At 45.7% G+C, this 142,801-nt stretch overlaps 2 protein-coding genes across 10 annotated transcripts in view; both read left to right on the forward strand.

Annotated features, from left to right (window-relative positions):
* RBM17 (RNA binding motif protein 17) overlaps positions 1-9,715 on the forward strand; it is an 11,130-nt gene extending 1,415 nt beyond the window's left edge. Inside the window, exons 3-12 of one of the 2 annotated variants that reach the window (XM_063153675.1) lie at positions 1,040-1,156; positions 2,002-2,168; positions 3,982-4,079; positions 4,594-4,650; positions 6,519-6,660; positions 7,599-7,750; positions 8,387-8,460; positions 8,797-8,895; positions 9,217-9,289; positions 9,435-9,715. In XM_063153675.1, the coding sequence (XP_063009745.1) occupies positions 1,040-1,156; positions 2,002-2,168; positions 3,982-4,079; positions 4,594-4,650; positions 6,519-6,660; positions 7,599-7,750; positions 8,387-8,460; positions 8,797-8,895; positions 9,217-9,289; positions 9,435-9,538 (1,083 nt within the window). In that variant the 3' untranslated portion in view covers positions 9,539-9,715. The remainder of the gene's footprint in view (positions 1-1,039; positions 1,157-2,001; positions 2,169-3,981; positions 4,080-4,593; positions 4,651-6,518; positions 6,661-7,598; positions 7,751-8,386; positions 8,461-8,796; positions 8,896-9,216; positions 9,290-9,434) is intronic. The other variant, XM_063153676.1, reaches the window with a different exon arrangement.
* A 14,881-nt stretch (positions 9,716-24,596) lies between these two features.
* Positions 24,597-72,818, forward strand: PFKFB3 (6-phosphofructo-2-kinase/fructose-2,6-biphosphatase 3). 8 transcript variants are annotated; one of them, XM_063153685.1, is made up of 18 exons: positions 24,597-24,774; positions 50,768-50,882; positions 55,151-55,276; positions 55,571-55,667; positions 55,917-55,983; positions 56,117-56,191; positions 56,501-56,557; positions 58,229-58,353; positions 60,027-60,234; positions 61,324-61,470; positions 61,579-61,683; positions 62,680-62,809; positions 63,434-63,496; positions 63,655-63,719; positions 65,176-65,346; positions 66,367-66,389; positions 68,144-68,194; positions 69,959-72,818. In XM_063153685.1, exons 2-18 carry the CDS (start codon positions 50,804-50,806, stop codon positions 69,963-69,965), a joined length of 1,596 nt encoding a protein of 531 aa, XP_063009755.1. In that variant the 5' UTR covers positions 24,597-24,774; positions 50,768-50,803; the 3' UTR covers positions 69,966-72,818. The 8 variants fall into 8 exon arrangements, with proteins under 8 accessions (XP_063009755.1, XP_063009750.1, XP_063009751.1 ...); XM_063153680.1 differs by lacking the exon at positions 50,768-50,882 and having other exon boundaries at positions 24,638-24,774; XM_063153677.1 differs by lacking the exon at positions 24,597-24,774 and having other exon boundaries at positions 50,331-50,882; positions 68,147-68,194.
* Positions 72,819-142,801: the final 69,983 nt, after the last annotated feature.

Below are 142,801 nucleotides of genomic sequence, written 5' to 3' on the forward strand. Positions count from 1 at the left end.
ATTTGATAATCAGGTCATTTTGCTGGCATTTGTCTGTGAGTTTGTAGCAAAGAGCTTGGCAAAGCTGAAGGGGAAAAAGGGAAAATTCATTTTTATTAGAGGAAGTGTTTCAAAATTAAAACTGAAGGAAGCACTGATGTATGTGCTGCAAACCCCTGAGCTTTTAGGCAGCAGAGCCAAAAGCTGATCTTCAAGTTTAGCTTTAAAGATAATGAGATTCAGCTGTATAAAATTATTTTTTTAATGTAAGTAGGGGTCACTGTATGACTGATTATTTACATGTTTACATCATTTATGGTTGTTATTTAAAGGCTGTTGGTGCTAACCTGCAAATCATTATGTATTAGAAATTTTACAGCAAATATTTCTAGAGTAGATGAAAAGGAGGAGTGCCAGCTGATTCTTATTAGACTGTGACAGAGCCATTTTCTCTTTTTATTGCTGCTTCTTTTAATTTCACCCTTTTTCTTTGAGCAGTGTTGATATTTTGGTTCAGGCAGGACACAAATGCTCTTTGGGCTCTGTAGGTTCTGTTGTGAAATTACTTAATTAAAAGAAAGCAGTAACTCTGATGGCAGATACCTAAGTAGCCACAGCATTTTTTCACAGGAATTACTCCTGATTTATGCTGCTGAAACTGGGGGCAGGATTTGGTTGATAATTGGAACAAACTGCATGGATGAAATTTACTGGCTGCTGTATTTGTTATACTCCTTGTCCATGTAACTGATGTGCAGTGTATCCATAGCCCAACAGAAGAACAGGACAGGATTAGAAAACTCAAGAGTTCAGAAGAGTTTAGAATATTTTATCTGATGATAAATTGGAAGAACAGTAGCTCTTTGGAATAAATCTGAGTTTCTTAGAAACTAACCCAGTTCAAACTCACCTGAAGTGATTGGATGAATTTTTATTGTGTGTTTCTGCTCTCAGTCAAAACCTAGGACTATTCACCTACAGCCAAGTATATCAAGCAAGCTGATTTTTAGAAAACTGCTTTATCTTTTTTAGACATTGTGTGTTTTGGTGGTTTTTGCAGAGTCAGAGAACAAAACAAACCACAGTCCTTGCTCCAGTGATTGACCTGAAACGAGGCAGCTCCTCTGATGAGAGACAGATCGTGGACACTCCCCCTCACGTGGCAGCTGGGCTGAAGGTAAGCCCAGGGCAGCTGAAAGTTCCAGATGTTTTGGAAGTTGAGTGTTTCCTAGTGGTCAAAAAACTGATTATTTTCTGAGAATATCTTCCTCTGCTGAGAGTTTTTAATTAACATTTCAGCTTCATTCAGACTTACGTGTGGTGCAGCATGGAATTACCATGGTTAATGTGCAGTTATAAAAAAGTGTTCTTAGAATCCTGGACATCTTAGAATCCTAGAATCTTTCAAATTACTTGGCAAGACAGCAGTTTGGGCAGCTAAATAATAACTATAATTGTGTTTGCACCAGTGTTGGAACTGGACCTGTATAACAGTCAACTGATAAATAAAAGAACTAAAGCCACCTAACCTTTTAAATTAATTTCTCGTGGTAAGGAATCAAGAGAAACTTTCCCTGCAGCTTTTTCAAGGGAAAAGTTCTGAAATGGTTCTTTCAGATTGGAGAACAGTCTGTGTGCCTCTGTTGGTATTGCTTTAATAGCAGCTGATAAAAAGCCTGATGAGATTGTGTGGGAGGACCCTGCAGATGGTTGCAGCAAAAAGATGTCATAAAACTTCTAATAATGCATTAATGGGGTTTGAAAAATTCCTGTCCCTGCTGATTTGCTGCTGCTTTGCATTTTGCAGGGGGAGGGGGTGGTTCTTTCTTCATGGGAAAAATTTAATGTAATGAGAGACTGGATGAAATGTTAGGTTTAAATAAAACCAAGATTTCTTCCAGCACCAGTGGGATTAGGATATTACCTGACGTTACAGAAGGAATCAGAAGCGTTAAATTTTTCCTTTCCAGCTGTGTGTTGTTTTCAGATCTCAGCTCAAAAAAGAATTTCTCTTTTTTCCAGGATCCTGTCCCCAGTGGTTTTTCTGCAGGAGATGTGTTGATTCCCCTGGCAGATGAGTATGATCCCATGTTCCCAAATGACTACGAGAAGGTGGTGAAACGTCAGAGGGAGGAGCGGCAGCGGCAGCGGGAGCTGGAGAGGCAGAAGGAGATTGAGGAGAGAGAAAAGTAAGGCTTTTGTTTAGAGGCTTGACATAGTATCTAAATAACCATGTCAGTTTATTTAGTTTTATCTCTCTACATTCTTGGAAGTTCTGAGAGTGTGAATACTGCATGCTTGTAGAAACAAGAGCAGTCTTTTCATTAATATGTTTTAATGCTCTTGGTAAAAATCACTAAATAGTGCAAAAACAATAAGAATCATCAGCTTTGCAAGTCCCTTGTCAAAATTATTCTAAATTTACTTTGTTTCAATAATAGCAGCAATATTTGAGTATTTCATGCATTGTTAGCAGACTTTGACCTTGCAGGTGTTTTAGAGTATTTGATGTCATTGTCACCTGACTACAGAAAAACTTCTTCAGCACTCAGTGATGAGCCATCATTTCTGCTTCTAAAAACTACAAACTGATCCATGGATGCATTCAGTTTTAAATGTAGCTAGTACAGCCTTTGAGAGGCATAATTGCATTTCCTTTTTTAATACTCTACAATCACTAATTTAATTATTAAGTAAGTTAATTATATGTTTATTAATCTGTTGTCTCTGAACAAAAGAAAATACTGCTTTATTTTTAATGCCCTTTCCCTGAAATAAGAAATCTCTGCAATCATGTTAAGGAAGTTGAATGCAGATTCAGTATCTGATTGTTATAAGTGGTAAAATGTCTGCCAGCCATGCAGAAGATCACATTGGCTCATTTCAAGTGAAGTGAATAAACCATCCTCATCACAGTATGAATCATCTGGAATTACAGTTCTGCTGCCCTGTTTAGATTGTGGAGATTAATATCTCTAGTCATTGGGTCTTCTCTGTCTTCTCATGGTTTTAACTTTGTTGTTTTGATGAAGAAGGAATGCCTGAGGCTCTGCCTTCCTGGCATGCAAGACCTCAGGAATCTGGGATGTCATTCCCACAGCTTCAGCTTTGACTGCTCTTCAGTTATATTTTTATACATATAAACATTAGAGAAAAGAGGTGAAAAATACATAATAAATTCTGATTTCAAGCAGGGAAACAATCTCAGCCAAACCTTCATCAGATGTGTGCTTTGGAAGTTCAGGCTGGGCATTTGTTTTGATTTCATAGGGTAGAGATTCAGAAATTCTGTGTGGTTCCACAGTAAATCTGTTTTTGTCATCCTTTAGCACAGTTTTGGTGTCTGTGCTAGGAGCAAGATTTCATTTGTGCACTTAACTTTTAAGGAAAAGTGCTTTTCCTTTTTGTTGTATTAAAATGAGCAATTTCCTGATCACATCAGAGAACAGCTGAAGTGCAAACAAATCTTGAAGCATTCCTTACTTCTTATTAGAAATTATTCCTGAATCTTATTTTAATTGCTAAGCAAGTGTCTCAACAATCTGATGTTTAAGCATGAGGATATTTTTTTATTCAGTAAATGATACTGGTCTGTCTAGTCTGTGATGGGAAATGTAAAAGGGGTTCTGTCCAAAGCAGGGTGATTGATTAATTCATGTCTGTTACCTTGCTCTCTCTTCCATGCAAGGCCTATTCCATTCAGTCTCTGTTCTGTTTGGACAAGATTTATTCAGATTCTTCCTCCTTTCCATGCATTCTTCTTGGCTCACTTGCAAGTAGAAAATAATCTTGACTTAGATCCATCTTCTGTTTGCCCAAAAATGCCCCATGATGGTAAAAGCAAAGAAACAAATGGTGAAGGTGTTAACTTGCACTTTCATGGGAAATGTGTTAATGCCAGTTGGATGGAGCAGAATAATTCACCCTGCAGAGGTGGGATCACAAATGAAAAGCAAGAGTTAACTCCCATGGTTTCTCATCCTGACTTGCTGTGTCTCCTAGAAGGCGTAAGGACAGACACGAAGCCAGTGGCTTTTCAAGGCGACCAGACCCAGATTCTGATGAAGATGAAGATTATGAGAGGGAGAGACGGAAAAGAAGTAAGGAACTGCTTATGGTTCTGGAGTGGAAGGAGGAGAAAAAGAGGGAGGGGAATTCACAGTCCTGTTTCATGGATTTCTCTGTCCTCACTTGAGTACACTGTTAATTCTGAGCCTTTGGAATAAAGGCATTTTATTACAACATAACAGAATGTAGAATACTGGTATTTTTCCATGGAGCCAGGTGGCAGCCAAATTACTTGTGGAAATACCTCTGTTTAACCTTAGTTTGTATACCTGTTGTAAGTTTCTGCATGGTGTAGGTTCCAGGGAAGGGATGAGGTATGACATAAATCAGTCTGTGGGAATCTGAGTTTTCACTATTGCAGCTTTTCATTCCTGCATCTGTTACATCAGTGCCCTTAGAGCTTGTCAAATGATGTGGGTCAGAAATAAGTCTTTGCATAAACAAAATTAGTCTTTATTGTCTTTCAGCAACAAAGTTACAGTAAATAATTCAAGTCTGTTGTGATATTTGTGATATCCTCCAAATGTGTTGTGTTCTTGCTCACAGGTATGGGAGGAGCTGCCATTGCACCACCCACTTCTCTTGTGGAGAAGGACAAAGAACGTGAGTACTCCAAAATCCTCTTCTCTGAACCCAGCAGTGTTCATTTCCTGCTCAACTTTCTATTTAATTAATTCCTCCTGCTTTTCCCGTTGGATTCTTTGTAGCAGCAGGACATGAACAAGTTCTTTGTTCGTGGAGGGAGGCTGTGGGGGACCTGTGATGCTGCCCTGCTTCACATTCTGTGCTGAAGAAATCTTTCTGTACTGCTGGACAAGTGGCTTGGCAAACTGGGCTCTTAAAACCATGTGCCACTTCTGATATGAAAGAAATATCATAGGCCGGTTTCTCTGGGTAGATTAGAAACCTCCACAGTCTGCAGAAGGAATTTTTCCATTGCTCTTTCCTTGAGGAGGTACTTAGTGAGTATCTTTTCTAAAGGACTTTTGCACTAGAGACAGAATTTTATAAATTTTTCCAGGATGCAGTTTAGCTGAAGAGATTAGTGTGCAGTGGTGGTGTGAGGATCTCAGTTGTCCACGAGATGGCATCATCCTGCTAGAGGAACAAAACCATTCCTTTATTTTTTTCCATGTCTAACTGCTGTAAATTTTGAAATTTAAAGCAATTACCAGTATGTTTCTGCTTAATAATAAGAAAAAAAAATCTTATGCACACAAATTTTTTTTTTAAGAGTCCTCATTGTATTTATGACAAGATTAAAATGTAGAAAGTACCTCAGAACTTAAGTGAATGATACAGTGAAAGCATTTGATATGTAAAAACAGTCAAAAGAGAAAGACATTGTTTTGGGTAAATAATTAAGAGCAATTAATCAGTGTCAAGGAAAAGTAAATATAGGCTGGAAATAGAAATATCCTTAAGGGGAGAGTTTTTAAAATGTGACAAGGAAATCTTTGTACTGCTTCTTAGTTGGTGCTCAAATCCAGGCTGGAAGAAAACAAGAAAATATTGGTGTAGCAAAAGTCCCATAGTCCAGTCCATCTTCTGTTTAAATAGGAATTATTTTTCCTCATATTATATCCTCAAACTTCATGTTTGACCTTTTATTTGATAAGATACAAGAGCTAGTGTACAAGAAAATATTCTGAAATTAGGTCAGTCTGATGAAAGTCCATTCAAAAGGGATTTTTTTTCTAGTGTTCTAATAGGCTTTTTAAATTTTCATTTTGCTATTTGACTTGTCAGTGGAAGGTGATTTAATAATCTAACCAGTATGATTGAGATATCCAGATCCATCTCCAGGAATAGCTGCAGTTCAGAAATTTCCAGTGAGATGAGTTGCATTCATTCTTTTTAATAGACTGATTTCTCTGCAAATGTGCAGTGTATTTTTATTACAGTCCTTGGGCCTTGAGTTGTGTGCATTGATCCATTTTTGTCTTAATTCTCTTCCTGGTGAATGAGAGTTTGTCCTCTGGATAATCTCTTTGTAGTGCAGGTGGTCTCTTAATGTTCTTCTTCTCCATTTAATAAGAGGTTAATGAATGCATTCCAGAGCTGTGGAAATCCATATCTAATGAGGATATAGATTCTATATTGGATTGGATTCAAATCCAATCTATATCCAATAAGGAAAACCCAGAATAACTCAGATGTTGTTTCAGAGAGAGAAGTGAGGGGATGTCAAAACAGAATGTGCAAAGGAAACATTCTTCTGATTTGGATTTATGTGTAAAACCTTTTCATAGTTTGTTAGGATTTTATTGAAAAAAACCCAAATGTGTCTGTAAAACCTTTTCATAGTTAGTTTGTTAGGATTTTATTGAAAAAAAACCCAAATGTGTCTGTAAAACCTTTTCATAGTTTGTTAGGATTTTATTGAAAAAAACCCAAATGTGTCTGTAAAACCTTTTCATAGTTTGTTAGGATTTTATTGAAAAAAACCCAAATGTGTCTGTTTTTTCCAGCTGTAGCATCATTCCCATATGAGGAGGAGTCAAGACCTCGGGCACCTTCTTCCAAAGCAGCAATTCCTCCCCCAGTGTATGATGAGCCAGAGAGACCTCGTTCCCCCACAGGACCCAGCAACTCCTTCCTTGCCAACATGGGGTAAATCAACCAGTGACTCCTGCACTTTTTGTGGAAAAAGGCATTGGAAGGTGGTGGAAACCAAAAGCCTGAAATAGTTTGTCAGGAGAGAAGAGCACAACCCATTGCATGTGTGGGGTTAGTCTGAGTTCAGACAGTCCAAACTGGCAGGACAGAGGAAAAAAATGTGGATTGACAGGATTGGGAAAAACACTCCTGAGGTGGTTGCATTCAAGGCTGTGCTTTTAAGCCACACTCCACCATAAAGTGTTTATGCCACTGAAGTGTACTTGAAAACACAGGTGGCATGTTAGTTCTTTAGGTTACTTTTCCAGCTTTCTCTTAAATTTGCTACAAACCAGCAAATTGATATTTAAAATCATTTCAGCTCTGCTTTGTTGTAAAATTCAGAGTGTATTTTGCATGAATGTAGCAGCTGTGGCTGCAAATCTGCCCATTTACTTTCCTGCCTTGTATGTGATGTTGTATCAACTACTCTGGCAACAAATGAAGGTGAATCTATAGCTAAAAACAGCTTAGAGACCTCATTTTTGGGTTTGATGGGGTTTTTTTAAATTGTCCAGAGAAAGATAACCAAACTTGGTACAGTTGGACCAGCTTGTGTATTGCCACCACCTCTAATTAGTATTACCATGGAACCCTGACTTCATTGAAGGAAGGGCTAAAAATCTGACCTGACCTGCCTTACTTTGACCACACAATTGGCTATTTCTTCTGTGACTTAGTGCTTTAATCTTTCAGCATTACATAGCCAGACTTTTTAGCCTTTTTAGCCTTTTGTTTAGAAAAAAAATCATGTAAGTTGTAGAAGCTCCTGTACTTTCTGCCCCTGTGTAAGGCAGTTTTAGGAGGTAGGATATTTGAGCACTCAGGAGAAATGCAGTGTTAATGTTTTGTGGAAGAACCTTTATGAATTTTTTTTCTTTTTCTCATTGCAGGGGGACAGTAGCTCACAAAATCATGCAGAAATATGGTTTCAGAGAGGGCCAGGGACTGGGCAAACATGAACAGGGGCTCAGCACAGCACTGTCAGTAGAGAAAACAAGCAAGAGGGGTGGCAAGATCATTGTTGGTGAATCTACAGAAAAAGGTAATTGTGTCCTGCACCAAGAGTGTGAGAAATGAAGCTCCTGGGTTTCTGTTTACAATCTGTCCTTGTTGAAAACATTGGAGTTGGGAAAATGAGTCATATTTGTTCTTGTGGAAATTTATATTTTTTTATCTTTGTGTAGAGTGGTTCTGTATGCATTTTTTTAGCTCATCCTTCCCTTCCTCCATCAGTTGTCCTCTTTTAGTGTTGGGGAAGCATCTTCACTTCCAGGGCTGATCCTGCTCTGCCCCTGTAGCTTTTTCCCTGTCACATCCTGTTGATATTGCTCTCATTTTCCTGCTCTTGTCTGATCTTGAGACAACATCCAGGCTTCTGAGCACAAGTGGTAGAAGTCAGAATACTTGTAGTTCTTGTGATACAATTCTGAGCTTAGGAATTATTTCCCTCTCAGAAGTAGTACATTGTCAGTGTTACTGCTGAATTCACACCTTTGGAATTTATTTTTCTGCTTACTGTCATTCCAGGTAGCTACAAGTTGTGAATAACTATTCCTCACCGATATGAAAGTACATTTTGTAGCTTTTATTCCATTTGATCAATAAGATTCTGATAAAAGTCCCTAATTGAGCTTTAATCTTAAATTATACCATTATTCACTGTTTTGTCTTCAAACAGAAACAGGCAAGAAGGCAGATTCCAACCCCTTAACTGAGATCCTGAAATGCCCAACTAAAGTGGTCTTACTGAGGGTGAGTTGGGAGTAAGGGGATGTGTCTTGGTGCTGAAATGTTTAAATCTCTGTTCCTGATACAAAACTCTGCACAGTTCAAATGGTTCTGGCCTGCACCCACAGTGTTCTGTGTTCTGGAGGAATTCTTTGACTTCTGGGGTACAGGCTGTGACTTTAAATCAACACTGCTTTAATTTGTGCAGTTCCCTTGCCTTTGGACAGGGAACTGTCTCCTCCTGTAGCTGTTAAGCTTTTAAAGTGTTTGTGGTCACAGTTCACAGAGCATCTGTGATTTGTCTACACAATCACCTGCACAGACTCCATGCAGTGAGTTGGGTTTGTTTTTGACTTTCAGAACATGGTTGGTGCTGGGGAGGTGGATGAAGACCTTGAAGTTGAAACTAAGGAGGAATGTGAGAAATATGGCAAGGTTGGGAAATGTGTCATCTTTGAGGTAAGAGATAATCTGTCTCTATTTTTGGCTGCTCTGAAAGCAAACTGGGCACTCATCCCTCACACCTGGAGTGTTACTGCCTAAGAGAGGCATACATAGAAGCTCTCTCAGGGTCCTTTACTGTGTTGGAATTCTGGATTTTCTGTATCTGTAAGATACAAGCTTCTAGCAATAGCAACTGTGTAAAAACCACTTGAGTATTTTGTTTTTGGTACCTTTTTATTTCATTCTTTCACTGCCTTTGTGAAGAAAAGCAATTGAAAGCAATGTTCTCACTACTGTTTTAATTACTTATGGCTTGGGGTTTTTGTTTTGTTTCAGATCCCTGGTGCCCCTGATGATGAAGCTGTAAGAATATTTTTAGAGTTTGAACGGGTTGAATCTGCCATCAAAGGTAGGATCCTAAATTGTGTCCTGTGCAGCTCAGAGCTAACTTCTGTAGAGAGATTAAACAGTCTCACTGCTCAGGCTGTTTAGTTAAAGAGATGTTTATTTTATTGAATTGCAGCTTGCTGATCTGCTCTTTGTTTCAATTCCAGCTGTTGTGGATCTAAATGGAAGATACTTTGGAGGCAGAGTGGTGAAGGCTTGTTTCTACAACCTGGACAAGTTCAGAGTGCTGGATCTGGCAGAACAAGTTTGATTTTAAAAATCTAGCTCGAGGTGTCATTGTTTTGGCAATCAGGTTTTCAGCAGTAGGCTGGGAATACAGAAGAGAAAAGCAGCTTTCCTGGCAGACTGGAAACAAGCCCCATTGAATGGATTTTACACATTCGTTGTGACTTATGGTTTTTTGTAATATAAAGCCCTTTGAAAGTAAGATTCACGTCTGTGTGGTTTTGAATTGCACATTCCTGCTTTCTGCTCTGGGGATCCTGGTTTTTTTTGGTTTTTTTTTTTTGAGCTTTCAGGTGACTTTGCTCTGTTGAAAACCCACTGCTGAGGAGATGCTTTGTCTCTATTCCTGCTTTCTTTGTTCTGGTGCTTCATCATGGAGTCCCTGTGCTGGATCCACAATAAGTGTGAAGCTTTGGACAAGGACTGTGTGCTGTGATCTTCTCTTCCCTGATGGTCTCTGCTAGAGTTAGAGCCTTGCTCTCCTGAGTCCTCATCTCTGCACACCAGTGGTTTGGGTCATTGCACAGCTGGTTTGTTCTGACTCCAAGACAAAGCTTCTGTGCCAGAATGGAGACTGAAATAACAAGGATTGAGTCTGGCTTCACAGAGCAAAAGAAAATTTATCTCTAATCCAGGGAAATGGAGAAAGGAGGGAATTATTAAGACTTAGCAGGAGCTTTGTGCTGGAATATCCAGGGATAACTGATTGCAGGTCATTAGAAGGGAGAAAGGAAACTCCTTCCTGTATCTGGCCAGCTGTCAGAATCTCATTCTCTGATTCACACACAGGCAACTAACTTTGTTTAACTATTTGTTCTTTCTGTTTATATTTCTATTTTTGAGGTCCAATACCATCAGAGTTAGGCTTTCTTTTGGGAAGGAGTGCTTGTGGAAGTTTTCAAAGGAGGAGGCCATGGAGGGAAGTTCTCATGAAAATCTGAAGAGTTGACAAACCAAACTACTAAAACTACTATTCTTAGTTTTAACTAGATGTAAAATAGTACACAGCTCTCTCTGCTCCTGGTTTTATGTTTGCCTTTTGTTTGGGAACAGTGTGTGACAAAGAGTTGCCAAGAGGGGACTCTGCAGTGGTGGCAGTGTCTCTGTGCCCCATTGCACCCAGAGTTGTGGAGATACTGGAGTGGCTGTGAGCCCTGAGAGTGTTTTAGCTGTGTGAAAGCTGATGCTGGATGTCTTTTTCCTGTCACACACATGGACTGGGGGGAGGGGGGACAGACCTGTAGTTCAATGCTGTGAATATCTCCAGTTCTTGCCCTTTTGTTGAGTTTTGGCTGCAGATTTCTATGACAAACCCTTGGCTCTTGTGTTTTGCTTATTTTGTCTGCTTGTGTTCCACCAACCTCTGTACAAACATTTGCTTGTAAAACAGAATCTTTTTTTAAAAAACCTGGTATTTTACCTGCTGTGTGTTGGTTTCCTTACTGTGCTCTTGTGTTGGGCATGGCAGTTCCTCAGAGTTGGGCACTTCCTCTGCTCCACCCTCGCTGCAGCAGAGGAGAGGAACAGCCCTGACACCAAAACCACAAAACTTGGGGCAAAACCAGAATCTAGATCTGTTCCTGCCTCTGCTGTTTGTTTTCTCCTTGTTTTTGAGCAACACTTTAAGGCCTTTGCTGCTGTGTAGTAAAACAGATTAGCCTGCTATGAATTAGCATAGGTTTGCTTGTAGTACTCAAATAATTTGAGTGGCTGCTGTAGAAAGTTTAACCACTGGTAGCAGATAGAATGTGATCTGAACTTAGCTTGAAATATGACTTGGCTTTAAGCAATGTGATATATTTATGGCTCTTGTTTCAGCAAATACCTCTTGAGTGACTAGGCTGTAAGTATTTCCTGAGGTACACAGGCTGTTTTGTGTGCCTTGAACCAGCTGTTCTGCTTTTCAGCACCAGCTTCTCAGCTTCCAGTCTGATAACTTGAAGGTTTTCCATTTGCTGAGAATGGCTTTATTGGCAATTTTTAAACCGTTTCATTCTGAAAATCCTTGTTGTGATTGAAGACAGGAGTAAAGTTTATCCATGAAAATGTAGGGGAGAGGGTTTGTTCATTTAGTATTTTGTGTAGGAGATTCCTGCTATAAATGAGGTGTTTTTCTGTACCATGGGGACACTGAAGCAGGCAAACCTGGAGCAGATTTAGCTCCCCTGAGTTCCATCTGTGTGGTGGAGGCTGCACAAACACGTGACAGTGGAGCCAGGTGTGTGAGCAGGTGATGCAAGCAAACCTGCACAGCTCTGGAAACCTGCAGAGGTTCAGGCACTCACTGAGCTCTGGGGGCAGACTTTGTCTCCTTAGCAGGAAGCATTTTTTGGCAAATGCACCTTCTCCCTGTTTTTCAACACAGTGTGTTGGCTCAGACTTCCTCAGGCGCGTTTGTACCTTGCATAGCTTGAAATATTTGGTTCTGAATTTACTTCTCTGCTGGAGAATTTGCCTCTTCTGGAATCTTGCCACTGACTTCTATTTCGAGTAGCTTCTCAAGTAACTTTTTATCTAACACCTCCAGCTCTTCCTGCTTACACATCCAGTTTTCTCCTCTGTTTCATCAGCGAGTGCCCTTTCCAAAGGCTCAGCAGCACTTAATTTGGAGCTCTTTGCAGCTACCAAGTTTTATTTGGTGGTTTGTCTTTACACCCTGGATATTGTGCAGCCACCTCATTCTGTCATGTACCTTTGTGGTGACTGGTCTGAAGCATTGATAATATTTTTGTTTCTCTTTTTGTGTGGTGCTCTAAAAGGTTCTGATTTCACAGAAAGTGAAGAGGATGATGGGCTGTTAGGAACATTTACCTTACTGGTTTAGTGCTTCAAGTGAAGCACTGGGTGTTTTTCAGGTATGATTTCCTAAATTTAACCTTTAATTCCTTGGCTTAAGCACCTGTGTAAATGCTGTCATTCTCTAATACATTGAACAACTGCATCTCCTCTTGGGCTAAGTATGAACTGTTCATTGCTTCTGGGAATTCAGATTAGAATTAGAGAGATCTGAGTGTCCTGAAGCCAGCAGGAGGCTGGGAGGGACGTGTAGGACGTGTCAGCCCAGAGCTGAATGAGGTGCCTGGTGCATTAACAACCCTGAGGTCTTAAGAGCAGGGATTTGCACAATGGCATCACTGCCTTGTTCTCTTCTTAATTCAGAACACTGGCTGCTATATTAATAGTGGGGATTTAGTGACTTGATTACCTTCCTAATTGTTCAAACCCCAAGGTGTTTTTGAGCTGCAGCAGCTATTTCAGAGCCCGTCGTTCAGCACATGGGTTATGATTTATTTTCTCACCTGCACTGTTCTGCACTTAACCTATGTTGAATTTCACCTGTTATTTTATCACTTTGCCTGCTCAGTAAAGTCACTAAAATCTAATGTGAGATGGAGCTTGCAGGGAACATTTTTAGCATTACTATTGTCAAATTCTTCAGTTTGCTTTGCCACTTTTACATGAAAGGTGAGAGTTGTTGCCCCAAAGAACTTTCTGTCTGAATAGCCATGGAGGGAGAGAGGCAGGAACAAGAAATATCTTGCCCAAGGACATGCAGAAGGTGGTTTGGAGAGTTGGCAACTCTGCAACCAAAACCCACATTCCATTTGGTTGCTTTTTATTGTGGCAACAGAAAATAGGATTTCTTAGCCTTGAGCTTTGGATTCTGAAGCAAGTTCAGAAGGAGATGTAATTCATGTGCTGCAGTCTGTGCAAGTGGTTGCCTTAGGAGAGGCTTATCTGAAACCAGGCTCCTGTGGGAGATTTGAGTGTGTCAGGGTATTCTACCCCTCTGTGCAAGAGAAAAGATGTGTTGTAACATCATACAGTTCTCTTAAAGGTAGACAAGTATGGGAGGTTTCAAAGAGGATCTTCAACTCTCAGATTCTTCTTGCTCCACAAGCAGAAGTCTAATGGGGGAGTGAGAACTTTCAGTCCTCACAGCCCTTGGTGCAAGAGGCCTTGAGCAGTAATTTTCACCTTGTGTTACATTGAATTAATCCCATGTTCCTGCCTGGGATTGTTCCTCCTTAGGAACAGGACTTGGCATTTCTCATGGAGCTCCATGATGTTCCTGCCAGCCTCTTCCCAGCCTGCCCAGGCCCCTCTGGGTGGCAGCATGACCTGAGGTAGCTGCCACTCCTCCCAGTCCATGTGATCTGCAAATTTGCTTTAATGAGGGTGTTTAAAGGGCTGGACCCAGCACTGACCCCTGGAGTTCACCCACAGCTCCTGGCCTCCAGCCAGACCCTGAGCCACTGATCATTCAGGCAGCTTTTGGTGGCTGCTCCTGCACCTTCAAGAGCATCTTTGTGAGGAGAATCTCACAGATGACAATGTTTGGAAGGCTTACAGAAGTCCAGGTAGACAATACCCACAGCTCTCCCCTGCCAGGCCAGACCTTCATTGTGGAAAGTTAATGCAAGCATGACTTCATAGTGAATCCAAGCTGATTGTTGCTGATTTTCTTGTCCTTCATAAGAAGACTGTTAGATCAGCTGCTCCCAGAATTGTAGAAATTATTTAAAATTCTCTAAAATTTGGAAGAGAGCAAGAACATCCACACAGCAGAGGTCCATGTATGGATGCATCTGGCCCTGGTAATGTGCTCCTAGCTGGGTGCAAGACTAACCCTATTCCTGTTCCCAAAAAAGCAGGAGCTGCTTGTGGTCATGGAGGACTTGGTGTCACTTACAAGCACTTTCTGTCACAGTACTGTAATGATGGAGTTATTTAGGAAATTCCTGCCTTTAGGTGATGAGTTATCCTTAAAGACAAACAGGGATTGATTGTGTCTAGCAGTGTGTGCTCTGTTCTTTTGCTGTCACTGAGCAATGAGAGGACTCAGCTGGGAGATCTGGATTCCTGCTGTGCTGCTCTGGGCAGATGTTGGTTCTTCACAGATGGGTTTGAACCTGGGCTTGAAAATTTTTTTGGTGTGTCCTATAGAGAGGACTTTGGATAGAAGACTTCCCTCTTGCCCTGTGCTGCTGTGATTTTATTCAAGCTGCAGAGCAGTTGAAGGGCAATCCCAGTGCCTTTCTCATCCATCAGTTTGGTTTATCCTCACACATCACCACTGTTGTGGTTGTGGCTGTAGAAGGTACTTCTGAAAGCCAGCTGGAGATGATCAGGCAGCTCCTGGCAGGCCATGTGGCACTTGATTTTGTGTCTAATATGTGAACACAGCTGTTTCTTACCTGTGGTGTAATTTAGAGGATGAATTCATCTGCTTTGCCTTGTTTTGAATCACAAAATCATAGTATGGTTTGGATTGTAAGGGATCTCAAAGACCATCTGGTTCCAAACCCCTGCCATGGGCAGAGACACTTTCCACTAGACCAGGTTGCTCAAAAATTAACCTTCTCCTCAAAAGACTTTAGTGACATTTCCTACTTCACAGAGGAAGACAGGACTTTTTAAGGATGCAAAACTGGTAATTATATGAGTTGCTCATAACATCAGCCAGAGCTGACAGACCTTAACCCCTGGGCAGCCCTGGATGTAACCATAGATACTCATGCCTTATGTCAGGAGCAGTAAAGGAGTAGCTGCTCCTTTTTCCTCCTCATTGAAGGATTTATTGACTCTGAAACTTCTTCTAGATGAGTGCTTGGATTGGTAAGATTGCCCTTCTCTTCCTGCAGGTCAGTGGGTTACAAGTGCTGCTTGCTTCGAGTGTCCAGTGTGATTTTACCTCCTATGGACTGCAAAAAATATTTTGTGCCACTCAAGGTGCAACTCAGTGGTGGCAAGGAGAAAAAAAAATTCTATAAAGTCTGCAGGACTTTTAACTGCTGCACAAAAACATGGGCAACCCTAAAGTCTTTCATTTCTGTTTCTAAAGAGAGAGAATGAATGAAAAAATCCTGTCTGCCTGTGTTTGGTACTTTAACCAGATCTGACCACAAATACAAAAGTGATCCTGCTGTCAGCTGTGCTCCTTTAGGGATCTTGCTGCTTTTTTGTGTCAGGTGGGGCTGGATCTTGCTGGTGGCTTTTTGTACACAGGTGCAAACACAGCTTTCCACGTCAGTAAGCAAAGTCCTGTTTGAATGGGAGGAAAATGGATATTGAAGAGGAAAAGGTGCAATGGAAGACCAACTATGAAAGCCAAAGGAAGCATTTTGTAAGTTGAAGAAGCGTTAGTTTGTGTGTGCTCCTTCCTCTCACACCCTGATTCCTACTGAGGTCATGGTTGTGGCTTTATGGTTTTTTCTCTTTTTAGCATCAGGAAATTGGGAAATCCCAGAGCACAGGGTTGTTAGTACAGAAATGCAAAAAACACGGCCTTATGTCTTGTGTCCAAACAAATACCTGGTGTCCAAACAACCTCACCCACCCCAAGCTTTCAGCCCTGTAGCTGTGGGAATCAGGGGACAGGGCACAAATATCCTGCACCCAGCAGGCCCTGTCTCCCATGCAGGACATCCCCCTGCCCTGCCTTGGCAGCCCCAGCAGCTGCAGCACATGTTTAAAGCCCAAAACACCCTCAGCTCTATGGAAAACAAGATCTTTCCCAGGAAGATGCCTAACCCTTTTCTTTCTTCTCTCCTGCTTCTTCTCAGTCCTCCTCTGGGAGGAGCATGGGTTTCTTTTTAAAACAGCTTTTAAGCATCTTGCCACTTCACAGCCCTTGAGCTGTTTTTCCTCTCCCAGTCTCTTAAGGGGTTGATCCCTGGCCTCCATTTGAGAGCTTGCAGCAAGTCAACAGCTCAGGAATCCACATGGTGCTGCCAAGACAAAGGTTCTTCCACTCCTCCTGGCTTTCTCCACCTTCTGCCGCAGGCACAAAGCTGGGGAGCACTTTTGGACTTCTCTGCTTTCAACTTGTAAAACTTGTATGGCAACTGTGAACCAGAACTCAAATGATATTCTGGCAAAACACACTGAGCTCCTCTTGGGAGGATGGAGAGTGAAAACTGGTGGGGTTTGTGTTTTGGGTTTTGTGAAGCTGAAGGGGTGCAGTTACCACTGGGACAGGATGTGAGCTGGGGCAATTCCCAGGGTATTTTCCCTCTTTGCAGGAAGGGATGTGCACTTGAACAAAATTTAAAGACTTTTCAAGGGAAATAATCCTGTGGCAATGAAGTGTACTCAAACTGGGGATCAGAGATTTGCTTCAAGCACAAATTTCAGAGGAAGATCCATCTCCCTGCACCATTACAGCCCTGCCCATCATCCCTTGACACACCACCATTGCACCCAAAGATTCTGTCCCAGAAGGATCACATTCACCTGCAAGGACCCAGCTCTTCTGAGTAAGTCAGGAATTTAGGGATAATAAGGAAATTAAGTTTTGAAAATATCTTCAGCTATCGCATACTAGTCATAGTTTCTTCCCTTTTCTTCACTTGGATTTCTATCTGATCATTAAAAAGTGTTTTGCTTTGTTTTATTTCTATCCAGCACACTGATTTATTCATGGGCAAAGCCTGGTGGTTTTTATTTTTCCTGCAGTGTTGGGGAACATAAAAGCCCGGAAACTTGAGGCTACTATCAGCATTTATGCTAAAAAATAATGGTGCTGGCATCATAAAATCAATACATCCTTTTTTCCCCTCCTGTTTTAAAACCAGGAGGAGTCAATTGCATGGCAAGAATTTGCCTCAGCAAGCCTGGGCTGTGTGAAATAGAATTGATTATCTGTCACTCTTGATGCATCAGAAGAAGGATGCAGATGTTCCTCCAAATGTGACATTTCCTCTTCAGTGCAAGGTGGGTGTGTGGTAGCAGTTCAAAGCCACAGAAATCAAAGGAGAAGGGAAAGTGAATTTTCTGCATGGAAAGAGCAAAATCAAATTTAGAAACCTGCTGGAGCTGGCAGCAGCCCAGGAGCTGGGAAGGTTTCTACCTGACAGCTGCATTAATTGCTGCCTGCAGATCACTCCTGGGAAACTCTGTCCAGTTCTTTCTCTCCAAAATCCAAAAGCTAAAAATTGTGCAAAACAGGAGACTGGCATCTGCAAGGGACCAAGAATACCTGGTCACAAAATTATTTGGGTTAGAAGGGTGCCTAAAGATCATCTCATTGCAGCACCTTCCACTATCCCAGGCTGCTCCAAGCCCCATCCAACCTGACCTTGAACACTTCCAGGGGCAGACAGATTCTCTGGGCACCCTGTGCCAGGGCCTCGCCACCCTCTCAGAGAAGAATTTGTTTCTAATCTCTCATCTAACCCTGCCCTCTGTCAGTTTAAAGCCGTTCCTCCTTGTCCTAAGTCTTTGACATGCACCTCTCTAATCCAGTCTCATCTCCACACCTTTATAGAGCACCTAATCTCTGTGATATGAAGATGCCAGCACTAATACCAGAGGTTAACAAAAGTAATCTCTCTAGGTCAGGCTGCAAGGGGGAGATTGGCTGTAAACTTTCCAAAAGCTGATTGTTCCCAGTCCCTTCTGCATCCTAAGCCCTGATGGCCTGGTTGTGCTGTCTGTCCTCCCAGCAGGACCAGGCCAGGAGCTCCTCTGCAACTTTCCCCTGCTAAATTTGCCAGGCTGAAGGATCAGGCTGGTGATGAGCACAGGAATGAGGAGAGCCTGCTGTGAGAAAGGGAGCTGGGTGTGGGATTTTCTGGGGTCCTTGTGGCAGGAAGGAAATGATGAATCTGACTCCATGTTCTTAGAAAGCTAATTTATTATTTTATGGTATTATTATATTAAAGAATGTTATAGTAAACTATACTAAAGAATAGAGAAAGGATATTTACAGAAGGCTAATTTTTTATTAGTTTCTAGACCTAGAGAGATTACTTTTGTTGACCTCTGGTATTAGTGCTGGTATCTTCATATCACAGAGATTGGGTGCTCTATAAAGGTGTGGAGATGATAGAGTGGAGATGTGAGTGAGGAGAGTTTGCTGTGAGTGGGATTTTCTGGGGTCCTCGTGGCAGGAAGGAAATGATGAATCTGACTCCATGTTCTCAGAAGGCTAATTTTTTATTTTATGATACTATATTATAGTAAAGAATGCTACATTAAAACTATACTAAAGAATAGAGAAAGGATGTTTATAGAAGACTAATTTTTATTAGTTTCTAGACCTAGAGAGATTACCTAGGGTGACCCAGAGAGATTACTTTTGTTAACCTCTGATATTAGTGCTGGCATCTTCATATCACAGAGATTAGATGTGGAGATGTGAATGAGGAGAGCCTGCTGTGAAAAAGGGAGCTGGGTGTGGGATTTTCTGGGGTCCTCGTGGCAGGAAGGAAATGATGAATCTGACTCCATGTTCTCAGAAGGCTAATTTATTATTTTATGATATTATTATATTAAAGAATACTATACTAAAACTATACTAAAGAATAGAGAAAGGATATTTACAGAGAGAATAATGAAAACTCCTGACTCTCTCCAGAGTCCCACAGCTGCTATTGAGTCAATTTTAAATCTACATTCATCTCGTGGTACGATAACATTCATTCTCCTCACTTCTGAAGAGACAGGGTTATTTTTTTTCCCAAATCAAGAGAATATTGAAGAAATTATCTCTGATAAATACCTGGAAGAACAGCCAGGATCAAGATACCAATTTCTACCTCCTATCAGACATCTTTCATGTAGCAGAAAATTATTTCTTCAACACCACTCAGAGGGGAACGAGCAGTTCAGGAAGAGCACAAGTAAATGATGGATTTATAAAACAATTTCATCCAAGAATACAAATAACACAGGAAAAAACTTGTATTCCCTTGAGTCCTACACTAAAGGATCATTTCTCTGCTTCCCTGCATGAGAGATTCAAGTCTCAGCACTTCCAGCTTTCCTGGAGATTCACACTCTGCAGAGATGAGGATTATTGGGATAACAAAGTCAAGGAGGAAAAGGAACAAATCAACTTGACCCTGATTGGTCATTAAGTTAAAACAATTCACATGAAATCAATCAAACAATCACCTGTTGGATAAACAATCTCCAACCTCATTCCAAAGCAGCAAAACACACGAGAAGCAAATGAGATAATATTGTTTTCCTTTTTCTCTGAGGCTTCTCAGCTTCCCAGAAGAGAAATCCTGGTGAAGGGATTTTTCCAGAAAATATCACAGTGACAGCTGGGTACCAGTATCTGGCTGCTGGAGTGTGGGGGGTCAGCAAAGACCTGGAGCTGAAAGCAGAGGTGTAATGGTCAGTGCCTGGTCACTGAGGTGTCACCTTGAAGATTGGCTTAGGTGTGACCACAGCAGCTCAGCCAGGAGCAGCTGAGCTGTGGGATAAGGGTCTGGTGCTGACAGGGAAAGCAGGGCCTGTGTAACCCAGGGAAGAAGGAGGAGATCCTGCCTGAGCACTCAGACATCTTCTAAAAGGACAAAACAGAACTTTGCAAGCTGGATCAATCACATAAGGAAATCCCCTGGTGTGCCCAGCACCAGCAATTCCCAGCACCCTCCTCTTCCTTGGGCTTGTGCCATGCAAGTCATCCCTAACGTTATAAATATTTCAGAGGAGCTGTTTGCATTCTTATTTGCTTGTGGAGCACAAGCCTTGCAGGGAAGGAGATCCCTGTGACTGCTCCTCATGCTGGGAGCACTGACATTGCTGCCTCCCACTGCTCCCGCCCACGAGCTCGCTGCTGCAAAGGGAGAACAGCTCAGCGCTCATTTCCTGGCCGGGGATGTGCAGGGATGTGCAGGGCAGCTCATGGCATCCCCCTGGCCCTTGGTGCAAAGCCTGGTTGTGCACACACACGGATTCAGTGCAGTGTGGGGAAGGCAAATTAAATCTCCATCCTGGATAAAGAGGTTTTCCTGGGCTTAAGGATGAAGTTGAGGGGGAAAATTCTTTGCTGTGAGGGTGGTGAGGCCCTAGCACAGGTTATCCAGAGAAGCTGTGGCTGCTCCTGGATCCCTGGAAGTGTCCAAGGCCAGGTTGGATGGGGCTTGGAGCAACTTGGGAGAGTGGAAAGTGTCTCTGCCCATGGCAGGGGATTTGGAACTAGATTGTCTTTAAGATCCTTCCCAACCCAAACTTTTCCATGTTTCTATGAAATATGGGGTTTAAACCTGTGAGACAGGTAAAAGGATCCTCCAACTAAACAACGCCTCTAATATATTAGTCATTAAATTATGTTTTTCGTTTCCTCTGGAGACATCTTCCTGCAGGGCACAGCTGGCAAAGCTGGCAGCAATCACGGAGGCTCCAAGTGCCTCTCCCACAGAAACCAGGGCTTGGGAAGATCTCAGGAAGTTTCTGGACCATCCCTCGGCCCTGGGGCACAATCAGTGCTGGCTGAAACCCTTCCCACCATGTTTGCTCAACATGTTCTGAAAACCTCAAGTGATGCTGAGCCACTGCCACCCTCTCTGGCATTTGTTCTCTGTCAGGAGAGATGCTCTGTTTTCACCATCCTAGACCAAAGTTTGATTAGTTTTATCTAAATCTTGTTTTGGGACCAGCTTGATTAGCCATTAACTTTTTACAATTATTATTACTTTTTACTTTTAAGTTGTTTTTTCTAGATGCCAGACAGAAATGCTCTAGAGCTGTGAGCAAAGGGCGAAGATCCTTGTACTCCAGAAATCCCCAGACTATGTCTGATGCATTTTCTGCTTATTAAAACTGCCTGGCACCACTGAGATTGCCTGGGGTGCTTTCTGTGGGTGAAACCCAATAATATCTGATCTAGGGAATGATGCTCTGACTGCTGTGATGGCCTTGGCTGGAGCTTGGAAGCTGGTTTCTGGAATTTTCTGGGAAATGGAAAGCAGATTCATTGGTGTGGGCACCAAGGATGGTCCCATCTGGGATCTTTGTAGGTCAATACACAGAATAACTGGAGCAAATCCCAGGGCAAGGACCAGATGACAGAAGAATCTTAGTGGGGACCTGAACCATCATCCTCTACTACAGGTCCTGGTCACAGCTACAAATCTCTGGGATGCTCCTGCTGGGAAGGTTTTGGAGCTGAGGTGGCACTGTCCAAGCAAGACCAGTGCTGGAATAAAACTGAGGAGTTATATATATATAATATATTATATATATAATATCTGAGGAGTTGAGCCCCTTCCAAGATGGGCAGGCACTGAGCAGGATGTTATGGACAGCAAACCTGGACATGAGCATCCAAACATGGATTTTCATGGATGAGCCATTTTGGGTCTAACCCTGAATATATTTCATTAAGTTTTTCTTTTTCTAAGCCCTGGAATCATGTGCTGGAAATATCCTTCTGGAGATGAACTGCTAATCCACACTTATCCTGGGAAATAAAAGTGTAAAAATCTGGTTTTGTAGAGATTTGAAAGCTCATCACTCCAAGGAATTTCACTTGTTTGCCAGAGCAGAGGACTGGGCTGGAGTTGAGGTGGATGAGGAGAACTCCTGGGTCTTGCTTTTTTTTTTTTCTTTTTTTTCCTTTTTTCCCTAATTTTTTTCCTCCCCCCCCCCATTTTCCCCTTTTTCTCCCTTTCCTCCCACTCCTTTCCACCCCCTATTTTTCCCTATTGTTTCCCAATTTTTCCATTTTTTTTCTTCCCCCCACCTTTTGCAAATTTACCCTTTCCCCCACCTTTTCTTCCCTACGTTTTTCCCCTATTTTCCCACTTTTTTTCACCTTTTCCCCATTTCTGCTCCCTTTTTCCCCCTATTTTTCCTGGTTTTCCCCCCTTTTTTCCATTTCCCCCCCTTTTCCCCCTATTTTTTCCTAATTTTTCCTTTATCTCCTCTTTCTTTCCCAATTTTTTTCCTTTTCCCCCCCTTTTCCCACATTTTTCCCAATTTCCCCCACTTTCCCCAATTTTTTCCCATTTTCACAATTTTTTCCCATTTCCCCCCCTTTTTCCTATTTTTTCCCATTTCCCCCCTTTTTCCAATTTCCCCCCTTTTTTCCAATTTCTCACCCTTTTTTCCCCTTCCCCTTCCCTCGCCCATCCCCAACCCCATATTTTCCTGTCAGAAAATTAATCTGGAAATTTGGGAAAAGCACCAGAACTCCCCATTTTCATAGGAAAATCAGGCTGCATGCCTTGGGCATGGCTGGGCTGTCCTTCCCTTCCATGAGGAGTGAAGGAGGATTCCTCTTTACCTTCTGGGATGTCTGGCAACAGCCCATGGGTGTCCAACCCACCTGCCTTAAATTATCCCAGCCCTTTGAGGTTACTAAACATCCTGGGAAATTCCATTTTTGGGTCATTTCTCCCCAAGGCAATGGTTGCCTGCTCAGTGTGCTTGGGCACAACCCCAGCCTGCCCTGCTGTGGTTTCCAGGGGCAGGGCACAAACCAGGTCCTGTCACTGGTTCCAGACACTGGAAGAAGCCCAGCAGCCCATGGCACCAAATCTTGAGCAATTTTGTTCACCCCAGCAGCCCATGCCACCAAATCTTAAACAATTTTGTTCACCCCAGCAGCCCATGGCACCAAATCTTGAGCAATTTTGTTCACCCCAGCAGCCCATGCCACCAAATCCTGAGCAATTTTGTTCACCCCAGCAGCCCATGGCACCAAATCTTGAGCAATTTTGTTCACCCCAGCAGCCCATGCCACCAAATCTTGAGAAATTTTCTTCACCTTTTTGCTGCACCTGCAGCAGCCAGCACTCCCTGAGCAGGACAGAGGCAGCAAAGCCATGCAGGACACTGATGTCCCTGTCCCTGCCACTCCTGTTGGTGTCACAGCTCTCACAAACAGCCTGGGGGGTGGTTTTTTTGAGTGCTCCTCACCCACTGGCCCAAACAGGTTTGTCCAGTGAGCATTAAGCCAAACCTGGCAGACTTTGCCCTGGGGAGGATGAAGAAAAACTCACCTGCAGCATCGAGGGGGTCTGGATGGGGCTGGAGCCTGCAGGAGATGGATGGGGAGGCTCTGGAGCACCCCAGGGATGGTTTGAGGAAAATCTTGACAACTCCAGGGGGGAGAAGCTCCTCAAGTTTTGCAGGGAGCAGAGACACAGCATGGAGCTCATGGTATCAATGTTAAGCACCAGGATGAAAGGATGGGTGTGACATTCACATTTTCTGAAAAATCCCTTCACCCAGGATTTTCTCCTGGGAAGATGAGAAGCCTCAGAAAAAATGAAAACAATTCTTATCTCATTTTCTTCTCCTGTGTTGTGCTCATGTGGAATGTGTTTGGAGATTGTTTGCCCACAGGTGATTGTTTTATTGGATTCTGCTGTGGGTTTCCATTCTTTGGCCAATCGGTGCCAAGCTGTGTCAGGACTCTGGAAAGTGTCACGAGTTCTATTATCTTTTTAGCCTTCTGTAAGTATCCTTTCTGTATTCTTCAGTATAGTTTAATTTAGTATTGTTTAATATAATATAGTATCATAAAATAATAAATTAGCCTTCTGAGAACATGGAGTCAGATTCATCATTCCTTCTTACATCTGGAGGCAAGGAAGGAATGATGAATCTGACTCCATGAATCTGACCCAAATACAATAGATGGGGTCCCATCCTGCACAGTTCAAAGAGTTTCTCTTGAGCTCCCTCCAAGCCAATGCCTCTTTCTACCCCCAGGGAGGGCATAAAGGAACCACAGTACAAATAAACACTCCTCCCAGGTTAAAATGCACCACCTTCACCTCCTGCTGCAAGCTGAGCTCCAGAGATGAGGACACACTGCCCTGGTGCTGTTCCAAAGCTCCTGGCTCAGCCCAGCCCAGGGATGCCACCGAGGGTGTTTGCTCATCCTCAGGATCCAGCACAGCAGGGTCTGGACTCCCAGTGCCCTGGGCAAGGGCAGAGATGCGAACGGGGGCATCTGAGTTTGTGACCCCCTTGTTTCTGAAGCAGCTGGGCTTTCCCTGTTTGTCCCACAGAGAAGATGGGATTGGTGCTCTGATGAGCTCAGAAATTTGCATAAGTGATGCAGGAGGCCAAAATTCCACCATCACACCCACATCCATTACACACAGTTCTGTACTGCTCCTACCAAGAAAAAACCATCACAAATCAACTCAAAACCCCTTTCCAAGTGTCTTCCACCCCTTTCTAAGGCAATCAGCTCCCTGTCACCTCCCTCCCATCTCTGCTGTCTCCGGGAAGCGAAGGGTTAAAAGCTCTGAAACTGCAAGAACTTCCTCCCTTCTGCAGTGCCACCCTCGGAATGACGCTGGTTTCTGCCGGGCTTTGCCCAAATACGTCCGTTTCCTCCTGAAACACGGAGGAGGAAGGAAAGAAATAGAGATACAGAAGAAATATATATTTTTTTTTTTTTTTTGTGTGTGTGTGTGTCTTTATCTAAGAGAAGGCGTCCGCATCCGAGGAACCCAGGCGTCCGAGCCAGCCCTGCCTCCTCCCGCTCCATGCCGTTCCGCAAAGGTAGGGATGGAGGGGTGGGCAGCATGCTCGTACAGGGACCACCTGGGCACCCAGGGATTGCCTGGGCACCCAGGGATTGCCTGGGCATCCAGGGATTGCCTGGGCACCCAGGGATTGCCTGGGCATGCAGGGATTGCCTGGGCACCCAGGGATTACCTGGGCATGCAGGGATTGCCTGGGCATCCAGGAATTGCCTGGGCACCCAGGGATTGCCTGGGCATGCAGGGATTGCCTGGGCGCCCAGGGATTGCCTGGGCTTCCAGGGATTGCTTGGGCATCCAGGGATTGCCTGGGCACTCAGGGATTGCCTGGGCACCCAGGGATTGCCTGGGCATGCAGGGGTGGCTCCTGCAGGGTGGGCGATGGGAGCCGCGGGCTGTGCCCGGCTTTGGGGCAGGATGGATGGGGACACCCCTGCGGTTGTGTGGGTGTGCTCTGTGCAGCCTGAAAAGGGCGGCTCTGCCCTCTCCGCCTTTCCCGCGGGGTTTTCCGTCTGTGTCCTCCCTCAGGGGCTGGGGACGGAGGGCAGCGGGTGTTTCTGGCCAGGGGGATGCTGCTGGGGACGATGCAGCCGAGAACCGGCAGCCTGCGGGCATTTGTGTCCTTGGGAGGGGCTGGAAGGAGAGACAGGGCAGGTAAACAGCCCTCACCTTCCGTGCCTCAGATCTGCGCCCCAAACCATCCCTTTTCCACAGAAATCCCCACTCACCACCCCCCTGGCTTGGCGGTGTGGGAAAGAAGCATCAAATATGGGACCTAAAGCCCTGCAGGTGCTCAAATATGGGACCTAAAGCCCTGCAGGTGCTCAAATATGGGTCCTAAAGCCCTGCAGGGTGCTCAGATAAGGGGTCTAAAGCCCTGCAGGTGCTCCTCTGCTGCTGTGGAGGAGTTCCCATCCTCTCCGGGCTGCTGCGAGGCAGAGTCACTGAAATGTCACCTCCTCCGCTTTGCAGAGAGAATCGGTGGGACACAGAGTAGGGATGCTTGGAGTAATTTCTTTTGGAGAAATGGAAGGGAAAAAGTCTTCTCCAGGAGACAGACAAGCCAGGGGAGGCAGGCTTAACACCTCAGATCTCCACCCCAATACCATCCCTTTTCCACAGAAATCCCCACTCGCCACCCCCTGGCTTGGCAGTGTGGGCAAGAAGCATCAAATATGGGACCTAAAACCCTGCTGGGTGCTCAGATATGGGTCCTAAAGCCCTGCTGGGTGCTCAGATATGGGATCTAAAGCCCTGCTGGGTGCTCAGATTAAAGCCCTGCTGGGTGCTCAAATATGGCACCTAAAGCCCTGCAGGTGCTCAGATATGGGTCCTAAAGCCCTGCAGGTGCTCAGATATGGGTCCTAAAGTCCTGCAGGGTGCTCAGATATGGGATCTAAAGCCCTGCTGGGTGCTCAGATATGGGTCCTAAAGCCCTGCTGGGCACTCAAATATGGGACCTAAAGCCCTGCTAGGTGCTCAGATATGGGATCTAAAGCCCTGCTGGGTGCTCAGATATGGGATCTAAAGCCCTGCAGGTGCTCCTCTGCTGCTGTGGAGGAGTTCCCATCCTCTCCGGGCTGCTGTGAGGCAGAGACTCTGAAATGTCACCTCCTCCGCTTTGCAGAGAGAATCGGTGCGACACAGAGTAGGGATGCTTGGAGTAATTTCTTTTGGAGAAATGGAAGGGAAAAGTCTTCTCCAGGAGACAGACAAGCCAGGGGAGGCAGGCTTAACACCTCAGATCTCCACCCCAATACCATCCCTTTTCCACAGAAATCCCCACTCGCCACCCCCTGGCTTGGCAGTGTGGGCAAGAAGCATCAAATATGGGATCTAAAGCCCTGCAGGTGCTCAGATATGGGACCTAAAGCCCTGCTGGGTGCTCAGATATGGGATCTAAAGCCCTGCTGGGTGCTCAAATATGGGACCTAAAGTCCTGCAGGGTGCTCAGATATGGGACCTAAAGCCCTGCTGGGTGCTCAGATATGGGATCTAAAGCCCTGCTGGGTATTCAAATATGGGACCTAAAGCCCTGCTGGGTATTCAAATATGGGATCTAAAGCCCTGCAGGTGCTCCTGTGCTGCTGTGGAGGAGTTCCCATCCTCTCCGGGCTGCTGAGAGGCAGAGACTCTGAAATGTCACCTCCTCCGCTTTGCAGAGAGAATCGGTGGGACACAGAGTGGGGATGCTTGTGGCGGTTTCTTTTGGAGAAATGGAAGGGAAAAGTCTTTTCCAGGAGGCAGGGTTAACTCGGGATGCTCAAGGACACGGGCGGAATGTCCTGCCCAGCACAGCACACAGGTGCTCCGGCCGGCGGGGCAGGGACAGAGGTGTCACACACTGGCGCTGGCACATCGCAGAGCAGCGGGGAGGGGATGGAACCGGCGGGGAGAGGCTGGGTTTGCGTTTTGGAGGATGCTCGGGGGTGCCCGCAGTGATGCTCCCAGAGCCGGCGAGGTTTGTGCTGCCTTTGGAGGGCGAGCACAGCGTGATGTGCTTCACACCCTCGCAGCTCGGTTTGCAGGGCTCTGCTTAATTCTGGGTGATGAGTGGATTAATTGGGAGCAGAGGGAGAGATGCTGGGGAGGAAAGAGCGTGTGAGGCTCTAAAAGAGCGGGGCTGGGGAGCAGGGAGGGACTGGGGGTATTTGCCCTGTTTTTTTGGGCAGCTCCGTGGCCCTGCTGGGGTGGAATGAAGGGCAGAGCTCCAGCGCTTGGGGACATAGGGTGCGTTTGATGCTTTTCCACCTGGATCGGGTGTTTTGGGACACCGTGCTGTGGCTGCCATCGCTGCCGGATTTGCTGGCACAGCTGACCTCGGTTCTGCAGCCCTTGTGGCACCCTGGCAGCCGTGCCTGCCTCCAAACTTCCTCTAGAGGTCAACCTTGAAATGCCAGAGCGGCTCTCGGCAGCTCCGTGCATCAGCCTGCAGCTCCAAGGGGGCAGAGAGGCCGTGTGGAGAAGTTTTATCCATTGCTGGTGTGTTTAGGAATAATTTTGTCACCACAAGAGTTGTCAAGCATTGTATTTGAGGAGTCCCCAGACGAGGGGAGGCATGATGAATCTGACTCCACGTTCTCCGAAAGCTAATTTATTATTTTATCTACTATATCATATTAAAGGATACTATACTAAAGAATACAGAAAGGATACTTACAGAAGGCTAAAAAGATAATAATGAAAACTCGTGACTCTTTCCAGAGATCTGACACAGCTTGGCACTGATTGGCCAATGAGTCAAAATAATTCACATGAAACCAATGAAACAATCACCGGTGGGTAAAACAATCTCCAAACACATTCCACATGTGAGCAAAACACAGGAGAAGCAAATGAGATAATTGTTTCCTTTTTCTCTGAGGCTTCTGTGCTTCCCAGGAGGGAAATCCTGGGTGAAGGGATTTTTCAGGAAATGTGGATGCCACAGTCAAGCACTGGAAAAGCAGTGCCCGGGGGAGTGGTGGAGTCACCATCCCTGGAGGGATTTAAGACATGCAGATGTGGCGCTTGGGGACGTGGTTTAGTGGTGGCTTGGCAGTGCTGTGACCTGGCTGCAGCCTTCAGCCCCAGCTCAGAGCATCCCCACAGCACCAGCCCTGCCTGCAGCACTGCTCAGTGGCTGCTGCTGGGCTCCCCGGGGACACATCCACAAGCCACCAAGGCAGGAGGGCTGTGGAGAGCTTGGCCTTGTGGCTGCCCTTCAAAAGCTGCCCACAGCAAGCTGTGCACGTGCTGAGTGTGCAGGTGGGTGTGAGGATATTTTCCTTCTAGTTCAGTTTGGTGCATAAAAATCCTTTTTCAAGGTGGTGGCTTCAGCTGGGCTGGGATCTGGCCGTGTTCCTGGGGACCCCTGGCAGCCTGGCAAGGAGGCTGGGCCTTTACTCCAGGAGCCTTTTGGGAACAGCATTGTCGCAGACATCTTTTCATTTAAAATCCTTTCCTTAGGATTTTTTCCTCCTGAGAAGCTGAGAGGCCTCAGGAACAAAATGTAAACATTGATTATCTGCTGCTGTGGAATGCAACAGGTGCATCTGGGATTGGTTTCATGGGGTTGTTTCTAATTAATGGCCAGTCACAGCCCAGCTGGCTTGGACAGAGAGTCCGAGCCACAAACCTTTGTTATTCATTCTTTCCTTTCTATTCTTAGCTTAGCCAGCCTTCTGAGATGAAACCTTTTCTTCTATTCTTTTAGTACAGTTTTAATGTAATATATATAAGAAAATAATAGATCAAGCCTTCTGAAACATGGAGTCAGACCTCTGTCTCTTCCCTCATCCTCAGACCCCTGTGAGCACTGTCACACAGCATCTCACCTCAGAGCTGATCCAGGCAGCAAAGAGGAGGCTCTGCCCAAGCTGCTGCTCTGCAGACCCTCTTGAGGCCCAGGGACACTTTGGGATGAGCATTTTGGAGGCTCTCAGCTGTCTTTGCACCCCCTGTCTGTGGAAATGGAGCACCCTGTAGTGGAAAATGCAAACTCCACCCCTGTTCTCACTGCTTGCAGCTGGTTTCTCACTGCTTGCAGCTTTGGAGACCTTTCCTGTGAAATCCTGGTTGCCTTGGCTCTGTTTGGCCTCCTTTCTCCTCGGGCATCTTAGCCAGTGGCATTGCCACAGGACCTGCACTCCCTGGCTGTGTCACAGCTGCCATTTAGCTGACCTCAAGGCATTTGGCAGTTTCAGATATTAAAGAAAGGTATTTCTAGCAGGCTGCTCAAGCACAGCCAGGAGGAACAACCTCAAGGCATTTGGCAGTTTCAGATATTAAAGAAAGGTATTTCTAGCAGGGGTGCTCAAGCACAGCCAGGAGGAACGAGCTGAGGACAGAAATTGATTTCTCCCAGCATTGCTGCATCATCTGGGAGCACGGAGAGAGCCCTGATCCCCAGGCAGTGCCCCCACCCTGGCACTGTGGCTGCAGCTCTGCTATCTGGAGGTGCTGGGAGCTTTCACCCAAAGTGCCCTTCCTGAAAAATGTGATTTAATTACTGCAGCTGACGCGAGGGAGCCTGGGAGTGTGCAGGTGATAAGCTGGCAGGGCACTGCCAGCCAGCAGGACATTTGTCATCTGTCAAAGGACAAATGAAACCCCTGTGCTGCTGGCTGGGAAGGAGCTGGAGATAAGAGTGAAAGGCAGTGAGCAGGGAATGAACACAGGATGATAGAAGCATGGAACAGTCTGGGTTGGGAAGGATGTAAAAGATCACCCAGTTCCAAACCCTCTGACAGGGCCAGAATATCTTGTGCTCAATCAGGTTACTCAAAGTCCACTCCAGCCTCACCTTGAACACTTCCAGGGATGGGGCATCCATCACCTCTCTGAGCAACCTGTGCCTGGGTCTCACCACCCTCATCATAAAAAATTTCTTCCTTATATATATTTTTAATATAATTATAATATATAATTTTATATATTATATAATATATAATATTATATATTGTATAAAATATATATAATATTATATAAAATATAATATATATTATATTAAAATATATTTTATATATTATTATAATATTATATATTATATTTTATATATTACATTTTATATACTTATAATGTATAATTTATATAATTATATATATAATTTCTTCCTTTATATATATACATTTATATATATAAATACATTTTATATATATATAAGAGTATATATAAAAATAATAGTATAAAAAATAATAATAATAGTATATATAAATAATATATATATTATATATAATTTATATATAAAAATTTCATCCTTATATAAATAAATTTCTATATATAAAATTTATATATATATAAATTTATATATATAATATAAATTATATACAAACAAAATATATAATATATAATTTATATATTTATATATAATATATATGAATTATATATAAATTTAATACAGTAATAAATTTTATATAATATATATTATATATAAATAATATATTAAAATAGTATATAATTTTTATATATATAATTTATATTTATAAATTTCTTCCTTATATAAATCAACCCTCTTTCACTTTGAAACCATCAGCCCTTGTCCTGTTGCAAAACACCCTGCTAAAAATTTGTCCCTTTTAAAAATTGGTTCCCTTCAGGCACTGGAAAGGGCTCTGAGATCTGCCCAAAGCCTTCTCGAGGCTGAACATCTCATCTCTCCCAGTCTGTATCTCATCACTTTGGGAGGGTTTCTGGATTGCTGGCAATGCCCTGCAGTCCCACATGCTGCTGCCTTTGTCACCCATCACTCCTTGATGCCGTGGCTTCCTGGCAGCCCTGGAAAAGGTTTTATCCAGGATTTCCTGTCAGAGGCACTGGGCAGGATTTTTGAGCACTGATGGATGCAGAGAAGAAGCCATCTGGGGAGTCAGGAGCTGCCTGGGGGGGTCCTGCCAGCTGCAGCTCCCTGGTGACAGTGACACCGTGGGTGTCTGCTCAAGGAGCAGGGAGGGAGCGTGTGGCAGAACTGGCCCTGGCTCCCCTGGCTCACAGGCCCGTGCCTGAGTCAAACCAGCACCTTGTTTTCACTGGACACCTTCCCTGGAAGGCTGGAAGTCCCCTCCCATCCTGCTGTGTCCCCTGGCCTGTGTTTCTCACTGTGGTATTTTCACTCTGGCTCTTGGTTTAGCTTTATCCCCTTTCACCTCACCCAAAGGAGCAGGTGTCTGTCCCCCATCTCACCCCTCCCTGCACCTCCAAGAAAGCCCTGGCTGACCACGACCTTTCCATTGCCCCTTGGCCTTTGCACTTTCTTTAGCATTTATGACCACTCATGGGGAGATTTTGATGGATTTCAGGGTCACCATGCATGGTTTTGTTCCCATTATCACTCACTGGGTCATGCACAACCAAGCAGCAGAGGCCACCACGTCTCAAGGTGCTGGTGCAGAGGAGCACATCCCAGGCTGTGGTGGCCAGGTGGGACAGCCCTGGCTGCCACCAGGTGCAGGTGGGACCACCATTCCACTAGAAACTCTTGCAGGAGGCTTCTAAAGGCTGCAGTGAGATTTCTGGGACCTGCTCTGCGTTCTGATGACTCCACAGAAACCAGCTGGTGGGGACAGGACAGATATGGGTTGTGAGCACCTCTCAGACTCCCTGAGTCTGGGAGTTAAACCACGTAACAATATTGAAGGTACATGCTCATGGCCCAACCTGGGAGCAGGCAGGCACACCTGTAACCTCCCTGCCAGGGCCAGCACCTCACCAAGCAGCTCAGGATGCTGGAAAACCCCTCCTTTTGCCATCCTGCCTCCCTCCTGGCAGGGATGGGGAAGGATTCTCCTCTGCTGCATCTCCAGCCGCCAGCTGAAACCAAGCTCAGTGGTTATATCACACAGGAGAGCAGCTCAGACTCGGCTTGGGCTTCACCCCAGTGCTGAAATCCCACCACAAACCCCCCAGACCCCTTCTCCACCTGGCACCCCACCATCCCTGTGCCACTGGGAGCCTTGCCAGCAGAGCTGCTGCCCTGCTGAACCTTTCCCCAACACACCCTCTGTGATGGAGAAATTGATCTCGGCACAAAACAGCTCCAAAGGCTTTAAATCAGATGACCACAGGGTTTTTTTTCTTCATGGAGGGACGTGGGAGGATTTCAAAACCAGCAGCCAGCGAGGTGTGATCCCTGTTTTCCTGGTGCGTGCGTGCAGGCACTCACATCTCTACAGGGCACCTGATTCTGATCCCCATCATAACTCCATTCTACGTTGGGTAAAAAATAAAAAGGATGGGGCACAGTCCCCAGTTGGGAGTTGTCACCCTGTTTTTTAAGATTTTCTAAGCCTTCTGAGTTTGAAATTCTTGTAGCGAACTTTCTCACACACTTTCTGGAAATAACTCGTTGTTTTGCATTCCTTTATGGAGGAGGAGAAATTTGATGGGCTTTTGGTTTGTCCAGTGTCATTGGAGAGGTGGCACTGTCACCCTCCAATCCACTGTCACTTTTGGAAATCTATAAATGTTGGAGTCAGAAAATAAACTTCCTTTATCCTTCACCTTGAGAACAGTGGTGTGAGCTTGTGTTCTTTCGTGTCCTATAGTGACAGGGAGTCAAGATGAAGCCCACACAAGCAGATTTAGGTTTCCTTTGTGTTTTCCCCTGGAGAATTCCTTGTCCTGGCAAGGATGCCACTAATTAGGATTCCACTGGGGCAGCATACCTTGTATAAACCTTAAATATTCCTTGCTATAAAGAACAGCTGTTATCTTCTCCATGGTATCCTTTCCCAGGCCAAAAGCTATTCCCCAGTTTTCTCCTTCCTGGAGAACAAAATCCCTCTCATTTTGTCCTTCTCCATATACCCAATTCTGAAAATATCTCCTTGCTATTGCCAACCCTGTCCCATGAGGTTTGGAGATTAAACCCCTCCAAACCCAAGAGGTTTGGAGATTAAACCTCTTCCAAAACTACAGGGCCTGGAGTGAGATGTGCCCTTCCTTGGTGTTGAGGAAGCAGCACCATCCAGACCAGAAAACCCAGAAAAATTTTGTATGCCACCCTCTTGCTAAAACATCATGGAATTGGGCTTTCCTTTTGGTTTCTCTTAATCATTATTATTACTGTTAATAATAATAATAATAATAGTATAACAACAACAACTTGTGGGACTTCATGCTGTTTGTTCAGAATTGACTGCTGAGACCTTTTTATTCCCCCCCTCCCCAGTCCTTTCCTCCTTGTTGGGCGTTTTCCAGCTTCATCAATTGAGGCAGGGGAAACTGAGGCACAGGAGGGCTGAGATGGGCTGGAGGCTGTGCTGATGGTGCCTTTAGCTGCTCATGCCCATGGATCCAGCTCTGTCTGCACCAATCCTGGCAGTGCCAGAGCATCCTGAGGTGTGTGTGCCCTGTGCAGGTGCATTTTGAGGATATTACTGGTGCAAACTTCACTGTAGTGCAGTGCAGAGCTTCCAAACCAACCCCTGTGGGTTTGATGGGCAGGAGCAGGGTGTTAAAACCCCACTGGAGAGATGTTGATTGGGGTTGGAAATCAAGGACAGCTTTGCTCAGCCCTGAAAAAGTATATCTGAGGGCAGAGGGGGCGAGCTGAGACAGACAAATATCTCCTTGTGAGATGGTTTGGGGAGAAATGATGCTGTTGGGAAGGAGTGATGGGGAAGGAGGTGATGGGGAAGGGATGAAGGGGAAGGAGGTGATGGGGAAGGAGGTGATGGAGAAGGAGGTGATGGGGAAGGAGGTGATGGGGAAGGGATGGTGGGGAAGGAGTGATGGGGAAGGAGTGATGGGGAAGGGATGGTGGGGAAGGGGTGATGGGGAAGGAGTGATGGGGAAGGGATGGTGGGGAAGGAGTGATGGGGAAGGGATGGTGGGGAAGGAGTGATGGGGAAGGAGTGATGGGGAAGGGATGATGAGGAAGGAGTGATGGGGAAGGAGGTGATGGGGAAGGGGTGGTGGGGAAGGGGTGGTGGGGAAGGAGGTGGTAATTCATGGAGAAAAGGAGTTATTGCCATGTCCTTGTGCAGCCGCAGCCCCGCTCTGGGCTGGTGTGGAACAGCTGCATCCCTTCACCCAGCCCGAGTTATTTATTTATTCCTCTCCCCTCCAGCCGCCGCTGGAGCTTGTTTACCCCACGGGACGCCAGCAGAGCCTTTCCCAGGGCACCGGGGCAGGCTTGTTTACCAGCTGTATTTATCATTTCAGTGGCTGTGCTGGCAGGGCCGCCCCACGGGCCCCGCACTCCCCGATCCAGCCGGGAGCGCTCCGGGCTGGGCGAACACGCGAAGGGAGCGTGCAGGAACCCTGCTCTGTGTGTGTGTATTTGTGTGTGTGTGGGTGCCCTTTGCTGCGCTTTCCAGGAAGCCCCGAGAGCAGCTGAGGCTGGTAAACAACGGGATAATCTGTCACTATCTCCCCGCGGTGCTGGTGACTCGGGCTCTTGTGTTTTTCATATCCTGTACTGCGTTAGCACAGAACCCCGAACTCCATGTAGTGTTAGTTGGCTTCACAATCTTCACAAAATGTCTTCAAAATTTGGTCAGATGAAGCAATCCCGCTGGGCCTGAGATCCAAGCACACCCTACTGCCTCACATCCCCAAAAGTCTAAACTTCTTTAACTCATGATATGCAAACGGACCAAACTCACATATGTCTGAAAAACTTGTGACTGTCATTTATTTTGGGTGTGCTTTTGTCTACTCCCTATAAAGTGTTAGTTAACTTGACAAACTTCACAAAATGTCTTCAAAATTTGGTCAGACGAAGCAGTCCCTCTGGGCCTGAGATCCAAGCACACCCTACAGCCTCAGATCCTGAAAAGTCTAAATAAAATTGAGAAGAGGAGCAAACTGGGGGTATGTGACTTCATGAACCCCTGATAGGCAAATGGGCCAAACTCATACGTGTCTGAAAATCTTGTTGGGTGTAGCCCCTTGGGGAGGCTTTGTCTACTCCCTATAAAGTGTTAGTTAGCTTAACAAACTTCACAAAATGTCTTCAAAATTTGGTCAGATGAAGCAATCTTTCTGGGCCTGAGTTTCAAGCACACCCTGCAGCCTCAGACCCCCAAAAGTCTAAACAAAAGTGAATTTGGGGGATTCTCCAAGTGAATTCTCCAAGTGAATTTGCAGGGGAGGAAGCAAACTGGGGGTATGTGACTTCATTAACCCATGATAGGCAAGTGGACCAAACTCATTTACATCTGAAAGACTTGTTACTGTCATTCATTTTTGGGTGTACCCTATTGGGGAGGTTTTGTCTACTCCATATAAAGTGCTAGTTAGCTTCACAAAATGTCTTTACATTTTGGTGGGACAGAACAATCCCTCTGGACCTCAGATCCAAGGATTCCCTACAGCCTCAAGCCCCCAAAAGTCTAAACAAAAGTGAATTGGGGGAAGCAAACTGGGGGTATATGACTTCATTAACCCCTGATATGCAAACAGACCAAACTCATATATGACTAAAAACCTTGTTGGGTTTTTCATTTTTGAGTGTAGCCCCCTGGGGACACTTAGTCTGCTCTTAATGTACCTGAAGGCCCTTCATTAAATATATCCATTTTTATTCTTTTAACTTTGTCTGGCCTCTGTTCCTAGGTGAGCCCAAAACCACATCAGTACTGGGAGGAAAATTGGGTATTTTGTCTCCTGCTCCCAAATCCATGAGCCCCAAGGAGGGATGTGGCTTCCCAGTTTCAGTTTCTGTTCAGCCAGGATGTTTCAACTGCCTTTACTGGGGGATAAGCAGGGTTGCTCTGGGTCCTGCTCGTGGGCTTGAAGGTGAGGACTGAACAACTGCTGAGTTCTGTGCTCAGGAGACCAAACTTTTCCACCCCAAAAATGTAAGTGGGCACTGCCAGGTCACTGGTACAAGTGCAGAATAAAGGCTCCTCAGTCACCAATATGAATTTATTTGGAGGAAAGTCATGCCTTCATGCCAGGTATGACCCAGGCAAGCACTCACCTTAATGCCAGTAGGAGACTCTAACATAGCTGGAGCAGAAATTTGAGAATTTTATTTGTTTTTTATTTTCTCCTTCATACTGACTTCCTTAGAAATCCTCCTTATTTGCAAGGGATTTCTCACAGGAGCGGCAGGACATAGCTGAGGCTGTGATTTGGACTTAGGCACGCTCCTGATAAAGCCCTTCCACAAAAGGAGTGTGGGATGGCTTTATGCCAACACCAAGTGCTCCAGGGATGGATCCATGCTCACAAAACAACATTCCCATTCACAGCAAAATAAAGAAAAATAAATTTATAGAATAAACAGTATACAGAATAATAATAAAGAAAAATAAATGGTAGGGTTTGGATTTTTTTTTCCAGCCTGGGTCCATTTCCAGCTGGATCTCATTCATAGCTGAGGACAAGGTTTTGGGGTGGGCAAGAAGGACTCAGAAGTAGCTTCACCACCAAAATCTCCATGTTGCTGAGCCAAGCTGAGCAGGCTCAGATGAGTTGAGGCAGAAGAGGCACCTGCCAGCAGTGATTTTTGTGTTTATTTTTTTCTCCAAGGTGGCTTTGCCAAAGGCAGGGAATGGATTTCCACCTCCTGCCAGCTGTGAAGATCATGTGCACAGGGGAGCACAGTCAGCAAAGCCTTTGTTTCCCTTAAACATTAAATCACCTCTGGTTGCTGCCGTGTTTCTCCTTTCCCTTTTTTTTTCTTCTCTTAATAATTTTTGAGTGCAGCTGAGCTGCTGAGAAACCCATCACGTCCAAAACATTTACACCATAAATAAAAGAACAATGCAATAAACCATTAGATCATGTAGGGCTGTTGCAACAGCAGCAATTAGGTGGAAGGCACGAGGGTGGGAAGCATTCATTTTCTATGGATGTGACTTTCCTAGCCCAAATTCTGGACGACCTGAGGTTACCTTTTCCAGCCTGGCTTGGCTGTGCTGTCACACGGGGCTGGGTGGCCCAGCTGCAGGCAAGATGGGACAAGGCAGCGGCGTGGGATGGGGCTGGCATGTGCCAGTGCTGAGCTTTAGTCACCCCTGTCATCGATGACTGGCTCTGCCTGAATGCAAGAGGAGCAGATTTGTGAGTGCCATCCCGAGGCAGTGCAGGCTGCCAGGGCTGGGGCGGCTGCGTGCGCTCCTGCACGTGTGCAAGGGAGCTGTGCTTGCTCTGCTCTGGGCTCAGGTGGGTTTGGAATGGGGTTGGAATGGGTTTGAGGTGTGTTTGAAATGGGTTTTCAGGGATATTCAGCTGGTTGGGTCTGGAATGAGTGCCAGCGTTTAGGGGCACAGCACATCCATGCTCTAAGCATGTCCTGCAGGTGCCACAGCTCCTGCGGCCCTCTGGCTGCCCCACCCTCATCCCAAACCTGTCACAGACATCTTTCATGAAAAATCCTTTCCTTAGGATTTTTTCTCCTGAGAAGCTGAGAGGCCTCAGAAACAAAATGTAAACAATGGTTATCTGCTGCTGTGGAATGCAACAGGTGCATCTGGGATTGGTCTCATGTGGTTGTTTCTAATTAATGGCCAATCACAGTCAGCTGGCTCGGACTCTCTGTCCAATACACAAACCTTTGTTATTCATTCTTTCTTTTTCTATTCTTATCTAACCTTCTGATGAAATCCTTTCTTCTGTTCTTTTAGTATTGCTTTAATGTAATATATATCATAAAATAATAAATCAAACATTCTGAAACATGGAGTCAGATCCTCATCTCTTCCCTCATTCTCAGACCCCTGTGAACACCATCACAAACCCCTCCTCAAGCACTGCCTGGCTTTAATTACAGGGTTAGAATTTAGATATCTCCAAAAACTGAGCTGAACCCCTCCTGATGCTGCTGAGTCAGGGATAGAATGAAAGACTCCAGTCTTCAGAAGGTGGATCAGAAGGTAATTCAATGAAGATTGTGGGACTGGACATGGCTCTTGGTGCTGCAGTCTGGTTGAGGGGTTAGGGCATAGCCACAAGCTTTTGTTTTCATTCTTTTTCTATTCTCAGCTAGCTGATTAAATAATTTCTTCTATTATTTTAGCACAGTTTTAATATAATATCTATAATAAAATAATAAATCAAGCCTTGTGAAACATGGAGTCAGATCCTCATCTCTTCCCTCATCCTGGGACCCCTGTGAACACCGTCACACCAACCCATCCTGGTGGGAGCCCCCTTAGCCACAGCTGTTTTTGCGTGGCTGGCAGGTTTGGGAATTGCTCTGGGCTCTGCTCCATGGGTACAGACTGTATCTCCCAGTGCCCCAGTGACCACGCTGGATCCCCTGAGGCACCACAAGCATGGCACCCGGCAGTGGGTGAAAGGTGCCCATCAATCAGGAGCCTGGCGCTGTCCCAGCCTGGTTCACAACAACATGAACTGAAGGGAGGTCATGCCTTGAGCCTGAGCCTGGCTCTCCTTTACAGGGAAGCTGGCAGGAAAGCCTGCCCAGGAGTCGGGTGTCCCTCAGATCTCTTGTTTTTGTCTAGCAGTTGTTTTCCTTGGGGCTGAGCTCTGGGTAAACAGCTGGGCTGGGAAATGTGAAACCCGGGCTGTGGCCGTGCTGTCACCACAGGTGTCAGCCCAGGGACGTGCAGGGAGCAGGAACCCACCAGAGCTGTGCAGGGGGGCACAGGGGGATGGAAATGTGAGGTGAGCCCCTGTCCTGGGGTCATCTGTTTGTTTTGGGAGGTGTCCTGTTTGTGGCACAGAGTTTGTGCTGGCACAGGGTGCCCAGAGCAGCCGTGGCTGCCCCTGGATCCCTGGAAGTGTCCAAGGCCAGGCTGGATGGGTCTTGCAGAACCTGGGATAGTGGAAGGGGTGAAACTGGGTAATCTTTTATGTCCCTTCCAACCCAAACCATTCTGTGATTCCCTAACGGGTGGTGTTGCTGGAAATGCTGAAGCAGACACAACAAAAGTGGTTTTCCCCCATCTCCAGTTTTATTCGGTGAGGATGAGTCATAATCAAAGGCCAAGATGTGTTTCCACCTGTGCCATGCCCTCCTGGCTCTGGCTCTCAGCTCAAGTAACAGCAATTATTTAGGAGAAAACTGAAGCCCTCACAATTCTCTGAAGCACAGCATCTTTCCTTGTGACCCCTGCCAGGCACCCAGATGCTGCTTTGCTGCTCCCTGTTAAACTCCAGGGCAGAAATCTAAACATTCAGCTCAGTTTTCCTTTTTTTTTTTTTTTCCCCACAAGGAGCTGTTAACAGCTTGTCATTGCGGGTTGGAAAATATAAATGTATTTGAGAAAATATGTTGGCAGCAAGCTCCCCATATTGTTTCAGCTTGCCCCAAAATTCCTGAGACATTTTCCATTAATATTTTTCATGTCTGATTGGAAAATATCAGAGAAAGAAGAAACAAATTCTGTAGATGTTTTTTAATAATTTTAGACATTTTTTTCTCCCCCAGCCAGGTCTCCTTGGCATAGAAAAAAAGTAAATGAAATACACAAATTAAAATCATATGCTTGGACTTAAATGCACTAAAATCATTGCTCTGTAAGTGGAAGAATTTTAAGAAAACCATGATAAGGAAATTTGGTTATTTAATTTCTGCATTCCAGCAATCTGTGTGATCTGACTCCAGTGATTTGGGTCCAAAACTTGGTTAGGAGAGATGTTAGGAAATTGGAGGTTCTCTGAGAGAGACTGTGACTGTAAGGAGCTCCAGCAAAAGATATGGGAACAAACCTGGCCCTTACTATTCTAAATTTCAGCTTGTTGACCCCACACTTTCCCTCTCACCTGTCTTTCACAGAGCTCCTACAAGCAGTGCCTGCAGGTCTGGAGTTTAAAAGCACAGGGCAGCACTCTGGAGAAGCGGGACACTTGGAGCTCACCTTGTGGTTTTGAATGGAGAGAGGAGCCCCTGGGGAGGCAGATCCAGGGCACAGCTCAGCCCCGGGGGTGCTGCTGGTCCCAAAGTGGCTCTCCCTGGAGCGTGTGGGCCCCTGTTGGGCAAGCATTGTCCGGGTTGTGCCAGCCCTGTGAGGAAGCAGGGGTGAGCAGGCTGTCCATGGGGCAGGCGTGCTCGCAGAGCTGAGGTGTGGGTGGGAAGGTTCTCGGCACGTACGCGATTTCAACACGCAAAGCTCTGCTCTGCCTCCCTGCGTGGGGCTCTGGGTTGGACAAGGACCTGTGGTTTGGGTCACCTCGAGCTCTGAGATGTGTGTGGAATGGTTTCGGGCACAGCTCCGAGTTCCCCTCCGTGCTCAGAGGACACAAACTCCTCCAGGACACATCTCACCCTGGTTTGCAGTCAGTACCCACAGCAGGGCAGCTGGATTGTTCCCTGTGCAAATGAGTGCCCATTTCTCTCCACAGGTGGTAGAAGTGGTGAAAAGTGACCAATTCCTTGTAGACACCCCAAAATTACATAAATCCTTCCCCAAATTCTACCCACAGCTTTGCAGTGGATGGAGGCAGAGCAGCAGGAGCTGAGAGCGTCAACGCCTCCTCCCTGCTCAGCATCCCTCAGGGGAGCCTTTCCATCCGAGCCTCCCAGGCAGTGCACATCCTTCTGGGATGCTGCTTCAAAAGGCCCTGCATCAGGAGCCAAACTGATTAGCAGCGGGGACTGAGACCTGAGATTAAAAAATACCCTTTTTTTCCTGGGCTGTGATTAATCTGGTGCCCGCTGCTGCCTACAAGCACATCCCCCTTGATGCTCAGAAACACAAACCCAGCTCTCTCCCAGAGCTTGGTGTTTTAGGGTTTTTTTGCATTACTTTGAAGAGATTCCCCAGCATCTCTGGTGTATCTGACTTCACCACATCATTGCCTACAAGTATTTTAGAGGCTTCCCTGTCACCATGACGATGCTGAGGTTGTCACTGGCCCGGGCTTGTTACATAATGAGGTGAGTCAGCGGCAGAAAGGCCACAGCCTTTGCTGTTGTTGGATTTAATAACCTGCAATGACGAGATAACGATCCGGGCTCTTAATGAAAGGTGGGTGGTAATGAGAAGTTGGGAAACAGTTCAATAGCAAAGTCCAGGGGATAATGACAGGCTGAGATTTCCGGAGGGGGATCACGGGCTGAACAGATTCATCATCCATGGGGGGTTTCACATCCAGCACCGAGCCCTGCAGGCAGCAGACCTGGAGAGCTGCATCCCACCTGGGAATTAAGTTTTCATAAGCACAATCGGCTTCAGCCACTGGGCACCTCCATGAAAATAAATCCTCTAACAATCTACTCATACAGGAGGGCTGGAATTCTTAGTTCTTCCCATCAGAGCTCCAAAATGCTGTGTTGCTTTGCCGCACTGTGCTGGTTTGGGCTGGGAGAGGTTGATTTTCTCCAGAGGAGCTGCTCTGTGATTCTGACTGGTGGCCAAAAGAGTGTTGATAATACAGAGATGTTTTTGTTTTTTGCTGAGCAGGGCTTACACAGAGTCAAGGCTTTTCTGCTCCTCACCCCACCAGCAAGGAGGCTGGGGGGCCACAAGGAGTTGGGAGGGGACAGAGCAAGGACAGCTGACCCCAAACTGACCAAAAATATTCCATAAAATATTACATTTTTGTCGTGTTTAGGAAAGGGGTGATGGTGTTTGCCATCCCAAGTCACCACTGCATGTGATGGAACTCTGCTTTCCTGGGGATCACTGGAAACCTGTGGGAAGTGGGGAGTGAATTCCTTGTTTTGCTTTGCTTGTGCACGTGGCCTTTGCTTTACCCATTGAACTGTTTGTACCTCAACCCATGAGTTTTCTCACTTTTACCTTCCAGTTCTCTCCCCTATCCTACTGGGGGGGACAGAGTGAGTGGGGCTGAGTTCCCAGCTGAGGTTAAACCATTAAAATCCTAAATTAGGTCTGGTTCAGGTGTGAGCATGTGACTGTGTTCACAGAGATCTTATGTTGAGGGAAGAGACGAGGATCTGACTCCATGTTTCACAAGGCTGATTTATTATTTTGTTATATATATTACATTAAAACTATACTAAAAAAATAGAAGAAAAGGTTCTCATCAGAAGGCTAGCTAAGAATAGAATAAGAAGGAATGATAACAAAGGTTTGTGGCTCAGATTCTCTGTCTGAGCCAGCTGACTGTGATTGGCCATTAATTAGAAACAACCAACATGGGCCAATCCCAGATGCACCTGTTGCATTCCACAGCAGCAGATAACCATTGTTTACATGTTGTTCCTGAGGCCTCGCAGCTTCTCAGGAGGAAAAAATCCTAAGGAAAGGATTTTTCATGAAAGTTGTCTGCGACATGAGCACGTGGCTGTAATTCTGCTGGTTTTCCCGGAGAAGGCACTGTGGTAGCACATGCCAAGTTCTGCTGGCAGCAGCAGCACAGGGAACATCTGATCTGGCGGCGGGGACAGAGCAGCCCTGTAAACACACTTTTCTCTCAGAGCAGCAGGGTTTTTCTGCTGGATCAGTGCCTTGTCGCAGGTGGCTGTGGCCTCTTGATTAGGGATGAGGTAACCTGCGGTCAAGTCCAACAGCCCGTGGATTTACACCCTAAAGCAATCCCAGGATTTTCAGTGGGGAATTTCACACCTTAAAATAACAGTGCAAACAGGGAAGTGTTCCTTTCATGTAACTAAAAGTACCTGGGAGTAGAAGGCTCAACCCAGTGCCAAGATAATGTGAATATTGTCTTTTCAGAAGCTCTGACAATGCCAAAACCTGAATTGTGGCTCTCTGACTGATCTGCACCCTTTAACCCCTGTTATTAAGACCCGAGCCTGAACTTCTGCATCCAGGTTTCATTTCAAGAAGAACCAGTATTAAATTCCTGAGACTGGAATATCCCAACCTCTTGCCATTTAATTACCCCATAACTACTTTTAGAAACCCGTGTTTCGTAGAATCACAGAATGGCCTGGGATGGAAGTGACCTTTAAACTCATCCAGCTCCAACCCCTGCCATGGCAGGGACACCTTCCACAAAAATACATTGCTTTGAGCCCTGTCCAACCTTGGACACTTCCAGGGATGGGGCAGCCACAACTTCTGAGTGCCAGGGCCTCACCATCCTCACAGTAAATAATTTATTTATAATATCTACCCTAAATCTACCCTCTCTACCACCTATGGAGTCAATTATCTTTATGGTTTAGCCCATTTATGGGGTGAGTTTTGTTTTGCACTAGTCTTGTACAGTCAGGAACTTTCACAGGACGTTGCTCAATCCTCCTGGACCAGTTTCTGAGCAGACCTGCCAGCTTTGTGAAATGTCTCTGCTTTAATGGATATTTGCAGCTTCGGAGTGTTATCTCCAAATTATATTTTTTGAGAACTACGGAATGTAATAATTTTTTAAAATTACAAATAAAGCTCCTTTCTTAAATATGAACCTCCATCTGGGAGGCTCCTTTGGGGTCATCAGTCCTGGCTAATGGACACCCATTGTACACCTCTCCATTTTTGGTCTTAAGATTTACTGGGTCATCCAACACACATTTGGATGTGCATTTCCACCTCTCTGAGGACAGTGGAGGAAACCTTGATTGATTTTACTTTAAATTTGATAAATTGAGATTGAATCCAGGCTCTCCTCCTTCCTTCTTCCCCATATTCATCAGAGCCAGGCATTGCATTTATAACTCCCATTTCCCTTCCTGCTACCCTTTAACTCACGCAGGTATAACCAAACACCTTCAAGTTAGGGCACAAATCCAACCACTGAAAAGAAAATAAGGTTTGAACCCTTGTCCTCCTGCCTGAAGAGTTTTAAACTAAAAGAAATTAAACAAACAAACACCTTTGCAGAGTGTTGGCTTCAAGGAGGAGTTTACTTGAAGGAGTTCCTGCGTGGTTCAGAGTGTGGCAGTGCCACCACACAGGGAGCTCAGAGCAGAGGGCTGAGCAAAACCAGCAGGTCCCCAACCCGCTATATCATCTGAATGAGCCTGAATTCTGCATTTCTGCACCCGTTTCCTGGCTTTTCCTGTCCTTGGCTGCCAGGAAAGCAAGGCCAGCCCTGGGTGCAGTGTCTGACAGGGGCTGATAGCGGGCTGAGCAATGCCCTGTGCCCTGGTGGGGATTTCCCTCTCCGGGGCTCAGCCCTGCTTTCCCAGTGCCACAAGCTGAATTTCCCCCCTTCCTCTGCTTGTGGTTATTTTTAGGCAGAGCTGCAGCCACAGGCAGGCTGTGGCAGCCCCGTGGTGTCCCAGCGCCCAGTGCTGTCAGCAATGACTGGAATTCCTCAAAACCAGCCGAGGAAGGAGTTTCATGAGCACACCAGGTGCAATTAGAGGGTGCAACAGGCTGAAAACAGCGCGGCTTGTGCACAGCCAGGAAGGAGCACTCGTGTCTGCACTGGTGGGGGAGAGGAGGGAGAGCTCTGGGGCACACGATGTTCCTGCCCTGCATCCTGCGCCCCGGGCAGGGCTCAGCCCTCCCTGCTGCAGAGGGACCAGGAGCCCCCCTGATTTCAGGGTCAATCCCTGCTGAGGAACCCCTAATCCCTGCAGGAAACCCTGTCTGGAGTGATCTGTGTGTTTTGAGAGGTGTCCTATTTGTGGCACAGGGTTTGTGCTGGCACAGGGTGCCCAGAGAAGCTGTGGCTGCCCCTGGGTCCCTGGAAGTGCCCAAGGCCAGGTTGGACAGGGCTTGGAGCAGCCTGGGACAGTGGAAACTGTCCCTGCCCATGGCAAGGGGTTGGATCTGGGTAATCTTTTATGTCCCTTCCAACCCAGACCATTCTGTGATTCCCTAATGGGAACCAAACCATTCTGTGATTCCCTAATGCTGCTGTCTGCAAATAATATCGTGAGGAGATGTTTTAGCTTGGTTTCTGTTCCCCTTTGCGGCAGGAGGAAGAAAAGCAGCGTGAGACTGCAAAAACAGGAAGGTGACAGGCAAGAAATGAGGAAGAAAACACAACTTGTTCAATTTCACCCCAATTCATTGCAGGGACAGATGCAGGAGATCTTGGTGTTCCCTCCCGGGCATCAGGAGCTGGGTGGGATGAGGCAGAGGGAGGGTGGTGATGCAGGTACAGTTCACACTTCGTTCCCTGTTTATTTATTGCTGGAACAGAAATACCTGCGAGGGGCAGGGAGGCAATTGAAAACTGCAGGCGCAAAGGACCGCGAACTCCAGCTGCCTCTCCAAATCCAAACATTTTTATCAGCCTGATAAAATCAGACTTTTAGCACCCTCCAAACATTTTTATCAGCCTGATAAAATCAGGCTTTTAGCACCCTCCCCGCCACCAGGCTGACCCGCGGCAGCTTTTTCTCAAGTCCTTCCAAAGAAAGTGCCATCAGCAGTGAAAACTACTCAGCATCCAGCTGGCAAGGGGAGGGGTACATCAACCACTTGATTTCCTTCCTGACCTTTTTGAAAGCATCGAATTCCCCGAAAAATGTTGCAGACAATTTTCTTGGCTTTTTCAGTATCCCACTATTTAAAATTATTTTTTGTGACTGCAAGATTTTAGCACTTCTTTTTTTTTTTTTTTTTTTTTTTCTCTGTTGCTTTTGCTGTTGTTGTTGGGTGGGTTTTTTTTTTGTTTGTTTTTGGTTTTGGGGTTTTTTTTTGGTTGGTTGGTTTTTGGTTTTTTTTTTTTTTTTTTTTTTTGGTTTTTTTTTTGGGAGGGTTTTGGTTTTTTTTGGGTTTTTTTTTTTTTTTTGTGTTTTTTTTGGTGTTGTTTTGTTTTTGGTTTTTTGTGTTTTTTTTTTTTTTTTTTTTTTTTTTCCTGGAAACCATATAAATTCCCCTTGGTCAGCCCAGAGGAATAATTTTTTCAGTTGCAAGACAATGTCATTAACGCACTAATAAGAGTCTGGGCAGCTGCTGCCTGACTTTTGCAACCACTCTCCCGGGGTAGGGAGCGCTTTGGACCAGCTTTAAACTGGATGAGAGTAGATTTAGATGGGATATTAGGGAGAAATTCCTTCCTGTGGGTGTGGTGAGGCCCTGGCACACGGTGCCCAGAGAATCTGTGGCTGCCTCATCCCTGGAAATGTTCAAAGCCAGGTTGGACAGGGCTTGGAGCAGCCTGGGATAGTGGAAGTTGTTTCTTACAGCAGGGGGTGGGATGGGATGATCCTGAAAATCCCTTTAAACCCAAACCCTGCTGTGGTTCTGAGCTCTGTGCCCACATTCCAGGCCGATAAACCAAGGCCACGCTGGAAAGCGCTGCAGATGAAGCTGCCCTGACATGAAGGGAGCACAGTGTGTGGCTGCACCTACACAGAGATGAACACACAGCTCCCAGGCACCCAAACCATGCAAAGAATTCCTGGATGTGTGACTGGGATGCCACCAGGCATCTCCTCCCAAAGGCACATCCAAAGGAGAGGATGTGTGCTGCCCTGAATGTAGGCAGGAACGTGACTGGTCCTTCCCTTCCAAGTTTCCTTTAGAGGGAATCAAATAAATAAATTGGAAAAAAAAAAAATAGACTTGAGAAGAGGAGGGTGAATCACGGCTTAGTCAGAGTTGGTGCTGGCATTCTGATGACAGGAGGGAAGGCTGGCTGGTGACCAGTGGGTTCTTCCAAAGGGGATGGAGAATGAGGTCTGGAGCTGTTATTTTGGGATGCATCCAGAGCCACTGTGTCAGGATGGGTTGCTAGGTGAGTTTGACGTTGGAGCAGCCGTGGAACAAAAGAGGGAATTGAGAGGTTTTAGTTTTGGTGTTTCAGAGAAGTTTGAAGAATGTAAACCCCATAAGAGCTGGGTATTCTATTCTCACAAAAATTGAGTTTCTCTTTCTCTCTTTCCCTTTCTCTTCCAGACTTTCCCTTTTTGTACCTCCCTCTCCCACCTCTCTGGACCTGCTGCATTAATCCCTTGGACTCTTAAGGTCAATTTCTTTCCCGTTTACCCCCGTGATTTTCACATTTCAAACCCTGGCATTGCATTTATACCCCTGTCCCTTCTCAATTTTTAAACATCTGCCAGTTCCTGACTGGGGTATGTGTGGCACACACGCTGGCTGCTTGGTTCCTTGCTCCACCCTGTGTCCCTTGGCGTGGGACACCATCCCTGTCTGTCTGTCTGTCCCGTGTCACCCTGTGCCTGTGGTGGCTCTCCAGGAGCTGACACATCCCCCTGACAGCATCCAGGCTGCACCAGTGACTTGATTTCCTGAAAAATCGCTGAGCTAAGCACCCCTTTGGGCTTCTTATCGCAGCAGCTGCCAGCAGCGTTTTATTTACCACTCCAGGTGCTATTTTTAGGAAGCTGGGATTTTGCATAGCACGATTTGGGAGGGGGGAAAAAAATAATCCTCTGAGTGCACCTAAGTGCCATCCCTGCCCTCTCCCCAGGGTGCAAGTGCCTTAAAAATAGAAATGCTTCTTGCAGCTGACCTCCCTGGCAGCAGCTGGGCGCTGGTGCCTTTGAAATCCAGGCCACTTATTTAGGAGTCGAAGCTTTCCGCTCCAGTTATTTGGGAGTTTCTAAGCCAAGAGTCACTAGGTGGATCTAATTTGAAGCGACTGTGATTTTAATTCAGGCAGGGTTTCGCTTTCGGGCTCCTTTTCATGTCGTGGGGGTGGTGATTTGTGAGGTGGGAAAGAGATGTGGAGAGGGGAGAGAGCTGCTGGGGGAAGGGGGATGATGATGATGATGATGATGATGATGATGATGATGATGATGCCTGAATTCCTCGTCCTGTAAAATCATGTGAATTTTTGTCCTCCTTCTGACTCATGCTCTAGCTGGGAACAGGCTTTCTGCTGCCCTCCATGTTAGAAGGATTTGGGGATTTTGTGCGGAGTGGTGCAGGGAGGGCTGTTGTGCCTCACTCCCATCCCATCCTTGCCAACTGGAGCACTCACAGCTCTCTCCCATCTTCCTTCCCACACCCCAAATCTCTGGTTCTTTTCCAGCTCCCTCATAGTAGCTTTTTTTAAATTTTTTTTTTAATTTTTTTTTTTTTTTTGCCTGTGAATATTTTTTCCCCTTTGTGTAGGAGAGGGAAAGATTGTGCACTTTTTACTTCATCTTGGCTCCATGTAAGGAATTAGCCAGAAATATCTTCCTTCTAAATGCGTTATAAAAATACAAGGCTTTGCTTCCAGAGAAGGAAGATGCCCTAAGTAAAAAAAGATTATTGAACATTTTAGGTATCTGAGATGCTCCTTAGCAGGCTTTAAATTCTGAAGCAAAATTTGCTGTATTCAACACCATCAAAGCAGATGCTCCCACCTCTAGAGCTCTTCCCACCCGTGACACAATCCCACATTTCCCTGCTGTGGCAAATTCCCAAAATCCTCCCAAAGAAACCCCTCCATGCCAGGTGGGACCATCCCCATCAGTGCTGGGGGACAAGGGGGTTTGGGCACCATCACAGGAATTTTCAGGGTGGTCCCAACCCCTCTGTGCTGCAAACAGAGCCTGTGTGGGGGTGTCAGCATTGCTGGGGTGCAGTTTGCAGCCTAATTTAGAGTGGAAATATAACTTGCAGGAACCTGGCGAGTGGATTAAGACATTTAATAAACCAATAAAAGATTATTATTATTATTATTATTATTATTATTATTATTATTATTATTATTATTATTATTATTATTATTATTATTATTATCATCATCATCATCATCATCATCATCACTACTACTACTACTATATTTTTATTGTTATTTTTTATTATTATATTTATATTAACATTTATATTATATTTATATTATTATTTATTGTATATTAACACGACATAATGAAGAACAATGAAATTAATAGCAAAATGAAAAAATAATAATAACATAATTTTATGAAAACGTTAAATAATAAATGATAGTGAAAGGAAAAAGTAAATTATAACGAAAAAATAAAATGAAATAATGAAATAATGAAAAAAGAAAAAATAGTAAAATGCTAACATTATAAAAATAATAAAATATTTTTATTAAAACATTAAATAAAAAAAGAATAATAAAATGAAAAAATAACAGTGAAAAAATAAAATGAAAAAATGAAAAAATAAAGAAAAAAGTAGTGAAATGATACGATTATAAAAATAATAAAATAATTTTATTAAAACATTAAATAATAAATAATGAAACGAGATTATTAAATTAAAATAATAATAAATTTGTAAAACATTGAATAAAAATTAGCGTTTTGCGCCCGTTTGCGAGCAGAGGCTCCCGCGGAGCATCCCCAGCGCGGCTGCCGGCGGAGGGGCGCGGAGCGGGGCGGAGCAGCCGCGGTGGCCGCGGGCGGAGGCGGAGCCGCCGCATCCCGGGCATCCCCTCCGGGGGAGGCGGCGCAAGCGGCACCGCATGTGCGACGTGAGCGACGTGCAGGAGCGCAGGGCCGGCATCCCCCGGCCCCCCGGGACCCCCCGGGACCCCCGGCATCCCCCGGGACCCCCGGCCCGAACCCGCCGGCCGCGGAGTGAGCGGCGCAAGGGGCGCGCCGGCGGAGCCCCCCCGCGTCCCACCGCTGTTGTACTTAGGGTTCCTTTATCTTTCCCCCTCCCTCTGTTTTATTTTTAAAATTTGTTTTTTATTTTATTTGCCTATAGTTAATTTTTTTTAATTTTATTTTTTTTATTTTGTTCAACTTTATTCCCAATTTTTTTAAAATTTCCTTTCCCCCTTCTTATTTTCACCTCTATTCCCTATTTTATTTTCCTAATTAATATTTAATTAATATTTTTCTCTTTACATCTTTTACTCCTTTTTTTGTATTTTTAAAGCATTTTTTAAAAAGTTTTTTATTGCCGAGTTTCCATTTTCCATTAAAAACTTAAATTCAATTTCCATAATTTTACATCATTTTGCATCATTTTACACAGCATCCCCTCGTTGGTTGAAAAGACGCGAGAAATGAAATAGGGCATTTATTTGACCGTGAATATTTTGCTCTGGGGGTCCCCTGCGCGCCCCGGATCCCCGCGGTGGGGGCGGGGTGGGTGTCGCGCTCCCCCCGCGGAACAAAGCGCGTCCTTTGTCCGCGCTGCAGCGCGGGCCGCGGCCGCCAGGGGGCGCCAGGGGCCGCGCCGGCATCCGCGCCTTCATCCTCCTCCCCATCCTCCTCCTCCCTCTCCTTCCCATCCTCCTCCCTCTCCTCCTCCTCCTCCTCCTCCTCCCCGGCGGCGCCGCAGCGCCCGCCCGGCCCGGCCCGGCCCGTCCCGCCCCGCCCCGGAGGCGGTCCCGGCCTGTCGGGATAGAAAGAGGCGGCGCGGCGGCTGCCGGCACATCGTGAGCGGAGCCGGCCCGAGCAGCAGCCGCGATTGTCGCACCGCTCCTTCCCCGCCTGCCTCGCGTGGAGATTCTGCTGCCTTTCTTCTCTTGCTGGTTTTTTTTTTTTTTCCGATTTAAAAGGAAAGATATTTTATTTTTTTCCTGTGTTTTTGTTTTAATATCTATATTTTTTTCTACCCCGCTTTCCATCGGGGCTCGCCCTCGCTCTCTCTCAGCGCGCAGCGGCTGCGCTGGGGCCATTCCTGCCCGGCTTTGTGCCCTGCAGACCCGGCCCTCCTCTTCCTCCTCCTCCTCCCCCTCCTGCCGTAAAACCTTCACGAGGCTCGCAGCAGCATCCGAAAGCGCCGCAGCCGCTCGCCCAAACCACCGACTGCAACAAAACCCCCTTTTTATTCTATTTTTTATCATATTTTTCCCCCACCTCCTCCCCCCTCCCTTTTTTTATTTCTCCTCCTCCCTCCCTCAAACGCATCAAGGTGGACGCGGAGCGCAAAAAGACCTTTGTTTTAAAAATGCCCATGGAGCTGACGCAAAGCCGCATCCAGAAGATTTGGCTTCCCAATGACAACCGGCCGGCGCTGCCCCGCCGCTGTGAGTACGGGCACGGCAGCATCCCGGTGGGATGGCATGGAGGGATGGGATGGATGGATGGGGAGGGGAACTCTTCCCCTTTCTCCGCGCATCGTGGCGGGGCTCTTTGCAGCATCCTTTCTCCTCGGTGTGCCCGCATCCCAGCCTCAGCATCCCGGCGGTGCCCGCATCCCCCCATCCGCGGCATCCCATCCCCAGCATCCCAGCCTCAGCATCCCGGCGGTGCCCGCATCCCCCCATCCCCGGCATCCCAGCCCCATCCCCAGCATCCCGGCGCTGCCATCCCGTGACTCAGGCAGGGCAGGAAGGTGCATTCCGCTGTCACATGGCCCCGCAGGATGCGGGGAGGTGCCGCCGCCACTCGCGTGGCCCCATTTCCACTCTGCGCTGCCAGCGCTGGGATTAAAAGGGAAGGGAGGAGGTTGTTCACCTCGGTTGTTCACCTCGCAGCCGGGATTTGCGCCGTGTCGAGCGGCTCGCCCGGGGATTTGTTAATGGTGGAAGCATGAATGGTGTGGGCTGGAAGGGACCGTAATGATAATCTCGTTCCACAACCCTCCTGCCATGTGACAGGACACCTTCCACTAGACCGGGTTGCTCCAAATCCTGTCCAATTAGCGTGTTAAAATTTTTTGGGGGGGAGATGCAGGGAGGATTAGGGCAATGTATTTAAAACTCCAAGCAGACACAGCCGTGTGCAGTTTGCTGTTTAACCCCGAGGGGATGGGGAGGCAGGTGGAGGGGAATGCACAAATTAGCGCTGAACCTCCTGCATTGCTGTCCCCTTGTCTCTGAAGCTCGCAATATACAAATGTTTGGGTCACCCCGGTGTTACTATAAAGCAAATCTTGAATCGTGATCCAGTCCGAAAGCTCAGGAAGCAGCTCTTTAGCAGCCACACTGACAAGCTGCCGGTTGTGCGACTCCCAGCTCTAAAGGAGCCTGGCAGGAATGCGCGGAGCCGGGATGGTCGGGGCGGCACTCGCAGCCTGGCGAGGAGGGATGGAAGTGGCTTTGCGTGAATCAGTCTTTCCGCTGCTTGCCTTCATCGGGCGTTTAAAGTCTCTTCCGATGTTTATTTACCTTGGCTGGAAAGTTTCCCCTTCTAAATAATAATTTTTTTTTTAAAAATAGACATGGAGTGAACTTGCCAGCTGGTGCTGCCCGTGGCTGTGGGTCAGGCGCCCTGGAGCAGATGTTGGGATGCGGGAGCTGCCGAGGAAATGGGATTGCAGCAACAGGCTGCACATCTGGGCAGCCCGGGGGCTGTGCTTAGAGTGGGGTAAAGCGTCTCCCGGCTTAATGCTTTGCACGTGTGTCTCTGTGGCTGGGTTTCTCTCCAGGACTGGCACCTCTGAGAGAAATCCCTTGTGCACGCAATGGTTTTTTGCCACTTCGTTCGCCGGGTTTCTCAGCGAGAGCTCTCTTTTGGTAGCGGAAAAAAACTAACGTATTTGATATATTAAGGCTCCGAGGGGATTATTAATAACACAATGTGGCTTGTAATTAGATTTTCTCGGGGTGGGAGCGAGCCACGCTGTGCAATGTGAGAAGAGGGTTTTTAGGCTTTTTTTTAGCTAGCTCTTTTTTTAACTCGAGGTATTTTAAACCTGCTATTAATTCCTCAGCAGCAACAAAGAGCGAGGGTGGGAGGGAAGGGCGGGATAACGGGGACCACTTCCAGCGTGACGCCTGGAGGGAGCGGCCGCATCCCGGGTGTGAGCATCCTCTGGGAATGGCGCATCCCGGGTGTGAAAGAACCACTCCGACGGTGTGCTGGCTGGTCCGGGGCAGGCCGCGGGGCTTCCTCCAGCTGCCCTTTCGACGGCGGTCCATTAAATTGCTGTCACGCCGCACGTCTCTCACGTAGGGGCTGGGAAAGGGGAGCCCTCGAAGGCGCTGGCTGGGCAGAGGCGGCGAGGGGAGGGGGATGCTCGGGCGGGGAAGGGGCTGCGCTGCCTCTCGCCGTCCTTGTGGCCGCTTTCCCCCGTCCCTGGGGCTCGGCGGGCGGGGGACACGCGGCGGGGACGGTCCCGTTCGGTGGCGGTGACAGCGGTGGGCAGGGTCGGGGAAGGTGTTGGGATTGCAGCTGGGAAAATGAAATAGCACCGACAGAACGGGCAGTCCGGGCTTGGGGGAGGTTTGGGGAATACTTAGGAGGAGACAGTGAAAATGCCTCAAGTGGGGAGGCGGCTGTTCTATCCGGCTTTTTATAGAAGCAAATTTCCTTCCCTTTTGGGCTAGGTGTTCTTTATATTTTGTTTTTCCTCTTTCTCTTCTACCCACTGACTTTCTGGCGAACAGCAAAAGTGATAAGCTCCTGTTAAATACCCTCCCGACTGAGCCTGAAAGTCATCCCTGCCCTTGACTTACCTGGCTGGAGATGTTGATAAGGAGCAATGAATATGCATTGAAATCCCTGATAGCTTCCCAGCAGTGGTGAAAAGAAATGATGAATGAGGCCTTTGTGAAGCACCGGGAGCAAAACACTGGGTTCTGTTTCATCCCTGATGCAAAGTTTCCCGGAGACTTTTGCTTTGGGCTCGGATTGCTGATGAAAAGTTGCTCGCTGATGCTGTGGTGTTTTGGGGAGGTGCTGTTCCATGGTGCGAGGGCAGAAAAAAATTCTGAATTTTGGGTGTTTGGAGGTGACACGTGTGTGCCCACGCAGTGCCAGCCCTGGGGCTGTCACAGCTGCCTGGAGCCACAGGGACATGAACAGTGCCCAGCATTGTCCCTTTACTCTTGCAGTGCTATTTAATGGCCCTAAATCCTCTTAGCTCTGCTCTTTGAGACCCTTTGTCCTCAGGCAGGTAGGGAAAGGAAGAGTTTCCTTATTCAGGTGTTATCCCTTCCTCCTCCCTTTATCTAATAATTGTGTGGGGTTTATGCAAAGCAGACCTGCACCCATAGCTGGGATGAGGATGTGAGATTGTGGGAGCAGGGAAAGTGTTTTTCTGGGTGTGTTGCACAGCTCCCTTGTGCCCCAGCACAGAAAATTGGCACTTGCTGCCAAAACCTTTGGGAGCTGCCCTGGGGTTTTGAAATGCAGCCCTGGGCACGGGGCAGGTTGCACAAAGGGAAGGAGTGAGGGCAGCTCCAGCCTGGGGAATGAAACAAAAAAATAAACCATATTTTAGGTGATTTTTAATGTCTTGCCTGCTGATTTGCTTTGGTGAGAAACTTGGGAAGATGATGGGTGGCTCTTCCATGTGGGTACCAGTGCCATAAATCTTCCTTGTGGCCTTAATTTTGGTTTCTCCAGCTGCTGGATTTATTTATTTTCTTCAAAGGGGATGTACTTTGCATGTTCTATGGGTACCTCTCAGGTTTTTTTGCCCTTTTCCTGACAAAAACCTCCCCCAGCCCCCGTGTCCATCCCCGGGTGCCCCTGGCATCCCCTGTCCCACCTCAGGCAGCTGTGTTAGGCAGGCAGAGCTCTCCACCCCGGCCGTAATTAATGGGGTTTTATGGCTCTGCCACCAGCCACTCACTGCCTGCATTCCTTTCCTATGAGCTCTCTGTGCTCACCGGGTGCATGGAGGGAAGGGTGGGTGAGAAATCCCCTGCAGGGTCCCACCTGTCCTGCAAATGCTGCCAATGGGTTTTCTTTCCAGCTGTTTGACATGGACCCTCTTCACCACAACAACAAAAACCCCAAAAACGCAAACAAAAAAACCCCAAAAAACAACCAACCAAAAAAAAAAAACCCACAAAAAAATCCCAACAACCGAGCTTAGGTTTGCAAGGAAAAAAGGGATAAATGTACTTGGATATCTGCTTTTAAATGCTGCTAGTTCTGTGGTTCTCTTGCCTTGTCTGTCTTCAGAAAGTCCAGTTAGCTGGTTGTGTGTCAGCTGGAAATTTAGTCAAACATTTTAGGAGATGCTTTCTGTGGGTGAAGATCTGGACCAGATCTGGTATTTCAGCACTGACACTGCTGCAGGGACAGGTCCAAAATCCTTGGCTGTCATTGAGCTTTTCATGGAATTGCCAAGCCATTGGAATGGGAAGTTGTGCTTGCCTTGATTTTGAATTTTATTCTTTAAATTATTTATTTATTTTGGTTGCAAATGTGGAAATTGAGGCACAGAGGCTCTCCAGAGAGCCTGGGCCAGCTGCTGGCTCCTTGCCCACTTTGCACCCATCAGGATGTGGCTTTCATGTTTCCTCCAGCTGCTGAAGCACTTGGAAGGAGTCCAGATGAAAACAAGTGCCTTGTTGGGTCAATGCAGGGAATTAACAGCTCCTGTTCTTTTTCCTTGCAGCCTGTGGGCCTCAGCTTGCCAACTCCCCCACTGTGATAGTCATGGTTGGCCTCCCAGCCCGTGGCAAGACCTACATCTCCAAGAAGCTGACGCGCTACCTCAACTGGATCGGTGTCCCCACAAAAGGTGAGGCCTGCACTGGCTGCCAGGGGAAAGCAGGAGGTCTGGTCCTCAGGAGTTCCTCTAGATCACTGCTTTGGGAGATGAAAGATAGTGGGAGACATTTCCAAGATCCCACAGGCCAAATAGAAATATCTGTGTTTTCGTATCCTGGGCTCTCCTTCACCTTGAAGACCAAGGGATGCCCTTAGGATGTAATTTTGTGCCCCCAGCTTGCTTTAACTGCAGAAGGTACACAACTGAGTCATGTCCCTCATTTTTATGGTTTGTTTTTTTGTTTTTTTTCCTTTTCCCACCCAGTTTTCAACGTTGGGGAGTACCGCCGGGAGGCCGTGAAGCATTACAGCTCCTATGACTTCTTCCGTCCTGACAACGAGGAGGCCATGAAAGTCAGGAGGTGAGGGTGGGCTCCCTGACCCCACATGGTGCTGAGGCCCATGGCTGGGAGCAGAGTTACCCAGTTTGGGGCTGATGGACAGAGAAGCTGGGCTCTGAATTTCCCCTGGACTTGAAATTCAGAGTTGGGCTCTGATTTTCTCCCAAGGATTCTGAGGGCTCAAAACTGAATCCGTGTGGGATTGGTGACTTCAGGGTGTCCTCCACACCCTGAGGACCCCAGGGCCACAAGTCTGTCCCTGTTTTGCAGGCAATGTGCCATGGCTGCCCTGAGGGATGTGAAGCTGTACCTGACGGAGGAGGCCGGGCAGATTGCGGTGAGCTCCAGATGTGCTCTGGGGTTTGGCAGCTGTGCTGACCCCAAACATCCTCTGCAGTCCCTCCTCTGAGGAGGGGCTCTCTGGGAAACCAGGCCCTTGTGGTGCTAATTGAGATATTTTGCTTTTAAAGGTTTTTGATGCCACCAATACCACGAGGGAGAGGAGAGGGATGATCCTGAACTTCGCCAAAGAGAACGGGTTCAAGGTTGGTGCCATGGGTCTGGTGCCTGCATTGTGAGGCCCACTGTGGTGTAGAGTTGGTGTATCTTGTCTAACTCATGTGTTATCCTCATGCTGCTCCTGTCTGAGGGAGATTTCACTGCTGGGTTTGATTAAAAACATGAAAATCTTCCTTCATTCCCTGTACTGAGCCGTGGGGAGGGAAAGGATGGCAGTGGGGCAGAGGAGGAGCTCTCTGGCCCAGCAGGGAGGAGGCTGGGTTGAGCAAAGAGCTGGTTGAATGTTATAAACCTTATTTTGGTGGCTTTCAGCTGAGCTCTGCTTTGCTTCACAGGTGTTCTTCATTGAATCTGTCTGCAATGATCCCAACGTGGTTGCCACCAACGTTATGGTAAGTGTGGCACTGGTGGGAATGTCCTGCTTTTGCTTTCCCTCCATAGAGAGATAGGAATAGCATCACCCTCACAAGCTCTGGTCTTCATGGTGGGCTTCAGCCAGCCTGGAGGGACAGCCCAGCATGGCACTGCCAGTCCAGGAGGTTCCTGGAATGTGTTGGTGACTTCCTTCTCCAGGTGACAGCACCTGTCCTTGTTTGCTCTGTGCTGCACCTTGCAAGGAGGGGCTGCTGAGGAATGTGGAGCTCCAGGGCAGCCTGTGCTGCAGCAGCTGTCAAGTGAGATGAAAGGAAAGCAGGTTTTGGCCTGGAGTACTGTGGGATAAAAAGCCCAGGAGGGAAGAGGGGCCCAAGAAAACTGGTTCATGTTCAAGGGTCATCTTCTCCAAGTTCAGCTGTGACGCAGCCATCAAAAATGCCAGGATGGACAAGGAGCTCCTGGGCAAACTCAAAATCAAACACTAAAAGGAAGCCTAGAGAGAGGATGGAAGCAAGGACAGGCAGCCTGGGAGGAATCCAGAGATTGGCTGTTCAGACAAGAATTGATTTGGGAAAAACAAAGCCCTGACAGAACTGGGGGACTACAGGTGCGGTCCTCACATCAGTGTTTGGGAAGAAAGTGAAGCAGATCATCCTGGAAACTCTGCTGAGGCACATGGAAGATAAAAAGGTGGTTGGAGGCAGCCAACAAGGCTTCACAGGAGGCAAACTGTGCTGCCAGCCAGGGGCTGAAGAGTGTCTTTTGCTCCTGCTGGGAGCTCTTATCCCAGTGACCAACTTTTTGCATACAGCCTTTTCTACAACAAAATGCTCTGTTTGCTACTTTTTTTTTTCCTCCCCAAGCTGGATGTTTTTTTTTTTTTTTTGAGGATTTTAATCCCTTTATTTGGAAACTAATGCTTGAAGGGTGAGAGAATCAGCTCCTAGCTGAGCATGGGATTTTGCCCCACAGGGAACTGCAGATGAATGGTGCTCTTAGTGCTGGGATCAGTGTGGAAAATACACCCCAGGCCTGGGATGCTGCCACATGTGTTGATCCACAGTGTTATCCTGTTGGTTTCAGGACTGCTTGTGAAGTTACCAGTGTGTAATGCTGTTCAAACCCAAATCTTCAGGAAAAGCGGCCTGTTAGATTAGTTCAGGCAGGAATTAGTCCATGAGAGTTGTAGATATTCACACTGCCTGTTTGTAGTGTCTTTCGGCCCAACAGCTTGCAGCAAATAATGCACAAGAAGGGGTTAAATGTTGCCATCTCAGGGTCCTGCTGCTGAGCTGGGATAAGGATCTTGTTTAAGTTCATGCACTTGCCTTTTTCAGCTTGAATTTGAACCTGATGGGGTTTTTTAGCCATTGGGAAGCTCAGCTTTCCTGCTGTTGGGTGGTGCAGTGCTAGCCTAACTTCTGGGAGAATGGGAGTGGATTGGTGGGTTTCTGTACTAATCATGCAATGGTTGATAGCAAATTCTCCCACCTGATGCTTGGTTTTGGGTCTAATTTGCTTCTTTTCTGCATTGTGATGAGTGATGACTATAAAGAACTCATCACTTAGTTTCAGCTAATCACTGGATCTTGGCCTGACTTCAAAATTCCAGATTAGCATTGTCTGGCTTGGAAAGCTTCCTAACCTCTCCCTGTGGCATGTTTTTTTTTTTTTTATTTCTGTTCCAGGAAGTGAAATTGTCCAGCCCAGATTACCGGGACTGTAATTCCACTGATGCCATGGAGGATTTCATGAAGAGGATCAATTGTTACCAAGCCAGCTACCAGCCCCTCGACCCTGATGACTATGACAGGTGAGAGACCTTGACTTTGAGCTGCCTTGAGCACCTGCCCTCTGCCAGGAGAGCAGCAGGGAAGGGTGGAGCTGTATTTCACTTTGTTTTCAAACATCTGACTGTGCTAGAATGATTTATGGCCAGGCCTCAGCTTGAATTCAGGCGTTTCATAGGAAAATGCTGCTTTCCCCAGGCCCTGTGCCAGGGAAATGGGCACTGATGCCTTGCCAGGCTCTTCTGGGCTCAGATGAGCTGTTTTCAACCTTGTTCTGCAGGTCTAGATACAAAGGCTTTGGGAAAGCACTTAAGTTGGAGGGGTTGAGGTGCTTTTTTCATTGTCTCAGTGAAGGGAAGGGACAGCTTGGTTCAAAGCACAGGGTTGAGCAAGCCCTGTGGCTCCTGCCTGTGTGCCTTGGGAGAGCTTTGCTGTCCTGCCTGACTCTGCAGGCACCTCCCAGCCTCTCCAAGCTCACAAACACTCCTGTGTGCCCTGTGAGGATTGTCCCTGTCCTGGGGAGCAGCATGTTCCCTGTTAGTCCTGTTTAATCCTCTTTGCTGCTGCAAGGGGAGGGGTGGTGATTACACTGCTGCTATTCAGCTCTCCATGAATCCCCACTACCTGTTGGCTCCCTGCTGAAAATAGCCTGCAGGAAATCCTTTGAGCTGGGTGATTACATGGGCAGAGAGAACTCACAGGGCCGCTGCTTTGGAGAATGACAGGAAAGCAGGAAAAGGGAAAAGTGCTCCCTGGAGAACTTGTAAACCAGAAGGAAGCAGCTACAAGAGAATCATGCAGGTTGAAACCTTGCGTGATGCCACATCTGGTGTCGCAGCCCAGATGTTTTCAGCTGGTGTTAACTGAAGTGACATTTATAGAGGTTATGCCTGTGCCAGAAGACAACCTGAACTTCCAAAGCGGAATATTGAAAAGAATATATTTTTTCATGATGGCCACTCTTTTAATATCTATATTAATTATTCCAGTATATTGTAGTGTTTTGTTCTAATCAATGCAAATGATGTGGGATTGTGATTATGTTAAGAAATAACACTAAATAAATGGGAGGAATAAATTGACATTGTGAAATTACTTAATTTTTCTTATGCTCCCTGTCACAGAAGCAATATGGAGCTATTGGGCAAAAGAAATCAAGATCCCTAACCTGTGCATTTTATTCATTAAGATTTTCATCTCTGTTTAAAAATAAAATTGATTTTTTGCCCTTTCAAGAAAAATAACTTTATGGAAAAGAGGAAAGACAGAAGAATGAAAAGCAGAAAGTTCTTATTTTGCAGATTTGAGGGGTCTAAGTTGGAATCAGACCTTATCATTACAGAAAGGATGAGAAATTAAGAAATATTGGACTTGTGTATTGAATGCATATATATCCATGTATATAATATATATAAATATATAAAGATATATGTTAAATGTATATAATATATAAAATATATATTATATATTTATATATAAATATAATAATATATTTATATATCAATATATGAAGTATATATAAAAATATATAGATACTATAAAATATAATTTATGTGTATAAAAATAACTATATAATGTAGAATATATATTTGTATATATTTGCATATAGATATATAATTAATATAATATTATTATTTATATTATATGCATATATACACACACACACATACAATAGAGAGTCTCTGTCTGTCCCCAGGGAACTTTCTCTCATCAAAGTCATCGACGTGGGCCGGCGGTTCCTGGTGAACAGGGTGCAGGACCACATCCAGAGCAGGATTGTTTATTACCTGATGAACATCCACGTCCAGCCCCGCACCATCTACCTCTGCCGGCACGGGGAGAGCGAGTTCAACCTCAAGGGCAGGATTGGAGGCGACTCTGGCCTCTCCAACAGGGGCAAGAAGGTGAGGGAGATGGAAAATGTCCCCCCGTGGCTGCAGTAGGTGCAGTGCCTTGGGTTAAATGTGTGAGGAATGGTTACTCATAGTTTAGCAGGGTTTATTAAACCTTATTGAAAATACAACAGAAGACTGGATAGAGAAAAAAAAGTTACGATGAAAACTTAACAATGGAGGTTTTCCCTTTTAATCCTTCAACCCCTCCCAAAGTTCTGTCCATCAACCCCTTCTTTGCTACTTTCCTATTTCAGAAACAGCAGTAGAACAAGAGAAAAGTGGCATTTCCACTGGTTTTGGCATTGTGGTGCAGTGAACCAGCTTGCACAGGTTGGATTAGTGGTATCAATACACTTAAACTTCAGCTGCCACAAGCAGGGCTGCAGGTTTAGCTGGGACACAAACGCTTCTCTTGAGCTTTGAGTCACCAGAAGGTTTCCATGATTCCAGCATCCTGGGCAGTGTGGATTTGAGGTTCATGTGCTGGAGAACCTGCTGCTTGGCTGGAATGCACTCTCCAGCTCCTCAGGCACAGACCCAGCTGTTCTGTCATGGACACTGCAGTTGTGGAAGATCTGTTTCTTTTGGCTCCTGGATGTACACATCCCATTTGTCCACTGTGAAAGCAGCCACTCTTGAGAACATCTGAGAATCTGGTGGATTCTCTTTGCAGCACCCCAGATATTTACTCCACCTTCGCTGTCCAGTGGTGGAGATCACTTCCTCAAATTCTGACTGGAGGTCAGGTGTCACCACAGTGACAAGCCAACCCTCCCAGATGTCCCTTGATAACCACATGAGGGGGTAAAACATAATTATAAAACTATAAAACTTTTCTTAACCTATATACATGATATTTGTCTGTTAATTGTGAGAGTCAATCATTCCATTACTCGTCTATAAAATGCATATTTGATGACAGCTGGGCTGCTGAGGATCCATCTGCAGCTCTTGGGGATCAATGAATGTATGGCTGCCCTTCCCCTCAGAGCATTAGGCTGATCTTTGTGCCTGTGGAAGGCAGCACTTACTGGGAATAGGGAACAAAGGAAGCTGTGGACCAGCAATCAATCTCTTCTTTTTTTCTATGTCCCACAGTTTGCAGTGGCACTGAACAAATTTGTGGAAGAGCAGAACCTGAAAGACCTCAAAATTTGGACCAGTCAGCTAAAGAGGACAATCCAAACAGCAGAAGCTCTCCAGCTGCCCTATGAGCAGTGGAAGGCACTCAATGAGATTGATGCTGTGAGTATCTGTGCAGCCACAACAGCTGCTCAAAAGAGAGAGAGAGGTTTTGTCTGGAGGCTGTGCTGAGGGCATGTCCAGTAACCTCTTGCTTTCCTGTCCTGGCAGGGTGTGTGTGAAGAAATGACCTATGAAGAAATCAGGGAGCAGCACCCAGAGGAATTTGCTCTGCGTGACCAGGATAAATATTACTACCGTTATCCTTCTGGGGAGGTAGGTGTGCAGGGACAAAGTCTGCACGGATTGTACTTTAAATGTGGCCTTTTTTTCCTCATTCTGTCTTCTACTCTTGAGCAGAGGAGCAGTGGGTGCTCCAAGAAACTAAAATTAAAAGAGAGCAGGGCTCATGTTTACCTCTACCTTGAGCTCTTTCAAAATCTTGCTATATGAAGATCTCACTAAGAAATATGTCACTTAACAAACAGTCCCACTGACTTTATAGCAAATTAACATGGAAAGGTCTCTAGAGGTTTCTAGTCCAACCTCCCGTTGTTATATCCGCTGGCAGTTTTGTGCTGGCCTAATTTTCTTTCCTTTCATTTCCAAAAAAAGCAATTTTCACCTTGTTCTCGGTATCATTCCCTAAGGGTTGATGGTAATATCTCTGTTCCTGGCAGTCTGCTTTCAGGGTGTGACACAATGAGGTGGGAATTGACATCAGTTCTGGATGATACTTTAGGCTGTGAATTGAGCTGATTATCCCCAAACTGAAAGTCATGCCTATAGACATTGCAGAAAAATCTTTGGAGGCATCCTCATGACCACCCTGTATCTGACAGAAGAATATGTGGGGATCTCAGACACCAACTCTGGGTGTTTGGGGCTCCTTCTGGCTGCCTGTTGTGGTTTTTATGAGGCCTTTCAAAACTCTGGGGTTTCTCAGGTTGCTCCAGACTTCTCAGAACTTTGAAATCCTGTAGCAAATCAGATGTCAAGATGATGGAGAGGCTCTGTCTTCAAAGCCCTTGTTGCTTCCCTTAATTAATTCTCCAGGCCTGAGCTGTGATTCAGTGAGATGTGAATGCCTCCTTCTCTTGCAGAAGAATTAGAAGTTCCAGAGCAGCCTGGGGATGAGGATTTATTTGTCTTCAGCAGTTTGGTTTGCTCAGAGGCACGGAATCAGGAGGTGTACCAAGACAAGGACCGTTGTTTCTTTGGGATGCTCGCTGCATTGATTCCATGCCTCACCTCCCTCCCTTTCTTCCCCAGTCCTACCAGGACCTGGTGCAGCGCCTGGAGCCAGTGATCATGGAGCTGGAGAGGCAAGAGAACGTCCTTGTCATCTGCCACCAGGCTGTCATGCGCTGTCTCCTGGCCTATTTCCTGGACAAGAGTGCAGGTGAGCTCCCTGTCCCTGGGAGGATGAGGGATGATGGATACAGCTCTGGGTTGTTCACATCCTGCAGGGTGTGATGGTGTTCACAGGGGTCTTAGGATGAGGGAGGAGATGAGGATCTGACTCCATGTTTCAGAAGGCTTGATTTACTATTTTATATTATTATATATTAATGATACATTATTATATAATTTTATTAATTATATATTGTTATTTGTATTATTATATATTAATATATTATTTATATAATATATATTATATTAAAACTACACTAAAAGAATGGAAGAAAGGATTTCATCAGAAGGCTAGCTAAGAATAGAAAAAGAAGGAATGATAACAAAGGCTTGTGTGTTGGACAGAGAGTCTGAGCCAGCTGACTGTGATTGGCCATTAATTAGAAACAACCACATGAGACCAATCCCAGATGCACCTGTTGCATTCCACAGCAGCAGATAATAATTGTTTACATGTTGTTCCTGAGGTCTCTGAGCTTCTCAGGAGGAAAAATACTTTCCTTAGTATTTTTCATAAAATGTGTCTGTGACAGCAGTGTGCATCTCTGTGGCGTGGGATGAAGGTGTCTGAGCCTCCTGCTCAGGTAACCCTCCTGCTTTGCTGTCTCTGCAGATGAAATGCCCTACCTGAAATGTCCCCTGCACACAGTGTTGAAGCTGACCCCGGTAGCCTATGGTGAGTGAGACCTTCCTAAACATGCCGGGGGGTTGACTTGTCCCTCCTCCTGACTCCAGGCTGTCTGGGGGAAGAGCAGGGATCTGTGGTTGGGACCCTTGGGAGCATCCTGTGCCTGCTGGCCCTGTTGATCTGTCCCTTTGTGCTCCTTTGTGCAGGCTGCCGGGTGGAATCCATCTCCCTGAACATTGAAGCAGTCAACACCCACAGAGATCGGCCAGAGGTGAGTGCTGCTTTTCCCTGGAGCTGTCCTTTGGTGTCCCCCTCCTGTCCCCTGTGGTCACCTGGCAGTGGGAACTGCCCAAATCCTGCCTGGGGTGGTGGTGGGCATGGGGAGATTGCTCAGCTGGGTGCTTGGAAGTGCTGCTGGAAGACGGGGAGCATCAGATGTGTTCCTGCTCTGCAAAGTCGTGGCCAGCTGAGGGTTTTCCAAGGGAACAGGACTGTTGCATGTTCCTGCTTCCCAGTGTGTTTGCCCAGGGAAAACTCCTCCCTGGTCTCTGACTTCCACGTGCATGGTCATCCACTGGCCCAAGCAGGGAGTGGAGCTGTGGATGGTGGAGAAGGTGACTTCTCCCAGGTGTCCCAGGTGGCTGGCAGAGCCTGGGCTCAGTGCTTGCCCTGCCTCTGAGGGTGTTTTCCTGGTATGCCCGTGGCTCTGTGTCCTTCTGCAGGGTGGGAGGTGGCAGTGCTGGGCTGGGGATGGTGCTGTGGAGAATTCCTGTAGGGTTGGGTCTGTCTGTCTGCCAAGTGCTCCACTGGAGCTCAGAGGGCAGAACTGGAGGATGCAAAACTCAATGTCAGGGCTGGGCAGCCACACAGAGTGGGCAGCACCCATGTCCCAAGATGCTGGGACTTTTCCAACTTGTGCTTAGTGGTGGAGCCCAAAGTGATGCTTTTGGCCCACATCTCCTTTCCTTTGCTTCCCCTGTCAGGTGGCAGCACCTGAGCTGCCTGTCCCTCCCCACAGCTGTGGGGGGAAGCCAGTCCTTCCCCCTGCACGGGGACACTGATGTCCTGCTCTGCCACCCTCTGTGGGGATGGCAGCAGGGCCTTGGCTAGGACAGGGTGAGACAAGTGCCAAGTGCTTGGGTGCCCATGCTCAGCTTTGCCTCCATCCCCCTTGCTTGAGTTGGAGCTTGGCGTGGTGCTGACCCTCGCTGCCTGCTCTGCTCCCATGCCCCAGATCTTCCTGATCAGCCTGGGCTGGCTCATCTTCCCTCTGCTTGCTTTCACTCCTCTCTCTGGGTGGAGGGACCAGCTTCGAGGAGGAGACCAATGGGCACCTCTGTGTCCTGCAGAGTCACGGCTTGTTGGCTGCTGGGTGTGTTCAGCTACCTGTAGCTACTTTTTTTTGTCAGCTGAGACTCAGATAAGGAGAAAATCTGTCTCATATCTGAGTGCAGAGCCATTTTTTCCCTCCCCTCCCCTTCTGTGCTCTTAAGCATTTGGCATCAGGGATTTTTTGGTGCCCAGAGACTTTCAGTGCATCCTTTGCTGATGGACAGTGACTGTGGGGAAAAGCAGAGACCACTCTAAGATTTAAAACTAAGAAAACCAAAGCAACTTGCTTCTTTTTTTTTTTTTCCTTTATAACTGTCGCCTTCTTCCTTTTTCCCTTTTATTTTGCTTTATTTTTTTATATTTACTTTTATTTTCTTTGTCTCACTTTAATTTAGGAAGCAAAGAAGGGACCTAACCCGCTCATGAGACGTAATAGCGTTACCCCTCTAGCAAGCCCTGAGCCCACCAAAAAACCTCGCATCAACAGCTTGGAGGAGCATGTGGCTGTTTCTCCTGCCCTGCCAGGCTGTGTTCCTCAGGAAGTGCCCACGCAGATGCCGGGACAAGTTAGTTGAACTCTTCTTTTTTTTTTTTTTTTTTCCCTTATTTCCTTTTTTTTTTTTTTTTTTTTTTTTGTTGTTGTTCTCGTTGTTTTATTGTTTGTTGTCCTCCTGTCACTCCTGAAGCTGAGGAGCTGCTTGCACTTGTCGTGAGCTGTGCTGCTGTCTGAGATGCATCTTCCTCCCCATGGCTGCTGCCCCTCCCTGCCTTGGGTCGCTGTTGATCCTCTCTTGGGTTTTGAGAGCGCCATCAACTTCCACCAAGCTCTAGGCTGCTTTAATTTAGTGCTATCAGCCTCCTGAGGGGGCTCCTCCCTGGAGTGAGCAGGAACAAAGGGCTCGTGCCTTCCCTACCTCTGGGTGTGCTTGGCTCTGTTGTAGGCCTGGCCATAGCAGTAAATCAAATTCTCTTGTGCTTCTCTGAAGGAAGAGCTGCTGCCAAGACGCATCTTTGGCTGGAAGGGTCTCCTTCATGCTGGAGCTGTAGGCAAAATGGACCAAAATTGAGTAGAAGGCTCTTGGTGTGGTGAACCTGGGTGAAACCCTGCCATGGTGCTCACGTGTCCTTTCCTCTGTCACCCACCCATGAAGGCACATAGGAAGAGAGGCCTTGCTTGCTGCTCACTTTCCCAGGCACAAACCCCTCTCCTAAGCTCACTGAGGAGTCCTGTATGATCTACAGGAGCCTTTGCCATGCTGCCCTCCCCACCAGCTGCCTGTTGGATGTGGCTGTCTTGCCCAGCCCCTCTCCCTGCTGTCTGTGTTGGTGTGATGTCCCCTCCTTGCCCAGGTTAGGAATGGATCCGTGCTCCACCACTGCTCTGCTTGGTTGCTGCTTTGCATGAGCCTCCCAGGACAGCTGGGTCTGTGTCAGCTCCCAGGGCTCTGCCTGGGCTGGTTGAGCCTCACAAAAAAACCTTTTGCCAGCTCTGGCTGCCCAGTGCCCCTCGCTGCTGTCCACTGTCCTCTGCCCGGTGTGGCACAGAGTTACTGACACCTCTCTCTGTTCTCTCTGTCTCTCTGCAGCCTTTACTAGGGAAGGCATGCCTGTAAGTACCTTCTTGCCTCTTATTCCCCTTTCCAACCCTTTTATTCCATGTCTCTTGCCATCCTGCTGGGTTGTTCTGTTGTTGCAATATCCGCACGGGGTGTGGATTTCATGGAGTTAATGTTCTGCTGGTTTGGGGGGGATTTGTTTTAGGAAGGGTAAAGAGGAGAGTGTGGGTGCTGGTTTATATCCTAGCTGGATGGAATGTCCCAGTTTTGTTGTGAAATTAGGCAAATTATGATTTTTCACTCTGCTGGAGATGCTGTTGGGTTTTCCTGGAGCTGTCTCCTCTGTGATAGCATGTTGTACTGTAGGTGAGAGACCTGGGTGCTCTGTCCTTCCTGAGGGCTCTGGATTGTGAGTGATAGCACCAGAGAGGTATCTGAGAAGCTTCTGACCTTCTCAGCAATGTGTTTTCTGGAGCTGGATGATCCTGGGGGGGACCAGCCATCTACAAACTTGGATTTTGGAAACAGCCAGCCTAGGTGTTGTGGGCAGAGTGAATGGAATTTGTCCTTCTCTGGCTCTGTTAAGAAAGCAAAACACCATGAGCATTTCATGCGTTAATGATGAATAATCAAGGCTCTGGCAGTTTGGCTTAGGGCTGTTACATCCCTGAGGAACAGGAACAGGACAGCTCCTGGGTAAATTTGAAGCCTTTGGACTGAGTTAATGCTACATTGAGTTGAGAGCAGCAGTTGTGTGCTCAGAGGCCTTCTCAAAGACTGGGAAGACTTTGGGGCAGAGCTGATACTGGGTAGTGTACAGGGGGTCTTTTTGCCCTCTGAGGACAGTTTAAATCAGCCTGTGAGCATCCCTGGCTTGGGTTGTTTGGTGGGCTGAAGATGGAGGGATCTGCTCTACTGTGGCCAGGCCAGAGCTCAGCCCTGCTTGCCTGTAGGAGCTTTTGAATCTCATAATTCTTCCCCTTTTAGAGTAAACATTTTTGAGAAAAGGGAAGTTGGGACTGTTGCACTTGGCTTTGCTGGTGGCTGGGTTAGGTGAGATCACTGAGTGCAGAAGTTGAGTCGCTCAGCATGGCCTGCATGCCTGTGATCCTCCCCTTGCTGCTCATGGCCAGGAAAGCCCCTGATGAGACCTGCTCCTCTTGGGTTGCTCTGGAAGCATTTTAGGTTTTGTCTATCCTTCCCTCCACCCTTTTCACGTGTTTATTGGAACAAAAGGCACTGCATGCCTTGGTGCTGGCTGGGAGGCTGGGAACACCCTCAGGTGTTGAATTTGGAGATGGATGTGTCAGATTTTGCTGGAGCAGGCAGTGATGGTTTTACCCACACCAGGTGTAGGCTAGCAGCAGCAAGTTTAAATCTCCAGCTGCTGGGAGCCTGTGTCCTTCTCCTAGTGTGGGCTTTGTGTCACCCATGGGGACATGCCAACCCCAAGGCTTGGTGACACTCACACTGCTGCTAGCTCTGGGAGGCTGCTGTCCTGCACACTGCTTTGTCCCTCACTGTCACCACCTGTAAGGGGCTGGGGAGGTGGAAAGTGCCTCTGTCACAGCTTGAATCATGAGCCTGGGTTGGTATGGGAGCTTTACTGCATCAGCCCTCACTGCTGGGGTCTTGATCCCCATCCAGGAGGACCAGGGGACACCTAGGGTGGCTAGTAGATGTGGGACTACCTGGCGTGATGGTTTCTTTTCTTTTTGCTTGCTTTGTGATCCAACGTGCACTTTTGAACAGTCACCTGATTTCCCCCCTTCCCTTCTTCTTCCCTTCACTTTTCATGCTTAAAAAGAAGACCCGTTTGTCACTTTCTCAAAGTTTTCTCTTTGCTAATATTTCCAAGGTAAATGGCTGTGGTGCATGTGGCTTTTCCTCACCCTCCTCCTCCTGTCTCCTTAGGCAACAGAGAGAACAGCTCAGCCTGCTCTGCCTTGTAGCCTGGCTGGGATTGCTGGTGCTTGTAGGAGCAGCTTAGGTAGTAAAAGCATTAAAAAAACTCAACAAACCAACCAACAAACAAAAAAACTTGCCAAAAACCAAACTAAACAAAGAAAACAAAAAAAGAATTCTTCCTAGCTGTTTCCTAGTCCTTTTTTCCCCTACCTTGTTTCCATGTAGTTCTGTGAGTTGGGCAATGTCCTTGTGGTCCCCTGGGCTTTTCCTGGAGCAGATCTCTCCTGGGGGCTGCTCCTGCTTGTGTGTAGCTGGCTGTCTCTGGTTTTGTGGTCCTCACCACGTGCTGGTGGGTACCTGTTGTCATCATCCTGTACCAGGGCTGTGTCTGGAGCGTGTCTCAGGCCCATGAGACCTCATGGAGTGTCACCAGGGCAGTTGTGCTCTTTCTCTGCCTTTGATGGGTGGTCCTTGGCATGGCCAGCGGGAGCTGCCTGTTCTTGGTGTTGCCAAGGATGGACAAACAATGGCCTTGCCCTTGGCAGGCAGGGGGGACACTGCCCACCCTCAAGGGGAGCAAGAGAGAGATGTTTAACTTGGCTTAAATGAAGACCATGGTCCTCTGTCACCTTGCCTTGACCAAAGAGCAGCTTCAGAAGGACAGACAGGGTGGGGTGAGAGGGTGTGGATATTCTCAGCTCGGTCGAAGAAAGAACAGAGAATTTCTCCCAGGCTGAGAAAAGAATTAAAACAATGGAGAAAAGAATTAAAACAATTATGATTTCTCCTTATTTAATCATTGTTTATAGATATGGTTCTCCAGAGTGTGCTATTCATAGTCACCAATAGTGTGAAGGGTTTTTACTTTGAGACCAAGTCTCACCTTAGCAAGTCACATAGAACCACAGAATAATGAGGTTGGAAGAGACCTCTAAAATCGAGTCCAACCCCATGCCCTCACACCTCAACTAGACTGCAGCACCAAGTGCCATGTCCAGTCCCACTACCTTCATTGAATTACCTTCTGATCCACCTTCTGAACCCTGGAGTCTTACACTCTATCCCTGACGCAACAGCATCAGGAGGTGTTCAGCTCAGTTTTTGGAGATATCTAAATTCTAACCCTGTAATTAGAGCCAGGCAGTGCTTGAGGAGGGGTTTGTGACTGTGTTCACAGGGGTCTGAGGATGAGGGAAGAGACGAGGATCTGACTCCATGTTTCAGAAGACTGATTTATTATTTTATGATATATATTATATTAAGACTATACTAAAAGAGTAGAACAAAGGATTTCATCAGAAGGCTAGCTAAGAATAGAAAAAGAATGATAACAAGGGTTTGTGGCTTGGACACAGTCTGAGCCAGCTGGACTCTAAATGACCATTAATTAGAAACATCCACATGAGACCAATCACAGACCCACCTGTTGCATTCCACAGCAGCAGATAACCATTGTTTACAGTTTGTTCCTAAGGCCTCTCAGCTTCTCAGGAGAAAAAGTCCTAAGGAAAGGATTTTTCAGAAAAGATGTCTGTGACAAGGAGCTGAGCAGTGGGTCAGTCAGTGCCTCTCTCCTCGGCTGGGCAGTGTCCTCCCCTTTTTGGTGGGTGCTTTGTGGTGACCCGTGTGTGGCTTTGTTCCCATGTTAGTGTGTTCTAGAAGGTGCTGCTGGGCTGGAGCCTGACCCCAACCCCTCTTTCCCCTCTCATTGCAGAACATGAACACCTCCCAGAAGCCGTCGTGACTCCGTGGGCACCGCTGTGAGGCCGCCGGCGCCGCCAGCTTCCCATCCCATCGCCATTCCCGAAGCTTGCTTCCAACCCAGGCGGGGCTGGCTCTGCTCCCCCTGCCCCAAACCCTGCTCTGCTCAGCGGGGAGGGATGCAGGAGAGCCCAGGAGGAGCCCAGCTCCATCCCAGGGTCACCACCAGCTCTTCAGGCTGCAGCGTTTGCTCTCCTCTCCGGCATCCTGTTAGGTCGTAGCGAGCTGTAAAGTGCTTCTGTAGTGCACAGGAGTTTCATTTTCTTCTCTTTTCAGTGGTTTTTGATCTTCTGTATAGATGATTGGTACCCATCTGTCTCTGGGTGGGGTGTGTATATATATGGATGGTGCGGGGTTAGTAGAGAAATAAGGGAAAGGGGGGTGGGTAAAGGGGTTTTGTGTTTTGTTTTGGTTTTTTTTTTTTTTTTTTTTTTTAATTATTATTAATGTTGTTAATTACTTTTGAATAAGCCCCTAACATGCTGTGCTGCAGTCCCTCACCCACACTACAGCTGGTCACACATGCCAGCCTGGCTCATGCAGATCTGTGAGCACCAGGACAGCAGCTGTGTGAACTCCTTCACTGCAAGAACTGCTGGGTTTAATAAAAAAAACCAACCCATTCTTTCACTTTTTTTTTTTAATCAATATACCTTAAAGGGGTTTGCAGTTTTATCTGCTGCTAAAAGTAGTTGAAAGATGCCTGCAGTGCATGAGGAACCATGCCAATGGGTCTTGGGTGATGCTTTCATCTTGGGGAGCACCCAGGGATGGTCTGAGTTAAGGCATGGGTTGAATTTTGGGGAGGCTGGGCACTGTTTGAGGTGCTGTGCTGGTACTTCACCTCCCCTTCTTTTTTAGCTGGAAGTGTAGGTATTGGGAAGGATTTCAATCCCTAGGCTTAGATGCATTTTGTAGCCACACAGGTCTCATGGAGGTGGCCAGAGGTCTGGCTGGGTTGCAGGAGTCCCTGTCTGACTGCAAAGAGCCACAAGAAGGGACAGTTTTGTCTGTATTTTTTTAATTTTATATATACATGCACACACATCTGTGTGTGTATGTGTATACTTAAAAACTGCTTGGTTTTTGCACTTTATTTGTGGCAGAAGCATAACTACTTTATTTTTTCCTACCTGTGCCCCTTAACAGGGGAAGCCTGAATACAGGCAACTTTTTCTGTTTGTTTTTAATTGTATTTTGCATGCTGGAAAGCTGGGACTACAAAATAATAGTAGTTACAGTGTTTGAGGTGGGGGGAACAGGGTGAGGACCTGACTGACTCCATCAGCCAACTCCCAGTGGTTTGATCCATAAGATCGCTGGCAGGCAGCCTGTTAACAATGGCAATTAACCACTATTGCTTTGTGCAGAAATCTGTGGATTTTGGAATTTTTTTTTTTAGGGTTTTGGGTTGGGTTTTTTTTTCCCCCCATCTATATGCAACATCTTCTCCATGCCCATCTCACTTTTTTTTATTTGCTGGAGGCAGGAGGTGAAGGCAGCCCCCCCTCCTGCAGCACTAGGCTGGGGAACCATGGGTGGGCAACCCTTTGGATTCATCCTTCCCATGGCATTCCCCAGCGTCCTGTGTAGGGAACACCATCCCCAGAGATGGGATCAGAGAGGTTTGGTGGAGAAACGACCTCTTTGAGGGTGTGTGCATGTTCTGGGGGTGGGTTTGGTCTGTTTTTTTCCTTTGGGAAAAGGTGAACCACAGTGCCTCGTGCTCCGCGCTGGAGCGGCACCGACGGCGGGAGGGCTCCGGGGCCACGCTCAGCCCGTGTCCCATGGGGTGACAGTCCTGGCACTGCCCTGCCTGTGTCAGCTTGTGCATATGTGTATCATAGTCCTGTACAGATAAAGCAAAGAACACTCCCCCCACCCTGCTCTGCTTTATTTCTGTTTTAACAGCCTCATTAAAAGCAGGCTTCCCTCTCCGTGTGCCCTGGGCGGCAGCTGCGCTTTGGGTTTCTCTGCCTTCCAGATAAATGAATGTTTTGGGGAGGCCACTCACTGGGCTCTTTTCAACTTCCTCCTTCGTGGGGAGTTTTATCTCTCTCCTCCTGCTGCTGCTGCTGCAAAAAGATAAGCCAGCAAATACAAACACGACGTGTGGCTGCCCCGAGATCGATCCTGTACACGTGTAATTGCGCGGATGTTTTGGTGTGTGTTTGTGTGTGTATATATATAAATATATATATAAAAAAAATCCAGAAAAAACCCAAAACGGCCCTAAATTTTCATCCTTTAGTAATAATAGATGTCTCAGTAGGTCTACAGAAATCTGGAATTTGAACATGGTATTTTTTCCAGCTTTGGGAAAAGTGCTTTCCTGAGTTTATCTTGTGCTGGAGGGGTTGGGATGGTGTCAACCCTGTGCCATCACAACTGCCCCAAAAAAAATTGCTGTCCAGCTTTTTGGTTAACAGAGCCAAGGCCTGGGCAGTTGATGCCACAGCCAAGGCAGATTGGCAAAGAGAACATGTCAAACCACACCAATGATTTCTTCCCCCACCTTTCTTTTTTTGCTCTCTGGTTTGTTTTCCTTTGTGATACTTGAATTTATTTTTTAAATTTTTTTTTTTAAATAGCAAAGCGCTTTTTATTTATTTAATGTATACTGCAAAGCTTGGAGAGAAGGGTGTAGTTACTTGGGATTACTTTTTTTTTTGATTTGTGATATCTTAACTGTTCTGTAAATACATCTGGAATAATTGCCTGATATAAAGCTGTGCCAGCTTAAAAACAGGGTATGCCTTTCAGAAATTTGTATATTTTGCAGTTGCTGGACCAATAAAATATCTTGAAATACAGATGTGATCTGGTTCTTCCTTGTGTCAGAATTCATGCTCTCAGGCCCTAAGGGTCACCATGTGTTCTCTCATACACGTGTTCCTGTGCCTCATAAATAATAATTACCACAAAAGAGAGGTTGTGGATGCTCCATGCCTGGAGGTGTTCAAGGCTAAGTTAAAGGGGGCTTGGAGCACCCTGGTCTAGTAGAAGATGTTTTTCAAATCTTTCTATGAATTCTACAAGTATTAACACCTACTTAGAACTAACAAATGCCCCCCAAGCTCTATGTGCTCCATCGCTCTTGGGTAGAAAAAGTGATGTATTGGGACTTGTCCTGCCTAGATCTAAATCTAGGGTGCAAATTAGGCAGGACTAGGCTTTTATTCAAACCTAGTCTAGTTCTTGAAATTAAATACCTGGGTGCTGAGTGAAGGGCTGGACAAGAGCTGTCCTCTGAGATAAGGTCTGTCTGCCCTGAAGGCAGGAACAGAACATCTGCAATTGAAGCTCCCTTCAAACCTGTGTGTGGGTTTTTTACTAGTTAATAACAATTAATATATAAATTATAAAAAATATTAATTAATATTTAATATTAATTTATTGTTCCAGAGGAAAAGTAGGAGAAGGCAGAGCAAGGTGTAATTTGACATGATTTTTGGGAGCACACCTTGGGTGGGGACGCCTCTTCTGTGATTAGAGGCTTGTCCCACCATGGGAGTTGTATGTCCAAAAGCTTGTGGGGAGCTGAAGGGGCTAAAAGGTGCAGAGTGCTGTTCATCCCAGCTCAGCTCCATGGTTTGGCTCCTGCTGGTGATGTGCAGCCCTTGCTCTGCTCTCCCCTGGGCTGGCAGGGCCTGTCAGGCCTTGCTTTGGGCCGGAGCTTTTTGGGGTGCACAGGGATCATCTCCCTTCTCCCAGCTGCTCTGTGCTCCAGGCCCTCTCACCAAGGAGGGTGTTCTCTCATTTTAAATGCGATTGAGGCACCTGCAGTAATATTTTCTAGGTGGACATGCTGAGGTGTGAGACTGTGGCTAGGCTCATTCCTGTGTGCATCCAGAGGGAAGGGAGGACCCCAGAAAATCCAGCAGCCACCAGATTTTAATTTTTCTTAGTCGTTCCTTTTATCTCTAGCAACCTGGCTGTCTCCTTGAGCCAGGCAGAGACACAACACTTGTTTTAGGGCAATGAACGTGGCCTTGCACCCTCCTCACAGGGAGCCCTGCAGGGGCTCTGATAACACCTCCAGCATGGGGTGGGCTGAGGTCCCACGAAGCCACAACAGCAGTGCAGCTCCCCTGCCCTCCCCAGGGGCTCTTTGGAAGCCCTGATAAATCCTTGTCCTTGTGGGAAGAGCACGGTGAGGGGAGAAGGTTTTGCCTCCCTGGGAATGGCTTTGGGCAGCATTTCCAAGGTTGCTCTGTAAGAAAATCCCCCACCCCTCCAAAAATCTGTTCTGTTTTCCATGTGCAGGATGGGGCTTTTGTCACACCACCCCCAAGTGAGGGAGGGGAGCCAGGGTCATCCCAGGCAGCAGCAGCCTTAATTTTCCTTCCATGTGATGAATTTTGTAGCAGCATCCCAGAGAGGAGAGGCTCCTTGAGGCAGTGCAGCTTTAAAGGTTATACTATGACAGCAGGAACATTTCCCTGCTCCCATTCAAGCCCCATTTTTATTAAAAAAAAAAAAAAATGAATAACCCCCCAGCTCACTGCTGGCAAGCAAGGCTGAGAGAACTTGTGATGGCTAGAAAAAAAAAAAAAATAAAAAGGGCAGAGCAGTCACGCTGGCTGACTCAGCTCTGATTGATGGCTCAGGAATGTGTCTGGGATTAACTCAACCACGGGCAAACCTTCACAATGCAGCACATTGGATGGAGCACAGCCTGCACCGCTCACCTGCCTCGGGCTGGGGAGGGGCTGCCCTCACTCATGGGATTGGAGGGGGATAAAAAAATTCCTTTTTTATCCATCTGTGAGGATAAAGATAAAAAGAAACGGCTGTTTTCAGGAATTACTTGCTCTAGCAGGAATTACTTGCAATATTTCTAGGTGCACTTGTGCAGTTTTGTTGCAACCAAGACGTCCTAGGTAGGAATATTTATGTTGAGATATGGCATAAATCATGTCCCCTTTGTTCTTTCTTAGATGGAAGTGGAAGTATTGGGAAGGGTTTGAAGGGCTTAGAGGCATTTTGTAGACACACAGGTCTCATGGAGGTGGCCAGAGATCTGGCTGGGTTCTAGCTCTGTGTAAATCAGAGTCTTGTTGCTCCTAAACTCTGCCAAATGTCAGGTTCCCTTCCCCATCCCCAGGGGAGCCCCTGCTGCATTCATAGTTAATGGAAAGCTTGAAAAAAAGAAAATTTCTCTCTAATTTCCCTTGTCTTTTTGTCCAGCTCTGTCCTCTTTGAGGCTGACTGGTGTGGTAAGTAGAAAAGGTGTTTCAAAATTGAATTTATTTGTCAGCAATGCTGAAAGATGTGGATGGAGGAGTAGTGGTAAGGGTCAACACCAAAAGCATTGACATAATCCCATAAATCTGATCTAGCTGAAGATGTTCCTGCTCATTGCAGGGGGGTTGGACAAGATAACCTTTAAACGTCCCTTCCAACCCAAACCATCCTATGATTCCATTCTAGGAAATGAATTTGCAGGGCCTACATCAAGGTTGGCTTCATCTCTCACGCTCCCCCTGGCTCTGTGGTCCACCCCAGGAGCTGGGTCTGCTCTGGGGAGGACATGGGTGTACCCAGCAGCTCCAGCTCAGCTGATGGTGGGATAAATGCCTTGAGAGGTCTTCTCTGGATGTTATCTCCCACAATCCTAAAGAAAATCTAATTTACACTGTGACAACTGTTACTGAGTCTGGTGAGCTTCAAGGGCAAGCCAGATAAAGCCCAGCTGACGCATCTGTCCACCAGGCTCCCTGCACAAGAAGAGGATTTTTTTCCTTGCTGATCTAAGATTCAGATCTAACATGGTCTGAAGGGACAACATTCAGGATCCTCCAGGCTTTATGAATTGCTTCTCCCTCTAGTAGAAGATGCAGACTCTGATACTGCACCCACTCCTGGCCAGACACCAGCAAACATTATTTGATCTTTAAGAGGTATCTGAGTGCTCTTTGTACTGATTTGATGTTGGTGGCTCACAGAAGAAGTTAGAGAAGTGGGTGGCAGCAGAGGTTGTGACCAAAAAATGCAGCTGAATTAGAGCTACAAAGAGAAACAGTAATTAAGACCTAAAGAATAATTACCATGGGGGAGGACAGCTCAAGAATGAGCACAGCCCCAAATCCAGACATTTCTAGCTGCAGCTCAAACCCCACAATTAAGCTGTGATTTTGGTCATTATGAGGAGGTATTTCCAGAGCTGGGTCTTGCCTTTTGCTGCCTCCATCCACCCAAATGAGTGCCTGAGCATCAGCAGAAGGAAAACCCAACATTTTGATAAATGTCATCCAAACCAGACTGGAGATGCCTCCACCACAGCTGGGTGCCAACCTGTGGGCAGAGCTGGAGATGAAGAGAGGAGAAGGCTTTCTGGCTAGCAGGGGATGTGTAGGCTTAGATGTTGGTGTGAAAAATGCATATTTTATGATTGGCTTTTTGCAGGTATTAAAATGAATATTATATGTGTTGTGTTAGAAAGTAATGCTGTATTAATTCTCTTAAGTAGTGTGGTAAATATAGTTTTAGGTTATAACAAAATGTAAAAATAGAAACTATGCTATGTAGGATACTTTTTTCCTAAAGAAAGAACTCACACTGAGATAGCAGCCACAGGAAACCTGAATCTTTCAGAGAAAGAGAATTTATTGCCCTATTATCAGGAGAAATGAACTTCTTCCTGCCTTGCTTGGGCAGGATGATGCCATCAGGATTCAGAGGAAGAAGCTGACACTGACCAGACAGAATCCTGTGTTTGAATGGAATTTATGCATCATATATGAGGTGTATGAATATGCAACAGGCTGTTGCTTTTACGGGTTAATCCTCTGTTAACATTGGTTCTTTTTCAGGCTTGTGCTGCCCAGAAAAGGTACCCGGACTGTCCATAACTCTTTGTTTCTATTGTCTCATGTCGTCCTAATCCAAACTGTCCAAATTATTATTACTCTAATTATATTACTATTTTTATAACTATTTTATTACTATTAAACTTCTTAAGTTTTAAAAACAAGTGACTGGCGTTTTTCACGGTTGGTGACACCTAAAAATATCAATGTCCTCCCTTGGGAATCCCACCATGCAGAGGTCACCTTGCATTTCTCTGGTTCTTGCTCCATCTCCACCCACTCATTACACTAGGACACTGATCCATCAGTGGCAGAGGGGGGACAGGAGGCTGTGGCTCTCACACAGGTCACCCCATGCACTCAGTGCTGCTGGCACGCTGTCCTTGGGTGTTTCTCGGGTTGCTCTTGATAATTGCTGCCCCCAGATGTGCAGGATGTCTCTGCTTTGGCCCACACAACTGAAGAACGAGTCTGGACTCTTCACTTTTCGGTCTTCAGGTTGTTTATTAATTCTTATCTATAAAATTTTCTTTCTACCCAGCCGATATCTGCTCAGCAGGGCAGCCACAGGCACTCTGTGTTGCCCTTTTATACTATAAACTATGTATAACATATTTACACTTAATTCCCAATACCTATCACCTATGTTAGACAGTGCACTTCTACTCTAGACCAATCCCAAAGTGCCAGCATCACTGCAGAAAATGGAGAACAAGAAGAAGAAGAAGAAAGGTTGGACATGCCCAAGTTCCTCCATCTTGTCCCCATAACCCCCATACCAAAAATCCTAAAATCTACATTTTCACCCTGTGATAATTTTGTTATTACACTGTTCAAACCTGTGTGACTTTCATGTCCTCATACAAAGCTGGTAACTTGCTCCAAGGGTCACAATCAAATCCCCAGGTGCTCTGGACTGCGTGCCAGGGTCTCTGAGCCCCCCAACGGGGTCCTCAGCAACTCTGGGCACCCAGAGGGATGTGCTGAGCTCCAACAGGTGTCCCCTTGGGTGTCACCTGCATGTCAGGGTGATGGCACCAGTGCTCATGGCTGATCTCCCTCCTGCCTCTCCCACTGCTGCAGGCACTGAGATTTACCCTGCTCTTCTCCCTTTCAGCCATTATTAATGTCACCCTCTCCCCTCAGTGACACCACAGCGGTGCCCTGACTCACTCACCCCTCACCGGGGACAGCTGCAGATGTCTCTGCTGCCACACACCCACCTCATCCTCTCTGCCTGCCTCATCCTCCAGCATTGCTTTGGTATTTTCTCCCAGTCTTTCCTATCATCCATTTGGGCACTTTCTCAGTGACATTTTTACACCATCACCGGTGTGGATGCAGCTGCTCATTGCAGTTTTTGAGCCCACCTTTTTGATGTCACTTGGCACAGGGTGGTTATTATCTGGCTGTAAATTACCCAGCAAGGACTGGCTGCTGTATAAGCAAGGCACAAGAAAATAATAAAAAAATTATATTAATCATAATTAATTTGTAATAATGACTGAGATGCCTTTCCAGACTTGTTAATTGGTTTATGGTGAATATTTCTGGGCATGGCCACTGCACAGAGACTGATTTAAGCCTCTTTTTTGGCACAATTTTGCCCATGATGGGGTCTGTTGCAGAGGGGAAAGAAGTCCACCTGCACCCCTTAAATAAAATCACTTGCAGGAGTCAGCAAACCCTGGAGAGAGATGGGACTGGGAAGGAAATGAATTAAGCCAGAAAAGTTGTAATAAAGGGTTTGAAGGACTCATGGTAACAGCTGGCTCAAAAACCAAGGATCTTGGTTCACCAGAGATCTTCTTTTTAAAATGTAAATAAAAATAAAAATAGCTTCCTGTCCAAATGGAATGGAAACTGATATTTTTCAAAATTTCTGAAGCTCTTTTTGACCTCGTGAACTGACATATCATTTTCCCTGTTTTGCTGAAGATGTTTTTAGAGAAGTGTTGGCCTTCTTTGAAGAAAAATATTCCCTTGTTGGAAAACCCTGAAGTATTCCCTTCTTCCCCCTGGAGTAATGCTGGGGAAAGAAGAACCACTGATGGGAGAATGGGAGTGACCTTTTATCACATATTAAAGATGAAATGAGGTTTTCACTGCCCTTATCTTGCACAGGGCTGGACCACCCCCAGGCACATCCTGAGAGGAGCAATCTCAGGAATGCAGCTGTGACCCAGCCTGGTGTCTCTGGTGTCACTGTCACCCCTGGACATGCTCTCAGCAGCTCTGTCAGCAGTGCCCCAGACAGGGAGAGAGCCTGGGAGGTCTGGGCTGGAGCACAAAGCCCACCTGTCTGCCCTTGGTGGTGTTATCACAGCTATTAATTACCTTCCTATCTGCTAAGCTGATCTGAGCCTGTCTGCACCTTCCTCCCCAAGCCTCTCCTAGCAAAGCTCTGCTGCCCTGTGCAGAAGGATGGGCTGGAGGGTGATTTAGGGCTGTGAAGGTGTCAGCCAGCCCAGGATGGCTTTCTGCCTCACTGGGAAGCTGATTTTCCTGCAGAAAGGCCGACTAAGCAGAGCTGGGAGGGTTAAGCTAAGCCAGGCAATCACAGGGATGCCACAGGGTGAGCCATGCACGTGTTGGGTTTGGCTGAGGGGCTGCCATTGCCATCGTTTGCTAGTGTGTCTGAGACTGTAATTTGAGTTTTGCAGCTTCTTTAGGAGCCTCTTCAATTTTTTATTTTTTATTTTTTCTCCCCACCAATTCAGCATCTGCCCTCAATGGCAGTGATGCATTGCAAAGTTTTTCTCTTTCTGGGTGTTCTGGAGAGGTTTTGTGCTAGCCTAGGGGAGAGGATTTGGTTTCATGCCTTGTCTTTGGCACAGCCATTGCCAAGAGCATGCAGGAGCCCACACAACCCCAATGTCCAGCCCATCCACTGGCTGTGGATGGAGTTCTCATGTCTGTGCATCTTTTCCAGGGTATGGATCAAAGTTACAGAAGTGTAGAACATCTCAGGTTGGAAGGGACCATATGGGTCATTACATCCAACTCCTTGCTCCTCACAGAATGACCTAAAACGTAAACCATCAGTGCCAGAAGTGCCAAAAGAAACACATCAGTGCCAAAAGAAACACAAGCAACAACTGATAAACACCAACTGCCCAGAAAGTCAGTGCTGAAGTGCTAAATGAGCACAAGCAAACTGTCCCCGCTCCAAAAGGGGATGTGTTTGCCCCTGTGCAAAGCTAAAGGGAAATATTCAGCAGCTGCCAAATTCCTCTATTGTTTTGAAGAGCTGATTGGAGATAAACAGCTGTGGAATCCATGTCTGGAAGAGGTCTGTGTCCAGTTTGGAAGGGTGGAGTCCAAGGCCAGGCTGCGTGGGAGATGCACTCTCACTCACAATCCCCTCATGGCCAGAGATCAAGGTACCTCTGGATAAGGAAACATTTCCTGGGAGGGCTTAGGAACAAATCCACCCAAGGAAATGGACCTAAATGCTGTATCAGGATCAGGCCTGGTGTCCTTGGGTGACCTGGACATGATTCAGACAGAGCCCATTAGCCTCCACCCTCTCTGGGTTATCACCCCCTCAGCTGAGACAGGGTACAGCACTGAAAACATCAAAAACTGAAATATTCCAGGGTGCAAATCCAGTAACATCCTCTTCTAGGTAATTAACCAAAGGGCCCAAGCAGCTATGTGCAAAGAGCAAATTAAATCACTGTGTGTTGGTCATGCCTGCAGTAACTAAATCTGTCAGGGAGGTCATTCCTGGTGCTGGCTGGGATTATTTATAGCCACTGTCTGTAGGAGCTCATCTGAGCAGGCAGGGATCATGGCAGGGCTGTGGCTGCTGGGAGAAGCCAGCTGTGTTTAAGTGAGGCTGGGAATGCAGGCAGAGCCATGCAGGATTCTTCTGGGTGAGCTTTTTTTCTGAGATGAAAATATGGGTTTGTCAAAAATTGAAGCTCTCTGCATCTCTACGTGCCAGGCTGTGTTTATGCTGGCAAAACAACAGGGTCAGGGCAGGGGTCATCAGTGGAGTTTTGCTGTGTCCCTGCTGTGTCCCACAGCAGTGCAGGGGATGCCAGGGCTCAGGGATGCAGCCACTTTGTGCCCATCACCCAGTTTGGGCACATGCATCAGCTGGGGGTGTCTATTTTCCAAAGGTCCTCTCCCAAAATAAATCAGAGGCCTCAAATCAGCTCCTTATTTGAGGCACACTGAGAAGGATCTTGACCACAGGTGCAGCCCGTGGACCACAGGGTGGTGTGGATTGTAACTCCAGGGTCTGTGAGCACAGCTGAGGGCAGCCTTCTGCTGTCAGGGGCACAATAACCATGATGGATGAACTGGGCAGGACTGGGAGCAGCTGTAGCCACATGAGCGTGAGGCACTCCATGGCCACACCGTGCACAGCCCCAGGAAAGTCCCAGCACTCAGAGAAGCTCCATCCCCACCACTTGCACATGGAAGGGGACAGCTGTGGGAAATCACCTGGTTTTGCACAGTTTTGGGGCAGAGGCACAAAATATTTCCCCCTTCAGCTGCCAGCTCTTGTTGTTGAACCACTGGAAGTTGCCCTTTGTGCTGGTGTCTGTGTGTGTGCAAATCACCCCAAGGCAGGTCTGGCCTTGGTAGACAGAAAAGTTGTGTTTTTAAAAGTTGTTTTTTATTACTTTTATCATTGTTGTCTTTGTTACTATCACAGTTGTTATGTCTGGGACTAGCATGAGCTCCTCTGCACATCTTGGCAGGCAGGAGGTCAGAGAGGGATCCAGGGAATAGATTCAGGGTGGATCTCTTGGAGCTCAAACCCTGTGTTTGGTTTATTTGTCCAGGAAGGGTCTGACAGAAGTGGTGAATGGTCTCATTTCTCCCTCTCTGTGATCCCCAGGGGTACTCCAGTAATTCCTAGAGGGATAAATTCCTGTTAGAGCCTCTAGGAAGAATCCACACCCACCTGCATCTCCAGGGGTTTCAGTTGCGAACCTGTGTGGGAGGAGATCAAAACCAGGGCTCAGATGTGGAGCCCATTCTGCTTCAGAACATAGCCAGGGCATCTCCCAGAAGAGAGACAAGGTGGAAACATATCCTCCCTGCCCTCCAGAGCCAGCATCCTCCCCCATGGTCCCAGTTATGGATTTTCTGCAGCCCTGGGACCTGCTCTAGGCAATCCCAAGCAAGCAGTGTTCCCACAGGGCACATCAGCCTCGTGCTCTCACCTCACTTTGGTCACTGCCCTCTAGCTCAGGAGCTGCTGGGGCTGGGGGATTGCAGCAGAAAGGATGTTGTCTGATGGGGCAGATGCTGGCAGAGCTACAGGGTGGTTTGGGCTGGAAGGAACCTCCAAGATCATCTTCTTCCACCCCATGTCATGGGTGGGGACACCTTCCATGAGACCAGGTTGCTCCAAGCCCCATCCAACCTGGCCTTGGACACTTCCAGGGATGGGGCAGTCCCAGTTTCTCCAGGCAACTTACTCCAGTGCCTTACTACTCTTTGAGTAAAGAATTTCTTCATAACATCTAATCCAAATCTCTCCTCTTTTAGTTTAAAACTGTTCCTCGTCCTATCACTTTTTTTTGATGGACCAGAGGAGTCATAAAGCACAGGAGAACCTCTAACTGATGTCCAAACTGGATATTTACTTCCTTTAGCTTCCTGCCATTACATTTATTAGTGTTGATGCTTTGATTTAAAACCTGTGCCTTTCTTGGCAGGTGCTGGCAAAATTTGCAGCTCCCTTTGCAGTTGACAGTCAGGTGTTCATTGTTGTATTCCTCCAGGAATACACCTGGAGGAAAAGGTTGGAAAAGGTTGGAAAAGGTTAACAGCAGCCAGCCTGAGCCATAAAACTGCTGGACTTCAGGTGCATTCTGTGCATCCATTTCCACAAAGAGCAGGAGGCAGGTGGGTTTGGCTGCTCCCTGCAGGCAGCCAGGGGCTGTGAGAGGTTATTTCTCTGGTGAGTGCAGCCCTGTCACACGTGGCGTGAAAAATGCATATTTTATGATTGGCTTTTCACAAATATTAAAATGAATATTATATGTGTTGTGTTAGAAAGTAATGCTGTATTAATTCTTTTAAGTAGTGTGTTAAATATAGTTTTAGGTTATAACAAAATGTTAAAATAGAAACTATGCTATGTAAGATACATTTTTTTCTAAAGAAAGGAGTCACACTGAGATAGCAGCCACAGGACTCCTGAATCTTTCAGAGAAAGAGAATTTATTGCTCCATTATGAGGAGAAATTAACTTCTTTCTGCCTTGCTTGGGCAGGATGATGCCATCAGGATTCAGAAGAAGAAGTTGACACTGCCCAGACAGAATCGTGTGTTTGAATGGAATTTATGCATCATGTATGAGGTGTATGAATATGCAACAGGTTATTATTTTTAAGAGTTAATCCTCTGTTAATGTGGGTCCTTTTTCGGGCTTATGCTGCCCAGAAAAAGGTACTCAGATGTCCATAACTCTTTGTTTCTTTTGTCCTAATTCAAACTGTCCAAATTATTATTACTCTAGTTATATTACTATTTTTATAACTTTTAAAATTTTAAAACCGAGTGTGATTGGCATTTTTCACAGGGGTGAGTGCAAGAAGTGACTGAGATTTGCGTTTCTGCCTGGGCTGGCTCAGCTGCTCCGGAGTCACGGCTGCGTTCACACGGGGGCAGGGAGGAAGCGAGGGGGAGGATGTCACCACATGTCACAGTCAGCCTTTTCCAGTAATTGCCGTGTGCTTAGGCAAAGCTCATGTTTAATTTACCAGCAGGCAGATGGTGGAGAGCTCTCCCACTGCTTGGTCACAGGGCTTGAAGTCTCCTTTTCCTTCTCTGCCGTTGAGAGAGCAGAGATAACCAGCAGCGCTGGTCTTGTGATCCTGCCCTACGTGTGGCCTCCTGGGGAGAGGGTTCCTTCCAGTTTACTCACTGGAGTTGTGGCTGAAGGGAATGCTGGGCTGCATCACAAGAAGTGTGGGCAGCAGTGGAGGGAGAGAATTCTCCCTCTCTGCCCTCTCACCTGCAGAGCTGCCTCCAGCTCTGGGCTCCAACAGCAGAGGGATGTGGAGCTGCTGGAGATGGTCCAGAGGAGGTTATGGAGATGCTTCAAGGGCTGGAGAACCCCTGCTCTGGAGACAGGACTCCAGGGAGAACTGGGGAAGAAAAGGCTCCAGGGATTCCTTAAAATATCTCCTGGTACCTGAAGGGAGGTTTATAAAAAGGAGGGTGATTTTTGACATAAGCAGATAGTAATAATAGGACAAAGAGAAAGGGCTTTAAACTAAAAGAGGGGAGATTTAGATTAGGTAAAATGAAGAAATTCTTGGCTGAGAAGGTGGTAAGGTGGCACAGGTTGCTCAGAGAAACTGTTGCTGCCCCATCCCTGGAAGTGATGGCCCTACCACAGCCCCACATCTAAATTTCATGAGAAAGGGTCAGGTGCTTTGGGTGACCTGGAGTGGGGCTCCTGGCACAGCTCCTCTGCCTTTGGGTTACCTGCTTTTGGGGCTCCTTCTGGCTTTGCTCAGCAGATGGATGTCAGAGGTCCCAAACTGACTCCCTGACTCCAAGGGCACGTGGTTTTATGCAGAGCTCAGAGGCTCTGGGAAGGCTGGGTGGGTGGGCAGGAAATGAGGAAGCAAACCATACCTATTGTTTAGGTGCATCAATCTAACAAATTCCTTGCCAGCTAGAGTTTGCTTTACAGAACAACCTGGGAACAGAGTTCATTAGTTATGCAAAGCTTCTTGATTATGAAAATAAAGTTTCAGATAAGTCAAACTTACCTGTCATGAATCAACAACAACAACAATAAAAAAAGTTTTAGAGAGAAGCAAAACCAGCTCTCTGCTGGGAGAAATGGCCTGGTTCCTAGTCCAGGACTGTGCATCAAGTCCTATCTCATCTCCCAGACAATGCACTCACTCCTCATCTCCTCCTCCTCCTCTTGCCCACAGGATGTTTTGATTCCAGCACTGAGCAAAGAGAAAGGCATATGTGACCTAAATCAGGTTTTACTTCTGCTCACATCCCTGCAGCTGGAGTAAACAGCAGAGGATGTGACTGAGAGCACACACGGTGCCTTGCCAACGCCTCCTCTGCTCCAGGTCTTCTCCATTTGCCAGAGGTGAGTTTGACTCACTCTGTATTTAGGGAAGATGCTTCTCCTTTCCCCACACTACTCTTTAAAGCTCCCTGATGAGTCGATCTCCAGCCCACCTCTGCAGCTTTTCTTGTCACACAGAGCAGCACTGCCAGCCCCTGCCTGCCAAACCCCACCAGAGGGCTGGGAAAGGACGGGAAAAGCCCCCCTGGAGACCGACAAAACAAACACAAAAGGGACTCACTGGATCAGCCTGAGTGCCAGTCCCACCCTGGGGTGTGGAATAAACACTGGCAGGTATTTATTTATTGCCAGTCAGCATCCAAATATTTGTTTCTGTGTCACAGGGGCACACACTCATTCGTGGATGATGGATTCCTTTGATCCCAGCAACCCTGGGCACACTTTCATCTGCTGAGGCAGGGGAGGAAAGGGGCTGGCAAGATTTGTTATAAATATGTTGGGATTTCTAGCAATTTGACATCTAGGTGCACAAGATTTTTTTTTTTTTTTTTGATATCTGAACAACTCTTCTACACCACACATTTGTCTATCCATTTCTAATCTTGCACTCAGAATACTCACATATTCATGTGTGTATGCTAAGGCATTTAACAGACATAAATCTCCATCCACCCACGTTCACCTACGTATGAGTACACAGTGCTGGAAATGATAATCTGGGTGTCTTGGCATTAATGATGCATAAATCAGATGTTTGCAGGAGTGAATGCATGACAGATGATGCCATTTTAGTCCTGGCACACGCACACATGTGCATCTTTTCTCCATCTGTCTAGTTATGAACATTTAGGTGTGCTTAACACCAGCATGGGCTTTTATGGGAATGTTTCTGGGATGAATTAAGTTAGCACACAGCTCTGGTTATTCCAGCCAGAGTAAACCTCATCAGGAGCAATTAATTAAAAGTTACAGAATTCTCTGGGTTGGAAAGGAACTTAAATTCCATCTCATTCCAACCCCATTTCCATGGGCAGGGACACCTTCCACTATCCCAGGTTGCTCCAAGCCCCATCCAACCTGGCCTTGGACACTTCCAGGGATGAGGCAACCACAGCTTCTCTGGGCACCCTCTGCCAGAGCCTCACCACACTCTCAGAAGGAAGAATTTCTTTGTAATATCCTATGGTGGTGTTCACACAGTCCCCAGGAGCAGGGAAGAGATGAGAATCTTGACTCCATGTTTCAGAAGGCTGATTTATTATTTTACGATATATATTATATTAAAAGAAAATGATACACTAAAACGACACTAAAGAATAGAAGAAAGGATTTTATCAGAAGTCTTGAAAGGAGTAGAAGGGAATGGAATGATAAAATCTTGTGACTGCTCGCAGCCTCGACACAGGTGGCTGTCCTTGGTCATCAAGTAAAAACAATTTCACATGCTGGGTAAACAATTCTCCAAATCACATTCCAAAGCAGCAAAACATGGAGAAGCTGAAGCTTCCCAGCTTCTCAGGAGAAAAGATCCTGGCAAAAGCATTTTTCATAAAATATGTCTGTGACAATATCCAATCTAAACCTACTCTCTCTCAATTAAAATCCATTCCCCCTTGACCTGTCACCACATGCCCTTGTTCCTGTTCATTAAAAAAAATAAAAAATAAAAAATGCACCCGTTGTACTTTGCAAAATCAATACAGATCCAGTGCAGGCATCAATGTCCTGATCATCTCAAGGTAACTGCCATGAGAAGAATGAAATGACCTTGTGTGACTAAATTCTAGGTAAATTCCTGGGTTTGATCACATGGCCATTGAGGAGTTCCACCCAAGGTCTGATTTAATGAGGCTGCAGGCAAAATGTGGAGGTGTTGCAGCTTCCCCTTGCTGTGAGCAAACACAACCAGGTGATAACTGTGATCTGTCCCAGCTTTATGGATGTCAGGAAATGTCTTTAGTGCAAGCAAGGTGGAAATACTGACCATGGAGATTAGATAAGGGGTGTTTGGTGAGAACCTTAATTTCCTGTCTAAAATGGTAACAATGACCTGCCATGGGATGAGTAACGGTGGGCTGCTGGAGGTCAGGGAACTGGCCCCAGGGGAAGGTTTTCTCCAATGTCTACCAGGGGGTGAAAAAGAGGGAAGTTCTCAGCTATCTTGAGTATTTTATGGAGCTGGGATTTATTCTGATGTCATCCTCGAGGTGTTTCTCCTGAACTGGATCTGGTTCGAACTGGAAGAAGCATTAAGGGTAATGTGGAAATTCATGTCTGGCCCAAGTCTGGTTGCTCCTGTCCTCACAAGCAATTAAGGACATATTTTATCCTTATCTACTTTTATAGCCTTTATGACACCAATTTGCCAGGAACACACAGTGCTCAACTGAGGTGCCCAGCAGGGCCCATATTGCAATTTAACTGCAAGGGAAATGTGGGTGATGCTCAGTTCCCAGAGCAAGCAGCAGGTGTGATGTCCAGTTTAGACTTAAAAAAAACAAAAAAACAAATAAAATATGCCTTTGACTCAATTGATTGGACAGGGAGCCAGGATCAGGCAGACCTGGCCATCTCCTCTGCTCTCTCTGAGGCACAAAAGGCACAACTCATCTTAGTCACGCCAGAAAGTGCTTCAATATGACACAAGCTCCACTTGAAGTCATCCTTCCACTGCTCCTTGCTGTGGGCACCTGGAAATGTGCATTTCTTCCACCCACCAGTGGAATAGACACAAATTTGCAATTTTTTTCAGCTAAGAAACTTTTGTGATCCCAGGTCTGAGTCACCATGAGGCACAACCTCCTCCAGCCACACCACCATGTGTCTATCACCTACAGAGCAGGCCAAAGGAATGCTTTCCTCTGCTTTTCTTTTTCCTTGAAACCATCAGAGGAACAGGCAGGGAAGTCTGGGAGGTCACAGCAGTGTTTTTTCAATCATGTGTCAAGTTCCAGCTAAGATACGGGGTGTTCTATCAGATGAGAGGAAGTGGGATGGCTCCTCCCCAGGGGTCTCACGGTGACAGTGGCAGACAGTGCCTTGGAGCCACCTTGCAGCACTTCTATAATTGGAGACACAGTTCTGAATCTATAAATGTAAATTGCCTCTGCAGAGACCACTGAGATCAGAGCAAGGAGCCATCAGCTGCTTTGTGGCCATGTGGAACACTCCAAATAGGCTGGCAGTGGAAAAGGCACTACACAGGGTTCTGTCCAAAACCAGGGATCTTCTGTGGTCCCTGGCTTGTTGCCATTTTCATCCTCCCAGTCAGACCCTCTAACCATCATCCACATGCTCAAAATGTCTTGAAATGTCCGAGGTTTCAATGGCAAGGTCTCCCTGTGCTCTGCTGTAGGAGGGGAACAGAGTGAGGGAAGGTTTTTTGGGAAGCCCTGCAAGGTGGGAGTGGGTTGATCAGGGCTCCTTGATGGGCTTCAAGACCTTCAGCGCCATCTACTGCCATGCCATGTCTCGGCTCCTTGTGATACCTCCAGGAGTGGGTTTGGAGAATACTTCCAGGATCATTGGATTGAATAATTAGTAGCTAGGTCCTGCTTTTATGGGCTGACTGCAAATTTAAAAAGGAAAGAAAAAAAGCCAGTGTCTGGAGACAAAAGCCTGGTGCCATTTCCCTTCAAAATTCGTAGGAAAGGAAAAAGAAAATACCTAAGGTCTGTTATCTAAGAATGAACAACCTCCAGGCAAAAGATAGTGTCTGGGAGTTCCAGGGCTGCTCTTTCTGATCTGTGTCTGCCTAGAGGATGTTCTCCACTGTCAACATAAACTTGTAAAGATTGAGCAGATCCTTCAGTGAAGGTCAGAGGGAAACAGAGATTTGTTTCCCAGAGAAGCTGTGGCTGCCCCTGGATTCCTGGAAGTGTCCAAGACCAGATTGGACAAGACTTGGAGTAACCTGGTATTGTGAAAGGTGTCCCTGCCCATGGCAGAGGGTTGGAGCTGGATAATCTTAAAAGTGTCTTCCAACCCAAACACTTCTGTGATTCTCTGCAGAGAGGTTTTCAAATTTGGTTCTGTAAGCAGATACAAAGCATCCCTCACATTAAACAGTGAAGAAATGTTAGAGGGACGTGTGGCAGGACAGGTGCAGCTGAAGCAATGGATCTGTCTCTATGTCATGTTCCAATCTCAACCAGCTTGAATCAAATCAGTTGAAATCACTGAAGATATATTGAATTTCCAGCTCCTGTATTAAGAACAGAACTTGATTGTGCTCTTCCCAGGACAAAAACCCTAGAGATTCAAAACTGTTCCAGGCCTAGGAAAGATCAAATTTATGGAGCAAGGCAACAAGTAATTTCTGATGTGTGCCAGGATTTAATCCTTGTGAGCAGAGCCTTGACAGCCAGCCCCAAAATCCATCTCTTCCACCATTTAGGAGCTGGAGTTTTTCTAAGGCATTTTGTGGGAATGCTCCTGCCCTTCACTCTCAGGTGTAGCAGGGATTCAAAATACACACGTTCATCTCTACCTGCTCAAGAATGTTGTTATTCATTTTATGAAATAAAGACCCAAAATTGATTCTGTTCAGAACTCCCGTTCCTGTAGGTGAAGCCAAAGGCCAGAAGCTTTGGCATCTCCCAGTCCTCAGCAGTCCACACTCAAGGCAAAGGGGATGATAAAGTGTGAGCGTTTTGCATCATCTAAAAAACCATCAGAGAGCATTAAAAGGGTTTCAACATAATGGAAATGAGCAGCACTCAGGTCTCCTCTGGTGTGAGCAAAGATGTTTGGGGCTCCAGAGAAAACTTGCCCTTATTTATGGAGTACAAAGCCTTTCAGGTGTAAAAATGACAGATTTCAACTCATTGACTCAATCAATGACTGATTTTATACTCCTGTGTTTGCCAATGGCCAAGATCAGAGAATTCTAGGAAGGCTTGGGTCAGGAGGGACCATAAAGGTCATGCAGTTCCAAACCCCTGCCATGGGCAGGGACACCTTCCACTGGACCAGGTAGCTCAAAGCCCTGTACATTTGTTTGAACTTGATTCTTCTGGTTAGCCAAACCACTATTAGGAACTTGGATCAGTTTGACCAAATGGGAAGGTCTGTAGGATGACACCAAGTCAGAGTTTTGACAAAATGTACACATTCCACTTTATATTCCTCTTCTGTGAGCCATGAACAGGGCAGGGAATCCTACAGGTGGCCTGGACATCATCTAACATATTGGTCGAGAGATTTGGGAGCTGATCTCAGCATGCTCCCACACCAAAAAACAAACACTTTGCTTTTCCCAAGGTCTCAAATGCTGTCTGAGTCTCTGGGTCCTGGAAAATTGAAGGAAGCAGCTTTTGAGGAACTTGTAAACCAAAAGGAGGGTAGGTTTTGGAGGATGAACTGAAAATTGGAGATTATTAAAACCAGTTTGCTTAATGACACCAACAGTCATCTAGGAGTTAAATACCATGTCAGGACCTCTTGCTTGCTCTTCTAGTAAGGATTTGATCAATCAGGACATGAGTAGATATTAGAAACAGTTGGAAGGCTCCCATTAATGAAGGTTCAGAACATAGCCCGGCATAATTGCAACCTAAAAGCTTTTGCTGAGCTCCAGCTGGTGTTGATTCACCACCAGCCTTCTGCTGCAGATGGCTGGGTAAATTAGGAATGCTTTGCATAGCAACCTGTAGGCTTTTTCCAAGGAAAGCAAACAAAAAATAATCTCAGTGTAGTTTCTGCAGGAATGGAACTCCAGCTGAAACATTGACTTTGTCACTTTTCTGAAGACCAGTACTGGAGACCAGATCTAAACAGACATGAGAAATGCAGATTCCTCTCAATCATGCATAACTTCCTGGAACAAACATTTTACCAAATCCTGAGTAACATCTCTTCTAGCTGACATGCTTGTGCTTCTCCTCCTGGCATGCTGAATGTCTGATAAAGGTACACTTATGCAAACACACCCACATTCCTCAGGGGCATTGCCCAGGTCTCCAGCTGGGAAATTTGACATGCAAAATGTGACCTTGATCACATGCTGAATGCTCCAAGGATGAGGTGTTGCAAGCAGCCTTTCTGGGATGGCTTGTAGGCATGTGATAAGATTAACTGGTGTTCTCACACACCTTTGGTGTCCCTTTGGGTGTCCACCTCCCTTTGGCACCTTGGCATGAGGAGGGCTAGGTTTCAGGAGTTCACAGCGACCTCTCTGATCCCAGCCATGCCTGTGACTGAAAAGGACAGGCCTGGGGTTGAGTGATTTGATTTTCCAGTGCTTCCATTTATGTAGATGTGAATTACTGATAAAGAATTCTTGGAGATCTCTGCAAACTGCATCATGCCTTGCTTATGTAGGAGTTAATTATTCTAATTATTATATTCCTTTTGCTACCAGTGATTCAGCACAAAGGAATCTACCTGAGGTGATGGGGCAAGGAGCTTTTGACAGTGCTCCATCAGCAGGATTTGCAGAGGAGACATCTGAGTTCTGTTTCTGAATCTGTGGCTGAGACTCCTCCAAGACCTTGGCCAGGATGTTCAAACACCTCTGTGGCTCACATTTCCTGAGTGTTAAACAGGAGGAACAATGAGAACTCTGCAGGAGGGATGAATTCCTCACTGTCTGCAGCTTGACTGGAGAAGCCTTGAGTGCCAGGGAATACAAAGGTCCTTATCATTTTCAGTTTGGGACCTCAGCAACCACTCCATGCTCTGGAGTGGCCTGTGATGGCAAGATTGGGTTTGGGTTATGACAACCAACAGGAACAAAGGGATCCACACCTCTGGTAGAAAGTGCTCCAAAATCAGGGGGAAAAAGTAAAAGCTTTGATTGCTCTGCCCTATTCAAGGCCAGGCTGGATGGGGCTTTCCACCTGGTCTAGTGGAAGGTGTCCTTGCCTGTGGTAGGGGGTTGGTCTAGGTGACCATTCTAACACCCCTTCCAACCCAAACCATTCTATGATTCTGTTCCAAACACCCAATAACAAAGATTTTTAAAGCTTTGTATATTAATAGGCTCTAACTTGATGAAGAACTGACTCTTCACGAGTAGCCACAGCAATCAAATTCTGCTGATGTGGGCTCTGGAATGAGCCAAGGCTGCCTGTCATGTTGGCTCTACCCATGGGTGATGACCACAGAGAATTTCTCCAGTGAGAAATTGCTTCTCTTTTACTCCAACACAGATTAAATTAGTCAGATGACAACTTTGGGCCACCTTCTCAGACATGTGGTTATTTCCAGATTTACAGAAACAAACATTTCCATGTAAAAAGTTTAAACCAGCAAAATTTTTCCCAGTGAAATAAAAGGGACACGTTTACTCTCATCCACCACAGGATCGATCATCTCTTACACCTGCCCTTCATCCTTTGCTGTCACTACTGCTCTAACATTTTTTTCCTTTACCTCCTTTTCATTTTATTTTTTCAGGTTCTTGTCTACTCTGAGTTGTCTGTGGAAGACAAACAAAGAATATTTTGTAAGAGTAACAAAAGCTCCTGAGGGACATGGTTTGCCATGTCTTTCACCCATCCTCAAGGCTGACCTGAGGCAGAATTGCCTTTTCAGTGCCACTTTATACATTGAATTGAATGAAATTGTGGTGATTTGCAGTGCTGAGGGGAATCCCACCAAAATAGGGAATAAAGATGAAATATAAATAAGGAATAAAGATGACTCACACATGTGGTACAAAGTTCTCCAACACAAAGAGTTTCCATTATTCTCACCACTCCTTCTTGTTTAGAGCCTGCTAACATGGTGATGATTGAAACAATAGTGAACAAAAACAGTTCAGGGACCAGAGCTTCCCAGGAGTTCTAAAGCACCTGAACATTCTTGGAAGGAAAACAGATTATAAGGGCAACTATTACCAGTTATTATCATTATTATCCGTTTAAATTCTGCTTTCCAGACATATGAAGTAGCAAGATCCCAAGGTCAGGGCACAAGAGAGGCGCACACCACGTGCAGCAGTGGAACTTGATCCTTGCTGCAGGGTAAGCTGCTATTTGGACTTTGTACCACCTCAGACAACATTTCCAGTCACAAGTGGCTTGCAAGACTTGAAAACGGAGTTTTAAAGCAAGCAGATGATTTGTCAGCCCAGTACAAAACCCCTGAGATTTAATTCTGATGTGTCCTCAAAGACACAAGGCAGAATAACACTGTTTTTAGCAAATTAATCTCTTGGTGTGGGAGCTGACTTGGACTTAGCTCTTGGAATACTGAAAAATTTTATTCTCACCTTTCAGGCATTATTGGCAAAATAATGTATTTCGTGTGCAGTTTCCTTTGTTTGTTGCTTTTGCTTTCTTTTCCTTCCACATTGCAAATTTTAAGAAATAAAACCAAAAGTAAAACTGCATTTGGCAAATGAGAAGCTATGTGCACCCATTCCTGAGCCATCATCATGGAGCAAGGAAGGTCTCCATGTGGGCTGCATTTTGGACCTCATTGCCTGGACCTGAGGACTCCTGGAGACCTTGGCTGAAAAGTGCTCCAATCCCACATTGCAATTGCCTCTGGCTGTAAAATTAACAAACAAGATTTTTAAAAAATGCCTTATTGGGACTCATGGACCAGAAATGCTTTCTCTTCAGTAGGAATAATGATGTCGAGCAGAACGGCTTTTGCTTCTGGCTCTTCCTCTTGAGCATTGCACAAGAGCCTACAAAAAAAATTTTAAAAATTAAGGTTATTTGGTCTCAGGCACCACCATGGCGAATGCACTGACAGCCTGCAGTGAGAAGTAAAAGTTTGCAAAGCCCAAAGCTCGTTTTTCCTCTGTGTTGTCCCCATTGGAGCTCGGGAGCAGGCCCAGCTCCCCAGGGTCTGTGAGATCTCCCGGGCCTAAAGTTCAGCATGGAGGGAAGAGTCAGCTCCTCCCCTGGAGATAACCAACACGTGGAAGGGTGATGCTTCTACCTGGACCTTGTGCATGCCAAAAGAAGTCTTCTAAGAGAAATAAAACCCTGTGACTGTACAGGAACAGCAGGGTGATCTTCCCTTGGGCTTGCCAACCCCTTGGGCCTAGCAGAGCTCAGGAGGAAGGCTTTTCCTTCCCCAAAACTCTCATTATCACCCAGAAGAGCTCAGGAGGAAGGCTTTTCCTTCCCAAAAACTCTCATTATCACCCAGAAGAGCTCAGGAGGAAGGCTTTTCCTTCCCAAAATCTCTCATTATCACCAGCAGAGCTCAGGAGGAAGGCTTTTCCTTCCCAAAAGCTCCCATTATCTTGGTGAGAACAACACTGGGCATAGAGCTGCTCCTTCCATGTTGAAATCTTTCAATCCCCCTCCCCAAAACCCCAATAAGGACCCCTTCCAGGTGAACATGTGGCTGGATGAAGCCCATATCCTTTCTGAGGAGGAGGAAGTCTGTCACCTAGAGAAATTCAGGGGAAGATCTCTTCAAGGATCAACTACAGAGGGCCTCCAAGGCTTACAGCCCTGCAGAACAAGGGGAAAGCTGGAGAAAACAAGACATGGATCCAATGTGGATCCTGCAGCCTGGTGGTCTTAAGTTATTGCTACACAGCTGCTTTACTTTGTGCAGGGGCTGCAGATTATTTTGGATGAGAAAACGAGACAATATAAATGAGAATTAGTCCCCCAGGTTTTGTTTTTGTCACCCAAAAAAACACAGCTGGATTTTGCTTGGCTGACCCTGAAGGCTGGAGAGGGACTTTTTTCTGCAAAGGCATTCAGTGATAGGAGAAGGAGGGATGGCTTTAAACGGATAGAATAGGTTTGAATTGAATATTCGGGATAAATTCTTCATTCTGAGAGTACAGGTTGCCCACAGAAGCTGTGGCTGCCCCATCTCTGGAAGTGTCCAAGGCCAGGTTGGAAGGGCTTGGAGGAACCTGGTTCAATGGAAGGTGTCCCTGCCCATGGCAGGGGGTTGGAATGAGATGATCTTTAAGGTCCCTTTCCAACAAAACCATTCTGTTGTTCTATAATGACATTTCTGTCACATCAATTCGTTTGGGACCAGGTTGCTACTAAAGCAGCTGACAAGGACAAGATGGTGCAGGACAAATTACAAGATTCATTTTCTCACGTTCTTGTGAGATATTTCTGCGCAAAAGGAGAAGGACATGATAACATCACCTGCTGCAGTCCCAGCCTTTGTGAGGCCTGGGAGGAGATGTTGATAATTAGGCTCGTGACTCATGCCCTCGGTGCGAATTTCTGCTCTAACGCTCTGCTAATTAGCGCACGCTTCCTGATCAATGGCGGGGTAATTAAGAGATTAAGGTTAATGGGTCAGAGTCATCGAAGGCTCTTTCCTCTATGTCAGATTAGTCCTGCTGTCATTAGCTTTACCTTTCCAGGCTGCTGGGTACAGACAGAAAGAAGCACCCACAGGGTCAGTGATGAAGCTCCAGGGACCAAGACGTTGTCAAGGGAGTTTTGCTTCCATGATTGTGCCAAAAAATAAACTTTAAATAAATAAAAAAAAACCATCCCAAGTTATGCTTCTCATATATCCATGGAATAATTTGCTTCTCTGCTTAAAGGAAGGCAAAAAATAGTTCATCTGCAGGATTATTCCAGTGAAGTGGTGTGAGGGGACCTATTTTGCTTCAGCAGGCTCTGTTCAAGCAGCAGCTTGTCTGAGAAACAGATATTCACCACAGGCTAGCAGTGTTCTGTTCTTGCAACCAGATCTGAACCAAATCTTGACATTGCACTGACAGTTTCAGTCTTTTAAAGTATTTTTCCTGTAGTTTTTAAGGTTTAAAGAAGAGTTAATTGATCCTGTAATGTCATAGAATCATAGTATCATTAAGGTCAGAAAAGACCTCCAAGATCATTAAGCAAATCATCAAGCAAATGCCACGATGCCCTCTAAGCCATATTGAGAAGTGCCACATCTACAAAGTTTTTTGAGCATTGACAGGGATGGTGACTCCACCACTCCCCTGTTCCGGATTCTTTTTCACACTTCCTCAAGATTTTTTCCAACACCGTTTAAATTCCAAAATGATTCAGTTGCCTTTAAAGCCTCAACTTTTTGTTGTTGTTGTTGCTGTTTCCAGGAGTCACAGCCTCTCTTCTGGGATATTTGCAAACACTAAAACAACCAACATACCTGGCAGCAAAATCTAAATTCTGCCCATGAGGATGTGCAACTCTGGTGTGACAATTTTGGGGACATTAAGAGTTTTTTATCCAGCACATCAAACATCTGGATTCACCCTTTGGTCCTCATGCAGCAGGACTATCCTTCACAGAGTTACTCCAGTAACACAGCTCAGGCAAAATCCTATTTATTTGATAGTAGTGGTCCCATTAGACATCCCCAAATAAATCTGACTATAGAAAATGAACAGAGTTAGCATCTGAGGCTTTTCTGGGCCGTGTGCTGCTCTCCTGTTTTTCTGGAACCTTCACCCCTCTCCTGGTGCTGCTCTTGGAGCTGCAGCACCTTCACCTCAGTGTTTTTAAAGTACAGGGGATGGAAAAGCACAGCTTTGTGTATCCACAGATGTTCTCCATTGCCAAGGACATATTTTCCATCATCAAATATGCCACGAACAGAGTCCTGCTGCTTTCAGGGTTTTGAAAGTTATTTGCACAAATTCACTGGGACAGCATTCAGGAAAAATGTGACCATGTGTTTATCTTGTCATATTTTCCCTTAAATCACTGCTGTAAACCAAAATTCTGGGCTGGATGGCACTTGACTAGTCATTTTTATGTTGTTTTCTACAAATAAGTACAAGACTTGTGTTTGCACTCTGATTCCAGCCCACAGTGCACAGGATGAGCACAAGAGTGGGATGAGAGAGGATCAGGCCAGTGTCATCCCTCAAATTAAAGGAAACAAACATGTAAAAACAGGATGAACATGAGAGCAGCTGTACAGGATCACACTGATCATCCACATGAAGCACTGCCAGCAATGAGTGAGCAGAATATGGGAGCCTTCTGCTGGGACAGCCTTACAGTGACCTGTGAGTCACAGAACACTCATGGGAGAGGCTGAACTTGGAGGGAAAGTCTTGGTCTGAGCAGCTTGGAAAGTGAGGTTCATCAGCTCTGGACATAGCTGCTGGCTGTTCTGAATCCTGCTTCTTCCACAGTGGGTCTCAGGTGTTCAGTGTGAAGGTTTGACCTGAAATATCAGCGAGGAAAATGCGCAGAAATTCATGGGGACCTGTGGGATTGTGAGCAACAGGTGTTGAGGTGGTCGTGTGTAGTAAATCAAGGCAACTCCCATGAAGGGGAGGAATGATGCATCTGACTCTATGGATATCAGAAGGCTAATTAATTACTTTTTTATATTATATTATTCTAAACTATATTACACTGCACCTAAACTGAATCTGCACAAGAACCCAACTCTACTTAACTGAGCAGAATCTTGTGACTGTCACCCGACACACAGACATGGATTCAATTGGTTAATGAAGCAAAACACGCACACCAGAATCTAATTACCAATTCCTTTTACGTAAATAATCTTTTGCAATGTATTTTACTTGTGAACAAGAGGAGCAGCAATTGAGATAAGGAATGTTTTTTCTTTCTTTGAGGTTCTTCACTGCGATTCTCAGAAATATTCTTGGGAAGTTGTGCCTTGCTTTTCTCCGTGAAATGTGGCCACAGTTGTGTCCACAAGAGACACCGGAAAGGATAAATTGGGAGAGCTGAGAGGGCAGAGGACAGGTTCACCTCTGCAAGCACTGAAGAGTTGTTTGATCACTTTCAAGCCCAGGCCCAGAAATGTGGGAAGCATCTGGGGGAGATTCTTCAACCTGAATCCATGATACAGGAGCAGAGGTGCTGCTGATCCATTTTTGCCATACCTGGCCAATAAACCACCAGCCCTGGAGGAAAAGCCAGCCCAAAATCCCTGCCCTGAAAGTTTGATATATGCCAAAATCTCCCCTTGAAACGCTAGGCAAGATTTCCCTACCTGGACATGTCTGCTCTGATCCCTCAACCCCAAATTCCCCAAATAGTTTAGACATTTATAAAGTGCCTGTTTGCATTAGAACATTATTTCTACCTCTTATGAGCAGGGTGGCAGTTTTCACAGAAAAATAATTCCAGACAGAGTTATTAAAAGATTAAAAAACACACCCAAAAAGGAAAAAAAGAAAAAAAAAAAAAAAAAAAAAAAAAGAAGAAAAAATCCAGGCTGAAAAAACAAATATCTCTACCAGTACTCCAGGGCGTTTCTCATAACATCTTGCTTATGTTATGAAGCCTGATTTTTTCTTAAAGGGGGTGAGGTAGATTCAATTACTTTGCTGAAGTTCATATGACCTGCTGATAAACCAGATTAAAAGTCACCTGTTGAAGGCTGGAAGTCCTGCAGGAACCTCCCCAGCTCTGCAATCTGCAATTCCTGTGCTGACAGGAGAATGCCTGGGTCGAATTTCCAACATGTTCACGCCTTGTTCTGGTGCCAGCCCAGAGCTCAGCCCCTGTGTGGACACGTGTTACCTGTGGCCTGGCAGGTCCCTGGGGCTCGTGATTTGTGGCAGAGCTGAGTCACAGCCCCAGGTTGTGCTTGCAGGTGTGACACCTTGTCCTGGAAAGGAAAGGTGATGTGGTTGCAAGCGGCTCTGTTTGAACTCCGGCTGAAGAACTGAGATATCAAGGAAGTGAACCTGAAAACCCTGCAAAAATAAAATTAAAAAAAAAAAAAAACAAAAAAAACCACCAAAAATAAGATTTAAATTTTTTTAAAAAATACAGAAAAGCTGTGATTTCAAGTAAATCTCAGTGGAAACTCAGAATCTCTAAAATGATGAAGGATTTTAGGGCACTTGTGTACCCTAAAATTTGCTGTGCTGAAACCCACTATAAACAGCATCATTATTATTTTCCATGGAATTGTTCAAGGAGGGATAGGGCCCTGAGGAAGCTGATCTAGTGGGTGGCCATCCATGGCAAGGGGCTGCAAGTGGGTGATTTTTAGGTTCCCTTCTAACCCAGACCTTTCTATGATTCTCTGACATTCACGTATTGCCCCAGCACTGCTTCACCTTGCCCGTGTAGGATGAGATATTTGCTGCTTTTTAAAGTAAAAAGTGAATGTACAACATCAGGCAGGGAAAGCAGATGTATTTATAGAGTTACTGATGTTTGCTTGAGCCGGCAGATGCTGGGCATGTCTGAAATATCTGCACTGTTTTGTTTTGCTTTGGTTTGGTTTTTTTATAAGTCACTGAGTCTCCTGGAGATGAAGTCACTCTCAGAGGTGACTTCAGGACACGGAAATCACCTCAAAGCTCTGCTGGACTTTTGCCTTGTGTCTGTACCAGGTGTTCTGCAGCACAGTTTGCTTTACACATACTTGTGTCTCTTGAGACACCCAGGACCAAAACAAAGCCCTGTGATCCCCTTTCTGTCCTTTGCTCATTAAAATCACAGTGACTCCTTACAGCAGGCGTGCTGCAGCTCAGGGCTAAATATGGTTTCAGAGGAAACTCAACATCCTCACTTGAAAAAAAAAAGCCAAACAACCTCTTCCCCTGCCTCCCCCGTAATTGCAGTTTGAAATAACGAGTGGTGTTTATTAACTGCAGCTCTCAGAGCTGATGTCACCGAGCTGGGGTCCGGGAAATCTCTGAGTCATGAGGAAGGTGCAGAGCCAGGAAATGTCAGCAGAAGGAAAAGGAGTAAATATTAAAGTGAAAGATGTTAGAAGCTGAGCATCTTCCTGTAGGAAGCTGTGGGAAGCTGGACAGTGCTCAGAACAAACTGTGGCCTTGGGTGAAATGTCAATATGCAGCTTGGTTGGCAAATTAAGGCAGAATATTTGCCTGTGATGATTCCCTAAGGATGTAAAGGAAAAGGGAGGCAACATGCTCATGTGAAAAATGAGTATTTTATGATTGGCTTTTTGCATATATGTGTGTTGTGTTAGAAAGTTATGCTGTATTAATTCTCTTAAGTAGTGTGGTAAATATAGTTTTAGGTTATAACAAAATGTTAAAATAGAAACTATGCTATGTAGGATACTTTTTTTTCTAAAGAAAGGACTTGCAGTGAGATAGCAGCCACAGGACACCTGAATCTTTCAGAGAAAGAGAATTTATTGCTCCATTATCAGAAGAAGCAAACTTCTTCCTGCCTTGCTCGGGTGGGATGATGCCGTTAGGATTAAAAAGAAGAAGCTGACACTGGCAAGGCAGAATCCTGTGTTTGAATGGAATTTATGCATCATGTATGAGGTGTATGAATATGCAACAGGTTATTGTTTTAAAGGGTTAATCCTTTATTGTTTTAAAGGGTTAATCCTCTGTTAACTTGGGTCCTTTTTCAGGCTTGTGCTGCCCAGAAAAGGTACCCGGACTGTCTGTAACTCTTTGTCTCTATTGTCTCATATTGTCCTAATTCAAATTGTCCAACTTATTATTACTCTAATTGTATTACTATTTTTATAACCATTTTATTACTATTAAACTTTTAAAATTTTAAAAACAAGTGATTGACTTTTTTCACACTCATATGTGACCCAAGGCCCCGTATTGTAAACTGTCCTTTTCCTTCCCCACTTCAGATAACTGAGAAAGCAATCAGAGCCTCTGTGGGAGGATGGGGAACCCATTTCCATCTCTGCTCATTTTCCTGTCAGACCCAGCCTTGCACTGTGTGGGTTAGGACTGGCCTTTGGTGTCCCAGTGATTTTAAAGGCTCAGGACTTGGGTTGAGAGGGTGGTTTGGGGATGAATCAGATCTTCAGATGGGCAGAAGCTTGCTGTGGATTCTGCATGAATTCAGCAAATGATCACAGATGAAGAAGATTTTGGAAACATAATTTTTAAAAATCTGGGGTGCAGGCATCTTTTAATAGTCACTGCCTGTTCAAATCCACACAGTTTTAATTTTTCTTCCTCATTTTTACCCACTGTATTGGTGGCAGGTGTTTTGTCACTAGATAAGTAGAAGAAATCAATCAGTCTTGGGGTGAGAAGAGAAACCAAGGACCCATGAGACCCTGATGGTCTGCACTGAGCATAAATTCAGACTGGGCTGCCCCTGTTCCAGGTGGCTTGGTGGAGTGTCTGAAAGGCAGACTGTGGCTTCTGAAAAAAGTTGAAGTAAACCCACAGAACCAAACCACGAACAAAACCCCAAGCCTATTTTTTTTTTAAACTTTTCTCTTATTTTAAAATCCACTTTTCCCTCATGAGGTCATCTTAGTTACAGAGGTACAGGGCTTTGTATGCACAAGCAGAAGACAAAGGAAGAAAAGAAGATTTGTCGTCTCCTGTATCAGCAAAGAGAAAATTTGTCTAATGACTTAAGGTAAACCTGGTGTGTTTCTGCTTGACCTGGTGAAGAAATCTGAGTTTCACTTCACTGTGGGAACTTTGCCTGTGGTCTCAGATTGCCGTCACTTGCAGCATTGTGTATTTTTTGATACAAAGCTTTCGTTCCCTTGTGCTGAAGCACAGCAGAATTTAATCTGATTTCATTTCTGCAACTGCAGCCCTGGCGGGGGAAATGGGAGTGTGAACACAGGGAGAGCCCAGGACTTTGGTTCCTACACTGGATGTGCCTGGCCATGGAGCAGAAAGGCCACATTCACACTTTTCTCTCCACCCCTTGTATGTGACAGCACACAGCAACCTGTGATGAGGAGGAAGCTGCTGGTTTAAGTTTACTTCCAGATGAGTCCTTCCACAGCATGACATTTTGTGCCCAATTTTGCCATGTTTTTAACAGCTCTTTTGTCTAAAATAAGAACTCTTTAGCCAGGAAGAACGTCTCTTGCCTCTGAGGGATGTGTGTGTGCAGTACAGAGGTGATGGAGTGGTGTGTGAACAAATTTAAGAGGGATGTCCCAATGGGATTGGCCTGCATCAGAAATCATGAACCTTTTCTCCAGCTTCTCCAGTTACTGAGAGAAGCTCTTTTATAATAACATTTTTATAATCTCCCGCCTCTCAGAAATCCCAAAGTTCCTGCTGTGTCTACATTGTCATCTCTTTTAAACTGAACTCTCTGGATGTAAATGGGTTGAGGCAGATGGGAATTGCAGGGGCTGTTTCCAGACCATGCTCTCCTGCTGCTCCATCACATGTGGCTCCATCGCTCACTGCAGCTGCACAGTCTAGACAACCTGCCCTTCCACAAGGTTCAGAGGCAGAGGATACAGCTGCACTTCATGTGCCTTTCTGCTCAGCCTCATGCATTTGCATTTTTTATCGTGGTTGCTTCTTGCCTTTTGTCCTCGTTCTGCTCTTTTGAACTCTCTCTGACCTCCTGCGAGGCTTATCTCTGCCTCATGCCAACTTGTGATATGCTCTGGGAAGCTGGAACAGCTGACTCTGGATAAGGCACTGAAGGTTGGCATAATCTCTTGTAAGTACGTCTGGAAATAAAAACTTTGAATTAAATCAGGAGAATTCAGATGTTTGCAATTTCCCCTTTTCTGGCTAACTCTGAAGAAATCTTTGTCCTGTTTTAAAGCACACTGGAGGTGCTGCTTCTCTTCAATTCATCATATTTGAGAGAATGAAAGTGATTTTAAAATCACTCCCAAAGGGCTTTATTGCCCAAAAAGGCTGGGATCAAAGCCTTTTGGAGAGTAATTCCTTTGAGACTCAGATTAATGCTATTTACAAGATGATTAATGATTAAAGGAAAAGTTTAGCATTAAGCTCTCTGGTGCATTAATGACTTCATGTTGCTCCAATATTTTGGCCACCCTGCAATTTCAATTTTGTCTCTCATTGCTGTAGCCCAGTTGAAAAAAAAAAAAAAAAAGTCATGGGAGACAGCAACAGCATTTGTGGTTGTTGTTTCTCAAGTAAAGAGCCTAAAAATGTGACACAACTTGTATTGATATGTGGTGGGAAGGTGAAACCAGGACCTGACTGGTCACAGCTGCTCATCTGCCCTTCCGAAAGGATCACCCACACACAAGGGGTTCCTCAGTGCTTGTATTTAGCCTGCAGGACACTCATATTTCTTACCACATGATTTTTGAAATAAAATCAGCACCCATAAAATTGTGCTCTCTGCAAAAACAGAGGAAAAAAACCCAACCCACTGAAGGCTGGGCTCTCCTTCAGCCCCACCAGGTCTTCAGGTCTTTAAGTGGTGACACAATGTGCACCAATCCAAATTTAGTTTCTGTTGAACTTTTTCCCCTTGTTTGTTTCCATCATGGGATGTGTCATCCCAAAACTGACACTCCAGTGTCTGTTTTAAGGAGGTGTTTGAGTGAGGACCTGCCAGGCAGGGAACAGCGTGTCCTGAAGGAGGAATTGGGATGGGGATGGAGGCACAGAGTTGCTTTACTCCTGCAGAAGAAACTGTGTGGCTGGGGAAGGGTAAGAAATGAGAGCAGATGTGTAATCCTGTCCTGATTGAAAGGGCTATGAGAACATTATGCAGAAGGTGAATGGAAGCTTAAAAGTCAAGGGAAAATGGACACCATCTGATGTGTTTTGGGTGGAGAAATCTGGGGGAACAGGCAGGAAGAGCAATAGGGATTTATACTATTTTAATTCTTGGACTTATGTCTCTACTACAGAAGTATTTGTATATTTTAGTGTAGGATTCTGAACTTTTACAGGTATTTGCTCCAAAGTGGGACTTCCCACCTTCTTCATCTGCTCCTGACCTCCCAGAGATAATGTGTCACCTCTGCAAGTCCTTTGCAGATGTTTCTGTCACCCATGGGTGCCTCAAAAGGCCCTGGGTGCCTCTGTGCTGTTGGAACAACCAACTGCATCAAGCCCCTGGATTTGGTCCCAGCCAACTCCACAAGGCAGAAGGGACCACAAGTGGGATTTTTGTGTCTGAGAGCTCAAGGCAGCTGTGCTCTCACACAGCTATGGGTGAGAGCAGAAATAAAGGGCAGGAGGGAAGTGCTCTGGCAGTTCAAGCGGTTCTCTGCACTTGTTCTGTGATTCCTTCCTCATTTCACCTGTTTCCTGTTTCAAGCACTGGTGCTGATACCAACATGGACCATGCAGAAAACTGTGTGTTTTGGGCCTAAAGTTTGTGTTGGAATGACAAACTTCCTTCCTGTCAGTCTGTGAAAAAGTCAGAGGAGGGCAGAGTGCAGAAAACATCACCAATGGACACCTTCCCCACTTTAAAGAGTCATCCCTGCTATTTAATGGTTCTGTAAAACCCTGGGGGGTGGCACTAAAATGTAAATTATAGCTGTGACACTTATAGACAGATATGTTGTGCTGTAGCTGTTGTTTGAAGGCTGGGAAATGGAGCTTGCAGGGCAGAAAAGTTGAAATCTCACATTTGGAGGGCACAGGAAGGTGAAGCAGAGATGATTCTGAGTCAGTTTGTAGCTTATTTTTGCCCTGGCTGGGAACTGGGCTTTTCCACCACTGAGATGCATGATGAAGAATTAAAACTAAATTAATACCACACCTTTTTGAGGACCTGCAGGTGAAGGTGCCAGCACAGCTTGTGGGGATTGCTGCTGGCAAGGTTTTTGCCTTACTTTGGCACTCTATTGCCCAATTGTTTAGGAATGGGTTTGGCAATAATCTCACCCCACTTCAGAGCTCAAACTCGCCCCAGATATGAGACATCCACATGGAGCTGGTGGACATTACCCAGGACATACAGGACCACAAGGAAGCAGCCAGGTTGAGTTGTCTGACACTGGGTGTCCCCTTCAAGGGACTTCCCCACCACAAGGGTGGTAAAAGAGGAATTCTAAGGGCTGGATCCACAGGGATAATGAAGTGTGGTGCCTCCTTTAGCACTCAGCCACCCACAGGTCTTTATGGAGGCTTTATTTGGCTCACCTGCACCCAGGAAAAGCGGCTGCTCCAGCTAAAGCTGAGAGAATCTGTCAGAAATCTCTTAGGAAGTTGCCCAGGAAGCCCCAGGGATGTCTGGCACATCAGGAACAGAGTGTGAAAAGGCAATCTCTGCTCTGAACTGATGTACATGGGGCTTGAACATTGGCTTTGAAAAATGAGGCTCCTGACCTTTGTTACAACCATCCCATGAATTAAAAAAAAAATAAAGCTACAACTGTAATTTAATAAAATAAAGCTCCTTTTCCTCTCCTTTTTTTCCCCTGCTCCTAGCTAAATTGCTTTCCTTATTCATCTCAATTTTCTCAGACTTTTCAACGCTGCAGCTGAGAGCAGTTTTCATATTGAACCATTTCCACTGACAGTACCTTCCTTGCAGTGAAATCACAGCACATTCCCTTTGTTTTCAGGCTCGTAGACAATCACATTTATCTGCTCACTGCCCTTCAATAGCAAGCAGCTTCTAATGGATTTCTACATGAGGACTGTACCCCCTGCCCACTCATTGAAATTCAGTGCACAGAGTCACATCAGTGCACTGGGTGGTGGAGAATATCAATGCACACAGCCTGGAGGGGGAACTGGCAGAGGGAATTTTCAAATTTTCAGTGCCCAGCAGCAAATAGGAGTAGGAATTCTGAGTACATCAAAGTACTGGGATATAGTCATGTGCTTCGAACCTTCCCAAAATGTAAATGGGATGGACATCTGTCCTCCAGTCACTTCAGGAGTGAGGCTTGGGGGTTTAGATAAAATGAATGTTGGAAACTTCACTACTTCTCAACCTCTGGTTATGTAAAAAAGCAGTTTTCACCCAGCAGCTGGAGTGCACTGACTCGTGTGCTGGATCTGAGGATCAGAGCCTGGGATGCAGAGCTACACCTCGTGGTTACAGGACCTGGATTGATGGTCAAGAGAACTGGGCTTCATTCCCAGCTCTGCCTTCTGGATGACCACAGGCATCTCAGCTCCCCTCTCTGTGCCACACTTCCTTCACCCATGAAACAGATCCTTCTCCTGTGGGAAGTCATTTGGGATGCTGCTGGAAAACAGTCACAAAAACAGAAGAGCTCATAAGAAAGATGATGAGAGATTTTTAAGACCCAACAGAGAAGGATGCAGTGAATGAAAGGGATTTCTCTCAGAGGATGTGGACATGATTCAGCATCCCAACACAAATGTCCTGTGCCATATGTGAGGACCTCCCACCTTCCAGCTGCCACTCCAAAAGGGAATAATTTTCCTGAAGCTCTTATGTCTTTGGTATTTATGCTGCTTAGATGTTTCAGGACAGCCAGAACACCTCACCTGGCTCTTGGCAGCTCCAAGTGCTTGGTGGAGGCAGGTAGCAGGAATTGTCTCCTTGGCAGCAGGAGGTTGGGAGACACCTGCATGTGGAGAAGGACCTGCTGCTTAAACACAGGTGTCTGTTGTCACTTGAGATGCCCCCACATGGAAAAGGCAGATATGACAGAGGCCTGGGAGAGATCAATGCCTTTAGGAGGAGCAGCTGGAGAGCTGCTGGGAAGGTGTGGTATGGAAAGAATTAGATACAATGCTTATATTAACTCAGTTGAGTCCTTGTGTCACCTTGGGTACTGCAGGTCACCCCAATACTCTGGTGCCCTAGAAAACAGATGCCTGTTTCAAAGTAGTTCCTAAAAACACCAGCTGGGCTGTGATTGGCATGGAATCCCTAAGGAGACCAGCCCAACCAGATGCCCTTGGTGAGATGCCCTCCTTGACTTTGAGATGGCTTTTCCTGGTCCAGGCAGTGATGTCAGTAATCAAAACCATCTGTAAACACAACCACCTGTGACCAAACTCCAGTTTAGAAGAAACCAGGTTTCTGCTCCTCTGAACTAGGAAGGCTGATCTTAGGGACATCTTCTGGTGGGTTTTTGGGGTGAGTTGCTTCATCTCCCTGTGTCTCAGAAGGAGATGGCAGTGCTTCATTCTTTCTTATCTACTAGGAGATAAAACTCCTTGATAAGACGAACTATCTGTCAGACAAGTTGGGCTGCACTTATCAGAACTTACTTGCATATCTTGAAGTCCTCTCTCCTTGTACACACAGGGCAACCTTGCTGTTACTGAAAAGGAATATTTTTAAACATTTTTGTTTATTTTTGCCTTGGGAGAAGGGACCATTTCTCACAATATTTGCTGACAGCCCTCGCTAAAAGGAGGTCTGATCTCAAGCATGGTCTCCAAACAGAACTATAATTCGAGTGGTGATAATAATAAGAATAATAACAAACACAGCAATAACCATGCCCAAATATAGCACTTGGCACTGCTTTTCCTGTTCAAATCCCAGTTCCTGTGACTGTCATTCTTTGCACGCTCCCAAATGCTGGCATTTGGAAATGGCAGCCGCTTCCAACAACGCCTTTTTGTCCTAAGGAGATTATTTCCAGCCGAGTGCTCTGCAAACTACCATGCTGCACTTCATCCCTCCAAGGTAGGGATGGGGACAGCGTGTGACTCATGCCTCTCATATGATCCTGGAAAGGGAATCGTTGGTGCAGGCTTCAGCTGGGCTCTCTAATTTCAGCTTGAGCCTCCTCCCTTTACACAAAGACAAGTCCACTCTCATGATTTCATCTTTTGGCTCTACAAGCTCTCCACAGATCCTCTTTCCCCATTTTTCTTGTGGTGCTTTCCTCAAACTTGCTCTGTTTCTTCTTGCACCCACCAGGACAGTAGCCAACATCCAAAGAGCCTGGGCAAACTGTGTTGTCATGAAAGGTGTGGATTGCCCAGTTCCCAGAAGGTCTGGAGATGCTGGATGTGGGGCTGCATTACAGGCAGTCAAAACAAGAGGTGTGGGACCAGTAAAATGCCATTATTTTCTTCCCAAATAAGTCAAAACCAGTCTGAAATAGTCTCATTTCCAGAACAGCTGTCCCTCTCTTTAAACATGCCTCTGTAAATACCTTATTTTGGTATTTCTAGTCCAAAGGAAATATTTTGAAATTCCTGGATTTAATAACATTTCTGTTTGTGTGGGTTTGGTTTGTTTTTTGATTTTTTAAAAAATTATTATTTTTTATTGTGGGTTGTTATTATTTTTTGGCAGAGTATTTTTCCATAACAATTAACCTGAATCTTTCTGAGCTGTCAGAGACCATCTGTGTTTGGGTTTAATGATATCAGGCTCCCCTTTACCCACAGCCAAACACTGCATTCCCCTCTTTTACTGGATGAACATGGACACAGTGCAAGTCAAGGTCTAGGGCGTACCAAGGAAAATGTTGTCCATCCTGGAATGTTGCCTCCAAGCTGAATAAAAAGGTCTAAGACACTGGAAAGCACTTTTATGAAGTCCCCGTATAATGAAAATAGGCAGAACATGAGGTCAGCATGACCCAAGCAAAATGCTTCTTTTCTGCTTAACAAAACAAAACAAATGGGTTCAAGTGATTTTAAACAGAAATGAAGTGGTTTGTTTTCATTTTCCCCAAGGGAAAAGAGTAAAACTGTGTGTACATGTGGGAATTCAAATTTGCTGGCAAATTATATGAACCTCCAGCTATACAGAGACTGTATTTTCCATTAACCTAATGCAGAGAAATGGGTAGAAAATCTTCAGGCTGATGGAGTGATAGGATTTCTCAGACATGCTTGGTTTCGTGAGCATTCAAGAGAAATTAATGAAAATTCAAAAAATTAAAAAGCCTCTTTATCCAGGAAGAAGAGCAGATTGCCAGCCTCCCTTGCAACCTGGAATGCATTTAGGAGAAATAAAATTAAATCAACAACAACCTCCTAGATAGGTGGGAATTTGAAGGGCCAAGGACAGCAGGGAAGAGGGAGAGGAGGATCTAAGAGGTTGAAAGAAGAAATGGGAGGGGATGGACCCAAAGACAAATCACTGCACTGTTTTGGGTAGGATTTACTGGATAGATGATAAGGAATGGACAATGCTAATGACGTTTTCATCCCTTTTTCCCCACTGTGGCTGGTGTAGCTCACACTGACAGCATGGCATGATCACACAGACCCTGCTCAAGGCTTGAGGGAGGGGATTGACCCTTTCCAGGACTCATAGACATAAACCTCGTCTGGTGTTGTGGCACTGGAGTGCCTTGGCCTTGCTGTGAGGCAAATGGAATCACAGAATGGTTTGGGTTGGAAGTTGGTTGGAAGGAAGACCTCAAAAATAATTTAGTTCCAGTCCCCTGCTGTGAGCAGGGGCATCTTTCACTATCCCAGGGTGCTCCAAGCCCCATCCAACCTGGCTTTAGACACTTTCAGGGTTGAGGCAACCACAGGTTCTCTGGAAAACCCATGCCAGGGCCTCACCACCCATGCCAGGGCCTCACCACTCTAAATTCACACTGTAAAATTTCTTCCTAATACCTAATCCAAACTTGCTCTCTATCAGATTATTTGCCACATCCAACACACTTGTGACTTCCAGGATTTATTGTCTCCCTTCTCAATCCAAGCATTTTCAGTGCCTGAAACCATTGGGCAGGTTCTGGGCATGATGCTGTGATTACAGTCACCTCCCTTAGATCAAGAGAAAGCAATGGTTTAGTTTTTGTTGCTGTAACTGATATTCTGGATGTCAGGTGAAACAGCACAGGTTCAGACATGTCTTTGCACTTCAGCACTGAAAGACCAACCTGGCAGTGTGGGCTCTCTGATTCCTTTTGGAATACTGGTTTTTAAATAGTCACAATTTTGTAAGCCAGAAAGGAGTACCATGATGATCCAATCTGGTGTTCACACCTATCAGAAGACAAGTGACTCCATCCTGTGTTTTCAGTCCTGCAGCATGGTCTTAGATCAGCATTCCTTGGCATTGCAGTTGAACCTATTGTTGCTTTCTGATGCAAGGCGAGGCGACTTGGTTCTGAGGAGACGGCATGGCGACCCACTGCCCAGGGTTACTCGGGCCAAGAACACACGCAGACACCAGTATGGTGGACGGTTCAAGACTTTTATTGTCTCGTTTCATCGGGTTTTATACCGGGAAAGTTTTTTCCCTACGTCAGGGGGTCTTACTTTACTGTAATTGGTTAGTAAGGAGTAGAAAGTTACTAATGTTAGGGGGGACAACATTCTTGGGTGATCTTTTATCACTAGGAGTTAGGGGGAGAGGAGCTCTACTGCTTTCCGTAACATCGCGAGATTTTCCAAACGCCTGACCCTATCTACTACAACCTATGGCCTTGTCCTGGATTGCCAAGCAAATTGTATTCTATTTGCCATCTGGAGGGCAGCTGTCTTCTGTTCAGTGGACAGTTTTCCTTATCTCTTCCACAATCACTCCTCCCTCTGGGGAGATATCTGCTGATAACGGACTATTGAATGTTACTGCATGACTGATAAGAACTACAACATCCCACTGGGAGATGTGAGCCCAGAGGGAGGAGCCAAGCATTGCTACCTGGATATAATCTGGAGATTCTGGAATAATGCACGGCTTCTCCACTGGATTTCTCAGGGGAACAGCAGCTGCTTCTTCTTCCACTGGATCTTCAGAGGAAGAATACATCTTTCTACAGGATCCCTGCTCCAGCAGAACCACCCCTGACACTGCAGGAGGGCTGCAGCCACAATTCCAACGGGACTGCTACTAACACCCTGACCCACAGGGTGTCAGGTTGAGTTCTTACTGTCATTGTTGTTTTAGCTTACCGCATTGTTTATTTTATCTTTTTATTTTCTTCCCTGATAAAAAACCTGTTATTCCTGCTCCCATATTTTTACCTGAGAGCCCCCTTATTTTAAAATTTATAGCAATTCAGAGGCGGGGAGTTTTACAGTTTCCATTTCAGGGGAGGCTCCTGCCTTCCTTAGCAGACACCTGGCTTTCCAAACCAAGACAGGCCTAGAAGAGGAAATTTCTCTCTCCCCAGGCATGGAAGGACCAGAGAAGAGATTTGAAGGCTTCTCCTGACCTCTAACCTCATATATGCCCCTTCCCAGGAAGTGAGAGGGAATTTGGGACCACAAAAGCTGAAGTAAAGAGACAGAGGTTTTCTTTTTCTTTTCTTTCTCTCCCAATCCCACTGCATCCATTTGGTTTCTGTCCCATCCCAAGAAGAGGGATCCCCACTGAGAAGCCAGTGCTGACCACAGCTGTTGATTTTACTCACACTGGGAAGGGCTGTGTCCTTACCTGCTGTCCTGGGTGAGGGAAGCCAAGGGGTGTGGGGGGCTTGCTGCAGGCAAGGATGAGTTTAGACTGCTTTCCAAAATCTGTGGATCTGTGGGAATCCAGCAGGACAGTGCCTGGAACCCAGCTGTCCAGCTCCCACCTGTGCTTCCTTCCAGGCCTTCACTTGTGGTGAGCACTTGACTCTCCTGTACCCCCAGAAAACTATGCACACACAGGAAATGATGTGTGAAAATGCAGGGAGACAACATTTACTTGACTTGTTATCCCCAGACAACAGTGTTTAGTGTTAAATTGCACTTTCAGTGTCTGCTGTGCAGATGTCACCTCGAGTTAACCACTGACAGCTTCCTTCTGAACCCCTGGGAGACATCAGGCACTAGGAAGTGTGATTCATTTGCCCAACTGAGGTTCAATAACCTTCAGTCCAGACAGTTTCTCTTTATTGACACTGGAAACAACTGGCTCAGATGTTGATAGATTTGACTGGGTTTGAGCTGTTGAGTCTCATCCCTACACCTTAAACCAAGCAGGATATTTTCCTATAGAGTGTCCAGCTCTATCAGGACAGCAGAGCTGAGTCACTACCAGGCTGATGAGATGGTCACAACGACCCCCTTCAGGCTCCAACCTTTGTGTCTGTGAGTAATCACTGCTGAGTAGCAAACTTGGGGTTTTAATGAGATCCAGGACTGCTTTCTTTGGCTCTCAAAGGTCAGTTGTCGTCCTGCATCTCATCCACCCTGAGTGCAAGTTACACTCAATAATTGCAGAGCTGAGTGATCAGACCATCAGTGGCAAGATCCCTCCTCATCTGTCCCTGCTCTGTTATATTTACTGTACATATTTATACAGGGAGAGGGGGAAACCTCAAATTCTAAGATTTTTACCTTTTTTCATGTGTGTGCTTATATGTGGTAATTTTATTCTTGCTATCAGTTAGGAAATTCCTTTTAAAAAATCTCTTTTTCTTGTCCTATCTGCACTGTGGGATGTTTGATGGTACTGATTGTGTCTATAACCACTATCAGTGCAGGCCCCATCAAAGGCTGCTGGATTTATCTTCCTCTTGCATCATGTCGTGGATCTGACAGTGCCTGATGTTACAGACTCTAGCATCAGGTCAAACCAAAACCTGTTATCTCCCTTCCTCACTTGTCCCTCTCTTTCCCCTTTTCCTGGCCACTGCAGACAGGTTCAGCTCCATGCTTTGGCACAGGTGTGACTGTGCAAGCAGACCTCTTGCCTTGTCTTTCATTCCCCCAGTAAAACACAAAATTTTAAATCATCCCAGCTCAAATCTTGTTTATCACCGCTGCTGACAAGTTTCCAGTTACTACAAGCTTCAATTCCCGCTTATTTTTTTGCCTTTCCATTGTTTTTTCCACGACAACCCAGTCAGATGGGGATGGTTATTGCTCTGCATAAGAAGGCAGTGTCAGGAGCAATAGGAAAGCTCAAGGGGTACTCAGGTGAATTTTCTTGGATTTAGTGAGGAAATCTGGAAGTCCTTCATGGTAGCTGGAAGAAATGCTGCATGACTTGTTTATTGAGACTTAAAAAAAAAATCTTTCTTAGGGCAAGAAGGGGAGTGGTTACAATGACAGAAAACAATGACAGAGGAAATGACATTAAGAGCGGCAGAAAAGAGAAACAAGATTTTTTTTTCTTGCTACTTTAATTTTCCAGGCTGCTAAAGCTCTACTTTAAATTAAACTTAACCTTTACTTTCAGAGACAGCTGAGGAAATATATTTTCAGCTGAAAAACAGGCAGTTGCTCTCTGAGACAGGCTTCCCCTTTGGGGCTGCCAAATCTCAATGCAGCTCTCAGCACTGTCCTCACTTAACCTCTCCCAGAGCCAAAAAATATCTAAATAACTGTCTGCCTCCTGCCCTGGCCATTAACACAGCTCACACCAATCAGACAAATTAATTCCAGTGCATTTAAACAAAACCCTCCTGTGGCTGTCAGACAGCCAGTGGAGTCTCCCAGTTTTAGGAAAGAAAGTGGGAAGGGTAAATAATTCCAATCAAAAGTTCTCTCCAAGTGTGTGAATGTGGCTGTCCTGGGAGTCCTCTGGAGGTGGAGATCCCACAAGCAGGGGTGACTTTGCTGTCCTTGAGGGACACATCCATGCTGACCTTTCTTGCGCCAAAATGACCAGGACACACCCGGATTTATGTGATACGGCCAGGAGTTCTCTCCTGGAATCACTAAGAGCATTGAGTCTTCTTATCATTGCATTTATCAGTTAATACACTTGAGAACATGGTGTGAGCTTTTCAGAAAATTGCTTTTCAGTATGTGTTATCTCCTAAGTAGAGATACAAGTATTAAACCCCATTTTTTTTTTTTTGTATCTACATGTTGTGCAGAAATGGGAAGATGAATGTTGAAATCCCCTAAAGGTTTCTAGGCAAAATGTTAGGGTAAACCCCAGTTGGAATCTTCTTGATATAAATAAGTCAACTCTCCTGAAAAACAGTGAGATGTCCATGGACACACTCATATATACAGATAGATATATAGATATATATATCTATATCAGATAGATAGGTATAGATATTTACAGATATTTACACATGTACAATCTGCATGGGTGTATATATATAAATATATGTCTGATTGTGGTTAAATATCTGGTAATATATTTCATTTCTGATCAATCTATAAAGTCAGAATAATATTTTAAGCTCCTGATGCAGTGGATTTAGTTCAAAGCACTGGATTCCTAATAAAACTTGTGTTTTGTATAAGTGGTTCCTGCAGACTAGACTGATGGCTGGTGTGACCCAGAAAGAAGCATTCATCTCATCTCATCTCATCTCATCTCATCTCATCTCATCTCATCTCATCTCATCTCATCTCATCTCATCTCATCTCATCTCATCTCATGCCTTTTTAAAGAAGAAGAAGCACTGCACTGAAGCTTAAAATGAGGACCTGACAAAGAGGAACATCAGTTCTACAACTTTCAGCAGATGATGCAATATGGACAACCTTTCCTCAGCAGAGAGTAGACCGAGAGTACAGAAGGGCTTGGTGCACTCTTAGAGGCCCTAAGGTCAAGGAGCTACTACAGACATAATAAAATGGGAGAGATAAACTATAACCAACATAGATAAGGAGAACATTCCCAGGCTTTTGGCAAAAATCCACGTACAAACTTGAGTTTGGGATCCCTCACAAGGACTGAGGGTGAAACAGGCACTGTTGTCCCCAAGGATATGTTGTACTCAGCATCTCACTGTGATTGCATTGGCCAACCCTACCACAGTTCCCCCTTGGTTTTGCTTGGTTTGCTGCCTGCTCAGAGGTCACCACCTGCCCCTGGGACAGAAACCCTGGCAGGGCTCAGCAAGTTGCTGCCCCAGTCCAGCATCCCTTGGTGAAATGAAGCTGTGAAGTGGCACAGTGCCATCTGCAGCAGACAGGCACAAACATGTTGTCTCCCCTAATGCAGCCCCATGTCCCTCCCAGGGGAGCTCTGTGGGAGTGCCAGGCTTTGTCTGGGATGTCACCTTCTGTCCCCCCATATGCTGGTTCTGCACTCACTGAGTTACCCCAGCTCAGAATAAGCTGTGTTGTGTTTTGTCTTCCTGAGGGCCAATATTTACATCCGTAGCACTGTGGAAGAAGCTAAAGGTCCAAGCAGATGGTCTCCAAGGCTGAAGGCAGCTCTGCCTCTTCCCTCAGCTCTGCTCTGATTTAATTTCCTACTTCCGACTCACTGATGTCACCTGCAGCTGGGGCCACCCTGGCTCACAGTTTCTGTAGCAATCATGGCTTGAAGAAAACAAACAACATGGAACCTTAGTCCCACTGTTCTCCCAGGTGCTCTTTTATCCATAAGACCTTAGGGCCAAGGACATGTCCTATTCACCAGGACAGGGAGCTCTCTGACAGCTCCTCAGATAGCCAGGGGAGAGGGGAAATTGCTCCTGGCACACACCAGCTTTTGAAAAGATGCTGTAGAAACTGAAGGTGGGGATTGGATTATGGGATAGACCCTGGGAATGTTTTGTGGCTTCATGTTTCTGGAGACATTGGATTTAGGGTGTTTAATTGAGCCAAGGCAAGAACTGAGCAGGTGCCAACAAGGAAAACCACTTGTCTGGGAATGCCGAACGGGTTAAATTTGTCCAGCAGGAACTGGCTGCTGGTTACTGTAAGTCTTTGATTCTCTTTCCCAGCTGCTTTCATAAAGGGTTTGTTGCTGTCTGAGTCTGCCCCAGCCTGACTGTCTGCAGCAAAGTCAACAATCCCGAGTGTGCTGGGGCGGCAGCGGCTCCGTGGCGGGGCTGGTGGCTCTGCAGTACCTGCCCTGGGCTCCACGGGCTAAAATTCCCTCCTGCCTTTGCCCTGCAGCTCTGCACTCTGCCACTGACCTGGAGTGGCTGTCACACAGCTGTGCTGGAGCTCCTTGGCCGGGTCAGGCTGCAGTGATAAATTTTTTTAGTGAATGAGGGTGCTATGAATGATCTCACAGTGTTTTGTTAATTTATTCCTTTTCTTGCAGGCTGATAACACACACACCCACCAAAAAAAGAAAGAATGAATTGTGTATTGTAGCCTGATTCTGAATAAAACCACTGCAAATTTCACAAGAAGTACATAACACAGACTCAAGGGGTCCTTTCTAGCAGATGCCTGAAGCCAAAAGCAGATAAAAATTTTTAGCAGGGTCTGATTTATGGTCTGACTTGACAAATATTCATATGGGTGTGAAAAAGCTTCTGAAGAAGTGCCACAGAGCATTGCATCCCCTGTCATCTTCCTCGCTGCCTGCTCCCCCTCAGATTAAATTTGGTAATTCAAGTGGTTTCAGCTTCAGGCTGATTTTTCTTGCTTCAGTTAAATCTCAGGTTTCAAGTTGATGATGTTTCACACATGGCAGATTGGCACCTGTTATGTAAGGGTCCAGCAATGCTGACCATGATTGAGTTTGGCCCAGACAACACACTGGAATAAATCACCATGATTGGTTGGAAGGGCTGTTGCTGGGCTGTTTTACACCAGGCTGGTTTTACTCTCAGCAGGATTAATAACGGGCAATTTTCTAATGAGACCATAAAGTTCTGCCTTGGTGTCTTTGCCCTTTGCTTTCTCAAAATCCCGCAGCATGCTTCTGTGGTTCCAAATGCCACGGGTGACAGAAGACAATCTCAGTTTAATTGCCCAGTTGTGCAGGCAGAAGCCATGCAGAAGGTGCATGCCCAGCACAGGCAGCCGAGGACATGGCAAGAGGAGCGGGCCAAGGGAAATGTGTGGTTATAAAGCAATAGAAAGTAATACAAAGATAAACATTTCATGCACACACAAGGCACCTTTGCTGCCTTGAGTAATACCCAAAAGGATGTCAGTTATTTCTGAGTATTTTCTGGAGTGTTTTCCCTTTTCCTCTTTGGCCTGAAACAATTGGAAACTCTAATTCATTATGTTTTGAAACAAAAGCAAAAGCAGCTCTCAGTCTCATGCACTGAGTTATTTTCCAACCCAAAGGATTCCATGATTCTCGAACAGCAGCAATAGTGGCTGACAATGTTTCCCTAAGAGAAACACCTGAAACTTGGGTAATAGGTGGAGATAAAAAAAGCAAAACTTGCCCAACAGCTTGTTTTCCTGTGTGACTAATTCTGTGCCTGTTCACAGACTGTTTTCCTGAAGAGATAGGGAATGACTTAAAACCAAAATTATGTCGTTGCAGAACCAAGTTCCCTTGTTTGAGTAGGTAAATAATAATGTTGTCAAGGTTTTATGCAGAATTTTCAGCCTCTGAGCTCAAAGATCTTTACAAAGCAAGGGGTGAAGAACCACATCTTCATTTTACAGAGGGTAAAACAGAAACATAGAGAGGTAAAAAGTTTTCTCAAGTTCACCCTGAAGATTTCCTACAGCTGATGCTTTGCCTGTGCTGCTTCTAGCAAGGACCTAATTCTTCAAAACCTGAAGAGAGGAGGTTATCCAAATTCCCCTGGCCTGACTGAACTCCTTGAATGTCACTTCCAGCCTAAATATCTGAGTTTATTTATATGAGAAAAAAATATTTATGCCTACTTTAAGAGCAAAGACCTGATGAAAGACATGGACTCATTTGAAAGTCTCATCTTAAAGCCATTTAGTGACACACACATTTTACCAGAAATGCTTAATGAAGTCTTTCAGATGGACAATTGCCCTGAGCATGTGACAGCTCAAACTGAGTTGTTTTTGGAAATGAATACAAGCAACAAGCCAAGACGGGCAGTCTGCAAGAGGCAGGGCCAGGAGTGGGTCACTAGGACACCCAGAGCTGCAGCACTAAATGGGTTTATGAAAATCAGCTCAGGACTTGCAGGAGGATGTGTGGATACAGCCTCTCTTTTTAACCACTACTGTCTGTGTCCTACCTAGGAGGATCAAGACAAACTCACTCCCAAAGAGCCTCAGAGCATGAAAACTTTCACAGAAGGTACTGTCACCAATTTTTGTCTCTGTTTGGTTGTATTGCAACTTTGCACAAATTTCTGAGAAATACTGGCTCTATTTGAGTTTGACTCCAGGCACAGTTACCAACTCCCTTTGGGGTTTGGGATAGGAAGTCTTTAAAATGGACAAAGTGGAGTGTCATTGGTTTTGAAAACCTGACTTTGTCAAATATATCTGTTGGGTGCAGGAATCAAGGAAATCAGGCTGAAAAAATGGAGAAATAACTGGCAGAAGTGCAGCTGGGATACCCCTTGTGCATGTTCCCCCATTGACATTTTCTCCCATGCCTGCTGAATCAGCATTTTCCTTCTGCCAGCCTGTAAACAAGAAAATAAAGAGGCTGGTGACCTTGGCCAAACAAGCCCATTCCACTCTCCTGGAAGTCTTGGATCAAGGGGAAAATCTTTGTCCATCTCAGGGCACAAAGCCCAGCCAGCCCTCACGGAGTGCCCAGCTATTGGTGGAAGGCTTTCCAAGCATGCACAGCTAAGACCTTTGAATCCCTCCAGAAAGGGAGCGTAGCCAAAATTTCAATAGAAGCTGCCATCCTCAGCTGTCATTGCCACAGTAAAGATTTTGTCTCAATACAAAAGAGAAAAAAACAAAAAAGAAAAACAGGAGAAAGAGAAAAGGGTGTTTCAAGGCAAGAGAAGGTCTTGGAGGAGAAGTTGATGCTAAGTTCACCCCGAAGTAAAATGTAACCTTGCAGAACTGAGACTCCTTGGTGCTTTGCCATGTAGGGTTGAACCAGCTTTCTCTTGGAATTCAAATGCTAAGTAGACCCAGAACTGCCCAGTGCTTGCACGTGAAGACACCACAAGCAGAACTGAAGAAGTCAGGGTCAGGTGCCCTGCTCCAGAAAATGCTGAGATTAAAAAAACCCAAATCCACCCAAGAACAGCAACAACAACAACAACAACAACAACGTCTTCCCAGCAGCTTTGGGCTGGCAGAGGGGGAGTGAGGAGAACTTTGCCGTGCTGACTCACAGGGCACAGCTTGCGTGTCTTTGACTTTGCTCTCTGTTTCCAGGGATTTCCCTTCTTACCAGCAAAGGAGCAACTGGGCCTTAGCAAAAAGGAGAAACTGATATTTTGGTCACATGTCGGTGGCAAAGACAGGCTTGACAATGAGCTATTTTCTTTTCTTCTTGCATTGAACAAGGAGCTTCAGTTACACAGAGAAAACAATAATCATCTGAAAAACTCTCTGTTGCCTCGGCTGGCAGAGGCTGTCAAGGGTCAGGCTGGTTGGGAAGTGTCTGGACAGAAGTATTTGCAACTCCCAGATCTCAGATCAAGTGCTTCTAAACTGTGGTGGCCATGAGGTGCTGGAGGATGAAAAGGGATGTGATTTATTGTAACCTCTGTGTGATATATGATCTTGCCATATACTACTAAATTCCCAGGGGTTTTCAAAGTGAATGGCAGGGATTCTCTGCCTCAGAGCACAGGGAAAACTTGCTGGACCAGTGTCAGTTAGCAGGGATGCAAGAAATGATGGGGACCTTTCTATTTTGGGGGTGAGAAAAGTCATTTCAAGAGACAGGCTGGCTGTGTAGGCTCCCATCCAAGGGCTCCTGAAAAACCTGCTATGAGCATCCTTGAGAACACAAGGAGGGAAGCTGCTCTCCACTGCTTTGCCTCGTCATTGGGTCAAGAAAGCTCCCAGTTTCACTGGCTTGTTCATAATCTGAAGGATGGGTATGAAGTGGTGCCTGCTCAAGGAGCCTTTCCATGGAAATGTCATCAGGATTGTGCATTAGCCAAATCTTTTTCCCTCATAAAACTGCTTAATTGATGACACATCATTAGTGGCAACTGTTTAGGCCTCTTTATGTTTCTGCAAAGCTGGTCACACAAACAGGGCTTAGCATTCCCAGAAGGGTAAAAATTCCCCCTCCCTCCACTTTTGGAGGAGGGAATATATTTGTGAGTGTATAAACTGCAGTTCATGACAGATTTGCTCAGGCTCCAGGGCTGATGTGTTTGGCAGCCTCTTGAAGTTGCTCGTTCACCAAGAGAACATGTTGGATGTGTCGGGGTCGGGAGGAAGTTTCACATGCTCCAGGCTCTGTGAAAGCAGAGCTGTGCTCAGTCAGAGCCAATTTGAGGGACACCCTGTCAAAAGGCAGGCAGCAGACAGCACCCACAGGCTGTTTCCAGTGATGGTCTGGAAGAGCTGAGGTCTCCAGAGAAACAGGCAGGCACCTTTTTGTGGTGTGAGAGAGAATTGGCTGTCTGGAAGTACCAAACAAAGAAATCTTTTGGAGCAGATTGCAAGACCAGAGTTCTGTGGCTCCAGAAAGATCTCGAGTGGGAGCCACATGGGGCATCCAGCTGCTGTCCATGGCCCAGCCTGAGCTCCCCAAAGCCACAACACAGTCAGCTCCTATCACCCCAGCTGTGGGTGGATGCATGCATGGCTCACTGGGGTGAATTTGGTGGATAGCTGTCCTAGGGAGACATTATGATTCTTGTATCCCCATTCAAGTGTTCTGTTAATGCTGGATATTGTGTTCTGTGCCTTCAGGACTGACTCTGAAGAGTGAAAGTTTTGTTTTGGTTTTGTTATCAGCCGCTCTCCCACGGCTGGCGGGACACAGAGACAGGGCAGTACATGGTGCTGCTTTTGCTTTTTGCTGGGCTTTTTGCTTTGCTCTTGCTCTTTGCTTCTGCTTATTAGTTAGTTTAGCTAAGCAGTCTGAATTTTTCTCTGGACTGTTTCTCTTTTCCCTTTTTTAGACCTACTCGAGCCTGCTCTGGACTGGGACCTGGGAACACTGAGAGTTTGCACCTTGTGGCCTACTGGGGCCTACTCTGGGCAGCAGCCATCCCCAGCACAGGAGGGACTGAGAACAGAGCGACCACCCCCAGAGAGACTTTCTGAATTTGTCATCTTTTTCAGAGCAGCGAAAGAATGTTGTCACCCAGTATTGCTCATTTTGTGTGCTGGGGGTGCTGTGCCTGTTAAATAAACAGGTTCTTTCCACTGCTCTCTGAGAATCCTTCCCAAACTGGTTGAGGGGAGGGGCCGTGTGGGTTTGCTTTCTGGAGGGGCCCCCTTTGGAGGTTTTCTCCCAGATTTGCCCTAAATCAGGACAATAGCCGAATGTGGAGAATCCTGCTCGGTGCCAAGGGGCAGGGAAGGTCGGTTGAGGTGTCACCTCCTGGTGTTCGTGCTCTGGGGTTCAGCTGGGGCCCTGTGGACCTGTGTGTTTGTGCCCCCATCTAGTGGCTGTCCCCAAGGCTGCACCGTGCTCTCCTCTTCCTCAGGTGACACGCAGCTCCGAGGGGAGCACTGTGACTGTGCTGTTGATGTTTTTGAGGTTCTATCTGGCTTGGGACTGTGCCCTTTCACAGCCAGGCTAATGGCACATTGCCTAGTGGCAAATTACTGGTGCACAAAATTCCTTGGGAGGCAAAAAATCGAATTCTGATAAGATGAAACGCCTGTAAGTGAAAGACGATTATGTTTCTTACTCCTTTCCATGTTCCCAGCACACGATCTGGCATTGAGGAATGTGTTCTTGAATGGAGCCCATCGTCTCATATACAGCTTCAAAGAGGGGAAGAAAATATTTTAGTGATGATAAATCAGGTTATCCCTTGTCCTCATGCGTGTGACTTGCTTTTGTGTAAGCAAAATTCACTTTGTAATGTGGTTACCTAAATGAAAAAAGTAACAAAATAATTGAATAGTTTAGGCTGTAAGAGACCTTAAAGACCATCCAGTTCCAACCCTCCTGCCACAGCCAGATTGCTCCAAACGCCATCCAGCCTGGCCTTGGACATTTCCAGGGATGGGGCAGCCACAGCTTCTCTGGATTCCCTGTGCCAGGGCCTCACCACCCTCACAGGGAACAATTTCTTCATAATTTCTAACCTAAATCTCTTCTATTTTAGTTTAAAAATGTTCCCCTCTATCTTATCGCTGCCTGTATAAGAAGATTCTTTCCCTCCTTCTTATAAACCCCCAAAAGTCCCTTAAAATTACTACTAGCAACAAAACAAAGGACTGTGTGTTCAGGTGTGAGCTGCTTCCCCAGGCACAGGGTGAGCTTTCAGACAGTGTCTGAAGTGAAAGTGGAAGTTGTGTGTAAACATTTGCCTGCTCTGCCGGAGACTGGGAAACAACACAATGTGATTTTAGTGCTGAATGTAACTTGATTCCCCCAGTGAGCCCAAGACACTCCAGCAGCCATGTGCCTTTTCCACAAGCTGCATCACATATCAGTTCCAGTGGTGATATAAAGGGATCTCTATTTTCTGTAGGTAATTTTACAGCTCCTGTTACAATATTATCTCAGCTCTTTACAGCCTTTATTGTGTCTCCCCCAACTCTTCAGGCAGGTAGTTAGAGTTATTTCTGGGAAAATTGGAGTGCGCAGAGAGATGTAATGAAGAGCCCAGAAGAAATAACCACTAAAGAAGGTAGGGAATTGAACTTAGATATCTGCTTACCACTGAGATGCCTTATCTTAAATAAACCCTAAACAAAAGCCACAGAACCTCTATAGCAAGAGCAAGTTCCTATAGATTTTAAATTTGTGAATAGACATATGTGAATAGTCATTTAGATCCATCCTTAGAGCTCTCTAGTTGCTTTTTCATAGCGTGCCTTGGCTGCTCTTGCAGGCATAAAATAATTTTCAACAGGAGAAAACCATTATCTTTCAGCTATGCCTGCCTGACTTAGCAAGTGCAATCCCTTGTGAAGAAAAACCACTTGTCAGGACACATGGATTGGGGACTGACAGCTCTGTCAGTCAGAAGGGCACAGCCAAGGCTCAGGATCTGGAGGTGGGATTGGTGTTCCCTCTGAGTTTTTGTCTTTCAGGCCACTCATGATCTTCTAAGCATTTTATTCCACTCAGAACACACCATTTCTAGATGAAATGCTTTATTTATTGAAATGCAAAGTCAGATCTGTATCTCAGCCCTCCTATTGCTTCTCTCTGTATCTCTCCCAGTTTTGTTTGTCTGTTTTGGAGAACAAGAACTGTGTTTCATATTCCAGATCTGGATATCTGTGCTACCCTCATCTTTCCAGTTAGATGCTGGCTTTCATTGCCATTCTTCCAATGTCCTTTTTCACCACCCACCTTGAGCTGTCCCCAAACTATTCCCCTGTCTCTCTGTGTTGTCACATGGCAGAGAAGTGAGTAGTTTCTTATACAGAACCTTCTCAAGCCCTTCTCTGCCCAAAACAACAGCAGCACTGAGTAAAGTCTTCCAGAACTGAGTTGCTCAGTCAACACCTTCCTGGAGGCATGGAGGGGAGCAGGATGATCTTGTGAATCTGTTTTTCTGTGCTCTCAACCAAAGGTGTCTGACTGGGGAACTGTCATGGTGAAAACTGTCCAATCTAAGGGCTAATAAACAAGCCCTCTTGGATGCAGTGTAGTTTACAGTTGGAAGAGAGAGGAAGAAGGTTTTCTTTTTGGGCCCTGAAGCGATCCCAGATTGCTGGTTTGATAAACCTACTCTTTTCCTTTCCTCTTATTCCCTCACCTCCCAGCGGTACAGATCCAGTATTTATGAATGCAAATACTTCTTGGGTCAAAAGCAGGTCAGAAGATGCTGTGCAAGCAGGATAACACATCCTCTGTTCCACCAGAGCACATGGCTGCAACACAGAAAATGCTGCCATACCCCCTAAGTGCTCTGTTCTCACTCCCCTGCCCTGTCCTACCCCGTGGAGCCTTTCTGAATTCACAAAGGCTGAAAGAATCAATATTAGCCGGATCTGCTGAGCCCTGGATCTACATTTCTAAAAATGGATGGGGTTATATAATTTTTTTTTTGGCGGAGAGGGAATTAAAGAATGGAAAATCACCATCAAAAGCTAAGGCTGTTCTCATCTGCTGCAGGTCACTGCTAAAGCAGAGAGGCTTCTCAGGAGATGCACAAACTCAAGACCTCTGTGGCAACAAGCACCAAGTGCCCATGGATTTTGGAAGAGAAAACATGATCCTTGGCTTCTCAAGGCACAGTGCAGACTGTGGGCTAGGCTGAGCTCTTTGTCTCCCTGTTCACCTGCCTGAAAGCCTCCTGAAGCCACCAGGTAGAGTTTTGACCCTTATTCCCTGCCTTTTCCAACTGTGTGTAGAGGAGCAAGGTCTCCTCCTTGGCAGGGAGCAGCCTGAGCCTCCCCTTCCACCCATCTTGATCTCCTCAGCTGTGTCAGTCATTCAAGCAGGTTCCTGTGCTGTGTGAATGGTGCTGTGAACTCCAGAAGACACTTTAGTTTGGCTTTGACTGAAGCATGAAGCCAGAGCAAACCCTCCAGATCCATGCCAGCATTCCAGCCTCCACAGACAGCGCATCCTTGGGTTGTCCATGTGTGCACATTTCTGCCTGCCTGGGGACATTGGCATCTTATTAACTGACTGGTGCTCATGACAGTGCTGTGCTGCGTCTGTCCCAGGTCATGGGGAGGGGAAAGCTGATTTCCAATTTCCATCATTGCCTGGGGAGCTGATGGGGGACACAGACCCACCCTGCCCAGCTGGCAGTGCCCAGCCCTCTCCTGTCTGCCCGTGGTGCCTTCAGAGATCCCCTGATGCTCCTAACAAGGTGAATGCTCATTGTGCTCAGCCCCTGCACAGGAAATACAGGCAGGATTTAAGCATGATCCCAGTATATTTATACACTAGTTATTCTTTTAACCTTGGTCACCTTCTGTAAGTCCTGTTCCTATTTATACACCGGCTGTCATGCTAAGCAGCATTGCACTGACCCAGCTGGCCTCCTTCCTCCAGATAATGATGAGATAATCTAACTCATCATCCTGCTTCCTGCTTGGAGGACTAAGAAACTTATTTAAACACTGGCAGCTGGGAGAGTAGGGTTAATTGTCACCCTCACTGATGCTCTAAGAATCAGCTCATAGGTAAGCCAAGAAATCTGAATCATCCCTTCTGTTTTTTGCTGAGCAATAGCTGACACGGGACATGCTGTTCAGTGAACAATGGAGGCCATGTTAGGTGGAGAGGAGGGATGACTCCTGAGATTGTAAAGTCACCTCTGGACTGAATTCAACTCTTGATGTCAGTGGAAAAGTATTTCCAGCCTGGGCTGCGCATGACACTGCCCTGCACGAGAGTGATCTGTGTGTAAATGAGCCTGGAGTTGCAGTGTTTGCTTAGAAAAAGGTGATATGGAAGTAATGCACAAAACTTTGTGGAACTGATTAGGTCATCCTCCTCAAAGGAAAGGTGAGCAGGGGAAGGCCACCCTCCAAAGCAAGCAGTTGCTCCTATCACTTTTACTTCATCCCAGTTCTTCCTCCCCCAATGGAACACTAACCCGTCCTTGAAGAGCTGCTCATCCTGTGCGTGGAGGAGAAAGACATTTTGGGGAGAAGAAGCTGAAGACCTAGTCCTGGTGTGTGAGGAGGCCAAATTGCAGTTTCCCAAGCATCAATCATCTGTCAGCTTCCAACAGTTTGCCATCACAGCTTGACAGCTCACTTATCTGATGGAACACATCAGAATGTAATCCACAGTTGTGCAGGCACAGATTAACTTCACTAAGAGCACTCATGGCCTTTACAAAGAAAAGGACAGCCAAACGAAATTCAGTGGATGTATTTCTACTAAAACCCATGTGCCTGCAACTGTCTGGGTTAGGCTGGCTGCAATTCCCTTCCAAATGAGGTAATTTGAAACGGTACAGCAAACATTGCTAATGCTGCTGCATCATGCTGGGCTGTCAGACAGATCCCAGGGCTTTAATGCAATGCTATATATATATTTATACAGTTGCCCATACTTATTTAATGAGGAGATGCAAATGCTGGTGGGAGACAAAGCAGAAAATGCCAACAAAGGCAGAGCATGCTCTGCTGGCGTGGAGGCGTTCACTGCTGGCGGGATAGAGCTGCATCAGCGGCTTCTGTCAGGGCTGTATCTGCCTCTGGTAAATCCTATTGATTAGCTGTAAATTGGCTGCAGTGATGTCATTTCACAGGGGAGGCAGAGGGGTAAGGGTAGAGGGCTAGGGCTGTTCCCAAGGTGACAGCTCTGTGGGGGGATGTACTCATAGAACTGCAGAATAATTAAGATTGGAGGAGACCTCTTACATCATTGAGTCCAACCATTAACTTATTGTGTTTGCTGGGATCCCCATGGCAGGGAGGAATGATGAATCTGACTCCATGCTCTCAGAAGGCTAATGTATTATTTTATGATACTATATTATATTAAAGAATACCATACTAAACTGTACTAAAGAATACAGAAGGGATACTTACAGAAGGCTAAAAAGATAATAATGAAAGCTCGTGACTCTCTCCAGAGTCCCAACACAGCTTGGCACTGATTGGCCAAACAACTCACACCAGAAATCCAATGAAACAATCACCTGTGGGTAAACAATCTTCAAACACATTCCACATAAGCAAAACAGAGGAGAAGCAAATGAGATAATTATTGTTTTCATTTTTCTCTGAGGCTTCTCAGCTTCCCAGGAGAAAAATCCTGGGCGAAGGGATTTTTCAGAGAATGTGAATGTGACGTTAACCCAACACTAGAGCACATCCCTGAGAGCCACATCTACACATCTTTTAAATCCCTCTAGGGATGGTGATTCCACCACTTCCCTGGAAAACCTGTTCCAGTGCTTGAAAACCCATGTGGTAAAGTTTTCCCTAATAACCAGTATAAATCCAGCCTGGCACAACTTGAAGCTGTTTCCTCCTGACCTATCATTTGTTACTTGTGGAAAAAGCCTGACCTCCACCTTCCACAACCTCCTTTCTGGGAGTTGTAGAGAGTGATAAGATCCCTCCTGAGCCTCCTTTTCTCCAGACTAAACAACCCCAGTGCTCCCAGCTGCTCCTCATAAGACTTTTGCTCCAGACCCTCAAGGCATGAGACAACAATGCCTGGGATGGAAAGGCTCATGATCTCAGAAAAACCTTGGGAGAGGCTGCCAGGTACAGGACAGCATAGAGATGACTCTCCCTCCTTGGTCTGGTCCAAAATTTCCTGGTGCTGCAGCTGTGGGTGGGTAGGGGCATGAAGGGGATGAATGTAGTGTCCTTTGCAAAGCACAGAGTGGATGTGTGGGATGGGGCTGCAAGAAGCATCTTGGATGAAATGAGCTTCAGAGCAGCTGACCCTGGTCATAGAATCTTAGGATCAAAGTACCATGGAATCACAGAATGCTTTGGGTTGGAAAGGACCCTAAAGATCACCTAGTTCCAACCCCCTGCCATAGGCAGGAGCACCTTCCTCTAGACCAGGTTGCTCCCTGTCTTGCCTTGGCTGGGTGTGCCCAATCATGTGCAGCAGGTAGTGGTAGGGAAAGTGCAAAATTTGGGTAAGAAGGGGTTGATTTTTTTGCTGTTTGCTGTGAAACTGGGAAAGAAAGGAAGAACTCAAGTTTAAAACCTTGTCAAGACATTGAGACAGCATTACACATTGGATTCCATAGCAGGTTATATCTGTCCCAGTCTATACTGGGAGGTGTCAGTCCCCCAGCAGTGGTGTAGGGACAGATCCTTCAGGTCCACTGCCCACATGTGCAACAGTGACCTGGTAGACAAGATGGAGGTTTGTACAAGTCAACCTAATTAACCTTCAGGACATTCCCAGTGCTCCATTTACCATAGCTTTTCTCAGAAAATTGCACCCATACCATCAGGAGCAGAGTACAACAGGGGTGGGGCATTGCAAGGCTGTGCACAGACTTCTGACTATGGAATAGAAATCCTTTTAAGATCCCTTTCAACTGAGGCCACTCTGTGATTCTATGAATTTAAGTATAGAAAAAAACCAAACCAAAACCCCAATATGGAAACAACCTGAAAGCTCAGATGAGTTTACTTTCATCCTGAACAAAAACTCCCACATTGACTGTAATGATACTCATTTGGGTCTGAAGTGGGATCTGGAGTGAGACTTTCAAATTAAAAATATCACCCCTCTATCCATTGATCTTGAAGGTTAACCTGTCCCACAGCTGTAGGATGGCACAGTTCCATTTGAATGGCACAGTTCAAAGTGGAAAGACTAAATACTCATGATTCTACTTTCTCAGGAGCATATCTTCATGATAATTAGAATAAATGTTACTGACCATATACAGAACTGCTTCATATACCAAAATCAATATGGCTGCAGCAGAATGGCATTTCAGCTAGAACTCCAGTGTAGGCAAGTCCTTGGTGCAGTGGCTTAAACTAGGATTCAACTCTGGTTGAATTTCCAGCCAGCCTGACATTTTTTACTCTTTTGTTTTTCTTGTAAAATGTGTAAACCCTGAGGTTAATAAGTTCGATTCTCCAATCTCAGTAAACTTGGTGTTGTTCTCTTGAAACTGTCAGACCCTGAAGTGTTCATGTGTTCTAAACTCCAGAGAGTTTTACTTTGAAGCAGTATATTTGGATATATTGGATAATATTTGGTACCCAAAAGAAGATCAGGAGAAGACACATTCTTCTGCCAATATTAAAGTTTATCAGAATTGCTGCAACACAGACTCAGAACAGAGTGAAACTTTGTGGAAGATTTTCTTAGCTTTGGCAAACTCTGCTGTTTTGAGCTGCCTCCTATTCCCCAAAGAACCCTGAAAGTAAAAGAGAAAATTGTTTCCAAATAAGAATAATTAAAGCTTGCATAACACAGTCTTGCATTCAGTTACAAAGTCAAAGAAATCAATCAGGGCATCTCACTTGTACAAACAATGTCTTAAATTGCATGGAGGAATGTTTTGTGATACCCCCAGTTTCAAATCCGACTACACTTTGTTCTAAATTTGAGAGTTCAAAAGATTCACAATACCTAAACAATCCTCATACTTTTCTCCACTCCCTCTTGCTAAAGACCTGCCCTGAAAACCAATTCCTAAAGTTTTGGGTTGAGAAAAAACAGGTAAAACCATCAGTTTTGCCCTTGAATTTCTCTGTACTAGACCCGAGGTCTTTAAAGCCTAAATAATTTTGCACTCTTATGCAATGGTCTCTTTTCTCTCTTTATTTATTTCATCTTTTTCAGGCTTTAGGTGATGAATATCTGTACTTCAAGTGTTTTCTTTCTAGTTGACTGCATGTAGGGAGACAGGGATCTCTGACTGTGATACTCTCAATAAACAAATCATGAACAATTGGTTATTTCTTTGAGGCAGGACTCTGTAATACAGCCCACCCTAAATAACTCTGTCTAGACATGTTTTGGGAATAGGGGCTAATATAACAATTCTGGGGAATTTTTTTAATGAAAGCAAAGGCATGCAGAGCAATGCCCTCCTCCTCTGAAGAGCATCTGCCAACACCCTGGGATGCTGCACGGTCATGGCAATTATTGAAAAGATGGAATAGGCTGGCAGTGGTGCCAGCAAATTCCATCCTGTGGAGAAGGAGGGGTTGGTAAGAGCTGGATCAGATAAACAGGAGGGCTGCTTTTCAATAGCTGGTGCCCAAGGGCTGGTGCCCTGTAACTCTGCCACTTGAATGTATCGAAACCCAGCAGCCCACAAATATTTTTTGGGTGAAGGAGATCAGCTCAGGGCAGGGTGTGCAGCTAGGGATGAAGTGTGGGTTCTTTTTCTTCAGATACAAGTTATGGCGGGATGTGGCAGCAGATCTGACAGCAGTTTCTCTGGTTATTCACAATCTGGGATACCTGGAGCACCTGCCTGGTTCTCATTGCCTGTTTAGAAACCAAATGACCATTTCCAACTAACTGGACATCCCTTGGGGAAAGTGTAGCTCTGTTCTCAGGCACAGGGTGTCATTGTTGGGGCTGTCCTGTGCAGGGCCAGGAGTTGGACCCAATGATCCTTGTGTTTCCCTTCCAACTTAGGACATTCAGTGATTCTGTGTAGTTTCACCTCTCTAGACTTCACCTCCACTCATTTGCAAGCAAGAGAATATCAAGGTATTGTGCTCTGTGCTGCCATTTCCAGGAAGGAGATGGCTACTTGCACAGTCATGTTGGAATAGTGTGACACAACCTACCATAAATGTAATCTAATCTGGTCTAGAAACAGCTTCTATTTTTGCAGTGCTGATGAACCCACCTGTAGTGACCACAGAACACTGAGGGACCTGCAAATGGCAAGGCAGGAGAAATTTCCATCTACCTTTTTTTTCCTCCCTTTCAGTGGGGATCAGAGACCACTGGGGTGTTCCATGCTGCTCTTTCCACCTCACAAACAAAGCCAACACAATCAGATCCTTCTTACTGACACAGGCATCCAGTGCATGCACTCAGAGGCATCTCCTTGTGATTTAGGAGCCCAAAGGAGATTTAGATAACCAACAGAACCTGGGCAGGGATCCAGTCAGTCACATGCAGGTGCCTGACACAGAGGGAGTTATGTCACTGCCCAGATTATTGACTGTGATGTTCGATTCAGTTTTCCAAACACAGATGTGTAGCAGATAAATTGTGTGCTAGAAGTGTTCCCTGGCTCTGGAGGGAGTCTAACCCTGGTGGTTTTTTTTTGCAGAAGACATCTGAGAGACATTGGTTTGAGGAGTTCATCACAGTAAGGAGGTGACAGGAGCAAACAACCTCCGTTGCATTACTTTGACAAATGTACAGGACAGACAGATGCTTGTCCCTCCCTTCTGATTGTGACAGCAAGAGATTCATCTTAATTCTGCTGCTTAGATAATTAGGGAGAGATATCTCCTGTTACCCCTTCTTCCAAAAAAAAAAAAAAAAAGAAGAGGAAAGAGAAAAAAAAGGGATTTTGAACATCCACAGGGAATACTTTTAAGAGACAAAGTGAGTTTGAGTGGGGAAATCTTCTCTGCCAGTGCTCCATTTTCAATTAGCTTTATGAATTCCTGTGGTTTATGATTATTTCCAGAAGATATTAAACCACTGACCTGACCCAATATGAGTAAGACCCAGGTCCTGTAGGCACAGGATGCTGTTCAGTACCATTCATGGTTTGCTTGAAGCCCTGGTCACTGCCAACACACCTTTGTTTCCTGTTGGGACATGAGGCTTGGTGTGACACCAAGAGCATGAGGCCCTGGCCTGGGCAGCTGGGGAACCAGGACTATGGGGCACACAGCCCATCCCTACAGCCAGGCATCCTTCCCAGTCCTTCTCATCACCTTCTTAAACTATCCAGAATCCTTCCAGGACAGAGGGAGTTTTGTGGGCACAAAAGTTGGGGAAACCCAAAAGGGGGAGTTGAAGGTGAGACAAGAGCATGAACCCTATTGAAATCCCTCCTAAGGGCAGAAGAAACCCTCTGCAACAGCCAGAAGTGCCAATAATGGATGGACAAGCCCTTCTCCAATGTTTTCCATCAACATTTCCCATATGGGAAGCATTTTACACTGAAGGTTTCCCTAGCTGCAGTGTACTCTGTGTTCGGAGCCAAACACTGGAATTTATTTTGCTTTGGGGCCACGGCTCAGCTTGAGAATAAATTGCCTTTGGGTGGACACAGGAAGGGAGCAGGGTACATAATGTCCTCCTGAGCTCCCCCTTGCCTTCCAGGCTGGGCTCAGGCAAGAACAATAAACAAGATCCAGCCCCAGTGCCCCTCCTGCCTGGATTCCCATGGCACGTGTTGCTCTCACGTGGATCCTACCTGAGACTGAGGAGTTTTGGAGAGAGTTACAATAGTTCCAGTCAGTGCCTCCCCTCTGCCCCTGCACCCTGTGATCTTATCTGAGTGTGTGAGCCACAGCTCAGAGCTCTTTCTTGCAGAGGGGAAAACATCACAGATGCTATGAAATGTGTTCCTGGTTCTTGCCTGGCTCCGCAGTGGGTGGAACGATTGAAAAACTCCAGGGCTTTCCTTCTCTTACCTGGCTCCTCTCTCCACCAGCACCCAAAACATTGCTGGAGAGCATTGGAAAGCCTCCCAGCTGGAAATGACTGGGTGTTTTTCAGACTTGCAGCTCCTTCAAAATTGTCTCCATGCTTGGAGACAACAAGGGCAAAGCACACGTCTGCCAGCTTCTCCCACTGCTCAGCTCCCTCTGCCCGGTCCCAACACGTTTCAGGTCAGATTAAAAGCTGCAGAAGCTGCCTTTTTAATGCAGAGGTGTGGGTTGATTACCAGGGAGTGGTCACTCCACTCCTGCTTTCTTGGCAGGGGCAAGGGAAGAGAGGGAGGAACACACCAGAGAATGGCAATTTGCTCTGCCAGCGTCTCCCTGTCCACAAATCAGAAACATCTCAGCTATGCAAGCTGAATCAGACACTCAGGCAACAGTTGCAGCTCTTATCCCAGGAAATCTAATTTTTTTTCCCTGGAATTTGTGAGGCTGGTGACACTGACACATTCATGGGAACTGCCTTGTTTTCGAAGCATGTCAAAATCCCCCATTTTTCCTGCTGCATCTCCAGTTTCCAGCTGTGAGGATGCTGAGGTGAATCCTTTCATCACACTAGTTCTAGGATGCTACAGATTGTTTAAACTGAACCTGGCAGAGAGAAAAAGGCTGCAAGGTACTGATTCCAAGGAGTTTAATGAAAATAGGTAGCCCGAAGGAAGACAGAGAATATATCAATTCCTCCACTGAAGGAAGCTCTATGCCATGAAATCATTCCTTACAAGGCACCAAAGAATTCAAATTAAAACCTGAGGTAGAGGGAAAACCCCACTGGAAGCTCACAGGCATTGAAAATCCGACCACGAGCTTCCAAACAACAAATCCAGGCAGGCTCTGCCATCCAGGAACAGCTTGTTTAGCCCTGGTTAGAATAAAATGGATTTAGAAATAATAAATAAACTTTCCCTCCTGCCCCACCCAGCTTGAGATGATTTTACAGTTTCATGGATGCCTTTCACAATAACCTGAAGGCTCTGGGCTGCAGCTGCTCAGTCTTGTGGAAACGTTGCTGAAGTTTTTGTGATGATAAACATGGTATTATTAAAATGTCTTTCTGTGATTTGCCTGCTCATAAAAAACAAGGTGTTGTGCTTACACAATGATTCACTTTTTGACCACTTCAAGGAAATAATATTCAAAATTATGGCTTCTGTCAGTGTGGGGGAGAGAAAGGAGTCTCTATTCTTCCTTTGGAGAGAATACATGAAAACTTGGGAGGAGCAGGTCTGGAGGAGAATGTTGAAGGAATTTATGGAGTCCTGAAGATGAAGCATGAACCTATGCCAGAGGAGGTTTTAATCCATATAAATTAAAAAGATCTGCAGGGCTTAAACTGTTCATGGGAAAGGAGAAGAAGCCAAGAGCTCCTGGCAGGAGATGGAAGGTCTTCCAGATCTGGACATTGAAGACACAGGCTAATGAAGTCATTTAAGTCACTTAAATGATGAATTCGTGGAATTTAATGAAGAACCTCAACTCTTCCATTCAACAGGAGGGAGTAAAAGAACTCTGGGAGAAGAGCCTGAAGGCTGACTACAGCCACGCTGTGGAGAAATGCAAACACTTGGATGTGCAGCAAACAAGTTCTTTGGCATTGTTTTTGTTTATTTTTCTATTATTATTATTATTATTATTATTATTATTATTATTATTATTATTATTATTATTATTATTATTATTATTATTATTATTATTATCCCTCTCTCCCCAATTTGAGAATCATTCCAATTTTATCAAAAACTAATAAATATCCGTGATGTTATTAATGACACAGACACTGGGAGCAGAGGAGTTTCCAGCTGTCCAGGAGAAGTCTTGGTCAAGGATGTAACTCAGGGGATTTTCTTCTAGCACAGGTTACAGTGGATGGAGTGAAGGGGGTTTACACCTCCCACTGTAAATGTTTGGTAAATAAAGCCCTTGGAGAAGTGGGTAATGATCCCACTCCTGGAAATGTCTTCATTCTTTCCACCCCTGCTTATTCATCTCCTCTGTCCACCCAGTCCCCTTCTGGAGGAAGTTTTGGGAGAAGTGATGAGCACAACTCCTTTTTTGGGCTCTCCTGGGTGGAAAAGAACATTATTGAGGATGTAGCTCCATCTATTGCCATAAAGGGAAATGCCAGTCCTTCACCAGCATCTGTCTTGGGCCCTTCTATGAGTGCATTAAACAAAGTGAACTCAGCACAAAAATGTCCCACTCAGCCTTTTTTTTTTCCTAATAAAAATAACCTAAATCAATAGGAGGCAAATTTTCATTTCTCAACATTCAAAATTCCAACGAAAACAATTCTTTTAATATTGAAAATAATAATATGCAGAGTTTTTTGGTGCGTAGATCCAGAAAAGGCATTTTATCTGCAATAATTATTCAAAATTGAAGAAAGCTCTGAAAAATTGTGCCTGAAACACTGTGGTTTAACCTTGTGCTTGCCATGGTCAGTGGGATGGGTTTGCTTTCTGTGGGTCAGTTTTCCTCTGGGTTCTGTCAGTGAAAGTGCAAGGACTTAGTGTAAAATACTGGAGTGGTTCTCCTTGTGGTCAGTATGGAGAAGGGGATAATTCCAGAGGCCAACTCATCCTTCTCTTGAATGCCTGGCACAGGATTTCATGGCTTTATTTTTTAATTTTTATTATTTTTTCCCCAAATCTGAGAATCATTCTGATCTTTATCAAGGACCAATTCATAGCAGTGATTTTGTTAATGACAAAAAGACAGTGGGAGCAGAGGAGATCCCAGTAGTCCAGGAGGAGACTTGCTCAAGGATATAACCCAGGGGTTTTGCTTTTAAGATGAAAACAGATTCTTGCATGGTTTCAAACAATTAGCTGATGTTTATTTGCTGGATCTGCCATTTCCCAGCTCAGTTTTTGCACTAGAAAAGGTGTTGCTATACCCAGACTGTGATTTCACATCACTGCAGAAGAGCTTCTAGGAGATGTAAAGCTTTCAAAAAGGGTTATGTGGGAGTAGGACAAAGGAGTACATGATGTAAGAAGTCCTTCTGGGAATAAAAGGCACCTAAAATATTAAAAACCTGCTGAAAATCTAATCCTTTATCCTGCATTCTCTGAAATATTCAGAAAAAGGCACCCATGGATTTCAGGCTCCTGAGGGACACGTGCCACAGCCCCGTCTGGATTCAGCTGTGGCCACTGGTAATACTTGCATTGATTTCAACAAAAGCAGGAGCCAGTCTCGTTTTGCAGAATCCAGGGACAGTGCACTGGTCACCAGAGACAATGGCAGCCTTTCTATTGGCTTCACTGGGCTCAGGCTGGGGGCTCTGAAAGCTGGTCTTGTGTTGCACAGAAAGGGAATGGCTTTGGGACTGTATAGCTCCAGGGATTAGTGATAAACAAAGAGCCTTTAACTTCTAGGTCAGTGCTCTGAAGCCCTGCCAAGCTTCTGGCCAGTGAATGCTGCTGCCCTTTGTACAGAGGCAGCTGATGAATGAGTTTGACAGTTCTTGGCATGGTCCTGAACAGAAAATGTCCATATCATTGCAAGGCCAGCCTTCTGTGCCTTCCTTTAGGGATGTAGGGGACTCTTGAGGTGCAACATTTTGCTGCTGGCAGTGATCCCAGGTGTGTGGTACCTGCTGACAGGGAGCACAGAAGTGCTTGGCCTTTGGAGAAAGATGTCTTATCTCACTTGTCTGACCACTGATGTGGTCTGGACAATGTATTCCTGCTCAGCCTCTGGTGATAAACAGAATGAATGAGCAGCTGTAAGGACCTGAATTCCTGACCAATCCATGTTGACAGCTGTCTCCTCCTGGACAATCCCTGTTGCTGTCTGTCTCCACTCCAACAGGTAGAACCTGAGCTGTGTGTACATCCTTGCAGCTCTAGGTGTGTACTGGATCCCTGAGCTGATGCTCTTTGAGTTGATATTCACTTTTCCCTGCTGAGATGTTTGGAAAGACAGGTGTCTGCTAAGGAAGGCAGGAGCCTTCCCAAAATGGAAACTGTAAACCCCCTCCCTCTGAATTTTATAAATTTTAAATTAAGAGGCTCTCAGGCAAAAAATATGGAGCAGGAATAACAGTTATTAGGGAAGAAAATAAATGGATAAAATAAACAATGCAGTACACTAAAACAACACTGACAGAGTCAGAACCCAGCCTGACACCCTGTGGGTCAGGGTGTTGGCAGCAGTCCCATTGGAATTGTGGCTGCAGCCCTCCTGGAGTGTCAGGGGTGGTTCTGCTGGAGCAGGGATCCTGTAGAGAAGGATGTATTCTTCCTCTGAAGATCCAGTGGAAGGAGAGGCAGCTGCTGTTCCTCTGGGAAATCCAGTGGAGAAGCTGTGCTGGTGTTCCAGAATCTCCAGATTATATCCGGGTAGGAATGCTTGGCTCCTCCCTCTGGGCTCACATCTCCCAGTGGGATGCTGTAGTTTTCTTATCAGTCATGCAGTGACATTCAATGGCCTGTTTTCAGCAGATGTCTCTCCAGAGGGAGGATTGGTTGAGGAAGAGATAAGGAAAACTGTCCACTGAACAGAAGACCATTGCCATACAGATGGCAAATAGAACACATTTTGCTTGGCAATCCAGGACAGACGTATTGTGAACTTCCCTGATTTCATAGAATCATCAGATAATGATGACTTATTTCATAGAATCATCAGATAATTCTGTTGGGTTTGTAGCCTTCTCATCCTCCTCACTGGGAAGGGTTGGACACAATTGTGATGTACAATTGTGGTGTTGAGAGGAATCACATCCAGGCTGTTTGCCTTTTGGAATTGCTTTTTGGCACTTGAAAGTTTACATGAGTATTTTCCCCACTTATTTTCCATCCCATGCAGTATTTACCCATACTGATATCATCTATCTGTCTCACAAACAATACAGAGTTTTGGACTAGTGAGCTGTGTGTGTGTCTGCCTGTGAGTGACATTCCCCACCACATCCTTATTTATTTTTAAAGTATAGGATGTCACAGAAATAGGGACAGAAAAGAGGATGCTCATGTGACAGCAGAAAGGCCTTTCCAGGAGGGGCATTTCTCTCCAAACAAATGATCCTGAAGGTAAATCAGCACAAAGAAATAGATTGGTTACTACAAAGATCAAGGTAATTGCAGGGAAGGGGTGGCTAAATGGGAATCTAAAGAAGGATGAGGATTTGATCACCGGATTCAACACCCTCCCACTGAATTGGTGAACATCTGAGCCATCCTGCAATTTTCTACTGCTTGGTTTATTCACCTCTGACCACCCAGCTATCAATGCTGTCAAACTGCAGGCAAATCTCAGAGCCCAGACTGAAAAATGTCAGGCTGAAAATTTCCAGGCACTCCTAGGGGAGGATTGGCTTTTGGTAATGTGTGTCTGTGCCATGGAGGAGGAAACCTGGAGTGGAGACATCTAGGAATGGCTTCAAACCAGTTTGAGGGGTCTGAGAGGAGAAGGTTGGTTTAGTTCAGGGTTAGAAATATCAATAACACCTTGTGAGTTTTCCCTGTGTCACTGAAACCCACATGGGCTGCAGTGTGGATGATACCAGGATGGCAACATCCCTGCAAGAGCTGATGATCCTTGTGGGTTCCCTTCCAACTCAGGATATTCACAATATTCCAAGACCCAGTGGCATGGCTGTGTGAGGAGGAAACCATGTGGATTTTGATGGAAGGAAAAAACACCTGAGAAAATGTTTAAGCCACATCTGTAGAAACCACAGCCCCTGGTCCTGCCACAGTACCATGAAGATGGGCCAGAGATCCAAATGGTCTACTCTGGACTGGGAAGTCAAGAAATGAGGGGTGGGACAGAGCACTCAGAGTCCAAAACCATGGAGCAGCTCTCTCCCTCCTCATGGAAAGAACATCTGCATGATGTTCTCAATGCATGGGAAAGTCTCCCCAGAAAGGAAAGAAATCTCCCTTTAGCCTGGTTTCCTTTGGAGAGACTTCCTCAGTGCTGTGGGTCCCACCAAGAACCATTGAACCACTTGGCTGGTTCCAGTCTCAGTCAGGAGGGAGGGACAAGTCTCCCAGGAACTGACATGCCCATGGATTTTGCAAGCATGGGGCTGGGTGGAAGAAGAATCTCTGTGAGAGGCTCTAATGAAGGGGACACAAAGTCACTGGGCACAAAAGGCCCTGTGCAAGAGCCATGAGCAGAAATGTGATTCATAAATGTCTCAGTCACGTGCAGGGCTCAGCTCAGGAGCCAAGAGAGGAAGGATTTTGATGTTGTGAGGAACTGGTTTCCTCATTTTCATTAAAATTTGCTAGTCTGGCACATCTTTTTCAGAGTGAGCCTCATATAACCATGTGATTTTGGGAGCAGTGAGTTGCCATCTGCTCCAGCTCCCTGGTAGTTGATGCTTCTTTTCCTCAAGCTCGTTCCTTTTGATGTTGGCTCAGTCTGGTCCAGTGGCTCAAGCCTCACACACATCAGTCAGAGCTTTTCCTTAGAGAGGAGCAAAGAGCTGGGAATTTACATTGCATCCACAGTGGACTGAGAAGTCTTTCCCAAATGCTGACTGGGGTGGGAACACTGCAGATACAGCAGCTCTGAATTTGGTTACAGTATAATCCTGGAGAGTGCATTTTTTTGTTGCTAGTTTTTTGCTCAGCTCGTCTTACATTTGCCATCTGGCACTTTCTGCCTGGACTAATGAGGATTTTCACAGAATCAGAGCAACAGTTAGTTAGGAATAGACCTCTAATGTCGTTGAATCCAGCCATTAATGCAGCACTGCCAAGCCTGACACTAATCCATGTCCCTGAGAGCTACATCTACACATCTTTTAAATCCTTCAGGGCTGGTGACTCCACCACTGCCCTGAACAACCCATTCCAATGCTTGGCAAGCATTTCAGTGAAGGAATTTTTTCTAATATCCAGCCTTAACCTCCTCTGGTGTAATTTGAGGCACTGGGTTTAGATGTATTTGTTTTGGGTTATTGATCCCACCACATTTGTGGGGGGGAAGCCCTAATTCCTACATGAGCATGCTCAGGCATTTCAAATACCTCTCATTTTAAACATCCCAAGGATCAGAAGCAGTGTAAGGTTACGGCAATTGGTGGATGGCAGCACCATCTTGTGTTCACTTCTGGAGAAAGGACAGAGGCTTTTTTCTTTGCTGAACAGGCTACAGATTCTCAATCTCTTTGGCAGCTTTCCTGTGGAAAATAATAACTGTTGGAAACACTGGATCAACACAAGACAGAAGCATAAAGTCTAGGCCAGGCTCCATCTCCATCCCACCCAGGCTCTCCAGGTAGTAATTTTAATTTTTTTTTTTTTTTTTTTTTTTGCACATCATGGTTGATTAAAGGTGTGTGGCACTCATATCCCAGGAGGTGCTTCAGCTTTGTGCTCACTCCTATCATAAATGGTCTGGCAAATCCCTACAACCACCCTTTAAAACCAGACATCTGATTCTTTTTCCCACCCTGTAAAGTTTCAGTGCATGGAGACTTTGCACTATCTAGTCTGATGGGCTATATCTGGACTTGATTATTGTGTTATTAAATCAAACCAGCAATTCCCTCCCAGAAAAGGCCCTTGAAACTTTTAAAGACAGTTTTGGCTTCTTTTCAAAAATCAGGGCACTGCCAGATTAAATCTTGCCCAGTCAACCTACATGTACGAAAAAGTTGCTCACAGCAACATTTATATTTGTCATTCTGTGTAATTCCTATCACACTGTCACCTCAGTGCCCAGTTTTTGACCCAGACCTGCACTAGACATTTGCAAGAGAAACCATGTGACATTTGGCCAGATTTGAAGCAGTGACAGATTTGCTGCTGGTTGCAAAATACGCTTGTGTCACAATTGCTCTTTGGGAAAACTGTGAGATCAGAGACCATGGTTCTGAAGGAGGGATGAGATTAATCATAATTTACTCATTTATGTGACCTGCTTTGAGGGATAATTAGGAATTCCCTCTGTGGACCAGGTGTCCCTGGACACAAGCACACCAGTACAGGTATATACCCTGTGTATAATTATGCTAATAAAATTGGTCAAGGGTGCTTGAGATATTATTGGCCACTGCCAATGTTTGTGAAATATTAGAAGCCACAAATTTGGCTTATTTCTACTAAGTAACCTCCAAACCATTCCCACATTTGGCAATTAGTCCAGTCCAGGGACCATTTCCATCTGGCAGTTTGCTCACAGCCTTGCTCTGGCTGCTGGGTCAGTGCCACAGAGCCAGCCATGACATTCAAGGTGACCCCAGTACATGGGAGCATCCCCTGGCTCATTTATTTCACTGATTAGTTTGAACAGTTTTAACCCCAGTGCACTAGAAAGATGGAATTTTTATAATCCAGATGGAAAACAGGAGAGGAGAGGAGAGGAGAGGAGAGGAGAGGAGAGGAGAGGAGAGGAGAGGAGAGGAGAGGAGAGGAGAGGAGAGGAGAGGAGAGGAGAGGAGAGGAGAGGAGAGGAGAGGAGAGGAGAGGAGAGGAGAGGAGAGGAGAGGAGAGGAGAGGAGAGGAGAGGAGAGGAGAGGAGAGGAGAGGAGAGGTTTATACAGGGACAGGAAAAATGCAAATAAACACCATGAGTAAGAAGAAGGTTTGGCACTGGCACTGCCTGCCCTGCTGCCCACCAAGCCACATCAGTGTGGGAAAAGATAATGCAGCTGGAGAACTTTTGGAAAAGTCTCCTTTCCCTTTCCCTTTCCCTTTCCCTTTCCCTTTCCCTTTCCCTTTCCCTTTCCCTTTCCCTTTCCCTTTCCTTTCCTGGCTCAGGGTGTTTCATGGGTACTGTGTTTCATGGCACAGGCACCTCAAGGAGAGGGTTAAAGAGTTTGGAAAGATCTAAACTGTGATATAAATTGTCATATTTCCCAGCCATGCAGCTCATGCACAGGTTGCACATAGGAGGTTCAGAGAGAAAAAAGTCAATTTTTGCCCTCCCTGAGTGCATCATAATGGAATCCTAGGATCATTTAGGCTAAACAAGACCCCAATGAGTCCAACAATTCAATAACAAACAGTTCAGGGGGGTGTGAGTGCCCTGTTCTGTTGCCCTGAGCAGGGGTGGCAGCTTTTGCTCCCTCTGAGCTCAGAGGGGGCCTGGGATGCTGCACAATTCCCACCCTGTGGATCTGAGACCAGCTTTGCTCATCCATCCTGAGGCTGCTCTGCAGGGAATTGTGTGAGGGTTGGGAATTATTGGTGAGGCCTCTCAGCAGCAGGAAATGAGCTGTGATTGCCAGCTGATTTTATTGTTGCCAACAAATGGCTGTCAGATAAAAATGACTTCCTTTCATTCCCGACCTCAACTGGAATCAGCAGCTGTACAAGTGAAGTGGATGTATAGAACAGATTCAGACAACTTCAGGAATCATGGTTCCAGGCATAAAAATGGCCCAGATTTAATGCATCATAGCAATTACTGTCAAATCAGTGCAGTGGATATTCACTCTAATTTCTAGACACGCTCACAACTGGTAGATATTCTTCTGCATTTACCTTCTATGCATATTTTAGCAAATGAGTTTGCTGGCAGAAAACTCCACTCAAACAGCTAATTAAAGCAACTCATTTGGAGAGCAGATTTCAAATTTACAAGAATCAAACAGGCATGCTGGAAATGTGCTCTAAGTGCATCTCTCACCCAGGTGGGCACAATAAAAATGCTGTGAGTGACCTTGATGGGGCTCACAGTCTCTCAAGGGTGGGCACAAATCAGCAGGCTTGGTCACCCAGAGCTATAAAATATCTTCTTCAATTCCTTGTTTTCTCAGGAAAAATCTTTGCTAAAAAGCTCCAGCAGAAGGTCATGGTCTTAGAGCTATTTTCAACTCCAGGGCATCTGATCCCAATTAATGTGGTCCAAACTTAGAGTCAGACTGAGTTTGTGACAGGGAAGTGTTGCTTGTGGAAGAATTACAAATAATTCAAGGGAATTGGGCAATGCCTGACCATCAGCTGGGATTCCAGTCTGAAGGAGAATCCTCATCTGCTGATTCCAAAAACAAGGGAAAAGAGGAAAAGAAACCATTTTAAATTACTGGCCATTACTGGCTCTGTGAACTCCGACTGTCCTCCACTTTAGAGCAGTTTGGAAAGGATCAGCTTCATTCAGAGAAGCTCTTCTCTCCCCCGTTGAGAATTCTGTGAACCTTTGAGGCTCTGATGGATGAAAAGCAGAAATGTGGAGTAATCTGGCAGTACAAGAATGGTTCTTGACTTGCCATGAACAGACACATTTTAATCACATCTGTCTGGTTGTGTTCATAGCAAGAAATTGCACAAGAACCTGGACTGTAATGGTTCAATTAATGGGATGATTTAAAAAAAAAATAAAAATGAAACTCCCACTGGCTGATGTTCTTCCAGACAACTTCCACCATCCAAAACTTAGCGTGGGTCAAAGAGCAATTCAAAAGTCAGTTTGGATGAGACCTGAAAGAGTTGCACTTGATGGAGATGAACAGGATGTTGTCTGGGACCTCAGGGCCACAGGAAGAGCCCTGACTGTGGTGAATTTCCCTGTTGGCACTCTCTTTTTTCTGCTTATTAACTTGTTTTCAATAGATCCAGAAGGTGAATGGAGCACAATGAAAAAAGACAAGCAGAGAAGAAATCAGAGAACAGAATGGATAAGTCTTATTTAACTAGAAAAGGAAGAGGAAAATGGAAATTGAAATATTTTCTTTACTGAAATTGGTTTCAATGCAGTGTCTGGGGTGGTATTTTTAGGGGTGCCCTGCATTACCTGAAGTCTGCTTCTTAATTCTGGGTTATGTCCTAAATTCAGCTCAGGTGCTTGAACTTTAATTGCTTTTTCCTCTTGACAGGATGGCAGAATCTGTTAGACTTGTGTTTTAGGTGGCCATAAGCACTTCTTAAGGTATTAAATAGCCATGTTGACATAGTTAGTGTTAAACTTTGTGAGAAAGGTCATTATCCAGGTGAGTGAAGTTAGGCTCAGGGTCAGGCTGCTATCCTGAGTCAGAGTTCCACCCCTCTCCTGGCTGCTGTTATTCCTCCTTTCCTTTGTCAGGAAAGCACTGACACAGAGCAATTTGAGGAGAAAAAGGTGACAACAGATGGGTATTGCTGGATCTGTCCTTTTCTATGCAAAGGGTTTAAGGAGAGAACAATTTAGAGCCAGTACAGTAGCACCAAATATGGTTGAGAGCAGTCTCCTTGAGGTCTTTCTCTGAAATGTGACTGGAAATTGGTTGGTTATGAGCCAGCTCTGTCTTGGAGAGCCTTCTTTCATGCCATTGTTTGGGTCTGAACTTGCCTGTTCTTTATTTTTGAATCTGACTCAAGCATACACAAGGGTAATCAACTTGCAATGTGGTTTTCTGTTTCAGAGAAAAAAAAATTCTGTGAACTAAAAAAAAAAAAAAAAGGCTGGTGCCATTGCCATGGGAATAAGTTGTAGTTACAAGGAAGAGGAGTTCTGAGAAAATAGGACGTTTCTTTGGCACACAAGAACTTAAAAGTTCATAAGTTTTCTGCAATACCTTCCTTTGCTAACAAGCTCAGACTAGCAATGAGCAAATCTGTGCAATTTTAGCTTGTTTTATACTTTTTAAAAATTTATTTCACCCTGTTCTCAATCTGAAGAGAACCAATTCAGGAGAGGCAAAATCCATAGATCAAAGTACCAAGCCTAAATCACTATCCACCAGGAGAAGCTTACAGTGGCCATGAGTCTTGGATTTAGATTTATCTCTGTGCTCAGGCAGGGCTGCAAATAAAACCCAAGGGCTTTAGTAACTAAACACCAGGAATTCATTAGATGAAAACAAAGCATGTAGTTATTCCTGGAAATACAGTGTTCCCTTTAACCAGAAGAGAC

The sequence above is a fragment of the Melospiza melodia genome, chromosome 4 (genome assembly GCF_035770615.1).
Source record: "Melospiza melodia melodia isolate bMelMel2 chromosome 4, bMelMel2.pri, whole genome shotgun sequence".
In the NCBI taxonomy this organism is placed as follows: domain Eukaryota; kingdom Metazoa; phylum Chordata; class Aves; order Passeriformes; family Passerellidae; genus Melospiza; species Melospiza melodia.

Excerpts from the sequence above, each read along its gene's own strand:
- PFKFB3 (XM_063153685.1), top strand. The coding sequence starts at position 50,804 with ATGCCCATGGAGCTGACGCAAAGCCGCATCCAGAAGATTTGGCTTCCC. Across the intron at positions 56,192-56,500 it reads CCAAAGAGAACGGGTTCAAG|GTGTTCTTCATTGAATCTGT; the intron begins GTTGGTGCCATG and ends TTTGCTTCACAG. Across the intron at positions 63,720-65,175 it reads CCCACAGAGATCGGCCAGAG|GAAGCAAAGAAGGGACCTAA; the intron begins GTGAGTGCTGCT and ends ACTTTAATTTAG.